Source organism: Coregonus clupeaformis, chromosome 13, assembly GCF_020615455.1.
Source record: "Coregonus clupeaformis isolate EN_2021a chromosome 13, ASM2061545v1, whole genome shotgun sequence".
NCBI classification, from domain to species: Eukaryota; Metazoa; Chordata; class Actinopteri; order Salmoniformes; family Salmonidae; genus Coregonus; species Coregonus clupeaformis.
Window position 1 is genome coordinate 6,738,507 of NC_059204.1, and position 144,179 is coordinate 6,882,685.

Sequence of the window (144,179 nt, forward strand, 5' to 3'; positions counted from 1 at the left end):
GAAGGATTACTTTATACTATCCCAGGTATTCCTTAAAGAGGTGGGGTTTCAAGTGTCTCCGGAAGGTGGTGAGTGACTCCGCTGTCCTGGCGTCGTGAGGGAGGTTGTTCCACCATTGGGGTGCCAGAGAAGCACGGGCTGCGGCATTCTGGATGAGTTGTAGGGGTTTAATGGCACAGGCAGGGAGCCCAGTCAACAGCGAGTTGCAGTAATCCAGACGGGAGATGACAAGTGCCTGGATTAGGACCTGTGCCGCTTCCTGTGTATGTCAGGGTCGTACTCTCCGAATGTTGTAGAGCATGAACCTACAGGATCGGGTCACCGCCTTGATGTTAGCAGAGAACGACAGGGTGTTGTCCAGGGTCACGCCAAGGCTCTTTGCACTCTGGGAGGAGGACAACGGAGTTGTCAACCGTGATGGCGAGATCATGGAACGTGCTAGTCCTTCCCCGGGAGGAAGAGCAGCTCCGTCTTGCCGAGGTTCAGCTTGAGGTGGTGATCTGACATCTACACTGATATGTAAACAACTAAAACCATTATAACTATAACAACTAAAACAACTAAAACAACTACAATTATAACAACTATAATTATAACAACTATAACATCTAAAACAACTATAACAACTATAATTATAACAACTATAATTAAAACAACTAAAACAACTATATTAACTATAATTTAAAAAAAACTATAACAACTATAACCACTATAACAACTATAATTAAAACAACTATAACAACTATAACAACTATAACAACTAAAACAACTATAATTAAAACAACTAAAACAACTATAATTAAAACGACTAAAACAACTATATTAACTATAATTTAAAAAAAACTATAACAACTAACCACTATAACAACTATAATTAAAACAACTATAACTACTATAAATAAAACAACTATAACAACTAAAACTATAACAACTATAGCAACTAAAACAACTATAATTAAAACAACTATAACAACAATAACTAAAACAACTATAACAACTATAATTAAAACAACTAGAACTATAACAACTATAGCAACTAAAACAACTATAATTAAAACAACTATAACAACAATAACTAAAACAACTATAACAACTATAATTAAAACAACTATAACAACTATAGCAACTAAAACAACTATAACTATAACAACTAAGACTTAGAAATGAAAACAATTCAGAATCTTTGGATTTATTGTACTCTGCATACCCTTATACACTCACTCTCTTAATTCACCCTCTACTCTCTCTCTCTCTCTCTCTCTCTCTCTCTCTCCATCACTCTCCTCCATTTCTCTCGCTCTCTCTCTGATAGCAGCTAATGAGAATGATGAGGTTGCTAATTGCTTAAGCTAAATCCCTCCTCTTCTCCCTTTCATTTCACTCCTCCGCTCTCCCCTCATCTTTTTGTACATCTCTCCTTTCTATCAATTCACCAAATCTCACTCTGTGTCAGAGCCTGCTTTCACCACCCCTCTCTCTCTCTCTTCCTCCCCACCCCTCACTCTCTCTTCCTCCCCACCCCTCTCGCTCTCTCTTCCTCCCCACCCCTCTCGCTCTCTCTTCCTCCCCACCCCTCACTCTCTCTTCCTCCCCACCCCTCTCGCTCTCTCTTCCTCCTCCCCACATCTCTCTTTATATATCTATCCTTCATTTCTCCTCAGAACTCAGAGCTAGAAAGGGTTCTGAGGGCAATTGACTGACAGCTGTGTTCTCTGCTCCATCATCTGAAGGCACACACACACACACAGGCGCGCACACGCACACACACGCACACACACACACACACACAGGCGCGCACACGCACACACACGCACACACACACACACACACAGGCGCGCACACGCACACACACATGGCTGACGCTTGTGTCATATGTGTTTTCTTGGCCATTATCTGCCTCTCCTTCCAGGGATGGAGCAGGAGGCATCGAGGCCATTATCTGCCTCTCCTTCCAGGGATGGAGCAGGAGGCATCGAGGCCATTATCTGCCTCTCCTTCCAGGGATGGAGCAGGAGGCATCTTGGCCATTATCTGCCTCTCCTTCCAGGGATGGAGCAGGAGGCATCGAGGCCATTATCTGCCTCTCCTTCCAGGGATGGAGCAGGAGGCATCTTGGCCATTATCTGCCTCTCCTTCCAGGGATGGAGCAGGAGGCATCTTGGCCATTATCTGCCTCTCCTTCCAGGGATGGAGCAGGAGGCATCGAGGCCATTATCTGCCTCTCCTTCCAGGGATGGAGCAGGAGGCATCGAGGCCATTATCTGCCTCTCCTTCCAGGGATGGAGCAGGAGGCATCGAGGCCATTATCTGCCTCTCCTTCCAGGGATGGAGCAGGAGGCATCGAGGCTGAGCTGTGAGTGGCGATGTCACCCACCCTATTTGGATTTATCTGGGTCAGTGGATTGTAGGCTCCATAGATAGAAGTGTGTGTGTGTGTGTGTGTGTATGTGTGAACTGGTGTGACAGCCGTATACTTCTACAAATTGCTTATACCGCAACACAAATGCCATCAATAAAATTCCTGCTCCTTATTGTAATGCATCATTATAATGGTTACTAATAAACCAATGTAATAAATATTGTAATAAACATTTCAGTGCGTGTCTCTCTCTCTCTGTGTGTGTGTGTGTGTGTGTGTGATAAGGATGGGAGAGGAGGGCAAATTCTTGTTCAACAATGGTTCAAAGAGGAAAGGAGAGTTGCTTCACGTTCTCTCTCAAGGATATCTGCTTCCTTCTTTCCCCCCTCTTTTACTCCCTCTCTTCCCCCCTATTTCCCCCTCTCCTCCCATTTATGTGGCTCTAGTGATAAAGTTAATTAAGGGCCCATAATCAGCAATGTATACATGAGTTCTAGCACACACACACACAGAGGCACGACCTGGCCAGTTTGCTGCAATAGGTGAAACAAAACATATAGGATAGTCCCAGTAAGCAATATTATGTTGAAAAGACATCTAGGTTCATTTTAGGTTCTAAATGAAAAGTGAAAAGACGTTTGGAGTAGAGTACATTAGAGTAAAGTAGGGTAACAATACAGTACATTATACTGCACTCTACTCTGCTGTACTGTGCTCTACTGTATTGTATAGTACTTTTCTGTATTGTACTGTATTGTACTGCACTCTGCTGCGCTTTACTGTGCTGTCCAAACTTCTAAAACATAGATGTCTATGATTGGTTCAGATTTGGTCCTGTCAAAAGGTTTTGGGCCAAGTCAAGGCCGGTCAGAACCAAATCTGAACCACTTATAGACGTCTGTGTTTGGGCCAAATATAGGCCTGTCCAGACCGGATGCGTCTGGACGTTCAAACCAAGGCCGGTCCATACCGGACCAAATCTGGAACCGAACATAGACGTCTATGTTTTGGCCAAATCAAGGCCGGTCCAGACATAGATGTCTATGATTGGTTCAGATTTGGTCCAGTCTGTGGATGTTGAAATCAAGGCCAACACCCAAAAAATAGACGTGGACCTGTGCTTACTGGGGTTTAAGCCTACAGTGTCGGCTGCAGTTGCATTTTATGAATGTCCATCCATGTGGTAGGCCTACCATTTCTAAAACAGGCAGTTGTCTTTATTAGACCTGATTCCTGTGACTAATCATTTTGGCTTTTTAAGCTCTGAATATCAGCTACCCAACTTTAAATCAGGCGTTATCCTGAGCCTACTTCCAATGAGAATCAATGTATTTACACAGCGAGAAATGCAGAAGTGTAACATTTCTCACTATGATCATCTCGTAACAAATGTATGGATTCAAACTTGGAAACCACTGATTATCATGACATTCCACGGGGTGAAACTCCTGGACAACAGTTGTGAGTAGCCTGATTTTCCATTCCATATTGGCCATTTCACTTTGACCTGTCCTGGTTTTTTTTTTTAGGGTGTGATGTTTGTTAACATGCTATATTCACATCAAAGAAGGCTGTTTTATTTGATTGTCGGCATTTAGGTCAGGCTATTTGATCGGACAAACGTGCATGATGAAAAACGTGTTTGTCATGACATTGTCATAATTTTGATCTCAACCCCAACCTGTAGGCTACAGAAAAGGCCATATACTATTTCTACCATAGGCTATATAATTTATGTTTTTGACTAAACATTGGTGGAGCGTCGCTGCGGAGCGACTCTCTAACAGCCCCCTGGAGAGGTGTAAGTCCTGTGTAGCTCAGTCGGTAGAGCATTGGCGTTTGCAATGCCAGGGTTGTGGGTTCGATTCCCACGGGGGGCCAGTATGAAAAATGTATGCACTCACCTAACTGTAAGTCGCTCTGGATAAGGGCATCTGCTAAATGACTAAAATTTAAAATGTGCGCTTGGCATGGACAAGCAAAATATTGACTGCCCCTGCTTTTGAGAAAGTGGGCACTGATTATCACGGTGTGGCATCAGCGCTCACCTACCCGCCATTATTTTGGGGACAACTTATGTGACGTTTTATGTGTTGTTGGTGTATTTTGGTGAGTTTAGCTTGGAAAATGCCGCCCTTGTCAATCTGTCGCCTAATGGGCGGGCCGGCCCTGCACACACACAGAGAGGATGAGCTCTCTCTCTCTCTCTCTCTCTCTCTCTCTCTCTCTCTCTCTCTCTCTCTCTCTCTCTCTCTCTCTCTCTCTCTCTCTCTCTCTCTCTCTCTCTCTCTCTCTCTCTCTCTCTCTCTCTGTGCATGCTGGGAGTTTTTTGGAGTTTGAGTGTTTGGTGTGGAGGGCTTGTCCTAACTAATTTGTTTGTTTTCCTTCCTTGTTTTCTCTCTTCTATGGTGGAGGGTTAATGCACTGTTTGTTTTAGTGGTACCCATTGTTTTTTATTTTTCAAAGTTAGAGAGGAAGAGGCCAGAGGTTTAGTTTCCTGGGGTTTTGAACGGTGAGGTGTGAGCGATGGCTTCGCAGCCTAGCGCGGAGGAAACGCTGTCGTTACGGCATGGATTCAGGTGTGTTCCTGAGAATGGAATTAAGGTGGAGGAGGTTCTGCTCGCGGTCGGCGAACAGGTAGGAGCCGAATTTATACATTCCGCGTCCAGAATGAACAAAGCGGTGGTTGTGTTCATGAAAAGGGCACATTTGGTGAGTAGGCTCATTTCAAGCGGAATATTTGTAAGGGATGTGTTGGTGCCAATTTCTCCTCTTTCTACCCCTTCGACCAGGGTGGTAGTTGCAAATTTGCCTCCGTTTATTACGGATGATCAAATCAGGAAGGAGTTGAGTCGTTTTGGTAAGTTTGCTAGCGGTTTTCGTGTACTGTCGGCAGGTTTTCAGGCAGATGCCGTCAAGCACGTTGTTTCATTCCGGAGGCAAGTGTTCATGTTTCTGAACAACAATGAGCAACAGTTAAATGTGAACTTTAAAGTGAGGCATGGGGAGGGGCTCTACGCAGGTTTTGCCAGCACAGATAGCCTACGGTGTTTTGAGTGTGGGGATTTGGGGCATAAGAGCTTTGCGTGCCCACATAAAGGCCGTAGACAAGGTGAGGGTTCAAGCGCCAGTGGGGGAAATAGAGGTCAACGTGCAGGAGGCAATGAGACACAGGCAGCAGAGGCTGGGTCTAGTCATGCGACAGATGGTGGTGTAGTTAAGGCTGGGTCTAGTCATGCTATAGGTGGTGGTGTAGATGGGGCTGGGTCTAGTCAGGCTATAGATGGTGGTGTAGATGGGGCTGGGCCTAGTCATGCTATAGATGGTGGTGTAGATGGGGCTGGGTCTAGTCGTGTGATGGATGGTGGTGTAGCTGAGGCTGGGTCTAGTCATGTTATGGAGTGTGGTGTAGATGAGGCTGCGCCTAGTCATGCTATAGATGGTGTAGATGAGGCTGGGTCTAGTCATGCTATAGATGGTGGTGTAGATGAGGCTGGGTCTAGTCAGGTTATGTTAGTGGATGAGGAGAGTGTAGTGGGGAAGGGGAAGCGACTAGGAGGGGTGGAGGAGGGTGTCAAGCGGAAGAGGAAAAAGGGGGAGAAGAAAGGAGGTGGGAAGGCAGAGGCTAGTGTGATGAAAGACACCAAGGAACCTTTGCCTGGTGGGGGGAGGCCCCGACTAGAGAGGAAGGGCAGGTGGTCAGGTTGCCTGGTGCGGGGGAGGCCCCGACTAGAGAGGAAGGGCAGGTGGTCAGGTTGCCTGGTGCGGGGGGAGGCCCGACTAGAGAGGAAGGACAGGTGGTCAGGATGGGAGATGGAGATGAGGAGGAGGAAGGTGAGTCTGAGGAAGTAGACGATGAGGAGGATTTCTTTTCAGACTCCTCCGCAATGGGTCCAGAGCTGACAGCCAGTCAGTCAGAGGAGTCAAAGTACACAGTGAGGGAACTGTCAAGGTTCCTGAAGGAGACTAAGGGGAAAAAGGTTAATCTTGAGGCTTTCTTTTGCGATCCGGGAAAGTTTGTAAGATCAGTGCAACATGCAATGAAAAATGAGGGGCATGGTGTCCTCTCACCCAGGAAACGGTTTAGGTTAAGGAAGTGGGTCACAACTGTGCGTAAAGGTCTACCTTCAGACACTGTCTAGATGAAAGTTTTCTTTCTGGCACTGGAGCTTTTTGAGCTTTGCTATTGGTCTCTTTCTTTGCTGGCTTTTCTCCCACTTCTTATGGAGACTCTTTGGGTAGGCTCGCTTAATATTAATGGCGCCAGAGATGCGGGAAAGAGGAGTGTGTTGGGTGAATATGTAAAACAAAAAAAGTACAAGTGTTGTTTCTGCAGGAGACGCATAGCGATGTGGTGAATGAGGTTGATTGGGGGCTCTGGTGGAAAGGGGCAAGTGTGCTGAGCCATGGAACAAATGTTAGTGCAGGGGTGGCAGTCCTTTTTGTACCGGGTCTGTCTGTAAAAATTTGCTCCTCAAAAGAGGTGTGTACAGGTAGACTGCTTGTAGTAAAGGCAGAAATTAACAACAGGGGTTTTGTCTTTATAAATGTGTATGCGCCCAACACAGGGAGAGAGAGGGGCTTCTATTTGGGTGTCTTAGAAAGGAACTCTCACAGGTAGCGCCTGAGGAGACGCTGGTGGTCGGCGGGGACTGGAACTGTACGATGGATTTTACGAAAGACAGAAATGGGGAGGAGCCTCATTCAGGCTCAGTGGGGGTGTTAAGGGACATTATTAATCAATTTGACCTAGTGGATGTTTGGAGAACTAGACATCCCAACACAAGACAGTATACATGGGTGAAGGTCTTTGGGGCTAGGGTGAGTGCAGCCCGACTTGATCGATTGTACATGTCCAGGAATCAGAGCAATAGGTTGTTGGGCGCTACCATTCTCCCGGTGGGTTTTTCGGATCATCACATAACCATGGCTCGGCTGTCTATTTCACCAGGGCCTCGGCAGGCATCCTATTGGAAGTTTAATGTAAAGCTCTTACAAGATGCCACTTTTTGCTCAGGTTTCCAGACTTTTTGGGAAAGGTGGGGGCAGCGAAGAGAGGAGTATGAGTCTCTGAGTCAATGGTGGGATGTGGGAAAAGTCCAAATTCGGCTTTTCTGCCAACAGTATACAGCTCTGTCATCCTCAGAGGCTAGGAGAGTATTGGGGGAACTCGAACGTAGTATTAGTGAGATGGAGGTAGAGCTGGTGGGGCAAGGCAATGTAGGCCTCCAGGTTAATCTAGCTGAACTACGTAGGGACCTGGGCAGTTTTTTCCAGGTTAAAGCAAAGGGAGCACTTGTAAGAGCTAGGTTCTCCATGCTCAAGGAGATGGATGCTCCCAGCTCCTTCTTCTTTGGTTTGGAAAGACAGAGCGGTGAAGCCAAGGGTATGCATTGTCTACGGCTTTCGGATGGGCGGGTGACCTCTGTGGTGGGGGAGATGCGGGAGCGGACTGTGGAGTTTTATACTGAATTGTATAAGGCAGAACTGTGTGATCCTATGTGTGCTCAGGTTTTGTTTTGCAGAACTCCCTAAGCTCTTTCTGGCACAGAGGGATGAAATGGACATTCCCCTGTTGTCCCATGAACTGGCAGAGGCCGTAACCCAGATGTCCCCTGGTCGTGCACCAGGGGGTAGATGGACTCCCAGTGGAGTTTTATAAAACATTCTGGAGAATAATTGGACTGGACTTCTTTTGCGTGTTGCGTGAGTGCGTCGGGGTAGGAGAGTTGCCGATGAGCTGCCGTCGGGCGGCTCTGACTCTCCTGGCCAAAAAAAGGGGACTTGTGTGAACTTAAGAACTGGAGGCCTGTGGCATTGCTCTGTGCGGACTACAAGATATTTGCCAAGGTCCTCGCTAACAGACTAAAGTCCCATCTGGACTCTATAGTACATAAGGACCAGACATATTGCATACCAGGACGCTTAATCACGGACAACTTGTTCTTAATCAGGGACATGTTGGACTTGTCGAGAAGTTCTAATGTGAACTTTGGTCTGGTCTCTTTAGATCAAGAGAAGGCCTTTGATAGAGTGGACCATGAGTATCTGTTTAATGTGATGTCTGTGTTTGGGTTTGGGGAAAGGTTTTTGGCCTATGTGAAGATGTTGTATGCTGGGGCATCATGTATGGTTAAGGTGGGAGGGGGGCTCAGTAGGCCAGTCTGGGTTAGGCGGGGCATTAGACAAGGATGCCCTCTATCAGGGCAGTTATATACACTAGCCATTGAACCTTTTTTGGGCCTGCTACGCAGGAGACTGAAGGAGTGTGCTGGACAGGCATAGCAGTGTCAGCGTATGCAGATGACGTTTCTGTGATGGTCAGGGATGGTCAGGATATGCAGGCACTGGAGAATAGTCTGAAGGTGTACGAGGGAGCTTCGTCAGCCAAGGTAAACTGGGGAAAGAGCAAAGCTCTGTTATGTGGGGCATGGGGGATAGGGTCCCTCCTCTGCTTCCAGGGGGTTGCAGTGGGGTTGTGAAGGGCTTAAAATATTGGGGGGTGTACCTGGGCTCGGAGACGTGGGTCAGGAAGAACTGGGAGGGGCTGTCACAGGCAGTGGTGTCAAGACTGGCCAGGTGGAGGTGGCTCCTGTCCCAAGTGTCATATAGAGGGAGGGTGCTGATAATCAACAACCTGGTGGCATCTTCCCTGTGGCATAAACTGGCTGTCCTCAACCCCCTGCTGGGCTGCTCGCAGACCTGCAACGCAAGCTGGTGGACTTCTTCTGGTCGGGCCATCACTGGCTGAGGGCGGCAGTGTTGTATATGTCCGTAAATGAAGGAGGACAGGGCCTGGTGGAACTGGAGAGCAGGGTGGCTGCATTCCGACTAAAGGCGGCACAGAGACTGCTGTACCATACTGATGTCGGATGGAGGGAGCCAGCATGCGCGCTGCTGAGGAGAGCTGGCGGATTAGGGTTGGACCGGCAGCTATTCCTCATGAGGCTGGAGGGGCTGAGTACAGCAGGACTCTCTGATTTTTACTCTGCGGTGCTGAGGGCCTGGCAGCTACTAAGGCCCACACGAAAAGGGGGTGTGGAGCCTGGGCTGTGGGTGTGGGAGGAGCCTATCTTCCACAACCCAGTCATCCTTTTGAGATCGGTTCAGTCAGCCACCCTGAAGAGGCGACTGATGGCAGCGGGATTACTAAGGCTGGGTGACCTCGACTGCTGGGAGAGGATGGATGGAAAACCCCAGAAGTCCTAGCAAAACAAACAGGACTAACGTCTCTTAGGCTGCTGGAGAGATTCCTGGGGAAGTCCAGGAGGCACTGTCCGAGCCGGTAAGGGGGGTGTTTGAGAAGCCAAAGGGGGAGGGGCCACAATGTTTCCGCCACTGTACGTGACGGCAGAGACTGGGGACTGGCAAGGGGGTCTGGAGGACTTGTTAGATTTTAACACTCCGAGCCTGGGCGAGTTTGAGGGGTGGGAGGTAAAGCCCTCTACAACCTCTGCATTAAGGTAAGGAACATTAGGAGCCTAACAGGAGTGAAGGCACATCAGTGGCAGGGGGCATGTGGAGCGGAGAGTATGATTGGTTTTAGATGGAGGGGGCTCTACAAACTCCCAGTACCAAAGAGGTCAGGGGACCTCCAGTGGAGGGTTTTACATGGAGCCCTGGCCACTAACAGCTGGTTAGCACGGGTTGAACCGGGAGTCAGACAGGGGTGTCCTTTCTGTGTCATGAGTGAAACTGTGATTCATGTGTTTTCTGTGTGCGCCAGGTTAATGCCTTTAATGTCTCAGTTGGAATGTCTGTGTGAGAGGTTGGGGGTGGTTTTTACTGTCGGGATGTTTATAATGGGGTACAGGTATTCAAATAAGGAAAAGGAAAAATGTGTGTTGTTGAATTTTCTGTTTGCTCAGTCAAAGTTAGCTATTTGGCTAACAAGGAGGAACAGGGTCAAAGGTGGGGGATAACAGACCCTTTACTATTATTTAATGGGATGGTCTCTGCGCGCCTTAGGGTGGAATTTGAGTTTTATAAAATGATAAAAAGTGTGGAGATGTTTCAAGAAATATGGTGTGTTGGGGGGGCTGTCTGTATAGCTGAGGAAGATTGTCTGGATATACGGTTGTAGAGTTGGTGAGGTTTGGGTTATTGTGATGTGGGGTGTTGTTTTTGTAACATGGGGTAGAGGAAAAGGTGAGTATGCAGTACAGGGGATATTGGTAATCTGTGTACTTTATTTTAAGGGGGGTGGGGTGGGGTTTTAATTAGATGAGGATGTACCATTAAAGAAAGACAAAAAGTCAAAAAGTCTCTCTCTCTCTCTCTCTCTCTCTCTCTCTCTCTCTCTCTCTCTCTCTCTCTCTCTCTCTCTCTCTCTCTCTCTCTCTCTCTCTCTCTCTCTCTCTCTCTCTCTCTCTCTCTCTCTCTCTCTCTCTCTCTCTCTCTCTCTCTCTCTCTCTCTCTCTCTCTCGAAACATATGTTTACGTTGCCAAAGCAAATGGAATAGACGATAAACAAAAGGGAAATAAACAAGGGAAACATTAGTAAACATTACACTCACAGTAGTTGTAAAATAATATAGACATTTCAAATGTTATATTATTTGGTATATACAGTGTTGTAACAATGCGCAAGTAGTTGAAGTATGAAAGGGAAAATAAATAAACAGAAAATATAGGTTGTATTTACAATGTTTGTGCTCCACGGGTTGCCCTTTTCTCATGGCAACGGGCCACAAATTTACATTAAAAAAAAACATTTTAGTCATTTAGCAGACGCTCTTATCCAGAGTGCATATATAGTATCTGAAGATTATGCCTTTGTTAAATGGTTTTCATGAAGAAATGGAATGTGTTTATGTTAGTATCCAGAGGTAAGGTTTTAGGTGTAACGCCACATCCAGCAGACCGGAAGTGTCTTGGAGACTGGGGATTGGCCAGAAGAGGTCAGCTTCGTTGTTTATAAATAGGGGGGTTAGGCGAGGAAGACGTCAGAACGGCCATGGCAATTGGGGAGCCGTTTTCCGGGTGTCATGTCACCTGTCATTTATGCTGTAAACCTCGTGATTTTATTAAAAGCCTCTAACACGATGCAGCATAAAACGGACTCTTTGTTGACGGCAATAATGACCACCATTCATCATATACGACATAATGGCGCCCAACGTGGGGCTGGGTTTGCGTCTCTTCCTTGTTTCAGTCAACCGCCAGGCTAACCTGCTCTGAGGCATGGCCAAAAAAGGGTGAGTGTGTTCTTACCGCTTCGGAGTTTGTTAGATTGGATATGACTTGTGTACACTGGAGAGATGTTCCATTATGACCTGGCCTCGGTGGCGTTATTGTGGTCGACTAGAGTCTGCTAAAATTTATTCCATTGAAACGGCAGATAATTGGAATGTAGAGCATTAAACGGTAGGATTTAAGTATTGAAGTGACGATTAAGGCAGATATGCGCATTCTTTAGGGCACTGTACCGCTTTAAGACCTCCAGGGGGGGCCATTTTAGATGTCGGGCCGACAAATCCGTTTACACGATAGAATGGGTGGACGGTGGGTTTCTTTTTTCTTAAAGAGAGCTCGGATTCATGGGGTTTATCTGATTGTAATTATGATTTGACTCTCGTCCGACGGGGTGTTTGATTGGGTCTGATTTCTCGGTGTAATGGTCATTAGTCCCGGTAGCAAAAACGGTAGGATAAATATGTTTAAAATTGATAGGGCAGTGCAGGCTACTTAGGGCTGGGTAGGCCGCAGTTAGCTAGAGGCTAAGGCTAATGTCGGCTAAATGGGAGTGTGTTTCATGCTACATGGTACATCGTGGCTAGAGGCTAATGCTAATTGTGTTGTGTGCTACATGCTAACGTATCCTTAGAGATTCCATTGCGATGGATTAAAGTCTCTTAAATTTGTCTCTGTGTTTAAATCAGGTTATATGTTTTGTGAGCGCTGTTAAATGTTGTTTGACTATAAGGGGGAAACGGGAGTTACAGCTGGAGTGTTATTCTGTCTGTTTGGGGAGAGAGAGTAGAGAATCTTCCTTCCACGGTGAAGAGGGATTTTTGAATGGCTGTGCGCATGCGTTTAATTTTGCGATACTACACTACAGAAAGGGGGAAGTTTATGACACGAGATTAGGACACGTGTTGATTTTACGGGGCTAAAAACTACGACATGAGGTCGTGCTGAGCCTACAAAACAAAATGGTTGGTTAGGGTCATAGGTCCCATCTGGGGGCTGCAGGGAGACGGAGAAAATAGACAGACAGAGGAGAAATTTTGACACGATGATTCTAGTTTAAACTGCGATTGGTTAAAGATGGAACTTGTTTTGTAATCTATTGAATTTATAAATTAGATATATGGTAGCGGATTATAATAAATTGAATTAAATAATTAAATAACGGATTAAAATAAAATAATGTTTTTGAGCGATCTATTTAGTTCTGAGTTTAGTCTTAGAGTGAATAATGTAGAACGAATGAATATTGAATGGTTGGAAATACTCAGTGATGGCATTAACTACTAAAATGTGATTCTGTGTCTCTGTTTTTTTCCTGTCATATGAGTGGAGCGATACGATACGACAGGAGAGAGAAGGGGTTAACGTGTGACTGACGTGCGTCACGTGACAAGGTGTGACGAGGCAGAGTCAGACGAGAGGATCAGATCAGGCTAGTGCACAAAATCATCCTAACAAGATATGTGATGTTATGACAATTTTACATAGGCTTGGCAAATACTATTTCATTAAAAATTGCATTTTGGAAGCTCTGTGTATCACTGGGGTTTGATTACAGATGTGTTGGGAATCGAAGACGGACATTCTTCTGTAAATTTATGATAATTATGGGTTATAGAGCAAGGGGTTACAGGCTTTGTTTATGGGTATTTTAGTCTGAAGATGACTAACTTGCATTTACTGGCAGTTGATGGGTTGTGGTAAGATAGCCAACACCAATTGATAAATTGGTGATATAGGAATAAAAATTGGGTTTAATTATTCAGGATTTATTTGGAGTTGTTTAGGGTTATATTAATAATTTAAGGGGGAAGCCTTAGGCTATACAGTCTAAAAGAAGCTAATTCATAATAAAGGAATATAAAAGGATTGATATAGGGGAAAAATAGTAATCCTTTAACTAAAGTAGTGTTAGAAAGTAGTGTTAGAAAGACTAATGGCAGAAGTTAGTACACCTTTCTCACATACGGATTCAGCAAAAAGACACCCACCTTACGAGAAGAAAAGTACAGCTTAGGGATGTTTATTCTCAGCTTTCATTGATCATCCAGCAGGGTGATTATGGCATCAGAGATGAAGACGAATAATAGATAGAGGACAAGCAGAAACGACGATGAAGATGAATCCAAAACTCCAGAAGGAAGAAAAACCGAGATGTCTGGGAACTTAAAGAAGATGAGGTTGAAGATGAAGAGGTTATGGGTGGATATGACTCTGTGATCAGAAGGAAGTTGGCAAGAGAGAAACGAAGAAGGATACACGAGATTTGATCTCTGATGAAAGTTGAACGAAGAAGGAGACAAGAGATTCGAGTTCTGATGAAGAAAGCGATGAAGATTTGGAGATTAAAGGTGCTTTATGTTCAAGAGGATTTTATCCTACAATGACTGGCAAAGAAGAAATAGGAGATATAGACCGAGGCGTATCAGGCCTGGAGGAAGAGACGACTTTGGGAGAGGTAAGGGAGCTAGAGGAACAGCTCGAGACGCTGAAGATACAGAAGAGACAAGGAGAAAACCTGCGGAGAACATTTTTAATCCCAAGAATTGGAGGAGAAGAAGAATACATTGAGGCAAAGATGCTGAAGAAAAGTAAGAAGATGATGGAAGACGATATTTCGAGGACAGAACTTAAAATATAAGCTTTTGAAGAATCCTGATATGTCAACAACAAAGAACAGGACGAAGAAACTCTGAGAAGTCAATCATACAACTGGTGGAGAAGAGAAGCTTGTGTGATGAAGAATCAGGGTGAACCAAATCAACAATCACTGTTACAGCTTCAACTGAACAATATCAAAGGCAATTGTACCAGCCAAGGGGGACCAGATGTTCCATATCGACCGCCAGTTTCTGGACAGACACAGAATTGGAGAGGGAGAAGAACAAAGAAGAAGGAGGAATATTTCAGCTACACTTTCAGCAACTTTCAGAAGACTGGTATAATTATGGACAGATTGGGTACTTTACCTGTTAATGCAACAAGTCAGGAGGAAGAACAGAGAAAATTTTTAAGGAAGATACAGGGGCAATTCAAGATCACCTGTTAGTGCCTAGAAGAGACGAAGGGGGGTGTCCGCTGAGAGAATCGATTAGAGAAGAAGAGAAAATAGCTAACAATTGAAGTAAAAACAACCGACCATTAGAAGTGATAGTGAATAGGGGAAAACTTATCTGTGTTCAGCCTAAAGAGGTTAAACATCTCACTAATTGATAACTAATTAGGATAGGGATTTGAGGTAGTAAAACAGTTACTTACTCTTAAGGTACTAATATTAGAAGATGCTGTTATGGCAGTGTTGGGAAGAGATGCATGGTTTGAATTGAATTGTACAATAAAATGTACACTAGACGACTGTCTATTAGACGATCTGTCTGGGAAAATAAAGTTAAAAGGGGGTGACTGTTATTCTGGGTTACATTCTTACACTAAGGGATTTCAGGCTAGGCTAAAAGGTGTTTAGACGTTTGCCAAGTCTGTGTGTAATGAGTCAGAAGCAGGTGGGGAACTTTCCCAATCACATATTCTAAACATTTGGTGGTAAGGGATTGTGTGAAAAATCAGGGGGAAAAGTTGTAAATGTTATGAGAGAAAAGATTAGATTAAAATAAGTTAGGAGTAGATTAGGGTTGAAGGAACTCTGAGACAGTAAGCTAAGTTTCAAAGTCAGTAGTAAGACAGAGAGAGAACAGTGAGGAAGGACATTTTAAAGTTTAGTGGGAAGATATGGTAGGAGTTTAAATCGGTTAGGAGCAGATGCATTGAGAAAGTATGTGTTGCTGAATGATAAGAAAAGATTAAGGGTGATTGAGTATCTATAGTTATAGTTCCCAGCAGGAAGATCAAGGTAATTATAGGTGTATTTTGTGTAATCAAAAGTTTGAAAGTCAGGGATTTAGAGAAAGGACTGAGATTTGGGGAAAAAGTGACACTAGTGGTGATAGATGGAAGGACAAGCAAAGACAACTTTTATATTGGGGGAAAAACTAGGAGTAACTAAGGACATTCACACTTCAGTCTATTATAACAACAGTGAGAAGCAAGTTAACTCTTTCAACATTGATAGGTATTAAAGTCATAAATATATCTCATTTGATTATAAGGGAACCAATACAGCACCAATTTTAGGGGGAAAAATACTTATTAGGGTTTAGGATGGGGACGTTCCTCCCATATGGAGAGATAATTATGGAGAATAAGTATTGTTATCAGGACCAGGAGTAGAAGCTGTTGCACCTAGTCAAAGGAGGGATAGTTTGTACAACGATAGGAAGTGGAAGAGGTTAGGAGTGACTGTTCACTTATTTGGCGTAATGTTACAGAGAAAGGTCAGGGAGAATATATGTATACTTATCTAGTGCAGGCATTAGAAGTTGTTCCGGTTAAGAATTATGGGTTAAAGGGCTATGTAATTCGTAAAGTGATGCCTATAATGGAAGATTTGAAATCTGTTGAAGCTTCTGCAGTCACCGAAGGAGTTAAGGAGGAGTAGATTATAGTAGTCACTCCAACAGTAGATAATACACAGAGGATAATGGGAACTGTTGCACTAGAAGTAATTAGGGTTGATACAGCAATTAAGTCAACTACTTTAATGGTAACTTTGGAAGGGATTAGTGATACGATGGCAATAGCAAAAGAGGGAGTATGACATCGACAACAACTTTTCTGAAATTAAATGGGGGATTTTAGACTCATGGGTTATGTTACGGATGGAGAGTGCTGTCAATGATAGTACGAATGGGGTTAAAATAGGAGAACAGATAGTAGTAGAGAGAATATAGATTCATCATGGAGGACAGGATGAGATCTTTGATTTTGATGACAGACAGGGAGAGGTATCTGATCAGTGCCGCTCGTTCTTCTGTTGTGGAAATTAGAGATAGATTAACTCATTCTGTAAGATCAGTGAGGAATCTTGAGGGTCCATGTCTGTTGAGAATTCCAGCCCCAAACATGGTAGACGGTTGCGCAGCCTCTATCAGGTATGGGTCAGTCTTATGCTTTGTCATGACTGTGGTATTAGCAACAGTCATTGACAGATAAAATAATGTCGTTGTCAGAACAGTGGTTTAAGCCTAGGTTTAAGTGTTCTTGGTTAAATTAATTACCCTATGGGAATTGTTAAATGGGAAAGGAAAATCAGGTAACAACGGAATCCTGAAGTATTCAGGTGAAACATTGAGGGCTAAAGGTTGTTTTTGTTCTAATGAAACATGTGAGGTAGGGGGTGTGTTTATGGGAAGATCAGATTGGGATGTTATATGATAACTTTGGATAAGCATGAACATAAGGTTAGAGATGACAAATATAATGTAATTTTTAATATACCAGGTAGTAAGAAGAGCAGGACTTTGATGGTTAAACGATTAGCTTTTGACTGACAATGTGACTATGGAGAATTTTAGAGATATTTGGTGGGTTTGTGATGATAAAATATATATTCTTACATTATGGATGAACAGGATTTGGTTACATGTCAACGTTGAAGCTTTCATATGAGGCTTTTGCTATTATAAGAGGGATAGCACCGGACATAGCTAAATCTAGGGTTAAAAGGGTGACATGGCGACATGTCATAGTCTTCAAGCCTATCATTGAAGGATAAGTCTAAGGGAGAAGGGGGGACTTTATTCATGAGATGGTGTAACATTTGGGAAGATCATATTGATAATAGTAGACACTTTGAGTCCAGATAGTTCAGATAATATCACTGGGGTTAAATAAGGGATGCATTTGGAAGACTGGGTTGCAAGATCAGTTAGGCCAGTAGGGGCAGTGATGGGTCAGATTTTAGTTTCAGCTTTGATAACACTGTGTGATGTTTGTAATTTGTTACTGACCTTTGAGAAAGCTATGATATTGAGATAGGTTGGAGAGTGATTCCTGGAGACAACACTCAGATGCCGGTGTTGACTGTTCCGGATCTGGAGGAAGATGGATAAATATCATTTTGATGATTTTTCAAAAAAAATTCAATATTGGGGTGATGTTGGTATGATTTATGAATCAAAGGGGGGAATAGGTTTATGTGATTCATTCATCATTTATATATCATTGTTATATTCTTAGTGGATATTGATGTTTAATTTGAAAGGGTTGTTTTGCAAAAGATACTGTTTGGTCGTTTCTTTTCTTTTCATTCCAGAAGCATTTGGGGGAACATGTGGAGATTGGAATACTCAAACAAAGACAATATGAAGGGACAATATGACTGGAGGAGATGAAACAAGGAGGGTGTGGCTGATTTCATCATCAACAAGTCCATTCATCCAAGTCGAGACTACAGGGAGATGAAGTGTAGTGGACTACATTCCAGTGTCTGCAATGAAATATAGACATGTGTAATACATAATTGTGTAATAGTCTCAGGTATTAATTTTTGTAGAATGATGTTTGATGTTATTGAATACATGTGAGGATCTTAGATGTTTTTGTTTATTTCGGTGAATGTTTAGGGACAGAAGGTCTAGGAAGGGAGAGATTCATTGTACGGTCCAATGGGTTGACCAGCCGTACAATGGATGTTTATGGATAGGATTTTGTTTGCAGGGGCTTACATGTGTATTTAATTGCATCATAGTTTCAAAATGCATTTACATGGTTTATGAGGTTATCTGGAGTACCGACGGTGGTTGCCTGGGGCAGAGGGACCGTGAGAGAATTTTACTGTCTTGATTGATGGAGGGATATCTGAAAAGATGGCTGCCGGACAGTTTTTCGCTCTTACACTCCATAGAGATTTCTTCATATTTCATAGTAATGTATTCATACTTCATAAACAGTTATTGCATAGAAAGGTATTTACACTCTAGAGGAGAATGTTTTTGGTTTAATGTTAAAGATACTCAATAAGATAAATTGTTACTAGTCATAATCCTATTCTGTTTGTTTTCGAGACGTTTAGTTCGTCTCGAAAGGGGGGAATATAGTATCTGAAGATTATGCCTTTGTTAAATGGTTTTCATGAAGAAATGGAATGTGTTTATGTTAGTATCCAGAGGGAAGGTTTTAGGTGTAACGCCACATCCAGCAGACCGGAAGTGTCTTGGAGACTGGGGATTGGCCAGAAGAGGTCAGCTTCGTTGTTTATAAATAGGGGGGTTAGGCGAGGAAGACGTCAGAACGGCCATGGCAATTGGGGAGCCGTTTTCCGGGTGTCATGTCACCTGTCATTTATGCTGTAAACCTCGTGATTTTATTAAAAGCCTCTAACACGATGCAGCATAAAACGGACTCTTTGTTGACGGCAATAATGACCACCATTCATCATATACGACACATACATGTTCTTTTTTTTTTTTCCTTCTTTTTTTCATACTGGCCCCCCGTGGGAATCGAACCCATAACCCTGGCGTTGCAAGCGCCATGCTCTACCAACTGAGCTACACGGGACCAAATCTTGCTGCTGTGACTGCACACTGCGGTATTTCGCCTAAACATATGGGAATTTATCAATGTTTGATCTGTTTCAAATTCTTTGTGGGTCTGTGTGATTTGTGGGAAATATGTGTCTCTAATGAGGTCATACATTTGGCAGTGTAAGGTTCTGTATTTATTTTCTTAGTCAACCTTGTGTTCTTGAACGTAGCCCTGTTTCTTTGTGTTCTTGAACGTAGCCCTGTTTCTTTGTGTTCTTGAACCTAGCCCTGTTTCTTTGTGTTCTTGAATGTAGCCCTGTCTTTCATTTTTGTTCATTAATTTCACCTGTGTTTGTTAGTCACCTTTTTCTCCCTGAGTATTCATTACAGAATACCTCACCAAAAAACAGAATGGATTCAGAGGAGCTACAGTGGTGCCTAACCCAGCAAGAGGAGTGTATGGAGGTAATCTGCCATCTTCTCCGCAAGCCTATCCCTACTCCTTCGATGCCAGGTATCGTAACCCATAGCCCTCCTTCATTCATATCCATGCCTGGAAAATACGACGGTTCACCTGGGAAATGTCAGGGATTTCTGATGCAATGCAGCAAATACATTGAGCACAACCCCACTAACTTCGCCACCGAGAAGAGCAGGGTGGATTTAGTTGTGTCTCTACTCACAGGCAAAGCCCTGGATTGGGCCACCGCCATATGGACTGCCAACCGCACAGAACTCAGATCCGAGACCCATTTCCACACCCTCTTCAAAGAGGTATTCGATCACTCTCCTTCCGGTCGTCCTATAGGAGACCTCCTCATAGAACTTCAACAAGGACGCAATTCAGCTGCCGAGTATGCCCTCGAGTTCCACACCATGGCTGCAGGGAGTGGATGGAGTGAGGCTGCATTACTTACCGTCTACTGAAGAGGGCTCAATAAGGAACTTCAGGCGGAGCTGGCCTGTAGAGGTGACCTTCAGGATTTAAATCAATACATTCGTATGTCCATCGGCCACCTCATCGCCGACCGCTGAAGAACTCTGCCACCCAGGAACCTGAAACCTTCTCTTTCCATGATACCGTCATCCCGTCCGAGTCTTCCAGAGCCCATGCAGTTGGGTCCTGCTCCTCTCCCGTGTATCAAATGTCAAAGGTGGATCCAAGAAGGGCTCTGCCTATACTGTGGAGGGAAAGATCATCTACTCAGCCATTGCCCTGTTCGCCCCCCCACGGAGAGATGAGAAGGGTCCCTCCGCTGCCATGCAGGTAGGCGTGTCCTTATTTCTAAATATCTCCCAGAAGCAATTCTCCATCCCAGTATTGATAACCGTGAAGGGGGTTACTAAGTACGTAGAGGGCTTGATTGATTCTGGAGCAGCAGGTCATTTTAAATCGATCACCAGCTAGTACAAGAGCTTGACGTTGATCTTACACCTGTCACCCCTCCCTTAAGGATTAACGCCCTGGACGGGCAGCCATTGTGCACAGGCTTTATTACGCCCCCTCCAGATTGGAGTCTTCCACACCAAAACCATTCAACTCATGGAACTCTCATTCACCAAACAGCCACTCATCCTCGGACACCCCTGGCTTTGTCATCATGACCCTGCCATCTCGTGGCGACAAGGTGAACTACTGTCCTGGTCTTCTACCTGCTTCACCAGTTGTCTCAGCCTACCCTGCAGAGCCACCACCATTGAGGACTCTGCCTCTGCAGTGACACCCACTATAACATCTGAATACGCCCAGTACAGCAATGTCTTCAGCAAAATCAAGGCCTCCACTCTGCCACCACGTCGCCCAGTGGACTGTGCTATTGACTTACTCCCTGGAGTGTCCCCACCGACGGGCCGTGTTTACCCCCTATCTATCCCGGAAAATGAGGCAATGGAGAACTACATTGATGAAACACTACATTGATGAAGGACTCAAACCGTTTCATTCGTCCTTCTTCCCCGGCTGCGTCCAGCTTCTTCTTCGTTTGAAAAAAGGGCGGTGGTCTTCGTCCATGAATTGATTACCGTTCCCTGAATGACGTCAAGAACCGTTTCCCTCTTCCTCTGATCCCAGCGACCCTTGAACAAGTGGGCCGCGCCAACATCTATACAAAACTCGACCCGAGGAGTGCTTATAACCTTGTCCGTATACGTGAAGGCGACAAATGGAAGACGGCCTTTATCACCGCACGAGGGCACCACGAAAACCTGGTCATGCCCTACGGCCTTACTAACGCCCCCGCCGTCTTCCAATCCTTTATGAACGAGGTTTTCCAGAATATTCTCAACCGCTTTCTCATCGTCTACACTGATGACATCCTAATTTACTCCCTGAAGGATCACATACAGCATGTACAAAGGGTTCTTCAACGGCTCCTTGACCATAACCTTTATGTGAAGACTGAAAAGAGTTAAAGAATTTAAAGGCAATGCTACCAAATGCTAATTGAGTGTATGTAAACTTCTGACCCACTGGGAATGTGATGAAATAAATTAAAGCTGAAATAAATCATTTCTCTCTAGTATTATTCGGACATTTCGCATTCTTAAAATAAAGTGGTGATCCTAACTGACCTAAGACAGGGAACCTTTACTAGGATTAAATGTCAGGAATTGTGAAAAACTGAGCTTAAATGTATTTGGCTAAGGTGTATGTAAACTTCCGACTTCAACTGTAGGTAGCACACAGGAGGAAATATTTCTCTGTTGAGATAATTTCCTTTTGAATTTCTAGACAAATGTAAAATGTTCCTGTTTGGATTAATTTAAGAGTGAGTTAGGTCTGCTCTATACCAAATTATCATACACCCTGAGTCCCTTCCCTGTTTCCCACCTGGTAGTTTGGTGGATGGGACTACCAGCTCTCTGTAACCTAGAGGGCAACTAGTGGGTCCATCTCCTCTATACCATGTTTCTTGTGAGACAATGTCAGTATTTCTAATGTCTTTGAAGTCCAGGTTCCTGCTCTTTACGCCTAAGGCAGATGACCTCAGGCCTTGGATATTCCAGGATGAGACAGTGAAGGCTTTGTGTTCCATAAAGTGTCCGATGTTGGTTGTGTGGTTTGGCCTCAGACCAGTAAGTGTGAGCAGAGTCTGCTGAGTATCTTGTACATGCCATTGGCTTGGGCTAGCGTAAGTGTGGGGGTTGGGCCCGTTTGCCTGCTCACGGCCTGGGCGTACGTGACTTTCATGTTGAGGCCCTCTTTGTGGGAGTGTGGGGCATGGGTTGTGTAGGAATGGGGCATAGGTCTGAGGGGGCCTATATGGGGTTGGGTTGGGGGTGTGGTTGGGGGGGGTCTTGCTGGTCTGGGCGGGATGTCCGTTGATCTGTTGCTCCTGTGTGAGGTGTTGGGTCTGCGGTTGAGAGCGATATCCTTTAGGGTCCGGGCGAAGGTGGGCACTGCTGCCTTGTATAGGTGGACCTGGTCATAAAGGCTGTTCAAGTCCAGGGTGGAGTGGTGGGCCAGGTAAACATTTGGTTTTGAGGGACAGTCACAGGAAATACTTGAATTTACCCACTGTATGGTAGCAGGGTGGAAGTGTTTTCATGGTAGCAGGGTGGAGATAGCCACTTGTGCGTTGGGGAAACTAGAATAAGCTTTTTCACTCACTCCCTTGAGTGCTGTGGCCTTTCCTGCTATGCTCTCAGGTCGTTTGTACCTGTGTGTATTATTATGTGGCTGGGTGACCCTAATTGGTCCTCAGACAGAAGGTCTAGGTGTTTGGACACCAGAGTTTAGACACTATGTGTTTAGGGAAAAAAGTGTATTTTCTTGTATATACACTGCTCAAAAAAATAAAGGGAACACTTAAACAACACCATGTAACTCCAAGTCAATTACACTTCTGTGAAATCAAACTGCCCACTTAGGAAGCAACACTGATTGACAATACATTTCACATGCTGTTGTGCAAATGGAATAGACAACAGGTGGAAATTATAGGCAATTAGCAAGACACCCCCAATAAAGGACTGCTTTGCAGGTGGTGACCACAGACCACTTCTCAGTTCCTATGCTTCCTGGCTGATGTTTTGGTCACTTTTGAATGCTGGCGGTGCTTTCACTCTAGTGGTAGCATGAGACGGAGTCTACAACCCACACAAGTGGCTCAGGTAGTGCAGCTCATCCAGGATGGCACATCAATGCGAGCTGTGGCAAGAAGGTTTGCTGTGTCTGTCAGCGTAGTGTCCAGAGCATGGAGGCGCTACCAGGAGACAGGCCAGTACATCAGGAGACGTGGAGGAGGCCGTAGGAGGGCAACAACCCAGCAGCAGGACTTCTACCTCCGCCTTTGTGCAAGGAGGAGCAGGAGGAGCACTGCCAGAGCCCTGCAAAATGACCTCCAGCAGGCCACAAATGTGCATGTGTCTGCTCAAACGGTCAGAAACAGACTCCATGAGGGTGGTATGAGGGCCAGACGTCCACAGGTGGGGGTTGTGCTTACAGCCCAACACTGTGCAGGACATTTGGCATTTGCCAGAGAACACCAAGATTGGCAAATTCGCCACTGGCGCCCTGTGCTCTTCACAGATGAAAGCAGGTTCACACTGAGCACATGACAGACGTGACAGAGTCTGGAGACGCCGTGGAGAACGTTCTGCTGCCTGCAACATCCTCCAGCATGACCGGTTTGGCGGTGGGTCAGTCATAGTGTGGGGTGGCATTTCTTTGGGGGGCCGCACAGTCCTCCATGTGCTCGCCAGAGGTAGCCTGACTGCCATTAGGTACCGAGATTAGATCCTCAGACCCCTTGTGAGACCATATGCTGGTGCGGTTGGCCCTGGGTTCCTCCTAATGCAAGACAATGCTAGACCTCATGTGGCTGGAGTGTGTCAGCAGTTCCTGCAAGAGGAAGGCATTGATGCTATGGACTGGCCCGCCCGTTCCCCAGACCTGAATCCAATTGAGCACATCTGGGACATCATGTCTCGCTCCATCCACCAACGCCACGTTGCACCACAGACTGTCCAGGAGTTGGCGGATGCTTTAGTCCAGGTCTGGGAGGAGATCCCTCAGGAGACCATCCGCCACCTCATCAGGAGCATGCCCAGGCGTTGTAGGGAAGTCATACAGGCACGTGGAGGCCACACACACTACTGAGACTCATTTTGACTTGTTTTAAGGACATTACATCAAAGTTGGATCAGCCTGTAGTGTGGTTTTCCACTTTAATTTTGAGGGTGACTCCAAATCCAGACCTCCATGGGTTGATAAATTTGATTTCCATTGATAATTTTTGTGTGATTTTGTTGTCAGCACATTCAACTACGTAAAGAAAAAAGTATTTAATAAGATTATTTCATTCATTCAGATCTAGGATGTGTTATTTTAGTGTTCCCTTTATTTTTTTGAGCAGTGTATTTCCTATTTGCTCTGTTCTTCTCCTGCTGCTGGGCCTTCTCCTATTGATGTTGTCTCACCACAGTCCAGAGTGCAGACATGTCTCTCTCCCCCTCCAGCTCTCTGGGTCTGGTTAAGGGGGTGTTGTTGTGCTGGACTTGTTGTCTGGGTCTGTGCTAACTGGAATGTGTTCACCTGCTGTTCCAGCTTCACCTGTCTTACCTCCAGCTGGGTGAATTTATCCTTCATTTCAATGAGGGAGTAGTACTCTGTGCTGGAGGTTTGACTTTCCCCCTTCGGGTTGCTCGTCTGGGGGGTTCGGGGTTGTTTAAGGAAGAGGTCTGGTCTGACTCGCTCGGGGTGGGCGAGTCTTCATCGAGAGTGCTTCTCCTGCTGCGCTCCCTCTTTGATTCTGTGGAAGTCCATCTGAAACGGTTTGGTGTTGCCCTGTACCAATACTGTTCCAGACATGTACAGGATGACACTGGCTGACTCAGAGTCCTTGTTGTCTAGTATCCTGAGTTTCCACCCATCGCTAACTCCCCCTGCCATTGTTGGGTTCAAGGGCTTTGACACCTCTCACTTCACACCTCAGTGTTAATTGAAGTTGCAGCCGGATCTGTTCTGTCCTAGCAAGCTTGGTAGCCTTAACTTAGCATTCAGTCCTTATAAAGTAAAATAGATTATGGTCATCTATTTTTCTTCTGGGCTTTTAAAAAGTAGGTTCAGACTAAACATTACTCACACAGTTCCAGGTTGGATGGTATTTTAAGTGTTGTGTTGTGCTTCTTTTGCTGGACATTGGTTTGCCAGAGCATTTGCTGTATAGTCCTTGGGAATAAGAATCATTGGTAGTCAAATCAAATCAAATTTTATTTGTCACATACACGTGTTTAGCAGATGTTATAGCGGGTGTAGCGAAATGCTTGTGCGTCTAGCGCCGACAGTGCAGTAATATCTAACAATTACACAACATATACCCAATACACACACAAAAGTAAGGAATGGGATTTAAGAATATATACCTAAATGGACAAGCAATGACAGAGCAGCATGGACTAAGATACAGAATAATATTATAGAATAGAATGCAGTAAATACATATGAGATGAGTAGTGCAAGATATGTAAACATTATTAAAGTGACTAGTGTTCCATTTCTTAAAGTGGCCAGTGATTTCAATAGGCAGCAGCAGCCTCTAATGTGCTAGTGATGGCTATTTAACAGTCTGATGGCCTTGAGATAGAAGCTGTTTTTCATTCTCTCGGTCCCAGCTTTGATGCACCTGTACTGACCTCGCCTTCTGGATGATAGCGGGATGAACAGGCAGTGGCTCGGGTGGTTGATGTCCTTGATTATCTTTTTGGCCTTCCTGTGACATCGGGTGCTGTATGTGTCTTGGAGGGCGGGTAGTTTGCCCCCTGTAATACTTTCGGCAGACCGCACCACCCTCTGGAGAGCCCTGCGGTTGTGGGCGGTGCAGTTGCCGTACCAGGCGGTGATACAGCCCGACAGGATGCTCTCAATTGTGCATCTGTAAAATTTTGTGAGGGTTTTAGGTGATAAGCCACATTTCTTCAGCCTCCTGAGGTTGAAGAGGCTCTGTTGCGCCTTCTTCACCACACTGTCTGCGTGGGTGGACCATTTCAGTTTGTCGGTGATGTGTACACCAAGGAACGTGAAGCTTTCCACCTTCTCCACTGCGGTCCCATCGATGTGGATAGGGGGGTGCACCCTCTGCTGTTTCCTGAAGTCCACGATCAGCTCCTTTGTTTTGTTGATGTTGAGTGAGAGGTTATTTTCCTGGCACCACACTCCCAGAGCCCTCACCTCCTCCCTGTAGGCGGTCTCGTCATTGTTGGTAATCAGGCCTACTACTATTGTGTCGTCTGCAAAACTTGATGATTGAGTTGGAGGCGTGCTTAGCCACGCAGTCATGGGTGAACAGGGAGTACAGGAGGGGGCGGAACACGTACCCTTGTGGGGCCCCAGTGTTGAGAATTAGCGAAGTGGGGATGTTGTTTCCTACCTTCACCACCTGGGGGCAGCCCGTCAGGAAGTCCAGGACCCAGCTGCTCAGGGCGGGGTTCAGACCCAGGGCCTCGAGCTTAGTGACGAGCTTGGAGGGTACTATGGTGTTGAATGCTGAGCTATAGTCAATGAACATCATTCTTACATAGGTATTCCTCTTGTCCAGATGGGATAGGGCAGTGTGCAGTGTGATGGCAATTGCATCGTCTGTGGATCTATTGGGGCGGTAAGCAAATTGAAGTGGGTCTAGGGTGACAGGTAAGGTAGAGGTGATATGATCCTTGAATAGTCTCTCAAAGCACTTCATGATGACAGAGGTGAGTGCTACGGGGTGATAGTCATTTAGTTCAGTTACCTTTGCTTTCTTGGGTACAGGAACAATGGTGGCCATCTTGAAGCATGTGGGAACAGCAGACTGGGAAAGGGAGAGATTGAATATGTCCATGAACACACCAGCTAGCTGGTCTGCGCGTGCTCTGAGGGCGCTGCTAGGGATGCCGTCTGGGCCGGCAGCCTTGAGAGGTTATCTTAATCACGTCGGCCATGGAGAAGGAGAGGCCACAGTCCTTGGTAGTGGGCCTCGTCAGTGGCACTGTGTTATCCTCAAAGCGGGCGAAGAAGGTGTTTAGCTTTGTCTGGAAGCGAGATGTCGGTGTCGGCGACGTGGCTGGTTTTCCTTTTGTAGTCCGTGATTGTCTGTAGACCCTGCCACATACGTCTCGTGTCTGAGACGTTGAATTGCGACTCCACTTTGTCTCTATACTGATGTTTTGCCAGTTTAATTGCCTTGCGGAGTGAGTAGCTACACTGTTTGTATTCTGCCATATTCCCAGTCACCTTGCCATGGTTGAATGCGGTGTTTAGCTTGTCCGGATTCGACCATGAAGGCCTGATTCACGCAGTCTCCTCTGAACAGTTGATGTTGAGATGTGTCTGTTATTTGAACTCTGTGAAGCATTTATTTGGGCTGCAATTTCTGAGGCTGGTAACTCTAATGAACTTATCCTCTGCAGCAGAGGTAACTCTGGGTCTTCCATTCCTGTGGCGGTCCTCATGAGAGCCAGTTTCATCATAGCGGTTAATGGTTTTTGCGACTGCACTTGAATAAACTTTCAAAGTTCTTGAAACTTTCCGGATTGGCTGACCTTCATGTCTTAAAGTAATGATGGGACTGTCGTTTCTCTTTGCTTATTTCAAATCTTTATCCTCAAAGCGGGCGAAGAAGGTGTTTAGCTTGTCTGGAAGCGAGACGTCGGTGTCGGCGACGTGGCTGGTTTTCTTTTTGTAGTCGAATACTTCCAAGTAATTTTGTCCAAAATCAGGTTGTAGGTTTGGAGTTTTGAATTTGGAGTGAAGGATATGTTGTGGGGGGTAGTAACCTTTTTTTTCAAATAGGTTTGCTAAGCACTTGTAACAGGATGGTTGGTCGGCTGTTTGAACCATTAAAGGGTGCTCTGCTATTCTTGTGTAGCGGAATTACCTTTGCCTCCCTCCATGTCTGAGGGCACACACCATCTTTAAGGCTGAAATTGAAGATGTGGCAAACAGGAGTCACAATGTAGTCCTCTACCAACCTCAGCAATTTACCATCCAGGTTGTTGGGGCCAGGTGGTTTGTCCTTATTTATAGATAGCAACAATATTATAGATAGAGTTCTGTGATGATACAAAGGCCAATTAGAGAGAGTTTACCAACCCTGGTCTGGTTATACTCGACACTACAGCGCTGAGGCCTCTGCTCTGTCTATCCCCCACAGAGAGAGGGATGGAGGGGAGGGAGGGATAGATAGAGGTAGGGGGAGAGCAAGGTAGAGAAAAACCTGGATGAGCGGATCAGAGAGAGATGGAGAGAGAGAAACATGGGTGAGAGGGTCAGAGAGAGAGATGGAGAGATAACCTGGGTGAGAGGGTCAGAGAGAGAGAGATGGAGAGAGAAACCTGGGTGAGGGTCAGAAAGAGAGAGAGAGAGAGAACATGGGTGAGAGGGTCAGAGCGAGAGAGAGAGAACAAGGGTGAGAGAGAATATGGGAGAGAGAGAGAACATGGGTGAGAGAGAGGAAAAAACATGGGTGAGGGTCAGAAAGAGAGAGATGGAGAGAGAAACCTGGGTGAGAGGGTCAGAGAGAGAGAGAGAGACACATGGGTGAGAGGGTCAGAGAGAGAAAAAAACATGGGTGAGAGGGTCAGAGAGAGAGATGGAGAGAGAAACATGGGTGAGAGGGTCAGAGAGAGAGATGGAGAGAGAAACATGGGTGAGAGGGTCAGAGAGAGAGATGGAGAGAGAAACATGGGTGAGAGGGTCAGAGAGAGAGATGGAGAGAGAAACATGGGTGAGAGGGTCAGAGAGAGAGATGGAGAGAACATGGGTGAGAGGGTCAGAGAGAGAGATGGAGAGAGAGGGACGTAATAGGAGGGGATGGAGATAAAGGGAAAAGAAAGAGTTGGTAGTTAGAGAGGAGCGATGGAGAGAGAGAGAGAGGTGGGTGGAAAGAGAAAGAGGTGAAGAGAAAAATATACACTGCTCAAAAAAATTAAGTGAACACTTAAACAACACATCCTAGATCTGAATGAATTAAATAATCTTATTAAATACTTTTTTCTTTACATAGTTGAATGTGCTGACAACATAATCACACAAAAATTATCAATGGAAATCAAATGTATCAACCCATGGAGGTCTGGATTTGGAGTCACCCTCAAAATTAAAGTGGAAAACCACACTACAGGCTGATCCAACTTTGATGTAATGTCCTTAAAACAAGTCAAAATGAGGCTCAGTAGTGTGTGTGGCCTCCACGTGCCTGCATGACCTCCCTACAACGCCTGGGCATGCTCCTGATGAGGTGGCGGATGGTCTCCTGAGGGATCTCCTCCCAGACCTGGACTAAAGCATCCGCCAACTCCTGGACAGTCTGTGGTGCAAGGTGGCGTTGGTGGATGGAGCGAGACATGATGTCCCAGATGTGCTCAATTGGATTCAGGTCTGGGGAACGGGCGGGCCAGTCCATAGCATCAATGCCTTCCTCTTGCAGGAACTGCTGACACACTCCAGCCACATGAGGTCTAGCATTGTCTTGCATTAGGAGGAACCCAGGGCCAACCGCACCAGCATATGGTCTCACAAGGGGTCGGAGGATCTCATCTCGGTACCTAATGGCAGTCAGGCTACCTCTGGCGAGCACAAGGAGGGCTGTGCGGCCCCCCAAAGAAATGCCACCCCACACCATGACTGACCCACCGCCAAACCGGTCATGCTGGAGGATGTTGCAGGCAGCAGAACGTTCTCCACAGCGTCTCCAGACTCTGTCACGTCTGTCACGTGCTCAGTGTGAACCTGCTTTCATCTGTGAAGAGCACAGGGCGCCAGTGGCGAATTTGCCAATCTTGGTGTTCTCTGGCAAATGCCAAACGTCCTGCACGGTGTTGGGCTGTAAGCACAACCCCCACCTGTGGACGTCGGGCCCTCATACCACCCTCATGGAGTCTGTTTCTGACCGTTTGAGCAGACACATGCACATGTGTGGCCTGCTGGAGGTCATTTTGCAGGTCTCTGGCAGTGTTCCTCCTGCTCCTCCTTGCACAAAGGCGGAGGTAGCGGTCCTGCTGCTGGGTTGTTGCCCTCCTACGGCCTCCTCCACGTCTCCTGATGTACTGGCCTGTCTCCTGGTAGCGCCTCCATGCTCTGGACACTACGCTGACAGACACAGCAAACCTTCTTGCCACAGCTCGCATTGATGTGCCATCCTGGATGAGCTGCACTACCTGAGCCACTTGTGTGGGTTGTAGACTCCGTCTCATGCTACCACTAGAGTGAAAGCACCGCCAGCATTCAAAAGTGACCAAAACATCAGGCAGGAAGCATAGGAACTGAGAAGTGGTCTGTGATCACCACCTGCAAAACCAGTCCTTTATTGGGGGTGTCTTGCTAATTGCCTATAATTTCCACCTGTTGTCTATTCCATTTGCACAACAGCATGTGAAATTTATTGTCAATCAGTGTTGCTTCCTAAGTGGACAGTTTGATTTCACAGAAGTGGGATTGACTTGGAGTTACATTGTGTTGTTTAAGTGTTCCCTTTATTTTTTTGAGCAGTGTATATAAGGTCCCACAGTTGACAGTGCATGTCAGAGCAAAAAACAATCCATGAGGTCGAAGGAATCATTCGTATAGCTCCGAGACAGGATTGTGTCGAGGCACAGATCTGGGTAAGGGTACCAAAGAATTCTGCAGCATTGAAAGTCCCCAAGAACACAGTGGCCTCCATCATTCTTAAATGGAAGAAGTTTGTAACCCCCTAGACTCTTCCTAGAGTTGGCCGCCCGGCCAAACTGAGCAATCGGGGGAGAAGGGCCTTGGTCAGGGAGGTGACCAAGAAACCAACGGTCACTCTGCCAGAGCTCCAGAGTTCCTCTGTGGAGATGGGAGAACCTTCCAGAAGGACAACCATCTCTGCGTCACTCCACCAATCAGGCCTTTATGGTAGAGTGGCCAGACGGAAGCCACTCCTCAGTACAAGACACGACAGCCCGCTTGGAGTTTGCCAATAGGCACCTAAAGGACTCTCAGATCATGAGAAACAAGATTCTCTGGTCTGATGAAACCAAGATTGAACTCTGGCCTGAATGCCAAAGCTTCATGTCTGGAGGAAACCAGGCACCGCTCATCACTGTACTATATATTAGATCTAGATATTGTGTGTTTGTACTGATATGTAGGCTATATGTGACATTTTAAATTAATATAGTGCAGTCTTTGACTAATAATGTTCTGTACAATGTATTATGTCATGTTTCATGTGGACCCCAAGAAGAGTACCTGATGCATTGCAGTGGCTAATGGGGATCCTAATAAATGCCAAAAACCAATATACTGTACCTTAAACACACCAGAACAATTCTGCTGTACCTCTCTAGTTATTCACAACCAGTACTGAACCCAACCCTCCACGGCGCGAGGCACACATCAATTTGCAGGACAGAAAAAGGGCAATTATTTCAAAATATATAGCTCCATTATAAAAAAGTATTTAGTCAGCCACCAATTGTGCAAGTTCTCCCACTTAAAAAGATGAGAGAGGCCTGTAATTTTCATCATAGGTACACGTCAACTATGACAGACAAAATGAGAAATAAAAAAGCTAAATAAATAAGCTTCTTCTTGTACTTCCATAAGTTTATCCTTAATCGTTTTATTAGTGCGTTCCACCTGAGCCGAACTTTGCGGACAATAAGGAATATGAAACGTCCACTTAATCCCTAACGCTGCTGATAACTGTCTAGTTATTCTGGACGTAAAGGGCGTGCCATTATCGGAATCAATACCAATCGGTATTCCAAACCTAGGAATAACATGTTCCATCAAACACTTCACTACTGTTTGAGCATTCTCTTTTCTTGTCGCAAAAGCTTTTGTCCATTTAGAAAATCTATCTACAATTACCAAAAGATATGAATACCCCCTATATTTCGGCATATGCGTAAAATCAATTTGAAATTGCTGAAATGGACCCTCAGGTTTTGGTAAATGTTCCCTTTTAGGTGGATTGATGCATGGATTACATCTAGCACAAATTAAACATCTTTGTATAAATTGTCTAACTTGTTTCTCCAAACCTATCGTAAAAAAAACACCTTATTTATAGAAGCTGTCACGCCCTCGTACCCTACATGTGTTACTCCATGAACATAGGAAATAACAGAATCATAAGCCAACTTTGGTAAAGCAAATTCTATCATCGATACATTTCCACAAACCTTTTTCATCCTTCTTACAACCCTTCATGTCCCATAATCTTAATTCATAAAATCAGTTGCTTAGTTCTGAAAATACCTTAAATTATCACACGTGAAAGAAGGATCCTCCTGACTAATTATTTGAACAGCTAGTAGTTCCCTTTCCATCCATGGTCAGCTAGTAGTTCCCTTTCCATCCATGGTCAGCTAGTAGTTCCCTTTCCATCCATGGTCAGCTAGTAGTTCCCTTTTCCATCCATGGTCAGCTAGTAGTTCCCTTTTCCATCCATGGTCAGCTAGTAGTTCCCTTTTCCATCCATGGTCAGCTAGTAGTTCCCTTTTCCATCCATGGTCAGCTAGTAGTTCCCTTTTCCATCCATGGTCAGCTAGTAGTTCCCTTTCCATCCATGGTCAGCTAGTAGTTCCCTTTTCCATCCATGGTCAGCTAGTAGTTCCCTTTTCCATCCATGGTCAGCTAGTAGTTCCCTTTTCCATCCATGGTCAGCTAGTAGTTCCCTTTTCCATCCATGGTCAGCTAGTAGTTCCCTTTTCCATCCATGGTCAGCTAGTAGTTCCCTTTTCCATCCATGGTCAGCTAGTAGTTCCCTTTCCATCCATGGTCAGCTAGTAGTTCCCTTTTCCATCCATGGTCAGCTAGTAGTTCCCTTTTCCATCCATGGTCAGCTAGTAGTTCCCTTTTCCATCCATGGTCAGCTAGTAGTTCCCTTTTCCATCCATGGTCAGCTAGTAGTTCCCTTTTCCATCCATGGTCAGCTAGTAGTTCCCTTTTCCATCCATGGTCAGCTAGTAGTTCCCTTTTCCATCCATGGTCAGCTAGTAGTTCCCTTTCCCATCCATGGTCAGCTAGTAGTTCCCTTTTCCATCCATGGTCAGCTAGTAGTTCCCTTTTCCATCCATGGTCAGCTAGTAGTTCCCTTTTCCATCCATGGTCAGCTAGTAGTTCCCTTTTCCATCCATGGTCAGCTAGTAGTTCCCTTTTCCATCCATGGTCAGCTAGTAGTTCCCTTTTCCATCCATGGTCAGCTAGTAGTTCCCTTTTCCATCCATGGTCAGCTAGTAGTTCCCTTTTCCATCCATGGTCAGCTAGTAGTTCCCTTTCCATCCATGGTCAGCTAGTAGTTCCCTTTTCCATCCATGGTCAGCTAGTAGTTCCCTTTTCCATCCATGGTCAGCTAGTAGTTCCCTTTTCCATCCATGGTCAGCTAGTAGTTCCCTTTTTCCATCCATGGTCAGCTAGTAGTTCCCTTTTCCATCCATGGTCAGCTAGTAGTTCCCTTTTCCATCCATGGTCAGCTAGTAGTTCCCTTTTTCCATCCATGGTCAGCTAGTAGTTCCCTTTTCCATCCATGGTCAGCTAGTAGTTCCCTTTTCCATCCATGGTCAGCTAGTAGTTCCCTTTCCATCCATGGTCAGCTAGTAGTTCCCTTTCCATCCATGGTCAGCTAGTAGTTCCCTTTCCATCCATGGTCAGCTAGTAGTTCCCTTTCCATCCATGGTGGAAAAAATCTAAACAAAGCTGCATCATGAGCACATTTTATCTGCTAAACTATTCCCTATTGCTATCTCCGAATCTTCCTCTGAATGACCTTTACATTTGACAATAGCAATGTTAGCAGGTAACATCATAGCCTTAAAAACTTTTAACTAAATCGGCATGCTGAATATTCTTCCCCTTGCATTAGTCACAAAACCCCTATTTTCCCATATTTTACTAAAATCATGTGCCACTGAAAAAGCATATTTTGAATCAGTGTATATGGTGACAAGTTTTATCCGCAGCATAAGTACACGTTCTTGTTGACGCAATTAAATCAGCAGCCTGAGCTGAGGAAACTGGTACTTTATATGCTTCAATGCACTTTCCTTCATCATCCACATCAGAAAATCCTGACAATACCGTTTTATCATCAGGTCTCATTGCTGAACCATCACAAATACAGAAGCATATCGTTATTATCCAATGCAGTCTGTTGTAAATCAGCCCTTAACACTAGATGTGGAATTAATGAGTTCCATACAATCATGTATGAGATCGTCATCATCTACTCCATGTAATAATGTATTTAGGTTCAAAACTGGGTTCGTGTTGCAGTAGAAATAGTCCAATTTTGAGTTCCCGTCAAAATATGTTCGCCTCCAGTCTTATTCCTTGGCCTTTCAATGTCTTTGAGAGCTTGCACCCTCTCTGGTGACAAAAAAATCTACATCCATTGCGTAGTATATATCCCAGATAATTGACAGCCTCCTTACAAAACTGTAGCTTGGCGAGTGACGCCCTGTGACCCCCATTAGCCAGATGCGTTAGTAGTGCAATTGAATCCTTTGCACACTCTTCCTCGCATGAAGAAGCAATCAATATGTCATCAACGTACTGTAAAAACTTTGAATGGCATGGGAGAGACAATTGAGCCAAGTGCCTATTCACAGCTGAACTATAGACTGCTGCTGAATCAATAAATCCCATTGGTAGACGACGCCAAATATATTGTTCCCCTTTTGAATGTAAAAGCAAACAAAGGCTGTGTGTTTTCGTGTACAGGAATGAAGAAGTACGCCAAGCATAAATCAACAACACTATACCATTTAGAATTAGCAGGCAATGCCGTTAATATTGAATTAACATCAGGCACAATAGGAGATATCGGTATTATGGCCTCGTTAATAGTCCTGAAATCCTGTGTAAATCGATATTTCTTACTTCCTGGTTTTAAAAATCAGGTTTATAGGTGTATTATTCGGTGACATGCCTTTATAAAACACCCCATGTTTTAACAAACTGTCAATTATAGGACTAATACCCTCTTATTTTTCCTTAGATAAAGGTTATTGTTTAATAAAGACTGGATACTTATTTGGATAAATCTGTGCCTCATAAGGTGGAACATCAATTAACTCCACTTGATTATTATGTAAGGCCCATAACGAAGATGGTACCCCCACTTAACATGCATTAACCAAAGCACCAAGATCACTAAAATAATGTCTTACTGCACATACAAATGTGACAACACTATTAGAAATATCTTTCCCTAATAATATCAGCCTGTGTGGTGATATGAAAAGATTGTGGAAATTCCTGCATTGTATCCACTTCAATTACCTTATCCGAAAAAGGCATATTTACAATCTTCATTGAAATTATCATTGCAACCGCTGCTGCATGGCAAGAAGATAATATTTGTATCCCTTCCATAGTAAATAATATTGACACTAACTCTGCCTTAATCAATGTAGTTTTCGCCAAGTATGTACGTTGAGTGCTATTAGAGAATAATTGATATGCACAACTCGGCGGAATGTTTACTTCAATGCCCTCTGGTGAGCAAAAAAATGGTTGCATTAAGTTTAGTAAGAAGGTCTCTTCCCAATAACGCCATCGGAGTAGTAGTAGTGCTGACTATAAATGAATGTTGAAAATTACTAATCATCAAAATCAATTTGCAATGGTAAAGATATAGGATCAATTTAAGTAGTAGTTGTGGTCCTCTGTAGCTCAGCTGGTAGAGCACGGCGCTTGTAACGCCAAGGTAGTGGGTTCGATCCCCGGGACCACCCATACACAAAAATGTATGCACGCATGACTGTAAGTCGCTTTGGATAAAAGCGTCTGCTAAATGGCATATTATTATTATATTATAAGTAGTTCCACTTGTTCCGATAGACTGGACCTTCTGAGTACTTAAAGGACACTTTAAATCTGGTTGCCGTAAACGTGACGTAGTGGCCCCTGTATCAATTAGAAATGGGAATCTTTTACCAGATACACATAAACTTAACTGTGGTATTTCTAATGGGTTATCTGAAATATGCAATTGTGGTGCATTTATCATGTATTTCACTTCCTTCCTGTCTATCAGAGTTGTATGTCATTGCCCCCCACAATAAATTCCCCGGCATCTCATCTCTAGGCTTATTCTGGGCATTAGGTTGCGGTTTGTCCGGAGTCCAATTCCCCCTCTCTATCACCATCTCTCTTTTTCTCTCCTCATCCTGTAATCTCACATGACAATCTCGAGCCCAATGTCCCCATTGTTGACAATAATTGCAAGTATCCGTCTTCCTCCTCTGGAATTACCATTAGAACTGCCTCTACCTCGATTAGTATTATAGGGCACGAATTGTCCATTCGACTGCTGCTGATATGGCACCTGTTTATCCTGCGGTTTGTATTGGGGAAATTGCATTGCCTGAATTGTAGGTTTATGCTCATTGAATAATCCTACTGCCTCTAATTCCCTAATCTTTTTTAATAACTGTAATGTATTGTATATACACTGCTCAAAAAAATAAAAGGGAACACTTAAACAACACAATGTAACTCCAAGTCAATCACACTTCTGTGAAATCATACTGTCCACTTAGGAAGCAACACTGATTGACAATAAATTTCACATGCTGTTGTGCAAATGGAATAGACAACAGGTGGAAATTATAGGCAATTAGCAAGACACCCCCAATAAAGGAGTGGTTCTGCAGGTGGTGACCACAGACCACTTCTCAGTTCCTATGCTTCCTGGCTGATGTTTTGGTCACTTTTGAATGCTGGCGATGCTTTCACTCTAGTGGTAGCCAGAGACGGAGTCTACAACCCACACAAGTGGCTCAGGAAGTGCAGCTCATCCAGGATGGCACATCAATGCGAGCTGTGGCAAGAAGGTTTGCTGTGTCTGTCAGCGTAGTGTCCCGAGCATGGAGGCGCTACCAGGAGACAGGCCAGTACATCAGGAGACATGGAGGAGGCCGTAGGAGGGCAACAACCCAGCAGCAGGACCGCTACCTCCGCCTTTGTGTAAGGAGGAGCACTGCCAGAGCCCTGCAAAATGACCTCCAGCAGGCCACAAATGTGCATGTGTCTGCTCAAACGGTCAGAAACAGACTCCATGAGGGTGGTATGAGGGCCCGACGTCCACAGGTGAGGGTTGTGCTTACAGCCCAACACCGTGCAGGACGTTTGGCATTTGCCAGAGAACACCAAGATTGGCAAATTCGCCACTGGCGCCCTGTGCTCTTCACAGATGAAAGCAGGTTCACACTGAGCACATGTGACAGACGTGACAGAGTCTGGAGACGCCCCGTGGAGAACGTTCTGCTGCCTGCAACATCCTCCAGCATGACCGGTTTGGCAGTGGGTCAGTCATGGTGTGGGGTGGCATTTCTTTGGGGGGGCCGCACAGCCCTCCATGTGCTCGTCAGAGGTAGCCTGATTGCCATTAGGTAACGAGATGAGATCCTCAGACCCCTTGTGAGACCATATGCTGGTGCGGTTGGCCCTGGGTTCCTCCTAATGCAAGACAATGCTAGACCTCATGTGACTGGAGTGTGTCAGAAGTTCCTGCAAGAGGAAGCCATTGATGCTATGGACTGGCCCGCCCGTTCCCCAGACCTGAATCCAATTGAGCACATCTGGGACATCATGTCTCGCTCCATCCACCAACGCCACCTTGCACCACAGACTGTCCACGAGTTGGCGGATGCTTTAGTCCAGGTCTGGGAGGAGATCCCTCAGGAGACCATCCGCCACCTCATCAGGAGCATGCCCAGGCGTTGTAGGGAGGTCATACAGGCACGTGGAGGCCACACACACTACTGAGCCTCATTTTGACTTGTTTTAAGGACATTGCATCAAAGTTGGATCAGCCTGTAGTGTGGTTTTCCACTTTAATTTTGTGGGTGACTCCAAATCCAGACCTCCATGAGTTGATAAATTTGATTTCCATTGATAATTTTTGTGTGATTTTGTTGTCAGCACATTCAACTATGTAAAGAAAAAAGTATTTAATAAGATTATTTCATTCATTCAGATCTAGGATGTGTTATTTTAGTGTTCCCTTTATTTTTTTGAGCAGTGTATTTCAGGTGTGGCCAATTTAAGAGTATATGAAGACACTTGGTCCAAGCCATTCAAAAACATGCTCACGAAAAAAGTGTCCTCCGCATCATTTATTTCCAATTTACGTCCTTAGTCATTTAGCAGATGCTCTTGTCCAGAGCAATTTACCGGAGCAATTAGGATTAAGTGCCTTGCTCAAGGGCACATCAGATTTTTCACCTAGTCGGCTCGGGGATTAGAACCAGCGACCTTTCGGTTACAGGCACAACGCTCTTAACCACTAAGCTACCTGCCGCCCCATTTCCTCAACGTGTGTTTCCTTATGATCTCTACTTAACCAAGGAAACCTATTTTCTGGGGTCCTGCCATCTACCGGTCCATCATTATCATATGATAAAGTCTGACATGAGGTTATCAATGTTTCCATTTTGGCATTAGAGTATTTAAAATGTATCTTACGTCTTTACCACTCATCGACCCATTAAATTAATTAATTACAGCATTAAAGCTGTGCGCCACCAATTCATAAATCGTAATGGGTTGATTAATGGCTGCTGCGCATCTTTTATAATTTGAGAAATTTCAGCTAACGTAAGTGGTTTATCCAAAGCCCTGTCTTCCATTAGTAAAAGTGGTGCCATCATTTGGTCCTGAATATTATCCTCTTCATCCTGTCTATATCTATCTCTACTTGTCAAATCATCCACCATCAATTCAACTCTTTGACAAATATTTTCCATCTCTCTTTCTAAAATACAAGAAAAAAAATATTTTGTTTGGACGGCTGAGTTTGGGTCAAGTCTAATCTTTTTCTCTATTTGGTACCGTTCTATTGCTTCAACGAAGAATTCCATAATTGTATTTGCTAAACTATCGCTGAAATCAACCTTACGGTTTTGTTTGAGTAGTGTAAATATCCTTTTATATTCACTTTTTACACACTCTCTAGTATATCTATTTTTTTTCAATGTTTATTCGTCCTGTTTGACCTTTAAACCTTCTTTCTGCTGTTTCGCAAGCTTTACCAAATCGTTTTAACCACAAACCCCTGCATTCCTCTCTCCACCGTTTAATTTCAAAATTATCTATTTTGACTATTGGAAACATGTAGATTGAGCTGATTTTAGGAATAAATTTTTTCGTAGCCTGACTTCCAATAAGATTCTATAAATAACCACTCATATTTATCGTTATCCTCTTATACGTCAATACTATAAGCTGGAGGCTGAATAGAGGTCGCTAATTGTGGATAAATGCCTTTATAATAATAATAATAAAGCCATTTAGCAGACGCTTTTATCCAAAGCGACTTACAGTCGTGCGTGCATACATTTTTTTGTGTATGGGTGGTCCCGGGGATCGAACCCACTACCTTGGCGTTACAAGCGCTGTGCTCTACCAGCTGAGCTACAGAGGACCACATATACTTTCAGACCCTTTTAATAGCCCCTATGTACTGAGCCTTTTTCATAAGTTAAATTATGTTGCTCCATTGCCAAATTACGTAACTTCCTAACAGATTTTTCCTCCTTCCTCATTATATTTACCGGCCATTGTGCACTCATTAAATTCCATGCTGTGTATACCTCTTTCATGTAATCTAAATCCCATTTCGGGTTGCTTATCCCTGTATTATCAATTATATACTTCCGCGCTACTTGTAATTTATCCCTTTTAAAACCACCATCAAGAGGATAGTCATTATCTGTCCATGCTGATAAATCACTAAGATATGGTTCCACATAAAAAAAAAAAACGAATTTAATTAACATCCAGTCACGTGGTGTTTGATTCTCAATATTTTTAAAAGAGATATGTTTGAGATGTGGATTTGTCTGTAACAATTTTGTCATCGCCGTCCTTTCCCATCTGGGCAAATCTAGCTCTGATTTATTCTTTATTGTCACTGTCTTGCCCGTATTCGGTATACTGAATTGACTCCCCATCCTCGTGTATATTAGTTTATACAATATTAGTAATTAAATGTTTTGCATCAAATTTCTACCTTTATCTTATCAAAAGTATGTTTCCTTATTTCGTATTTGGTGTCATGATTCAAATGTTACATGTCATTGGCTCCCTCTCCTGGTCGTTTTGAGTAATTCACATGTCTAATTCTCTCCTCATTTTATAATGTTCTACCACAGTATTCTTAAACATACATGGCCTCAAACCATATCCTTAAACATTAATGTTCTTAAACCTTCATGGCCTCAAACCATGTCCTTAAACATTAATGTTCTTAAACATACATGGCCTCAAACCATATCCTTAAACATTAATGTTCTTAAACCTTCATGGCCTCAAACCATATCCTTAAACATTCATGGCCTCAAACTGAATCCTATATCCTTATTCTACTCATTTATCTGAACATGCCCTATTTCTGAATCATATCACCATGTCATAGTCCTATTTGATATTCTCCTTACATCACTTACATAACTCAACACCATTCATCGTCCCCCATTAAAAATATAGAACTTTAAATGTTTGTTAGAGCTTAGCTTTACCACAGACAAGCAGATTTTAACATAATAATAGAATGAAAGTCTGCTTACCTGTTAGTTCGGCTGTAGACTGTATCCAGTTTATGAAGACGCCAATCTGTTATGATGAGTTTCTGGGGTTTCAAGTAATCAAGAATGTAAGGGTATATTTAGACACTTTGTAGAAAGTTAATGCAAATGTTTTATTAGTCGGTACTGGGTTCGATACAACAAGGACAGAGCTTTGCCTCTTGCTACTTCGAACTGACTCGAACAAATATCCACTCTCCCTTATACAGTGGGGGAAAAAAGTATTTAGTCAGCCACCAATTGTGCAAGTTCTCCCACTTAAAAAGATGAGAGAGGCCTGTAATTTTCATCATAGGTACACGTCAACTATGACAGACAAATTGAGAAAAAAAAATCCAGAAAATCACATTGTAGGATTTTTAATGAATTTATTTGCAAATTATGGTGGAAAATAAGTATTTGGTCACCTAGAAACAAGCAAGATTTCTGGCTCTCACAGACCTGTAACTTATTCTTTAAGAGGCTCCTCTGTCCTCCACTCGTTACCTGTATTAATGGCACCTGTTTGAACTTGTTATCAGTATAAAAGACACCTGTCCACAACCTCAAACAGTCACACTCCAAACTCCACTATGGCCAAGACCAAAGAGCTGTCAAAGGACACCAGAAACAAAATTGTAGACCTGCACCAGGCTGGGAAGACTGAATCTGCAATAGGTAAGCAGCTTGGTTTGAAGAAATCAACTGTGGGAGCAATTATTAGGAAATGGAAGACATACAAGACCACTGATAATCTCCCCTCGATCTGGGGCTCCACGCAAGATCTCACCCCGTGGGGTCAAAATGATCACAAGAACGGTGAGCAAAAATCCCAGAACCACACGGGGGGACCTAGTGAATGACCTGCAGAGAGCTGGGACCAAAGTAACAAAGCCTACCATCAGTAACACACTACGCCGCCAGGGACTCAAATCCTGCAGTGCAAGACGTGTCCCCCTGCTTAAGCCAGTACATGTCCAGGCCCGTCTGAAGTTTGCTAGAGTGCATTTGGATGATCCAGAAGAGGATTGGGAGAATGTCATATGGTCAGATGAAACCAAAATAGAAATTTTTGGTAAAAACTCAACTCGTCGTGTTTGGAGGACAAAGAATGCTGAGTTGCATCCAAAGAACACCATAACTACTGTGAGGCATGGGGGTGGAAACATCATGCTTTGGGGCTGTTTTTCTGCAAAGGGACCAGGACGACTGATCCGTGTAAAGGAAAGAATGAATGGGGCCATGTATCGTGAGATTTTGAGTGAAAACCTCCTTCCATCAGCAAGGGCATTGAAGATGAAACGTGGCTGGGTCTTTCAGCATGACAATGGTCCCAAACACACCGCCCGGGCAACGAAGGAGTGGCTTCGTAAGAAGCATTTCAAGGTCCTGGAGTGGCCTAGCCAGTCTCCAGATCTCAACCCCATAGAAAATCTTTGGAGGGAGTTGAAAGTCCGTGTTGACCAGCGACAGCCCCAAAACATCATTGCTCTAGAGGAGATCTGCATGGAGGAATGGGCCAAAATACCAGCAACAGTGTGTGAAAACCTTGTGAAGACTTACAGAAAACGTTTGACCTGTGTCATTGCCAACAAATGGTATATATCAAAGTATTGAGAAACTTTTATTATTGACCAAATACTTATTTTCCACCATAATTTGCAAATAAATTCATTAAAAATCCTACAATGTGATTTTCTGGATTTTTTTCCCTAATTTTGTCTGTCATAGTTGACGTGTACCTATGATGAAAATTACAGGCCTCTCTCATCCTTTTAAGTGGGAGAACTTGCACAATTGGTGACTGACTAAATACTTTTTTTCCCCACTGTATACCCTCGGTTACCATTTCCTTCACATACATCTGGTAAACCTCCATGGGCACTCCCTTTCTTTGATGTTATTACCCTTTACCCCTAGTCAGTATATCCTGTCCATTAATCATGCTATCATAAACATCAGTAATCTCCTTTGACATAACGGAATGCAGACCTCTGTGGCACCAAGCCACTTATCTACTAACTCTAACCTGGTCCACACGATACTATGACATCATTACACAGTGTGTATTGATGGGGACAAAGTAGTGAAATGTTGGCTAATCACTGACTACTGTGTGTTCTACAGACTAATCCTGCTGATGACCTTTGACACCAGCCTTAGTAGGACAGATCCTGTAGTCCCATTGGATGAAAGCTTTCAGCTGGGAACAAGCTCAAGATCATCTGACTCGGAAGTGGAAAAGACTGCACGGGGCTGGCAAGAGCCAACACGTATAGTCTATGTTCAAGGTTATGGAGCTCTTGAAGTTCAGTATAATATTTTTTTTTTAATGTATGTATGCACTCACTAACTGTAAGTTGCTCTGGATAAGAGCGTCTGCTAAATGACTAAAATGTAAATGTAAAATGTAAGTTCTGTCAGACCAGCTGCCGTTGCCCAACACGAGGTTCACTAGTTGAGGAACATTCAACCAACACAACATCCATATTCAGTTAGACTGATGTTATAGTATAATATAGAATGCCTAGTATGCTCAACTGCATTGTGGTATAGATATTGCTAGCTCTTGTACATATTTTTATAATGGGGTTTGATATAAAATGTATTTTATAATATTGTTTACAAATGTACTGACAAGCGACTAAATGATTCCTGCTGCATCAGAAAAATAAAGTGTTGACTTAACTTCTGAATCAATTCATTGTGATATTCATTAAATGTATTTGAAAGTAACTAGCTACAATCTTACTGCTAAAACAAATGCAGGGAATTGTATCATTTCAACTGAGTCGTTGGCAAGTAAACATATAGCAGTAAATTAGTCTGTCAATGTAGCAAATAAGTAGATATGGCATGTATTTAAGACAGTTGATTTATTCTGTCAAATAATGCCTCTGATAATTAAGCCAAGCAAGCGAGGTCAAAGGTAATTTATATATATATAGCTTATGAACTTTCCCCACCAGTAAAGTTGGTTTCATATGTCTATGATCAATCAATTATTCATGACACGAGGAAAACAATCGTTGACATCTCATCATGTAACACTGAATTTGACAAAGGCAGTACCAGTGTTAACTCTGTTATATAGACCATCTTCGGCAAAATCTTCAAACCACTACTATGATATGGAAAGACTGAGTAAAGTGTTTAAACTTGTGCAGATGGATCAGAGAAATGACACCATTCCTCTGTCCCAGTTCAGTTCCACTCTGATCTTTGAGGGTTGTCCTCTCAATGTGAGTAGCGCGGATGGCTCTGTTGAAGAGCATGCAATTATTTTCCCTTATTAAGTGTTGAACACACCATTCATCAAGTGTACCTTTCCACTTAACAGACTGTTGCGACACCAAATTACCAGATTGTACAGTCCCCAATTTCAACTTCCCAGAGTTGAAACCCTCAAAAGGACCCATTGATAGAGATCTCTCTGGGTTGTCAGGAAGCAGCTGTGTCTCTACACTGGTTTTCCCATAAAACCTAGCGGTCAAAACGGGGAAATGGTTCCAATCGTTTTCCCACCATTTATTTTTCCCATAGGGACTTTTAGAAACACTTAAAATAAAGGGCTGTGCTTTGTGAAGGCTTACCCTGGCATGACGTTTTGATAACCATGTAAATCTCTCTATGTATGCCTGTATTTACCCCCAACAAATGAAATGCTAATTAGCTGCTAATGTGGCTATCATAAAGAACTACAAATGCCATGTTGATCTGGACGAGAATGCCAAATCGAGGTAAAAGTAAGAACCTCTGGCTAAATGTAGTAATGAATAAATTGGCTACATCTCTTTCAATTGACAAGTCTGTGAAGTGTCTTGGGCAAGTTTTAAATGTACCTGTTAGCAAAGGTGTCAGCTAGAGATGACGTGCAGGAGCTTGCAGGGATTTGTAGTCTTGCATGATGTCTACTTTGATGCTAATTAGCGTTTTCTAATCTGAGAGTAAAGAGCGCCGAATATGTTGATAAGTCACCTTGTCATAAAGAGATTTACCTGTTTATCAAAACGTCACGCCAGGGTAAGCCTACACGAAACACAGCCCTTATTTTAAGTGTTTCTAAAATCCCCTATGGGAGAAGGTGGTGGGAAAACGATTGGAACCATTTCCCAGTTTGACCGCTAGGTTTTGTGGGTATTATGACACCTCCAATGTACGGCAAAAAATTTTTTACACTCTTTTAACTAGGTACGCTACTCAAGAGAGAGAGTTGTGTGGAGCCTTCCTCTCTTTCCTTCCTCGAACAACTCCGAAGAACAGTCTTTGTTTCAGTGACGGTCTTAGTTTTGTGACAAAACTGACACAACCACCGCTTACAGCTGCCATTGAGAAACCAGGGGAGACTGAAGAACTAACAATAATTACTAATTGGCTAGCAGAGGTGGAGAGCACGCCTCCCTGTACTAATTGCTGATTGCCTAGGAGAGGTGAACCCCCCCTCCAATACAGCCACTGATTACCAAAACAAGTCACAAATTGCCCTGCCCCTTGATGATGTGTCAATAACTATCTGCAAATTATGAGCAGTCAGCAGTTCACACACCAAGTAGGCCACTGGGAAAACAGGCAGCACTTAAAGTAGATGGCCCTAGCTAGCAACAAGACAGTACTAGACCACAACAGATAAAGACAAAAAATATATACTTATTACTCCTGGAGATATCAAGAGTCCTCTAGCTATAGAATATATATAACAGGAGGTTGGTGGTACCTTAATTGGTGAGGACAGGCTCGTGGTAATGACTGGAGCGGAATAGGTGGAATGTATCAAATATATGGTTTCCTTGTTTTTGCTGCCATTCCATTTTCTCCATTCCAGCCATTATTATGAGCCATCCTCCCCTCAGCAGCCTCCACTGAGAAATATACTGTATACACACACACAATATAGAAAATAGTAAAAATAAAGAAAAACCCTGGAATGAGTAGGTGTGTCCAAACTTTTGACTGGTACAGTGTATATATATATTATTATTTTTTTTTTCGCCTTGCCAGGAACATGTTATATGAATCATTATTGGTGTAATGGAATTATTCTAGAAGAAAGTTTATCAGATGTTTTCAGACCTCAAAATTAGCTTTTTCACATTTTTTTTTTTTATGAATGTAGCGAGAGGGCTACCACCTGGAAGTGTTTTATTTATGTCTGATATGTAGTAAATAGTATAGAATATACTTATGATGAATCCAATGTTTTTTTATAAAGCCCTTTTTACATCAGCAGATGTCACAAAGTGCTTATACAGAAACCCACCGTAAAACCCCAAACAACAAGCAATGCAGATGTAGAAGGCACGGTGGTTAGGAAAAACTCCCTAGAAAGGCAGGAACCTAGGAAGAAACCTAAAGAGGAACTAGGCTCTGAAGGGTGGCCAGTCCTCTTCTGGATGTGCCGGGTGGATATTATAAGAGTACACATGGCCATTAAGGCCAGATCGTTCTTCAAGATGTTCAAACGTTCATAGATAAGGTTAGAGGGTGCAACAGGTCAGCACCTCAGGAGTAAATGTCAGTTGGCTTTTTATAGCCGAGCATTCATAGGTCGAGAAAGCAGGTGTTTCCCATGCCAATAAAGACCCATTGAATTGAATTGAGAGAGAGAGTCGAAACAGCAGGTCCGGGACAAGGTAGCACGTCCGGTGAACAGGACAGGATTCCATAGCTGCAGGCAGAACAGCAGAAACTGGATCAGCAGCACGACCAGGTGGACTGGGGACAGGGACAGCCAGGCCAGGCCAGCTAGTCCCAAAGCAAGGAACAGCTTTTCTGGATCATTTTTGGACAAAAAGTTTCAGATTTTTGCAATGTTACGAAGATGAAAAAAAGTTGCTCTTGAAATATTTGTGATAAGTTTGTCAAAAGAGAGAGATCAGGGACCAGAGTAACGCTCAGGTTCTTCACAGTTTTATTTGAGACGACTGTACAACCATCAACATTGTCAGATCAAACAGCAGATGTCTTTGTTTCTTGGAACCTAGAACTAGCATCTCTGTTTTGTCCGAGTTTAAAAGTAGAACATTTGCCACCATCCACTTCCTTATGTCTGAAACACAGGCTTCCAGGGTGGGCAATTTTGGGGCTTCACCATGTTTCGTCGAAATGTACAGCTGTGTGTCGTCCGCATAGCAGTGAAAGTTGACATTGTGTTTCTGAATGACATCACCAAGAGGTAGAATATATAGTGAAAACAATAGTGGTCCTAAAACGGAACCTTGAGGAACACCGAAGATTACCATTGATATGTCAGAGGACAAACCATCCACAGAGACTAACTGAAGAACTTGTCCACGTAGACAAATTAGGGTTTCCAATCTCTCCAAAATAATCTAGTGATCGATGATGTCAAAAGCAGCACTAAGGACTAGGAGCACGAGGACAGACGCAGAGCCTTGGTCTGACGCCATTAAAAGGTAATTTACCAACGTCACGAGTGCAGTCTCAGTACTATGATGGGGTATAAAACCAGACTGGAACGTTTCGTATACATTATTTGTCTTCAGGATGGCAGTGAGTTACTGAGCAACATCTTTTTCAAAAATGTCTGAGAGGAATGGCAGATTCGATATATAGGCCGTTATTTTTTACATTCCGGGTCGAGGTTTGTGGAATCCTGCTTTATAGTTAGCTTTGCAACAGTATCAAAAATACAGCAGTCAGGGCTTTTCGATATTGCACGGTACTCACTTTCCAAGCTAGTTGGAAGACTTCCAATTTGGTGGAGCGCCATTTCCGTTCCAATTTTTCTGGAAGCTTGTTTCAGGGCTCGGGTATTTTCTGTATACCAGGGAGCTAGTTTCTTGTGACCTTTTCTTTTGTTGTTTTTAGCGGTGTAACTGCATCTAGGGTATTACGCAAGGTTAGGTTTCTTCAGTTAGGTGGTTAACTGATTTGTGTACACCAACGTCCTTGGGTAGGTGGAGGGAGTCTGGAATGGCATCTAGTAATCTTTACGTTATCCTAGAGTTTATATCGTAGCTTTTGATAATCCTTGGTTGGGGTCTGAGCAAATAGTTTGTTGAGATTGCATACGTAATAAGATGGTTGTCCGATAGTCCAGGATTATGAGGAAAAACATTTAGATCCACGATATCTTTTTCACGGGACATAACTAGATACAGGGTATGATTGTGTCAATGCGTAGGTCCCAAGACATGTTGGACAACCCATTGAGTCGATGATGGCTCCAAAAGCCTTTTGGAGTGAGTCTGTGGACTTCTCCATGTGAATGTTGAAGTCACCAAAAAAACGATAGGAATTCAGGGAACTCTGTGAGGAACGCTGTACACGGCCCAGGAGGTACACAGTAAACAGGAGTAAACAGTAAACAGGAGTAAACAGTAAACATGAGTAAACAGTAGCTATAAAAAGTGACTGAGTAGGCTGTGTAGGTTTCATGACTAGAATCTCAAAAGACGAACAACCAATCCATCAAATATGAATTAATAAACTGGGAAATATTTTTATCCTTTCTAGCTATAGTCACAGAAAGTGTTCAAGAGTGGTTTGAGGAATACTACAAGTAGTAACGTAATGATTATGTGGAACATCAGCAGTTTTGCTGATACAAGCTATCAATAATATCTTCCTAAATTGGAGAGTTCCTACCTGCAGGAATTCTTTGTCTTCAGCTCTCTGCTTCTCATCTATGGCTTCAATACATTCTACAAAAGGATGATCTCTCTCTGGTCATCTCCCCATTCCTCCTCTTCATCATCTGACTCTGTTGCTTCTCTTCCTCCCTCAGGGCAGCTATCCTGGCCGCCTCTTCCTCTCATAGAAACTGGTGAAGCTTCTCAAACTTCTCCTTAATCTTCCTTTCTGTGTGTAACTCTGGCAGCTCTGGTCCTCCATGGATCACTTAGCTTACCTTCACTAAAGGCATTCAGCTTCTCCTGTGAGACCTGCTGTGCAGACTTGAATTTCTCCTGGAATTAAACAAAACGTATTATAGGATTCTGTGTTTGAAAACATTGGGCTCTATTTTAACAAACCGACGGTAAATCTAAGCTCAGGCGGTAGCGTTATAGGTTCAGGGGTGTGTCAGATTTTTTTTGTTGCTGTTTTCACAATTATCGGCACAATTTGAATACCGGCACAAGTTCACCGGTATTCACCAAGGTTTTGATGAATAAACAAGTTGTGGGTGTGTCGAGGCTTGGCCCCTCACTGGCCAATCAGAACGTGCTCCAATGGCGAAATATGTGGTTGCTTGAAGTTGTGTATTTACGGTCTTTTATGCCTTGGAATCAACTCCAATTCCAATGTTACATTTTTTCCCTACATTTTAGTCATTTAGCAGACGCTCTTATCCAGAGCGACTTACAGTTAGTGAGTGCATACATTTTCTTATTATTATGTTAGTCCGTTATAGGTTTGTTAAATGGCTTACAGAAATCAAATAAAAATGTAGACCTATCTTTGCAAATACGTTAACTTGAACTCGTTTGCATTCCACTTTGTTCTAAGTAATTGCACGGCTTCAAAAGCATTCCCACTGATATAGGGGCTAGGCCTACTGTAAATTGCATTATGGTTGAGCATGGACATGCCAAACATTGTCAATAAGCAAGATTACATTCTAAATCAAATTCTAAACAAAACAACAACTTGTTTTAAATAGGCTAATGTCACTATTACAGGCACCATCATTTTTCCCTGTGGCCATATAATGTTAAAACAACGCAGACTATAGAGGGATTTACACACATCCAAACTTTTCACAGTAGCTGGACAAAGATCCAGTATAAAGAGAAAGGGAGAATGTCCACTCACCGTTCTACTGCTCCCAAATAGGCCTGTGTTTCATGAACATAATCAGAACCATCTTACAGATCAGATCGCATTCACACCTCTCCAGAAGTTGCGTTGCATGCGCGCCATTGGACGTTGTAGCCATAAAACCAGGAAGGTGAATTATTCTATACTGAACAAAAATATAAAACGCAACATGTAAAGGGTTGGTCCCATGTTTCAATAATGACCAAGTACCGCAGACACAGTCGTGGGGTCAATACCAAGTGCATTTGACTTTTTGGCATACTGCTTGCCATATTGTAACTTATGTGAACTGATGTACACTGAACAAAAAATATAAACGCAACATGTAAAGTGTTGGTCCGATGTTTCATGAGCTGAAATAAAAGATCCCAGATATGTTCCATATGCACAAAAAGCTTATTTCTTTCCAATTCTGTGCAGAAATTAGTTTGCATCCCTGTTAGTGAGCATTTCTCCTTTGCCAAGATAATCCACCCACCTGACAGGTGTGGCATATCAAGAAGCTGATTAAACAGCATGATCATTACACAGGTACACCTTGTGCTGGGGACAATAAAAGGCCACTCTAAAATGTGCAGTTTTATCACACAACACAATGCCACAGATGTCTCACATTTTGAGGGAGCGTGCAATTGGCATGCTGACTGCAGGAATGTCCACCAGAGCTGTTGCCAGAGAATTTAATGTTCATTTCTCTACCATAAGCCGCCTCCAGCGTCATTTTAGAGAATCTGGCAGTATGTCCAACCAGCCTCACAACGGCAGACCACGTGTAACCACGCCAGCCCAGGACCTCCACATCTGGCTTCACATCACTTGCGGGATTGTCTGAGACCAGCCACCCGGACAGCTGATGAAACTGAGGAGTATTTATTTCTGTAATAAATACCTTTTGTGGGGAAAAAACGAATTCTGATTGGCTGGGCCTGGCTCCCCAATGGGTGGGCCTGTGCCCTCCCAGGCCCACCCATGGCTGCGCCCCTACCCAGTCATGTGAAATCCATAGATTAGGACCTAATTTATTTATTTCAATTGACTGATTTCCTTATATGAACTGTTGCGTCTATATTTTTGTTCAGTATAATAAGATTGGTTGTAATAAAACGAAAACGAAAAACAAGCAATACTTTTATTTTATTTTACAACAACAATAAATACATGTAAAATGGGTTTTGAACATATGAAATGAAAAAACAAGCAGTTGTTACAGGTTACAGATAACTTCTAAATACAAGGTTCACCGGTATTCACCAAGGTTCTCATCTCTCCTATCATGATGGACACGTAGCCTACATCATGGAGGGGGATTTACGCACGTACAAAACAAGACCTGATTGGCTAGCATAGTGTGGGCCTGTCTACAATACATAGATAAAAAGGGAACGTCAGCTCACTGTTTTACATATTTTAATAAAGCTTTGGTGATTACATTTTACATTACATTTTAGTCATTTAGCAGACGCTCTTATCCAGAGCGACTTACAGGAGCAATTAGGGTTAAGTGCCTTGCTCAAGGGAACAGACAGATTTTTCACCTAGTCGGCTCGGGGATTAGAACCAGCGATCTTTCCGTTACTGGCACAACGCGCTTAACCACTAAGCTACCTGCCGCCCAGATAAAACGTATTTCCAAGCGGTTTTCGGGAGCCAAACCCTTTATCGACAGTCTTGACTACTTCGCGATTGCATTGGGCAGGACAAAAAGAAAAGGCTTAAATAGAGAAGGACGGGAGGCTACGCTTGGTTTTTTAAACCAAATAAAATGAAATGGGGGAAAAACATTCGTTTTTTTATGTTTCTAAATACAAAAGTATACAGGCACCAGAAGCAAGTGCTCGGTGTGCTAGTTGGAGTTTGACACACCAAACAGATGGGTTGCAAATCCTCTAGACAAAAGAGCTTGAGTTTCTCTCCATGCAGACTGAAGATCACCTCAGGCACTGCTGGGGCAAGGGGAGTCTGAAGATGACTGTTCTCTATCCTGTAGGAAGGCTTCACACAGATTCCTCAAAGCCAAGTAAAGTGGAGGCTCCATTAAAGATATTTGCTTACAAAGTGGATACCCAGGAGATTCCTTCTCTTCCCAGCTTCTCTCTAGACAGGTTTTACAGAAGCTGTGGCCACACAACAGGAGGACTGGATCTCTGAAGCATCTCTCCGCACTCGGGAAAAGGACAGGTCGTCTGGGAGTGACCTGGATCTGGCTGACATTCATTTTATCCGTCAGCCACACTCCAGGATCTGTATTGGTCTTTAGGGAAAATATATCTCCCTGCTTTTCTTTGCTGTTGTTGCTTTACCACTCTGTAATAATGAAAATCTGTAAGTTAATAATCTAGTAGCTAGTGAGTCTCTGTTGCAGGACATGTTGTTTCTGTAGTGCGGTGGTTAGCTTGTTAGCCTCATACGCTTTAGATCCAGGGTTTCATAGGCATTGAGCGTTAGAAATAAACTTTAAATAAACATACAGTAATGTACTATTATTATAAAAAAAAAGGAATACAAGTGAGCCAGATGTGGCTGAACATTCCACTGAGTTCATTGTGTCATACTTCTTTTCACAGGATGGGCGAGTTCCTCTCACATGATGTGTGTGTGTGTGTGTGTGTGTGTGTGTGTGTGAGTTTTACTTGGAGAAAACCATAAGGCAGGGGTATTCAAGAGCCTGGAGGTCCGGCGCACTGTTGATTTTCTGTTCTACCTAATAATTAATTGCACCCACCTGGGTGTCCCAGGTCTAAATCAGTCCTTGATTCGAGGGGGGGAAATGAAAGATCACTAATACTGCCCTAAGATCACTAATACTTTTCCAGGACTTACACTGTGAAAGGACAGGTGTACAGGCCTATAACACATTTAGAATAGAATTGTGATCTTCATGTATTTAACTTGATTAGGCCTATATATAAACGGAGGTGAGTCCAACTCACGCTCATGTGATGAGGTAGCCCTGCCTGCGACCCTCCGACTAAGGGAATTCCTTCTTGGCATAATGGTTAAAACGTTGGTTTCACGTGGGTGACCTCACCCATAACACCCATTAGATATGCAACCCATAAACAACATAAATGTTCACGTATACAAACGACTGTGTTCAGCCACTAGTGAGCAATCCTCTCCCTTTCCCTGTGAACCATAGAGATAAATATAGAGGACTCTAGTGCCCGGAAGCCCGTTTTAGGCATGGGCAGCGCCGTTGAGAACTTTCACCATTTTTAAGTAGTCAACTGGGTGGGACTTCCTGTGGGTTTAAGGAAGTATCACATGATTCCATCCGGGTCATCAGGAGGGATCAGCCAATTAATTATACTTGTGAGCAAACATTCCATAACTGCAGGCGGCAGTAAATAGTCAACCATGGCTTCATACAAGTTCAGACAACACCCTCCAGGTGGCAGTGTGCACCCTCTGTTTGTTTACCAACTCATAGAACTGGTAGAAGAAGAAAATGTACTACTTCAAAATGGAGATTGTCTCAAATATGATAAAATATGGGGGAAGTAGGCCAGAATGTCCTTTCTTTAAATCGGCATCAGACCTGCCTAATTCTCACTTGAAACATAGCTTGTGTGTTTAATAGGTTAAATTACACATTCTGTTAACATCGGACTGCAATTTGTACTCTGACATTTCAGTTTTTGATATGATAATTTATCATGAAGTAGTTTGGATGTAGTTAAGTACTTTTTCAAAGTAATTTTAGTAAAACTGTATTTTTCTTAAAGGTAGCTTTAGTGTAGCTTTACTTCTTCCAGTGTGAAGTAATTGGTAGCTTGGTAAACTTTATTTCTTAAAGTAGCTTCCCCAACTCAATCCTGGGGACCTCAAGGGGTGCACGTTTTAGTTTTTTGCCCTAGCACTACACAGCTGATTAAAATAATAAATCTCATCATCAAGCTTTGATCATTTGAATCAGTTGTATAGTGCTAGGGCAAAAACTAAAATGTCCTAACACACCTAACACACCCGATTCCACTAAAGCAAAGACTTGATGAGTAGATTAGCTGAATCAAGTGTGTCAGTGCTGGGGCAATAACTAAAATGTTCACCCCTTAGTTCTCCCCAGGATTGGGAAACTGCCCAAGGCCAGGACATTATCATCACACACGTTTACCTTCTGAAATACTTCCTATGAAAATGGCTCCAAAAATGTATTATTTACATAAAATGCAGCCTAAGGCAGATATGCTGCGGCTATATTTATCATGTCATCTGACCATAGTACCGGTTCTAATCCAAGTGCCAAAGGTGAAGGTCATGCCATGGTTAGCATCTACTGTACATAACAAACACGTAATTCGCAGAGTCACATGATGCTATATACACAATGAGAAATTGCTTTTTTTTTTATAGTTTATTGAGTACACTTCCTAATGTTTAACTGGATCCTATCAAAAGTTCTGATGGTTTAAACATGGTGTTACTTTATACAACATCAACCATGACTGTTGCAAGTTTTCCCCTTTTTTTCTACAGTAAGTACATTAGACGCATTGATCCTTTTTGGTTTAATGATCGGACATTACTTTAAAATATATAAATGTGTCAAACTGATTTGTTCATTCGATTTAATTAATGTAAATCAGGTGTGTGGTACAGCCGTTACCTGTACCTCCATTACCGAAAATCAACAAAAGTATTGATATAGTGTTGATATAGTCAACTATGTAATTTATCAGATATGTTACATGAATGGATTATCACTAAAAAACAGCATGTTATGCAAGATGTTAACTGGCTGTGACTCTGTTACCAAGCACTAATTAGAGATTTTTTGCAAGGAAGATATATTTGAACAATTAATTCTTAGTATTGCATTCTAGCACTAACAGCTACCTACAAAATCATACATAGCATTAAGACTTGGCCCTGATCGGGAAAAAGATATGGCCGTCGTTTTTTTTAAAAGTGGGAGTGTGACTTTGTTACCGTGTGACCTTGCCCTAACGCCGTTTATCAAAGGCTCAGTGCCGTTTTCCCTCCCAAGGGTGCTGGTGTACTGAAAACAGGAGGTTCCAATCATTTTAACCCATATCTTTCTTTAAAAATCATTATTAATTGTTAAACAAAAATCTCTTTCTCTGAGCAATTGTATTATTATAAAATAATATAAATCACCCAATTTATTTTAGCATAGGCTTGCATTATTTATTTTATACACAGTCTTTTTTTCTCATCAATTATCAAAATGGTGTAAAAAAATGATGGACCCCATTGTACATACAGTAAAAATAGCTACGTCTGAAATGCCACCCTGTATAGTGCATTACTTTTAACCAGGAGTTCTGGGGTGAATAGGGAGTCATTTCGAGCGTAGTCTGTGTCACAAAGACACTAAACAAAAACAAAGTCATATTTCTCTGAACAAAAAGAGCAGTGTGCAAAGATGTATACCACAACCAAGAAAAGGAACACAGTCCGTGTTAAAGATAAGTGCTCTCTCTCTCTCTCTCTCCTCTTCTTCTTCTCCTCTCTCTCTCTCCTCTTCTTCTTCTCCTCTCTCTCTCTCCTCTTCTTCTTCTCCTCTCTCTCTCTCCTCTTCTCCTCTTCTTCTCCTCTCCTCCTTCCCACCTTTCTCCTCTCCTGCCTGCAGCTTGTGTTAAAAAGAAAAAATATCCTTTCTCTCCTCTTCCTCTTCTTCTTCTCTCACAGGTTCTCCCTGACCTCTGCCTTGTTCTTAATGACAGAGGAGAAGCGGACCAGTTTTATCTCCTTGGCGTCCCGTCCTTTAGCGTCGTCCCACACATACTCAGGTGACAGCAGCTTGGTGGGCTTGTTCCTCACCAGGTACCAGTTCAGATGACTCTCCTCCTGCCACACAGCCTCCACACCCACTGACCTATCAACCTACAGGGAGGGGGGGGGGAGAAGGAAGAGGGGAGAAGGAGGAGGAGGGAGGAGGGAGGGAAGAGGGGAGAAGGAAAGGGGGAGGGAGGGAGGGGAGGGAGGGGAGAAGGAGGAGAGGAGGGAGGGAGGGGGAGAAGGAAGAGGGAGGGAGGAGGAGGAGGGAGGGAGGGAGGAGGGAGGGAGGAGGGAGGGAGGGAGGGAGGAGGGAGGGAGGAGGGAGGGAGGGAGGGAGGAGGGAGAGAGAGGAAGGAAGGGAGGGAGGGGGAGAAGGAAGAGGGAGAAGGAAGAGGGAGGGAGGGAGGGGGAGAAGGAAGAGGGAGGGAGGTAGGGGGAGAAGGAAGAGGGAGGGAGGGAGGGAGGGAGGGGGAGAAGGAAGAGGGAGGGAGAGAGAGAGGGGTGAGTGAGTACTGTATGTGAGTGACTAACTGTATGCCTGTGTGCGTGAGTGCTTACCTCCAGGTGCTCACTGCAAGTCTTGGTCAGCCGGTGAACATCCTCCAGCGCTCCTCCGAAAATGTTGGCCTGGTAGTAGAAGTCTCCCTGGTCCTGGGGTATGTAGGCTTTGGAGACGGTCCGCCGCTCGTAGGGGTACTGGCTCCGGGGGTACATGTAGAACCTGCAAGACAAGACAGTTTGTATTATTACTTAACCTTTTTAACAAAGACCCTTGAGGTTAGAAATCATCTTTTTGCGAGGTAGATCTGGAAAGAGGTCAACAGGAAGTAGTCAGCATGTAGGTGCATGCAATACCACAGTGGTCAACAACATTTTCCTCCATCAGAGCTTTAAATAAGTAAGCATAACCAGGGGTGGATACTGGCCCTTTAAATAAGAATTCCCAGCGGTGGATACTGGCCCTTTAAATAAGTAAGCATAACCAGGGGTGGATACTGGCCCTTTAAGTAAGTAAGCATAACCAGGGGTGGATACTGGCCCTTTAAGTAAGTAAGAATTACCAGGGGTGGATGCTGGTCCTTTAAATAAGTAAGCATAACCAGGGGTGGATACTGGCCCTTTAAGTAAGTAAGAATTACCAGGGGTGGATGCTGGTCCTTTAAATAAGTAAGCATAACCAGGGGTGGATACTGGCCCTTTAAGTAAGTAAGAATTACCAGGGGTGGAAGCTGGTCCTTTAAATAACTAAGCATAACCAGGGGTGGATACTGGCCCTTTAAGTAAGTAAGACTTACCAGGGGTGGAGGCTGGCCCTTTAAGTAAGTAAGTATTACCAGGGATGGATGCTGGTCCTTTAAATAAGTAAGCATAACCAGGGGTGGATACTGGCCCTTTAAGTAAGTAAGACTTACCAGGGGTGGAGGCTGGCCCTTTAAGTAAGTAAGTATTACCAGGGATGGATGCTGGTCCTTTAAATAAGTAAGCATAACCAGGGGTGGATACTGGCCCTTTAAGTAAGTAAGACTTACCAGGGGTGGATGCTGGTGCTTTAAATAAGAATTACCAGGTGTGGAGGCTGGCCCTTTAAGTAAGTAAGAATTAGCAGGAGTGGATGCTTGCCCTTTAAGTAAGTAAGAATGACCAGGGGTGGATGCTGGCCCTTTAAATAAGAATTAGCAGGAGTGGATGCTGGCCCTTTAAGTAAGTAAGCATTACCAGGGGTGGATGGCGGCCACCAGTCTCCCCAGAGCCTCTGGCCCCACACGGCCGTGGAACCTCATGTCTACGTCCAGGCAGAAGATGTAGTTTGCCCCCTGGTGGATGTAATCCTTAATGGCAGTCTGCTCCCAAATACAAGATTGGTGGATGTTCAGTAGATATTCAATCAACCAACCAAATCAATCAAACTTTGTCCTCAGATGGAAATTTGGTTTAATAATAATACACAAAGTCCATAAAGTCTACTGTCAACAACATTTCAACTATCTAATATGCAATAACCCAATAGGCATATCATCGTAACCCTAACTTAACCCTAAACCTAACCTTAAACCTTAAACCTAACCCTAACCCTAAACCTAACCCTAAACCTAACCTTAAACCTAACCCTAACCCTAAACCTAACCTTAAACCTAACCCTAACCCTAAACCTAACCCTAAACCTAACCTTAAACCTAACCCTAACCCTAACCCTAAACCTAACCTTAAACCTAACCCTAACCCTAAACCTAACCCTAACCCTAAACCTATCCCTAACCATTTCCTATTATCAACAGAGTTGCAACTGATAGTTTTGAGCATCTGTAGATCATCCATAGTATTTCTAAAGCTACTGTACTGAGAGGAGAGCTTGTAAGTAAGTATTTCAATATTCTATGTACAGTATGCTGTATCCCGTGTGCATGAAAATAAACTTTAATTCAATGTGATTTGATTCAATGTGATAACGATGTAATATATTATTTATAATAACCTGGATGATCTCCATGCGGCGGAGGGATATCTCCTGCCAGCGGTCGAACTTTGGCACCCTCACGATGCTGAGCAGTCTGCCGACACCCAGAGTCACGTTGTCGGGCACGTCGTCGGGCATGTCGGTGAACACGTAGTAGTGTACGTCCAGTCCCAACTGGAATCACATGGAATTGAATTGAATGGGACGGACTTTCTAACGATTTGAATTGAATTCAATTGAATTAAAAAAGGATGAAAAAAATGAATAGATTTAAAACAAATTGAATTACATTAAATATTTGGACCAATGAATGAGATCACACGGGCAGGGGTGGACCTAATCCTGCATAATCACTCCTACAGTAGTCTTTATATTTCTTTTAAAAGAGTAATCCCTGGACCTTCTTTATATTATAAAACAGTCAATCCATTTGCTAGACAGTTCTGGATTCTCACCATGAAGTGCTTCTCAGCGGACTCTAAGAAGTCCCGAAGAAAACGAGTGTATCTGTAAGGATGGATAGAGACGGAAAAACAAGTAAGTCTGTGAAACGAACAGAACTGGAGTTACTACATCTTCAACGATGGATGGAAACATGAGAGGTGAATCTACGTAGGAAAACAGTCGATTTATTACATGCGTGGATCTGGAGAAAATAAGAAAACATTCAGGTACAGGACAAGACGGTTTGAGAAGACAGACTGAGTTAACATGAGATTGCATTATTTATTTTTTTAAATCGGGAAACACGACGCAAAAAGGATTTATATAAAGCTATAGTATGCTCCCTATTATAGACAACTACTTTTAACCAGAGCCCCTATGGGTGCCCTGTGGGTTAGAGTTAAGTAGTTCACTATACACAGGAACAAGATGCCAGCGTAGCATTACGGGTCGTCTGTGAAACTCACTCCTCAGCCTGAAGTCTCCCCACTTGCGCTGCCAGATAGCTTTCAGTGGCACGACCGAGTAAGACGCTTCAGTAGGGGCGGGGTCACGTGTGTTTGTGAGGCAGAGGTTCTGAGTTCGAGCCTCGCCATTGAGGGAGATTTTTTTATATTTTTTTTTGTGAACTATGTGCTAAACAAAGTTAAATCACGGACGTCTCTGTTGCTAGGCAAGAACTTAGTGAATTCCTCTCACTAGGTTTGTGTGTGTGTGTGTGTAAAATGGGCATCTGCCCTGTCATTGGGTCAAATACTACAGTTGTCTTGTGTCATCTGTGATTGCAACCAGACTATGACCCCGTGGCTCTCCTTGGGCAGATCCCTGGAGCGAACCAGGGTTGAACAGAGTTCAGGTCTAAACCCGTTGTCTCTCTTTGGCTATCTTGTTGATTGATTACAGCATGATGGGGTGGGTTTTGGGTATGTTTAAAAGATTAAGTGTGGACCTGTCATGTCCCACAATCAATCTTTAGGTCAAGCCCGGGGGGAGCCGGGTTTAAACTAAACATGAGTGTTTTTGCAAGATAAAGGGCGTGATTGATTGTATTGCTATTGATTCTGAACTGAATAAAAAGTTTAATTTAGCCGCCATCATAGACAAAGGAAGTGGGCGGAGCGATAGAGGGCGGGAAACTGAAGAGGGAGGGGTTTTGAGCTAGAAGGGATGAGAATGGGACTATATAACTGGGGGGCAGAAAGAGAGAAGGGAGGATGCTTTGCAAATCACCCCGGCTTTGTCCATTGTAATAAAGTCTCTCGAGTCTACAAAAACTCTGTAAGAACTTTGATTTTTAATAATAAATTATTTTCCACATCATAATGAGCCAAATCAGGGGGAAGCGATACTCGTTAAGCAAGCAGCATGACATCCTTAACACCAGTTGAGACACAAAAATAGTCCCCCCATGATAAGGGTTTGAATAATGCAGATATTTCTTTTGGGCCTGAGAGGCCTTAAAATGTGCATAAAAGAAGACACATGCACACAGAAGTGGTGTTTCTACACATGGAGTCTGTGACTTACTTCCCTACAGCGAACACAGTGGTAGCGATGGTGAGGTTTTGGGACATAAAGGCCTCGTCTATGACCTGGGGGTCAAAAGTCCCTTCCCAGACTACAGGAGCCAGCCACGGGGTTACAGTCAGCACGTCAGTCCTCCTGAAGGAAGAAGGAGGAAGGAGGAGGAGTAAGAAGAACGATGAAAGAAGGAAGAAGGAGGATGAGGAAGGAGGAAGAAGAGGAAGAAGGAGGAGGAGGAAGGAGGAGGAAGGAGGAAGAAGAACGATGAAAGAAGGAAGAAGGAGAAGGAGGAGGAAGAAGAAGGAGGAGGAAGAGGAAGAAGGAGGAAGAAGGAGGAGGAAGAGGAAGAAGGAGGAAGAGAAACTATTTTAGCCACGGGGTAACAGTCAGCACTTCAGTCCTCCTGAATAATAATAATGCAACTTTTTATTTTCAGCGCTTTTCAAAACACCCAAAGTCACTTAACCTAATCAGCAAGATAATTAGCAAAAACAGCCATTAGTGGTAACGCTATGAAAAGGCACTATAAAGCATTATAGGTCTATACGTCATAGAAAGTGTTTACCATAATGGTATAATAGAGTATAGAGTAGAATCATAGCATAAAGCTCTATTATAATTCTGCCATCTGCATTTGCTGCCACTTACACTGGTTTCATAAGATTGGCTTGCTTGCTCTTTAATCTGAAACATAGTGGGAAGGAGGAAGAGGAAGGAGAAGGGGGAGGAAGAAGGAGGAGGAGGAGGAAGAGGAAGAAAGAGGAGGAAGAGGAAGAAGGATGAAGAAGAACGATGAAAGAAGGATAAGGAAGAAGGAGGAAGAAGAAGGAAGAGGAAGAAGGAGGAGGAGGAAGAAGAGGAAGAAGGAGGAAGAAGAAGGAGGAAGAGGAAGAAGGCGGGGGAAGGAGAAGAAGGAGGAAGAACGATGAAAGAAGGAAGAAGAAGGAGGAAGAAGAAGGAGGAGGAAGAAGGAGGAAGCGCCCAACACCCAAAGTCACTTAACCTAATTAGCAAAAACAGCCATTAGTGGTAACGCTATGAAAAGTCACTATAAAGCATTATAGGTCTATACGTCATAGAAAGTGTTTACCATAATGGTATAATAGAGTATAGAGTAGAATCGTAGCATAAAGCTCTATTATAATTCTGTCATCTGCATTTGCTGCCACTTACACTGGTTCCATAAGATTGGCTTGCTTGCTCTGTAATCTGAAACCCAGTGGGAAGGAGGAAGAGGAAGGAGAAGGGGGAGGAAGAAGGAGGAGGAAGAAGAAGGAGGAAGAGGAAGAAGGAGGAAGAGGAAGAAGGAGGAAGGAGGAAGAGGAAGAAGGAGGAAGAGGAAGAAAAAGGAAGAGGAAGAAGGAGGAAGAGGAAGAAGGAGGAAGGAGGAGGAAGAGGAAGAAGGAGGAAGAGGAAGAAGGAGGAAGAGGAAGAAGGAGGAAGGAGGAAGAAGGAGGAAGGAGGAGGAAGAGGAAGAAGGAGGAAGAGGAAGAAGGAGGAAGAGGAAGAAGGAGGAAGAGGAAGAAGGAGGAAGGAGGAGGAAGAGGAAGAAGGAGGAAGAGGAAGGAGGAAGAAGAACGATGAAAGAAGAAAGAAGAGGAAGGAGGAGGAAGAAGGAGGAAGAGGAAGAAGGAGGAGGAAGAAGAAGAAGGAGGAGGAAGAAGGAGGAAGAGGAAGAAGGATGAAGAGGAAGAAGGTGGGGGAAGGATAAGGAAGAACGATGAAAGAAGAAGGAGGAGGAAGAATGAGGAAGAAAAAGGAGGAAGAGGGAGGAGGAAGAGGAAGAAGGAGGAGGAAGAAGGAGGAAGAAGGAGGAAGAGGAAGGAGGAAGAAGAAGGAGGAGGAAGAAGGAGGAAGAGGAAGAGGAAGAAGGAGGAAGGAGGAAGAGGGAGGAAGAATAACTATTTTAGCCACGGGGTAACAGTCAGCACTTCAGTCCTCCTGAATAATAATAATGCAACTTTTTATTTTCAGCGCTTTTCAAAACACCCAAAGTCACTTAACCTAATCAGCAAGATAATTAGCAAAAACAGCCATTAGTGGTAACGCTATGAAAAGTCACTATAAAGCATTATAGATCTATACGTCATAGAAAGTGTTTACCATAATGGTATAATAGAGTATAGAGTAGAATCGTAGCATAAAGCTCTATTATAATTCTGCCATCTGCATTTGCTGCCACTTACACTGGTTCCATAAGATTGGCTTGCTTGCTCTTTAATCTGAAACCCAGTGGGAAGGAGGAAGAGGAAGGAGAAGGGGGAGGAAGAAGGAGGAGGAGGAGGAAGAAGGAGGAGGAAGAAGAAGAAGGAAGAGGAGGAAGAGGAAGAAGGAGGAAGAGGAAGAAGGAGGAAGAGGAAGAAGGAGGAAGAAGGAGGAGGAAGAGGAAGGAGGAAGAAGAACGATGAAAGAAGGATAAGGAAGAAGGAGGAAGAAGAAGGAGGGGGAAGAAGGAGGAGGAAGAAGAACAATGAAAGAAGGAGGAAGAGGAAGGAGGAGGAGGAAGAAGGAGGAAGAGGAAGAAGGAGGAGGAAGAAGGAGGAAGAGGAAGAAGGTGGGGGAAGGATAAGGAAGAACGATGAAAGAAGGAAGAAGAAGGAGGAAGAAGAAGGAGGAGGAAGAAGGAGGAAGAGGAAGAGGAAGGAGGAAGAACGATGAAAGAAGAAGGAGGAGGAAGAATGAGGAGGAAGAGGAAGAAGGAGGAGGAAGAGGAAGAAGGAGGAAGAGGGAGAATGAGGAAGAGGGAGAATGAGGAAGAGGAAGGAGGAAGAAGGAGGAAGAGGAAGGAGGAAGAAGAAAGAGGAGGAAGAGGAAGGAGGAAGAGGAAGAAGGAGGAAGAATAACTATTTTAGCCACGGGGTAACAGTCAGCACTTCAGTCCTCCTGAATAATAATAATGCAACTTTTTATTTTCAGCGCTTTTCAAAACACCCAAAGTCACTTAACCTAATCAGCAAGATAATTAGCAAAAACAGCCATTAGTGGTAACGCTATGAAAAGTCACTATAAAGCATTATAGATCTATACGTCATAGAAAGTGTTTACCATAATGGTATAATAGAGTATAGAGTAGAATCGTAGCATAAAGCTCTATTATAATTCTGCCATCTGCATTTGCTGCCACTTACACTGGTTCCATAAGATTGGCTTGCTTGCTCTTTAATCTGAAACCCAGTGGGAAGGAGGAAGAGGAAGGAGAAGGAGGAGGAAGAATGAGGAGGAGGAGGAAGAAGGAGGAGGAGGAGGAAGAGGAAGAAAGAGGAGGAAGAGGAAGAAGGAGGAAGGAGGAGGAAGAGGAAGGAGGAAGAAGAACGATGAAAGAAGGATAAGGAAGAAGGAGGAAGAAGAAGGAGGGGGAAGAAGGAGGAGGAAGAAGAACTGAAAGAAGGAGGAAGAAAGGAGGAGGAGGAAGAAGGAGGAAGAGGAAGAAGGAGGAGGAAGGATAAGGAAGAACGATGAAAGAAGGAAGAAGAAGGAGGAAGAAGAAGGAGGAGGAGAAGAAGGAGGAAGAGGAAGGAGGAAGAACGATGAAAGAAGAAGGAGGAGGAAGAATGAGGAGGAAGAGGAAGAAGGAGGAGGAAGAGGAAGAAGGAGGAAGAGGGAGAATGAGGAAGAGGGAGAGTGAGGAAGAAGGAGGAGGAAGAGGAAGGAGGAAGAAGAACGATGAAAGAACGATAAGGAAGAAGGAGGAAGAAGAAGGAGGGGGAAGAAGAACAATGAAAGAAGAAAGAAGAGGAAGGAGGAGGAAAAAGGAGGAAGAGGAAGAAGGAGGAGGAAGAAGGAGGAAGAGGAAGAAGGATGAAGAGGAAGAAGGTGGGGGAAGGATAAGGAAGAACGATGAAAGAAGAAGGAGGAGGAAGAATGAGGAAGAAAAAGGAGGAAGAGGGAGGAGGAAGAGGAAGAAGGAGGAGGAAGAAGGAGGAAGAAGGAGGAAGAGGAAGGAAGAGGAAGGAGGAAGAAGAAGGAGGAGGAAGAAGGAGGAAGAGGAAGAGGAAGAAGGAGGAAGGAGGAAGAGGGAGGAAGAGGAAGGAAGAGGAAGGAGGAAGAAGAAGGAGGAGGAAGAAGGAGGAAGAGGAAGAAGGAGGAAGGAGGAAGAGGGAGGAAGAATAACTATTTTAGCCACGGGGTAACAGTCAGCACTTCAGTCCTCCTGAATAATAATAATGCAACTTTTTATTTTCAGCGCTTTTCAAAACACCCAAAGTCACTTAACCTAATCAGCAAGATAATTAGCAAAAACAGCCATTAGTGGTAACGCTATGAAAAGTCACTATAAAGCATTATAGATCTATACGTCATAGAAAGTGTTTACCATAATGGTATAATAGAGTATAGAGTAGAATCGTAGCATAAAGCTCTATTATAATTCTGCCATCTGCATTTGCTGCCACTTACACTGGTTCCATAAGATTGGCTTGCTTGCTCTTTAATCTGAAACCCAGTGGGAAGGAGGAAGAGGAAGGAGAAGGAGGAGGAAGAATGAGGAGGAGGATGAAGAAGGAGGAGGAGGAGGAAGAGGAAGAAAGAGGAGGAAGAGGAAGAAGGAGGAAGAGGAAGAAGGAGGAAGAAGGAGGAGGAAGAGGAAGGAGGAAGAAGAACGATGAAAGAAGGATAAGGAAGAAGGAGGAAGAAGAAGGAGGGGGAAGAAGGAGGAGGAAGAAGAACAATGAAAGAAGGAGGAAGAGGAAGGAGGAGGAGGAAGAAGGAGGAAGAGGAAGAAGGAGGAGGAAGAAGGAGGAAGAGGAAGAAGGTGGGGGAAGGATAAGGAAGAACGATGAAAGAAGGAAGAAGAAGGAGGAAGAAGAAGGAGGAGGAAGAAGGAGGAAGAGGAAGAGGAAGGAGGAAGAACGATGAAAGAAGAAGGAGGAGGAAGAATGAGGAGGAAGAGGAAGAAGGAGGAGGAAGAGGAAGAAGGAGGAAGAGGGAGAATGAGGAAGAGGGAGAATGAGAAAGAGGAAGGAGGAAGAAGGAGGAAGAGGAAGGAAGAGGAAGGAGGAAGAAGAAAGAGGAGGAAGAGGAAGAAGGAGGAAGAGGAAGAAGGAGGAAGAATAACTATTTTAGCCACGGGGTAACAGTCAGCACTTCAGTCCTCCTGAATAATAATAATGCAACTTTTTATTTTCAGCACTTTTCAAAACACCCAAAGTCACTTAACCTAATCAGCAAGATAATTAGCAAAAACAGCCATTAGTGGTAACGCTATGAAAAGCACTATAAAGCATTATAGGTCTATACGTCATAGAAAGTGTTTACCATAATGGTATAATAGAGTATAGAGTAGAATCGTAGCATAAAGCTCTATTATAATTCTGCCATCTGCATTTGCTGCCACTTACACTGGTTCCATAAGATTGGCTTGCTTGCTCTGTAATCTGAAACACAATGGGAGAAAGTTTACTTTTTGCAGAAACAGACTGACACTGAGATAATGTTATATTTTTTATTCAAGGCTAGGACCATCATGCCACTCCTTCATGTTTGGAATGAAAAGGAGTGGCATGAATGCACAAACAGATCTGGGACCAGGCTACACTTGTTTGATTAAATAATGAAAACATAGATGTCAATAGTAAAATAAGAGATCACTTTATTGGTCAATTGCACACAAGGTCCACCAAAATTTGACTTCCAATTTTAACCCAACCCCTCTGAAAAAAGCACAATCATACACTAGTATGTATGTGGACACCTGCTCGTTGAACATCTCATTCCAAAATCATGGGCATTAATATGGAGTTGGTCCCCCCCTTTGCTGCTATAACAGCCTCCACTCTTCTGGGAAGGCTTTCCACTAGATGTTGGAACATTGCTTGCGGGGACTTGCTTCCATTCAGCAACAAGAGCATTAGTGAGGTCGGGCAATGATGTTGGGTGATTAGGCCTGGCTCGCAGTCGGCGTTCCAATCCCAAAGGTGTTCGATGGGGTTGAGGTCAGGGCTCTGTGCAGGCCAGTCAAGTTCTTCCACACCGATCTTGGCAAACCATTTCTGCACGGACCTCGCTTTGTGCACGCAGGCATTGTCATGCTGAAACAGGAAAGGGCCTTCCCCAAACTGTTGCCACAAAGTTGGAAGCACATAATTGTCTAGAATGTCATTGTATGCTGTAGCGTTAAGATTTCCCTTCACTGGAACTAAGAGGCCTAGCCCCAACTATGAAAAACAGCCCCAGACCATTATTCCTCCTCCACCAAACTTTACAGTTGGCACCATGCATTCGGGCAGGTAGCGTTCTCCTGGCATCCACCAAACCCAGATTTGTCCGTCAGACTACCAGATTGTGAAGCGTGATTCATCACTCCAGAGAATGCGTTTCCACTGCTCCAGAGTCCAATGGCGTCGAGCTTTACACCACTCCAGCCGACGCTTGGCATTGTGCATGGTGATCTTAGGCTTGTGTGGAGCTTCTCGGCCATGGAAACCCAATTCATGAAGCTCCCGACGAACATTTATTGTGCTGACTTTGCTTCCAGAGGCAGTTTGGAACTCGGTAATGAGTGTTGCAACCGAGGACAGATTTTTACGCGCTTCAGCACTCTGCGGTCCCGTTCTGTGAGCTTGTGTGGCCTACTACTTTGCGGCTGAGCCGTTGTTGCTCCTAGACGTTTCCACTTCACAATAACAGCACTTACAGTTGACCGGGGCAGCTCTAGCAGGGCAGAAATTTGACGATCTGACTTGTTGGAAAGGTGGCATCCTATGACAGTGCCACGTTGAAAGTCACTGAGCTCTTCAGTAAGGCCATTCTACTGCCAATGTTTGTCTATGGAGATTGCATGGCTGTGTGCTCGATTTTATACACCTGTCAGCAACGGGTGTGGCCCGAAATAGCTGAATCCACTCATTTGAACGAGGTGTCCACATACTTTTGTATATATAGTGTACATATAGAGGTTTTGGAGAGGTGCGGGGGGGCTGCCACACTGGACGCCAGTACTGTACAGGTACCCACAGGAACTCGCTCACCTGTGATTCTGCACAACCTGGTGATGCACCTGGCTGACAGATGAGAAAGAAACGAGGTAAGAGATCACTCTGTTACATTTGATACCTGTCTAAGCACCTGTCCAAGTAGAAACACCTGAGGCAGAGTGGAGCGAGTATCCAGTTCATAGTTAAATGAGAGGCAGAGTGGAGTGAGTATCCAGTTCATAGTTAAGTAATTTTTGTATTATCTACTGGTCTTATATATGTAATTATTATTATTAATATATGCCATTTAGCAAACACGTTTTTATCCAAACGCAATTTAGTCATGCATGCATACATTTTTCATATGTGTGGCCGAGAATCAATCCCACAATCCTTGGTTTTGCAAGCGCCGTGCTCTACCGACTGAGCCACACAGGAGCACCACTAAACGTGTGTCCCAAATGCCATCCTACCTCTATTTAGTAACGTGGTGCAGTACATATGGAATAGGGTGCCAATTGGGAAGAGGAAGACGTCATTCATCACACCACAGGAGCACCCTTACACTTTTTACCCAATAATAAAAGACCCTGCCAGACAATGGCATTGTGAAGACCGCAGACAGAATTCTGTGAAGAGGTCGAAAACCAGTTCGGCCTGTTCACTACAACAAATAGAAATCGAGCGCAGCAGCAACCCCCCCCCCTATTCACTTTAACCCAGCCTTAGCCACACCTGTACGGTACAGTTTTCAACCAGCATGATGCGGTACATGTTTTCTTACTTGAGAGACACGGATGCACAGTTTGAGAAGACGAGCCTTTGTTGAGAGGAGAAGAAAAAACAAAATATCAATAACAACAACGATGACAATAATTTAAAACTGAAAAAGGTTCTCAGACGTCCTTACCAGCAGAGAACCATTACCCCGGCCATTACTAAAGAAAGCAGGAAATGTTCACGTCCTGAAAAAAAAAAAAAAGGAAAAGTCGAATGAAAATAGTATTTTCTGCAAAACGAACATGTACTAAAACTTAGATTAGTGTATGAAAATGTGATAATGGGTGGTGTATTTGAATGCTTTCGAAGAGTGCAGACACAGAATAGATCTAAAATCTCAAGAGCTTTCTTTTGATCTAAAATAAATAATTACTTTTTAGGCCCAAAATGAGACTTTCACTTTTTACACATTTACCATAAAACACATATATTTCAAAATGTACATTTTCATGACTCAAGTATCTCAATTGAAAGCCATAACCTGAATATCGACTCTTACAACATTCAACACACAGCCTATGCAGCAGGTGCCTATTGTTACAAAACCGATTAACTAGACTGCAAATATTGACAATATGGGTGTGAACGTTTAAAAAAGGTCTGCACCCCTAGTATCAATATTAACAGGCTAGTTCATCTGCTTCGTAACGATATGCACCTGCTGCATGCTAAGAAATTGGGATCCTTAAATGTTAAGAAAAATCCCACAAAATCCCACAAAACTAAAATCATAGTGCAGTTATCATAACATATCGTTTTCCATGTTAACTAGACAATAGGCTATAAAAGGGCTGGGGAACACTGTTGCCAACTCCTCAGTAAGGAAAGCAGCTATTGGCTGTCCTAAATGTCGCTAGAAGAAGTCGCTAAATGACGTCATCACCTAATTTGCATAATTGGCCATGTGCATGTAAGTGTGATGGACGCTGTAGGAGAGAGGAATAACGCTGTAGGAGAGAGGAATAACGCTGTAGGAGAGAGGAATAATGCTGTAGGAGAGAGGAATAATGCTGTAGGAGAGAGGACTGACTGTCCAACCCCCCCCCCTCTCTCCCTCGCTAGCTCGCTATGAAAGATCCGAGTGTTTGTGTTCTCTGAAGTACGGCAACTAAATCAGTCTCCTACCGAATCTTAGGAGTCGATTCCTAAAAGGAATCGAATCTTGGCACTCAGAAATGGGAGTCTACAACTACGTCATCTTTTGGAAAATTGCAATAAAATAACAGGGGTACCGGTACAGAGTCAATGTGGGGTACAGATTAGTCGAGGTAATTGAGGTCATATGTACAGTTGAAGTCGGAAGTTTACATACACTTAGGTTGGAGTCATTAAAACTAGTTTTTTAACCACGCCACAAATTTCTTGTTAACAAACTATAGTTTTGGCAAGTCGGTTAGGACATCTACTTTGTGCATGACACAAGTAATTTTTCAAACAATTGTTTACAGACAGATTATTTCACTTATAATTCACTGTATCACAATTCCAATGGGTCAGAAGTTTACATACACTAAGTTGACAGTGCCTTTAAACAGCTTGGAAAATTCCAGAAAATGATGTCATGGCTTTAGAAGCTTCTGATAGGCTAATTGACATCATTTGAGTCAATTGGAGGTGTACCTGTGGATGTATTTCAAGGCCTACCTTCAAACTCAGTGCCTCTTTGCTTGACATCATGGGAAAACCAAAAGAAATCAAGAAATCAGCCAAGACCTCAGAAATGTTTTGTTGTTGACCTCCATAAGTCTGGTTCATCCTTGGGAGCAATTTCCAAACGCCTGAAGGTACCACGTTCATCTGTACAAACAATAGTACGCAAGTATAAACACCACTGGACCACGCAGCCCTCATACCGCTCAGGAAGGAGACGTGTTCTGTCTCCTAGAGATGAACGTACTTTGGTGCGAAAAGTGCAAATCAATCCCAGAACAACAGCAAAGGACCTTGTGAAGATGCTGGAGGAAACAGGTACAAAAGTATCTATATCCACAATAAAACGAGTCCTATATCGGCATAACCTGAAAGGCCGCTCAACAAGGAAGAAGCACTGCTTCAAAACCGCCATAAAAAAGCCAGGACACGGTTTGCAACTGCACATGGGGACAAAGATCGTACTTTTTGGAGAAATGTCCTCTGGTCTGATGAAACAAAAATAGAACTGTTTAGCCATAATGACCATAGTTATGTTTGGAGGAAAAGGGGGGTAGCTTGCAAGCCAAAGAACACCATCCCAACCGTGAAGCACGGGGGTGGCAGCATCATGCTGTGGGGGTGCGTTGCTGCAGGAGGGACTGGTGCACTTCACAAAATAGATGGCATCATGAGGAAGGAAAATTATGTGGATATATTGAAGCAACATCTCAAGACATCAGTCAGGAAGTTAAAGCTTGGTCGCAAATGGGTCTTCCAAATGGACAATGACCCCAAGCATACTTCCAAAGTTGTGGCAAAATGGCTTAAGGACAACAAAGTCAAGGTATTGGAGTGGCCATCACAAAGCCCTGACCTCAAGCCTATAGAAAATGTGTAGGCAGAACTGAAAGAGCGTGTGCGAGCAAGGAGGCCTACAAACCCGACTCAGTTACACCAGTTCTGTCAGGAGGAATGGGCCAAAATTCACCCAACTTATTGTGGGAAGCTTGTGGAAGGCTACCCGAAACGTTTGACCCAAGTTAAACAATTTAAAGGCAATGCTCCCAAATACTAATTTGGGAGCATCTTATCTACCAACATAGATAGGGCTCTAACTCCTCTAGCCCCACAGTGAAATAGGGTGCAGGCCAGGCAGCAGGCTGTTAGCCAACCTGCCAGCTTAGTGGAGTCTGCCAATAGCACAGTCAGTGTAGTCAGCTCAGCCATACCCATTGAGACTGTGTCTGTGCCTCGACCTAGGTTGGGCAAAACTAAACATGGCGGTGTTCACCTTAGCAATCTTATTAGGATAAAGACCTCCTCCATTCCTGCCATTATTGAAAGAGATCGTGATACCTCACATCTCAAAATAGGGTTACCTAATGTTAGATCCCTCACTTCAAAGGCAGTCATAGTCAATGAACTAATCACTGATCATAATCTTGATGTGATTGGCCTGACTGAAACATGGCTTAAGCCTGATGAATTTGCTGTGTTAAATGAGGCCTCACCTCCTGGTTACACTAGTGACCATATTCCCCGTGCATCCCGCAAAGGCGGAGGTGTTGCTAACATTTACGATAGCAAATTTCAATTTACAAAAAAAAATGGCGTTTTCGTCTTTTGAGCTTCTAGTCATGAAATCTATGCAGCCTACTCAATCACTTTTTATAGCTACTGTTTACAGGCCTCCTGGGCCATATACAGCGTTCCTCTCTGAGTTTCCTGAATTCCTATCAGACCTTGTAGTCATAGCAGATCATATTCTAATTTTTGGTGATTTTAATATTCACATGGAGAAGTCCACAGACCCACTCCAAAAGTCTTTCGGAGCCATCATCGACTCAGTGGGTTTTGTCCAACATGTCTCTGGACCTACTCACTGCCACAGTCATACTCTGGACCTAGTTTTGTCCCATGGAATAAATGTTGTAGATCTTAATGTTTTTCCACAAAATCCTGGACTATCGGACCACCATTTTATTACGTTTGCAATCGCAACAAATAATCTGCTCAGACCCCCAACCAAGGAGCATCAAAAGTCGTGCTATAAATTCTCAGACAACACAAAAATTCCTTGATGCCCTTCCAGACTCCTTCTGCCTACCCAAGGACGTCAGAGGACAAAAATCAGTTAACCACTTAACTGAGGAACTCAATTTAACCTTGCGCAATACCCTAGATGCAGTTGCACCCCTAAAAACGAAAAACATTTGTCATAAGAAACTAGCTCCCTGGTATACAGAAAATACCCGAGCTTTGAAGCAAGCTTCCAGGAAATTGGAACGGAAATGGCGCCACACCAAACTGGAAGTCTTCCGACTAGCTTGGAAAGACAGTACCGTGCAGTACCGAAGAGCCCTCACTGCTGCTCGATCATCTTACTTTTCCAACTTAATCGAGGAAAATAAGAACAATCCAAAATTTCTTTTTGATACTGTTGCAAAGCTAACTAAAAAGCAGCATTCCCCAAGAGAGGATGGCTTTCACTTCAGCAGTAATAAATTCATGAACTTCTTTGAGGAAAAGATCATGACCATTAGAAAGCAAATTACGGACTCCTCTTTGAATCTGCGTATTCCTCCAGGGCTTAGCTGTCCTGGATCTGCCAGCTCTGCGAGGGCCTGGGATCGGGAGAGACACTTAAGTGTTTTAGTACTATATCTCTTGACACAATGATGAAAATAATCATGGCCTCTAAACCTTCAAGCTGCATACTGGATCCTATTCCTACTAAACTGCTGAAGGAGCTGCTTCCTGTGCTTGGCCCTCCTATGTTGAACATAATAAACAGCTCTCTATCCACCGGATGTGTACCAAACTCACTAAAAGTGGCAGTGATAAAGCCTCTCTTGAAAAAGCCAAACCTTGACCCGGAAAATATAAAAAACTATCGGCCTATATCGAATCTTCCATTCCTCTCAAAAATTTTAGAAAAAGCTGTTGCGCAGCAACTCACTGCCTTTCTGAAGACAAACAATGTATACGAAATGCTTCAGTCTGGTTTTAGACCCCATCATAGCACTGAGACTGCACTTGTGAAGGTGGTAAATGACCTTTTAATGGCGTCAGACCGAGGCTCTGCATCTGTCCTCGTGCTACTAGACCTTAGTGCTGCCTTTGACACTATCGATCACCACATTCTTTTGGAGAGACTGGAAACCCAAATTGGTCTACACGGACAAGTTCTGGCCTGGTTTAGATCTTACCTGTCGGAAAGATATCAGTTTGTCTCTGTGAATGGTCTGTCCTCCGACAAATCAACTGTACATTTCGGTGTTCCTCAAGGTTCCGTTTTAGGACCACTATTGTTTTCACTATATATTTTACCTCTTGGGGATGTTATTCGAAAACATAATGTTAACTTTCACTGCTATGCGGATGACACACAGCTGTACATTTCAATGAAACATGGTGAAGCCCCAAAATTGCCCTCGCTAGAAGCCTGTGTTTCAGACATAAGGAAGTGGATGGCTGAAAACTTTCTACTTTTAAACTCGGACAAAACAGAGATGCTTGTTCTAGGTCCCAAGAAACAAAGAGATCTTCTGTTAAATCTGACAATTCATCTTGATGGTTGTAAAGTCGTCTCAAATAAAACTGTGAAGGACCTCGGCGTTACTCTTGACCCTGATCTCTCTTTTGACGAACATATCAAGACTGTTTCAAGGACAGCTTTTTTCCATCTACGTAACATTGCAAAAATCAGAAATGTTCTGTCCAAAAATGATGCAGAAAAATTAATCCATGCATTTGTTACTTCTAGGTTAGACTACTGCAATGCTCTACTTTCCGGCTACCCGGATAAAGCACTAAATAAACTTCAGTTAGTGCTAAATACGGCTGCTAGAATCCTGACTAGAACCAAGAAATTTGATCATATTACTCCAGTGCTAGCTTCCCTACACTGGCTTCCTGTTAAGGCAAGGGCTGATTTCAAGGTTTTACTGTTAACCTATAAAAGCGTTACATGGGCTTGCTCCTACCTATCTTTCCGAGTTGGTCCTGCCGTACATACCAATACGTACGCTACGGTCACAAGACGCAGGCCTCCTAATTGTCCCTAGAATTTCTAAGCAAACAGCGGGAGGCAGGGCTTTCTCCTATAGATCTCCATTTTTATGGAACAGTTTGCCTACCCATGTGAGAGACGCAGACTCGGTCTCAACCTTTAAGTCTTTACTGAAGACTTATCTCTTCAGTAGGTCATATGATTGAGTGTAGTCTGGCCCAGGAGTGTGAAGGTGAACGGAAAGGCTCTGGAGCAACGAACAGCCCTTGCTGTCTCTGCCAGGCCGGTTCCCCTCTCTCCACTGGGGTTCTCTGCCTCTAACCCTGTTACAGGGGCTGAGTCACTGGCTTGCTGGTGCTCTTTCATGCCGTCCCTAGGAGGGGTGCGTCACTTGAGTGGGTTGAGTTACTGACGTGATCTTCCTGTCTGGGTTGGCGCCCCCCTTGGTTTGTGCTGTGGTGGAGACCTCTGTGGGCTATACTCGGCCTTGTCTCAGGATTGTAAGTTGGTGGTTGAGGATATCCCTCTGGTGGTGCGGGGGCTGTGCTTTGGCAGAGTGGGTGGGGTTATATCCTTCCTGTTTGGCCCTGTCCGGGGTTTCTTCGGATGGGGCCACAGTGTCTCCGGACCGCTCCTGTCTCAGCCTCCAGTATTTATGCTGCAGTAGTGTATGTGTCGGGGGGCTGGGGTTAGTTGGTTATACCTGGAGTACTTCTCCTGTCTTATCCAGTGTCCTGTGTGAATTTAAGTATGCTCTCTCTAATTCTCTCGTTCTCTCTTTCTCTCTGAGAACCTGAGCCCTAGGACCATACGTCAGGACTACCGGGCATGCTGACACCTTGCTGTCCCCAGTCCGCCTGGCCTTGCTGCTATTCCAGTTTCAACTGTTCTGCCTGCGGTTACGAAACCCCTACCTGTCCCAGACCTGCTGTTTTCAACTCTTAATGATCGGCTATGAAAAGCCAACTGAGAGACCTGAGCCCTAGGACCATACGTCGGGACTACCGGCCGTGGTGACTCCTTGCTGTCCCCAGTCCGCCTGGCCTTGCTGCTATTCCAGTTTCAACTGTTCTGCCTGCGGTTATGGAACCCCTACCTGTCCCAGACCTGCTGTTTTCAACTCTTAATGATCGGCTATGAAAAGCCAACTGAGATTTATTCCTGATTATTATTTGACCATGCTTGTCACTTATGAACATTTTTTAACATCTTGGCATGGTTCTGTTATAATCTCCACCCGGCACAGCCAGAAGAGGACTGGCCACCCCTCATAGCCTGGTTCCTCTCTAGGTTTCTTCCTAGGTTTTGGCCTTTCTAGGGAGTTTTTCCTAGCCACCGTGCTTCTACACCTGCATTACTAGCTGTTTGGGGTTTTAGGCTGGGTTTCTGTAAAGCACTTCGAGATATTAGCTGATGTAAGAAGGGCTATATAAAATAAAATTGATTGATTGATATATGTATGTAAACGTCTGACCCACTGGGAATGCGATGAAAGAAATAAAAGCTGAAATAAATCATTCTCTACAATTATTCTGATATTTCAAATTCTTAAAATAAAGTGGTGATCCTAACTGACCTAAGACAGGGAATTTTTTATTAGGATTAAATGTCAGGAATTGTGAAAACTGAGTTTAAATGTATTTGGCTAAGGTGTATGTAAACCTCCGACTTCAACTGTATGTGCCCAGGAAACCATGGGATCCAGGGCCAGCTCTGTCCTGACTCCTGTGGGTTGGCTAGCCCAAGCAAATTATTGTTCATTTTTCAAAAGGGTGACCAAAATACATATGTACAAAAATAAACTCAGAAAGACTGGTCCAAAACTAAAGAGATGAAGTAAAACTAAAACAAAGACTGGCTCTATAGCCACCTCTCTCTCAAACGTAGTGATTCACCTGTGGGCTTCATCAAGGCTTGACAGAGTGTTGAAGTGGTAGTGTCTAATCATGCTCCTAAGACCTAACCTATTCCCAGGCCCGACTCCAGGATGACGTGCCTGGGGGGAGGCGGGTTGGGCATTTTAAATCCATGGGGGAGGCTAGTAGTGATTTAGAGCAAGGTCCTACTGCTGTTCAAATGTATCCAAAATGTAGTCATAAACATCAACAACCGTCCTTTCATATAACAACACAATAAAGATATGCACCCCACCACCATACACTAACGTAGCTATAGCTCCATAGGCCTACACGCCAACACAAACAGATCACCTGGACAGAATTAGCAGCTCTTGGCTAACAAAGATTCATAGCTCAAAACTATAGGCTACATTGCTGTCGAATTTGTGACACTACGCAATGAGCGTAACCAAGCCGCCACTTCTCCAGGTGCACAATATTTTCTGTGTGGGAGAGTTTCACACACACACACACACACACACACAAGCTATAGCAAGAGAACAGGGAGGGGTGAACAAGTAGGCTGTGTCGTTTTCATAGTATCACCTTTACCGTAGCCGATCACACAACGACTGTGTAATGCAAATTAATGATAACAGAGTGAACATTAGCCTACTTCTTTTAGACAAGATATTGGTCCTACTACCGCAACATACAAAACGTTTACAAAATGGAGGCCTATCTGAAATGCAGCCATTTACACTCTTATAAAAATTGTCCCCATAGGAGAACCCTTTTTGGTGCCAGGTAGAACCCTCTGTAGAAAGGGTTCTACATGGAACCCAAAAGGGTTCTTCATAAGGTTCTCCTATGGGGACAGCAGAAGAACCCTATAAGGTTCTAGATATACAGCAAATTAATGCAAATTAACTACTTAAAAATCATACAATGTGATTTTCTGGATTTTTGTTTTAGATTCCATCTCTCACAGTTGAAGTGTACCTATGATAAAAATTACAGACCTCTACATGCTTTGTAAGTAGGAAAACCTGCAAAATCGGCAGTGTATCAAATACTTGTTCTCCCCACTGTGTATGTATATGTATATATATATATATATATATATATATATATATATATATATATATATATATATATATATATATATATATTTCAGTGGGGAAAAAAGTATTTAGTCAGCCACCAATTGTGCAAGTTCTCCACTTAAAAAGATGAGAGAGGCCTGTCATTTTCATCATAGGTACACGTCAACTATGACAGACAAATTGAGATTATTTTTTTCCAGAAAATCACATTGTAGGATTTGTAATGAATTATTTGCAAATTGTAGGTGGAAAATAAGTATTTGGTCACCTACAAACAAGTAAGATTTCTGTCTCTCACAGACCTGTAACTTCTTCTTTAAGAGGCTCCTCTGTCCTCCACTCGTTACCTGTATTAATGGCACCTGTTTGAACTTGTTATCAGTATAAAAGACACCTGTCCACAACCTCAAACAGTCACACTCCAAACTCCACTATGGCCAAGACCAAAGAGCTGTCAAAGGACACCAGAAACAAAATTGTAGACCTGCACCAGGCTGGGAAGACTGAATCTGCAATAGGTAAGCAGCTTGGTTTGAAGAAATCAACTGTGGGAGCAATTATTAGGAAATGGAAGACATACAAGACCACTGATAATCTCCCTTGATCTGGGGCTCCACGCAAGATCTCACCCCGTGGGGTCAAAATGATCACAAGAACGGTGAGCAAAAATCCCAGAACCACACGGGGGACCTAGTGAATGACCTGCAGAGAGCTGGGACCAAAGTTACAAAGCCTACCATCAGTAACACACTACGCCGCCAGGGACTCAAATCCTGCAGTGCAAGACGTGTCCCCCTGCTTAAGCCAGTACATGTCCAGGCCCATCTGAAGTTTGCTAGAGTGCATTTGGATGATCCAGAAGAGGATTGGGAAAATGTCATATGGTCAGATGAAACCAAAATAGAACTTTTTGGTAAAAACTCAACTCGTCGTGTTTGGAGGACAAAGAATGCTGAGTTGCATCCAAAGAACACCATACCTACTGTGAAGCATGGGGGTGGAAACATCATGCTTTGGGGCTGTTTTTCTGCAAAGGGACCAGGACAACTGATCCGTGTAAAGGAAAGAATGAATGGGGCCATGTATCGTGAGATTTTGGTGAAAACCTCCTTCCATCAGCAAGGGCATTGAAGATGAAACGTGGCTGGGTCTTTCAGCATGACAATGATCCCAAACACACCGCCCGGGCAACGAAGGAGTGGCTTCGTAGAAACATTTCAAGGTCCTGGGTGGCCTAGCCAGTCTCCAGATCTCAACCCCATAGAAAATCTTTGGAGGGAGTTGAAAGTCTGTGTTGCCCAGCCGACAGCCCTAAAACATCACTGCTCTAGAGGAGATCTGCATGGAGGAATAGGCCAGCAACAGTGTGTGAAAACCTTGTGAAGACTTACAGAAAACGTTTGACCTGTGTCATTGCCAACAAAGGGTATATAACAAAGTATTGAGAAACTTTTATTATTGACCAAATACTTATTTTCCACCATAATTTGCAAATACATTCATTAAAAATCCTACAATGTGATTTTCTGGATTTTTTTTCCTCATTTTGTCTGTCATAGTTGATGTGTACCTATGATGAAAATTACAGGCCTCTCTCATCTTTTTAAGTGGGAGAACTTGCACAATTGGTGACTGACTAAATACTTTTTTTCCCCACTATATATATATATATATATATATATATATATATATATATATATATATATATATACACTGCTCAAAAAAATAAAGGGAACACTTAAACAACACAATGTAACTCCAAGTCAATCACACTTCTGTGAAATCAAACTGTCCACTTAGGAAGCAACACTGATTGACAATACATTTCACATGCTGTTGTGCAAATGGAATAGACAACAGGTGGAAATTATAGGCAATTAGCAAGACACCCCCAATAAAGGACTGGTTTTGCAGGTGGTGACTACAGACCACTTCTCAGTTCCTATGCTTCCTGGCTGATGTTTTGGTCACTTTTGAATGCTGGTGATGCTTTCACTCTAGTGGTAGCATGAGACGGAGTCTACAACCCACACAAGTGGCTCAGGTAGTGCAGCTCATCCAGGATGGTTTGCTGTGTCTGTCAGCGTAGTGTCCAGACCATGGAGGCGCTACCAGGAGACAGGCCAGTACATCAGGAGATGTGGAGGAGGCCGTAGGAGGGCAACAACCCAGCAGCAGGACTGCTACCTCCGCCTTTGTGCAAGTAGGAGCAGGAGGAGCACTGCCAGAGCCCTGCAAAATGACCTCCAGCAGGCCACAAATGTGCATGTGTCTGCTCAAACGGTCAGAAACAGACTCCATGAGGGTGGTATGAGGGCCCGACGTCCACAGGTGGGGGTTGTGCTTACAGCCCAACACCGTGCAGGACGTTTGGCATTTGCCAGAGAACACCAAGATTGGCAAATTCGCCACTGGCGCCCTGTGCTCTTCACAGATGAAAGCAGGTTCACACTGAGCACGTGACAGACGTGACAGAGTCTGGAGACGCTGTGGAGAACGTTCTGCTGCCTGCAACATCCTCCAGCATGACCGGTTTGGTGGTGGGTCAGTCATGGTGTGGGGTGGCATTTATTTGGGGGGCCGCACAGCCCTCCATGTGCTCGCCAGAGGTAGCCTGACTGCCATTACGTACCGAGATGAGATCCTCAGACCCCTTGTGAGACCATATGCTGGTGCGGTTGGCCCTGGGTTCCTCCTAATGCAAGACAATGCTAGACCTCATGTGGCTGGAGTGTGTCAACAGTTCCTGCAAGAGGAAGGCATTGCTGCTATGGACTGGCCCGCCCGTTCCCCAGACCTGAATCCAATTGAGCACATCTGGGACATCATGTCTCGCTCCATCCACCAACGCCACGTTGCACCACAGACTGTCCAGGAGTTGGCGGATGCTTTAGTCCAGGTCTGGGAGGAGATCCCTCAGGAGGCCATCCGCCACCTCATCAGGAGCATGCCCAGGCGTTGTAGGGAGGTCATACAGGCACGTGGAGGCCACACACACTACTGAGCCTCATTTTGACTTGTTTTAAGGACATTACATCAAAGTTGGATCAGCCTGTAGTGTGGTTTTCCACTTTAATTTTGAGGGTGACTCCAAATCCAGACCTCCATGGGTTGATACATTTGATTTCCATTGATACTTTTTGTGTGATTTTGTTGTCAGCACATTCAACTATGTAAAGAAAAAAGTATTTAGTAAGATTATTTCATTCATTCAGATCTAGGACGTGTTATTTTAGTGTTCCCTTTATTTTTTTGAGCAGAGAATAGATATATATATATATATATATATATATATATATATATATATATATATATATATATATATATATATATATATATATATATATATATATATACACACACACATATCCTTTAAAAATATATATTTCCCTTTATTACTTTCCAACCCCACCACCCCTTCCCTAATTGGAGTAAACTAGTGAACAACAACGCTTAGGCCTCTACTTCCAGCTTATACATACTTTATACATTTTATGGACACAGTCAATTTTACAACATCCTATTTTGTTTGTTTTTACTGAACTTCCTCTACCCTCAACCTCTCTTGATCATTTTCATGATGTCCATCCGGTTTGCTTCTATATGCCATATCTTTCTAACTGTGCTCTTTCACAAAAGCTATCAACCTATAACCTATATACTTATTATGGACACAGTATGCTTTACATTAGTTATCTTGTTATTATTTGTTGTTAGTTGTTATAAGTCCCATCCTTCAACACCTCCCATCTATCTCTTAACACCATCCATATAGTATTTATTTTTGCCATATATTTTTCAACTGTACTGTGATGTTTTACAAAAGTTCTGAACTCTTCTATTCTCATTGTTTCTACAGATTTTAAATTGAAAATAAACATTTTTGCTAAAAGTATTACTATATTATTGATCGATTGGCTATGACTTTTCAGATCACCCAGTAGTGCTATCTGCAGGGTTAGCTCCAGGTAAATATTGCAATCCTTTAGCCATTCCTGGACCTGTGTCCAAAAACAAGCTACAAATGGACAGTACCAAAACAAATGATCTAATGATTCTGTCTCTTTGCAGCAAAATCTGCAGAGCTGGGAAGATTGTATCCCCCATATAAATAACATTCTATTGGTAGCAAGAATTTTATATAATAATTTAAATGGAAAAATTATAGTTTTGAATCAAATAATGTTCTATGACAAACACGGAAGGTTTAATTTCGAATTAAATAGAAGAAAACGGGGAGTTTCAGTTCCTTAGTGTTTTGGCTCTATATTTTATTTATATACAGTGAGGGAAAAAAGTATTTGATCCCCTGCTGATTTTGTACGTTTGCCCACTGACAAAGAAATGATCAGTACTGTGTATTATATTTACATAATAGAATTTACAAAACATATTTGAGGTTGGGTGTAAATAGTGTTATGAAATGGGTAGGGCTGGCTCTACAGGGTGGAGCCAGCCCCCCCCCCAGTTTTGTTTCCCCATAAACATAACAAATTGTAGACCTATATGAATTACCTGTAGAGCCAGCCCTACCCATTTCATAACACTATTATACAACAACTACCCGTTTTCTTCTATTTAACTCGAAATTAAACCTTCCGTGTTTGTCATAGAACAATGGGATTAGTCTCTCTGGATGGGGTTAGATTTCCAGCATTGTGCTTCATTTGACAGTGCCAGGTACGCGTATCCTTCTGCCAAGATGATCTTCCGATGAGCTAATGAAAATTTAAGCGGAATTTTCCAGCCTCCAATGCCATTGGATCTGTAATGTAATCCAAGTCACTCGTCACTGACTACAGTTCATAAACTAAGACCCGCCTCGCTGGCTTTAGAGACAGATTCAGAAGCAAATAAACATTGATGAAACAATTAAAATATGCAGTCCCCGAATCACCTTTTACAGATTAAAATTAATTATTTAGCAATTATTCTCCATTAATTCAGTGTTTCATTGTAAAACATTGACTTCTAACCTATATTTAAAACCCTTTCCTTCAGTCAAATGGCGAAATCACCCTCTAGTGGCTTCATGGGTGGAATGTTATTAATATTTTTTCATGAATTCATGATTAATCAACATTATATTGTTTTTTTTTTAAACGCAGAAAATCCGGTGTTTCTATGTCAAACGGTTTTGTTATATTTCAGTATTCTGTGATGTATTTAATTAAGCAAAATATTAATTGGCAACAGTAGGCTACATCTGTGTTAGTATGTGTACCAATGTCTTTCACTGTTTTATCCCTACCTCGACTGCACTGTCCTCTGCAGCAGCAGCTGATCTGTCTGTGCTAAGGAGCCTTTCTCACAGACACCGTCACAGCACTCGGACCAGCGGTCCCTGCCACTGAAAAACTTCCCCACAGCATGATGCTGCCACCACCATGCTTCACCGTAGGGATGGTATTGGCCAGGTGATGAGCGGTGCCTGGTTTCCTCCAGACGTGACGCTTGGCATTCAGAACAAAGAGTTCAATCTTGCTTCTCATGGTTTGAGAGTCCTTTAGGTGCCTTTTGGCTAATTCCAAGCGGGCTGTCATGTGCCTTTTACTGAGGAGTGGCTTCCGTCTGGCCACTCTACCATAAAAGGCCTGATTGGTGGAGTTCTGCAGAGATGGTTGTCCTTCTGGAAGGTTCTCCCATCTCCACAGAGGAACTCTGGAGCTCTGTCAGAGTGACCATCGGGTTCTTGGTCACCTCCCCGATTGCTCAGTTTGGCCGGGTGCCCAGCTTTAGAAAGAGTCTTGGTGGTTCCAAACTTCTTCCATTTAAGAATGATGGAACCGATGCACCAAGTCTGGAACCAACAGGACCCCCATCCCTTTTGATTTAAACAACACTTTCCATACATGTTTGCCCATGGAAGAAGTGGCCAGAAAGTGACAAAACATTCACGAGATAAAGGTGCTCAAAGTTGACACAAAAAAGGGTTTATTTTTAAAGGGCCAGTGCAGTCAAAAACGTGATTTTCCTGTGTTTGACATATTTTAACACTATGATGTTGGAATAATAGGGTGAAATTGTGAAAATGATGATAATGCCCTTTTAGCGTAAGAGCTGTTTGAAAAGACCGGCTGACATTTCAGCCTGTTTTTGGTGGGATGGAGTTTTGGCCTGGCTGGTGACGTCTCTGCCAATAACAGCTAGTTTCAGTTTTCATTTTTACATTTACATTTTAGTCATTTAGCAGACGCTCTTATCCAGAGCGACTAACAGGAGCAATTAGGGTTAAGTGCCTTGCTCAAGGGCACATCGACAGATTTTTCACCTAGTCGGCTCGGGGATTAGAACCAGCGACCTTTCGGTTACTGGCACAACGCTCTTAACCACTAAGCTACCCTCCCCACTCAGACAACTCCCACACAGTCCTAGCAAAATTCTTGCTTGAGAAATTGCTCTTTGCTAAGAAGCTATTTTTTTCCTTATTTTTGGCCATTTTAATTCACAGTATGGTACTTAATTGTCACCCAGAAATGATTTGATAATTAGATTTTTTTTTAATGGCTGAATTTGGACCTTTAACGTAAATAATTTAGAAACGCATCAACTCAGACTTTTTTCATGTTCACATATGTTGTAGCTTAGACCCTACTTTAAATTATCTGAGGTTTGTGTGTTGTGGCCACCATCGGTTGAGACACAATATGCTCTAGAATACAGGGTGGGTGTCATTTCAATCATAGAAATACAATTCATAGAATGGACCTATCCCTTCAGACCACTGCAATTCAGCTGGTACACCACATTTTAATTGAATACAATTTTCAACTTCTACTTACTACCACAAAGATGGCCGCCGGTCCACCCACCGTCAAAATGTCAACTTAAATGGTTATCTATTATCTATATTTCTATGAATTCAATAGGTTTCCTATGGCGCATTGACAGTCTAATTTTAAATAACAGATATTCCCATCCAAGTCAACATTAACTGACCAAATATGGTGGTGAGCGGAAGCCTAGTGGCTGGAAGTGGGAGAAGATGGAGAGAGATGGAGAAGATGGAGCGAGATGGAGAAGATGGAGAAGATGGAGCGAGATGGAGAAGATGGAGCGAGATGGAGAAGATGGAGCGAGATGGAGAAGATGGAGCGAGATGGATTTTGGCCTACATTCTGCTATTTCTCTCATCGACGGAACATTTGATCTCAATTCAGGTTTCTGTTTCCAAAACTAGAATCTGTTACAAACGGAGAGGACTACGTTTTGTAGACTTTACCATTTGCCAAAGTTTCAAAAACGTGCATTGTTTAGGAGTGGAGAACGGAGAATGGTCTGGTCGGGTGAGGTTGCGACTTCTCTAGCGGGAGGTCAGCTTGGCTTCTTATATGGTGTCGAGTAAAGCTTAAACCATGTAACTTAGATTGTAGGTAGGTATTGTAGGTACTTATTATTGTAGGTAAGTATTGTATTCAGCTGAGCCCGGTGAAGCACGAGGCTAGCTAACCCACCTGGACCAATAAAGCTAGCTAGCTAGCGGGTAGCTACTGGTAACTATTAGCAACTGTGGATAGTTGTTTCCAATGTTATTTCACGCTTAAGAGTACCTGTAATTATGGCAGCTAGCTACCTACCATTCAGCTGTTTTTCTAACCTCATTATCTGAAGCGTTAACGTTAGGTAGTTAGTAGCTACTGTACTCTAGCTTGTTGCTACCTGGATAGCTGGAACGACCTAGCTTTAATATTTGGAGACGCTTTCTCTCTGTTGGAACAGACGCGAACTGGCTGAATCGATTCAGTGGCTAGCTTTGCACTTAACTGGCTAACAGTAGCTACTAAGGGTAAGTTATAACCTACATTTATTTTTTGTTTTGTTTTGACATACTGGTAACAAGAGTCGTTCAAGGGAATTCGGGACATGGGTGACTGGTTAACGTTAGCTTGGCTCTCTCTGTGTGTTTCGTGCCGTGGGAGGAGGGGTTGGTTCGTTGGCAGAGAGCAATGGCTAGCTAGTATGCTAACTATTCTAGCTAACTAACTGGCTGAATAAATTGACGACGTACTCACTCAAACTGTCAAAACTAACCCAAAACTTTACACAACGTTAGACACGGACACGAATGATCTGCTTGGCGTGTTAACACACTGGTTTGTTGTAACCGAGTATTGGTGCTAAACTGTGTTATTGGAGGCTGGCATGCTAGTTGGCTATGGCGTCATAGGATTCGGTGCCCTGGACGGTTTTCACTGAAGAATACTGTACCAAGTTAGCTAGCTGAATAAACTAAGTTAGAGTCTATTCCTAGAAAACATTGAACCGCTGTAGTTTACAACAATTATAATTTCTAAAGTGGATGTTGGAAGAGTTATATTTGAGTGTTTCAGTGAAACGTAAGTGAGGGAGGCCCCGCTCTCTCCTTTCCCAGATGTTTAGTTCATTTCATTCCGATCTCCTTTGCATTATTGTTGCCTTTTTCTGTAGCCTGTCAACTATGTGTCTGTCTATCCCTGTTCTCTCCTCTCTGCACAGGCCATACAAACGCTTCACACCGCGTGGCTGCTGCCACTCTACTCTGGTGGTCCCTGCGTGCACGACCCACGTGGAGTTCCAGGTCTCCGGCAGCCTCTGGAACTGCCGTTTTGCGGCCAACAAGGCAGAGTTCATCTCAGCCTATGCTACCCTCCAGTCCCTCGACTTCTTGGCGCTGACGGAAACATGGATTACCACAGAAAACACTTCTACTCCTACTGCTCTTTCCTCACGCTGACCAGATGCTCTCGGGGTATGCGAGAACACATGGTCAGCACGGCGATGGCACAGGAATCCTCAACTCTCCCAAGTGGACATTCTCTCTTTTTCCCCTGACCCATCTGTCTATCTCCTCATTTGAATTCCATGCTGTCACAGTCACTAGCCCATTCAAGCTGAACATCCTTGTTATTTATCGCCCTCCAGGTTCCCTTGGAGAGTTCAATGACCTTGACGCCTTGATAAGTTCCTTTCCTGAGGATGGCTCACCCCTCACAGTTCTGGGTGACTATAACCTCCCTACGTCTGCCTTTGACTCATTTCTCTCTGCCTCCTTCTTTCCACTCCTTTCCTCTTTTGACCTCACCCTCTCACCGTCCCCCACTACTCAAAAGGCAGGCAATACGCTTGACCTCATCTTTACTAGATGCTGTTCTTCTAATAATCTCACTGCAACTCCCCTCTACTTTGTATCCTTTTCTCTCTCGCTCTCCTCCAACACTACACACTCTGCCCCTACTCAGATGGTAATGTGCCGTCCGCAACCTTCGCTCTCTCTCTCCCGATACTCTCTCCTCTTCCATCCTATCATCTCTTCCCTCTGCTAAATCCTTCTCCCTCCGATCTCCTGATTCTGCCTCCTCAACCCTCCTCTCCTCCCTTCCTGCATCTTTTGACTCTCTATGTCCCCTATCCTCCCGGCCGGCTCGGTCCTCCCCTCCTGCTCCATGGCTTGACGACTCATTGCGAGCTCACAGAAGAGGGCTCCCTTACCTCACCACCTCATCCTTGACCGCTGGCCATGTCCCTTCCATCTTCAAGAGAGCGAGAGTTGCACCCCTCCTCAAAAAACCTACACTCGATCCCTCCGATGTCAACAACTACAGACCAGTATCCCTTCTTTCTTTTCTCTCCACAACTCTTGAGTGTGCCGTCTTTAGCCAACTCTCTTGCCATCTCTCTCAGAATGACCTTCTTGATCCAAACCAGTCAGGTTTCAAGACTGGTCATTCAACTGAGACTGCTCTTCTCTGTGTCACGGAGGCTCTCCACACTGCTAAAGCTAACTCTCTCTCCTCTGCTCTTATCCTTCTAGACCTATCCGCTGCCTTTGATACTGTGAACCATCAGATCCTCCTCTCCACCCTCTCCGAGTTGGGCATCTCTGGCGCTGCTCACTCTTGCATTGCGTCCTACCTGACAGGTCGCTCCTACCAAGTGGCGTGGCGAGAATCTGTCTCTGCACCACGTGCTCTCACCACTGGTGTCCCCCAGGGCTCAGTTCTAGGCCCTCTCCTATTCTCTCTATACACCAAGTCACTTGGCTCTGTCATATCCTCACATGGTCTCTACTATCATTGCTACGCAGACGACACATAATTAATTTTCTCCTTTCCCCCTTCTGATAACCAGGTGGTGAATCACATCTCTGCATGTCTGGCAGACATATCAGTGTGGATGTCGGATCACCACCTCAAGCTGAATCTCGGCAAGACGGAGCTGCTCTTCCTCCCGGGGAAGGACTGCCCGCTCCATGATCTCGCCATCACGGTTGACAACTCCATTGTGTCCTCCTCCCAGAGTGCAAAGAACCTTGGCGTGACCCTGGACAACACCCTGTCGTTCTCCGCTAACATCAACGCGGTGACCCGATCCTGCAGGTTCATGCTCTACAACATTGGCAGAGTACGACCCTATTTTACACAGAAAGCGGCACAGGTCCTAATCCAGGCACTTGTCATCTCCCGTCTGGATTACTGCAACTCGCTGTTGGCCGGGCTCCCTGCCTGTGCCATTGAACCCCTTCAATTTATCCAGAACGCTGCAGCCCGTCTGGTGTTCAACCTTCTCAAGTTCTCTCATGTCACCCCGCTCCTCCGCACACTCCACTGGCCACTTGGATTACATTACAGATCCATTGGAGGCTGTAATGTAGGGCCCGTCACTTCTTGGCAGATGGATACGCGTACCTGGCACTGTCAAATGAAGCACAACGCTGGAAATCTAACCCCATCCACAGAGACTAGTCCCATTGTTCTATGACAAACACAGAAGGTTTAATTTAGAATTAAATAGAAGAAAACGGGGAGAGAGCGAGTCTGCCAGTTCCTTAGTGTTTTGGCTCTATATTTTATTTATATACAGTGAGGGAAAAAAGTATTTGATCACCCTGCTGATTTTGTACGTTTGCCCACTGACAAAGAAATGATCAGTCTATAATTTTAATGCTAGGTTTATTTGAACAGTGAGAGACAGAATAACAACTAAAAAAATCCAGAAAAGCGCATGTAAAAAATGTTATAAATTGATTTGCATTTTTAATGAGGGAAATAAGTATTTGACCCCCTCTCAATCAGAAAGATTTCTGGCTCCCATGTGTCTTTTATACAGGTAACGAGCTGAGATTAGGAGCACACTCTTAAAGGGAGTGCTCCTAATCTCAGTTTGTTACCTGTATAAAAAGACACCTGTCCACAGAAGCAATCAATCAATCAGATTCCAAACTCTCCACCATGGCCAAGACCAAAGAGCTCTCCAAGGATGTCAGGGACAAGATTGTAGACCTACACAAGGCTGGAATGGGCTACAAGACCATCGCCAAGCAGCTTGGTGAGAAGGTGACAACAGTTGGTGCGATTATTCGCAAATGGAAGAAACACAAAATAACTGTCAATCTCCCTCGGCCTGGGCTCCATGCAAGATCTCACCACGTGGAGTTGCAATGATCATGAGAACGGTGAGGAATCAGCCCAGAACTACACGGGAGGACCTTGTCAATGATCTCAAGGCAGCTGGGACCATAGTCACCAAGAAAAGAATTGGTAACACACTACGCCGTGAAGGCTCGCATCTACTACAAGACCATGGTGCTTGCCTACTGAGCTGTGAGGGGAACGGCACCTCCTTACCTCCAGGCTCTGATCAGACCCTACACCCAAACAAGGGCACTACGTTCATCCACCTCTGGCCTGCTGGCCCCCCTACCTCTACGGAAGCACAGTTCCCGCTCAGCCCAGTCAAAGCTATTTGCTGCTCTGGCACCCCAATTGGTGGAACAAGCTCCTCCACGACACCAGGACAGCGGAGTCACTGAGCACCTTCCGGAGACACTTTAAATCCTACCTCTTTAAGGAATACCTGGAATAGTATAAAGTAATCCTTCTACCCCCCCATACAAAAAAGGGGGGGAAAAGGTGGTTGTCCCATTGGCTATCATAAGTTGAATGCACCAATTTGTAAGTCGCTCTGGATAAGAGCATCTGCTAAATGAGGTAAATGTACATACAGTACATTTGGAAAGTATTCAGACCCCTTGACCTTTTCCACATTTTGTTATGTTACAGCCTTACTCTAAAATTGTTGAAATTGTTTTTTTTTTTCCACCCCCCTTACAATACCCCATAATGACAAAAGCAAAAACAGGTTTTAGACATTTTTGCAAAAGTATTAAAAATAAAAAAAACTGAAATATCACATTTAAATAAGTATTCAGACCCTTTACTCAGTACTTTGTTGAAGCACCTTTGGCAGCGATTACAGCCTCAATTCTTCTTGAGTATGACGCTACAAGCTTGGCACACCTGTATTTGGGGAATTTCTCCCATTCTTCTCTGCAGATCCTCTCAAGCTCTGTCAGGTTGGATGGGGAGCGTCGCTCCACAGCTATTTTCATGTCTCTCCAGAGATGTTCGATCGGGTTCAAGTCCGGGTTCTGGCTGCGCCACTCAAGGACATTCAGAGACTTGTCCCAAAGCCACTCCTGCGTTGTCTTGGCTGTGTCCTTAGGGTCATTGTCCTGTTGGAAGGTGAACCTTGGCCCCAGTCTGAGGTCCTGAGCGCTTTGGAGCAGCTTTTCATCAAGGATCGCCCTGTACTTTGCTCCGTTCATCTTTCCCTCGATCCTGACTAGTCTCCCAGTCCCTCCAGCTTAAAAACATCCCCACAACATGCTGCCAACACCACCATGCTTCACCGTAGGGATGGTGCCAGGTTTCCTCCAGACGTGATCCTTGGCATTCAGAACAACGAGTTCAATCTTGTTTGACGCCCTCAACGAGTTCAATCTGCCTCTTGTTTGACGCCCTCTTTTTGACGCCCTCTTGTTTCTCGCTTCCGCATTGTCTCCGTGCTGCTGTGCTGTTTGCTGCTACTTGGCTACCTGCCAAACTATTCACGTTTTACTTTTAATAAACATTTAATCAATCTCTGTGTTCAACAAATTTACCAACTTTTTAGTTTTGTCCTCACTCATCTTTTTTCGTTAAACTTTTTCACCCCGGACGTTTTATCCCGAGACAGAAGAGTCATTTTCCTGTGCGTTTTTGCTGCCAACTTTACTTTATTTTCCTTTTTTCCATCGCAACTTTTTTCCCTCATTCAACTTTTTCACTCCGGACGCTTTATCTGGACATGGTTCGTCAACATCTTCAACAGCCGAAGTTAAGTAGTAACATTAACATGATGTCTTCTAAATGCAGTCGCTGTACTCATAATATACAGGAGAACGATCGCCTTACGGCGAGAATAGCTGTGCTACAAGCCCAGCTTCAGCCGCAATCGTTAGGCAAGGGTAATTTCAGTGTAGGAAAGGAAGAAACAGCGTCTGTGCCACCAGTAAGTACAGATAGTAACGTTAGTATAAATCCCCCCCCACAGTCCCCGCAGCCGGACAACTTTCTCATGGCTTCTGGAGGGAAATACTGTTGGAATGATCAACCGGTGTCGCTCATTCAGCCGACAGAAACTTTCAACCGGTTTTCCCCATTATGTAGCGAGTCGGAGTCTGAGTCTGAGTCTTCTCTTGTCTCTACTCCTCCCGTTACGGGTCTGAGACGCCGAAGGCTCCCACCATTAGCTCTGACAAATTGAAAACCCTAGTCATTGGCGACTCCATTACCCGCAGTATTAGACTTAAAACGAATCACCCAGCGATCATACACTGTTTACCAGGGGGCAGGGCTACCGACGTTAAGGCTAATCTAAAGATGGTGCTGGCTAAAGCTAAAACTGGCGAGTGTAGAGAGTATAGAGATATTGTTATCCACGTCGGCACCAACGATGTTAGGATGAAACAGTCAGAGGTCACCAAGTGCAACATAGCTTCAGCGTGTAAATTAGCTAGAAAGATGTGTCGGCATCGAGTAATTGTCTCTGGCCCCCTCCCAGTTAGGGGGAGTGACGAGCTCTACAGCAGAGTCTCAGCACTCAATCGCTGGTTGAAAACTGTTTTCTGCCCCTCCCAAAAGATAGAATTTGTAGATAATTGGCCCTCTTTCTGGGACTCACCCACAAACAGGACCAAGCCTGACCTGCTGATGAGGGACGGACTCCATCCTAGCTGGAGGGGTGCTCTCATCTTATCTACCAACATAGATAGGGCTCTAACTCCTCTAGCCCCACAGTGAAATAGGGTGCAGGCCAGGCAGCAGGCTGTTAGCCAACCTGCCAGCTTAGTGGAGTCTGCCAATAGCACAGTCAGTGTAGTCAGCTCAGCCATACCCATTGAGACTGTGTCTGTGCCTCGACCTAGGTTGGGCAAAACTAAACATGGCGGTGTTCACCTTAGCAATCTTATTAGGATAAAGACCTCCTCCATTCCTGCCATTATTGAAAGAGATCGTGATACCTCACATCTCAAAATAGGGTTACTTAATGTTAGATCCCTCACTTCAAAGGCAGTCATAGTCAATGAACTAATCACTGATCATAATCTTGATGTGATTGGCCTGACTGAAACATGGCTTAAGCCTGATGAATTTGCTGTGTTAAATGAGGCCTCACCTCCTGGTTACACTAGTGACCATATTCCCCGTGCATCCCGCAAAGGCGGAGGTGTTGCTAACATTTACGATAGCAAATTTCAATTTACAAAAAAAAAAATGGCGTTTTCGTCTTTTGAGCTTCTAGTCATGAAATCTATGCAGCCTACTCAATCACTTTTTATAGCTACTGTTTACAGGCCTCCTGGGCCATATACAGCGTTCCTCTCTGAGTTTCCTGAATTCCTATCAGACCTTGTAGTCATAGCAGATCATATTCTAATTTTTGGTGATTTTAATATTCACATGGAGAAGTCCACAGACCCACTCCAAAAGTCTTTCGGAGCCATTATCGACTCAGTGGGTTTTGTCCAACATGTCTCTGGACCTACTCACTGCCACAGTCATACTCTGGACCTAGTTTTGTCCCATGGAATAAATGTTGTAGATCTTAATGTTTTTCCACAAAATCCTGGACTATCGGACCACCATTTTATTACGTTTGCAATCGCAACAAATAATCTGCTCAGACCCCAACCAAGGAGCATCAAAAGTCGTGCTATAAATTCTCAGACAACACAAAAATTCCTTGATGCCCTTCCAGACTCCTTCTGCCTACCCAAGGACGTCAGAGGACAAAAATCAGTTAACCACTTAACTGAGGAACTCAATTTAACCTTGCGCAATACCCTAGATGCAGTTGCACCCCTAAAAACGAAAAACATTTGTCATAAGAAACTAGCTCCCTGGTATACAGAAAATACCCGAGCTTTGAAGCAAGCTTCCAGGAAATTGGAACGGAAATGGCGCCACACCAAACTGGAAGTCTTCCGACTAGCTTGGAAAGACAGTACCGTGCAGTACCGAAGAGCCCTCACTGCTGCTCGATCATCCTACTTTTCCAACTTAATCGAGGAAAATAAGAACAATCCAAAATTTCTTTTTGATACTGTTGCAAAGCTAACTAAAAAGCAGCATTCCCCAAGAGAGGATGGCTTTCACTTCAGCAGTAATAAATTCATGAACTTCTTTGAGGAAAAGATCATGACCATTAGAAAGCAAATTACGGACTCCTCTTTGAATCTGCGTATTCCTCCAGGGCTTAGCTGTCCTGGATCTGCACAGCTCTGCGAGGGCCTGGGATCGGGAGAGACACTTAAGTGTTTTAGTACTATATCTCTTGACACAATGATGAAAATAATCATGGCCTCTTGTTACGAACCCCGTGGCTCTAAACATCTAGGGTGGATGGACATGAGACCCGTAACATAAATTCATGTAAATTATAAGTGTGGCATGAATAGTAGAACAAATAAGACACAACTACCATAACTAGTCAAACACAAAGTGTTTATTTATGAACCGGTAGGGTTTTGGGAAAAAGGGCTGAGCAGGACCCAAGAAATGAAACAATATTAAAACCCCCTAAACTGATCTAGCCTGCCTAAAAACCCTAGCTACTGCTACCATACAAAAATACAGTGGGTGGTCCGCTCAGGTCTAACTGGTGTTTATAACGATTTCGTCCTACGGGTAATGTGCGCCCAAGGGCATCTACTTAAACCCCCTTTCCCAAAAAAACACACAAAGCTACTAAACAGGGTAATCATCAACTAGCGAGTACACAACACACGGACACCACCGTGTCCATACTCACATATGCAAAAAGTCTCTCTGTCTCAACAAACACAAGTCTGGTTTTTATAAAATGGGATGTGTGATTGAACAAGCGAATAACAGGTGGTGCAATTAACAGGAATGTTCACTGATTGGTCCAATCAGCAACACCTCAACACCTCCAATCAGGAACTCACACTGTGATTAGGGCAGAAAGAGTAGAAACACACAAAAACACAGGATACCTGTATCCGTAACACCTCTAAACCTTCAAGCTGCATACTGGATCCTATTCCTACTAAACTGCTGAAGGAGCTGCTTCCTGTGCTTGGCCCTCCTATGTTGAACATAATAAACAGCTCTCTATCCACCGGATGTGTACCAAACTCACTAAAAGTGGCAGTGATAAAGCCTCTCTTGAAAAAGCCAAACCTTGACCCGGAAAATATAAAAAACTATCGGCCTATATCGAATCTTCCATTCCTCTCAAAAATTTTAGAAAAAGCTGTTGCGCAGCAACTCACTGCCTTTCTGAAGACAAACAATGTATATGAAATGCTTCAGTCTGGTTTTAGACCCCATCATAGCACTGAGACTGCACTTGTGAAGGTGGTAAATGACCTTTTAATGGCGTCAGACCGAGGCTCTGCATCTGTCCTCGTGCTACTAGACCTTAGTGCTGCCTTTGACACTATCGATCACCACATTCTTTTGGAGAGACTGGAAACCCAAATTGGTCTACACGGACAAGTTCTGGCCTGGTTTAGATCTTACCTGTCGGAAAGATATCAGTTTGTCTCTGTGAATGGTCTGTCCTCCGACAAATCAACTGTACATTTCGGTGTTCCTCAAGGTTCCGTTTTAGGACCACTATTGTTTTCACTATATATTTTACCTCTTGGGGATGTTATTCGAAAACATAATGTTAACTTTCACTGCTATGCGGATGACACACAGCTGTACATTTCAATGAAACATGGTGAAGCCCCCAAAATTGCCCTCGCTAGAAGCCTGTGTTTCAGACATAAGGAAGTGGATGGCTGAAAACTTTCTACTTTTAAACTCGGACAAAACAGAGATGCTTGTTCTAGGTCCCAAGAAACAAAGAGATCTTCTGTTAAATCTGACAATTCATCTTGATGGTTGTAAAGTCGTCTCAAATAAAACTGTGAAGGACCTCGGCGTTACTCTTGACCCTGATCTCTCTTTTGGCGAACATATCAAGACTGTTTCAAGGACAGCTTTTTTCCATCTACGTAACATTGCAAAAATCAGAAATGTTCTGTCCAAAAATGATGCAGAAAAATTAATCCATGCATTTGTTACTTCTAGGTTAGACTACTGCAATGCTCTACTTTCCGGCTACCCGGATAAAGCACTAAATAAACTTCAGTTAGTGCTAAATACGGCTGCTAGAATCCTGACTAGAACCAAGAAATTTGATCATATTACTCCAGTGCTAGCTTCCCTACACTGGCTTCCTGTTAAGGCAAGGGCTGATTTCAAGGTTTTACTGTTAACCTATAAAAGCGTTACATGGGCTTGCTCCTACCTATCTTTCCGAGTTGGTCCTGCCGTACATACCAATACGTACGCTACGGTCACAAGACGCAGGCCTCCTAATTGTCCCTAGAATTTCTAAGCAAACAGCGGGAGGCAGGGCTTTCTCCTATAGATCTCCATTTTTATGGAACAGTTTGCCTACCCATGTGAGAGACGCAGACTCGGTCTCAACCTTTAAGTCTTTACTGAAGACTTATCTCTTCAGTAGGTCATATGATTGAGTGTAGTCTGGCCCAGGAGTGTGAAGGTGAACGGAAAGGCTCTGGAGCAACGAACAGCCCTTGCTGTCTCTGCCAGGCCGGTTCCCCTCTCTCCACTGGGGTTCTCTGCCTCTAACCCTGTTACAGGGGCTGAGTCACTGGCTTGCTGGTGCTCTTTCATGCCGTCCCTAGGAGGGGTGCGTCACTTGAGTGGGTTGAGTTACTGACGTGATCTTCCTGTCTGGGTTGGTGCCCCCCTTGGTTTGTGCTGTGGTGGAGACCTCTGTGGGCTATACTCGGCCTTGTCTCAGGATTGTAAGTTGGTGGTTGAGGATATCCCTCTGGTGGTGCGGGGGCTGTGCTTTGGCAGAGTGGGTGGGGTTATATCCTTCCTGTTTGGCCCTGTCCGGGGTTTCTTCGGATGGGGCCACAGTGTCTCCCGGACCGCTCCTGTCTCAGCCTCCAGTATTTATGCTGCAGTAGTGTATGTGTCGGGGGCTGGGGTTAGTTGGTTATACCTGGAGTACTTCTCCTGTCTTATCCAGTGTCCTGTGTGAATTTAAGTATGCTCTCTCTAATTCTCTCGTTCTCTCTTTCTCTCTGAGAACCTGAGCCCTAGGACCATACGTCAGGACTACCGGGCATGCTGACACCTTGCTGTCCCCAGTCCGCCTGGCCTTGCTGCTATTCCAGTTTCAACTGTTCTGCCTGCGGTTACGAAACCCCTACCTGTCCCAGACCTGCTGTTTTCAACTCTTAATGATCGGCTATGAAAAGCCAACTGAGAGACCTGAGCCCTAGGACCATACGTCGGGACTACCGGCCGTGGTGACTCCTTGCTGTCCCCAGTCCGCCTGGCCTTGCTGCTATTCCAGTTTCAACTGTTCTGCCTGCGGTTATGGAACCCCTACCTGTCCCAGACCTGCTGTTTTCAACTCTTAATGATCGGCTATGAAAAGCCAACTGAGATTTATTCCTGATTATTATTTGACCATGCTTGTCACTTATGAACATTTTTGAACATCTTGGCATGGTTCTGTTATAATCTCCACCCGGCACAGCCAGAAGAGGACTGGCCACCCCTCATAGCCTGGTTCCTCTCTAGGTTTCTTCCTAGGTTTTGGCCTTTCTAGGGAGTTTTTCCTAGCCACCGTGCTTCTACACCTGCATTACTAGCTGTTTGGGGTTTTAGGCTGGGTTTCTGTACAGCACTTCGATATATTAGCTGATGTAAGAAGGGCTATATAAAATAAAATTGATTGATTGATTGATTGAATCTTGGTTTCATTAGACCAGACCAGAGAATATTGTTTCTCATGGTCTTAGTCCTTTAGGTGCCTTATGGCAAACTCCAAGCGGGCTGTCATGTGCCTTTTACTGTGGAGTGGCTTCCATCTGGCCACTCTACCGTAAAGGCCTGATTGGTGGAGTGCTGCAGAGATGGTTGTTCTTCTGGAAGGTTCTCCCATATCCACAAAGGAACTCTGGAGCTCTGTCAGAGTGACCATCGAGTTATTGGTCACCTCCCTGACCAAGGCCCTTCTCCCCTGATTGCTCAGTTTGGCCAGGCGGACAGCTCTAGATAGAGTCTTGGTGGTTCCAAACTTCTTCCATTTAAGAATGATGGAGGCCACAGAGTTCTTGGAGACCTTCAATGTTACAGAAATGTTTTGGTACTCTTCCCCAGATTTGTGCCTCTACGAAATCCTGTCTCGGAGCTCTACGGACAATTCCTTCAACTTCATGGCTTGGTTTTTGCTCTGAGATGCACTGTCAACTGTGGGACCTTATCATGTCCAATCAATTAAATTTACCACAGGCGGACTCCAAGTTGTAGAAACATCTTAGGGATGATCAATGGAAACAGGATGCACCTGAGCTCAATTTTGAGTCTCATAGCAAAGGGTCTGAATACTTATGTAATTTATTTTTAATACATTTGCAAAAGTTGTGTGTAGATTGCTTAGGATTTTTATTTACAGTGGGGGAAAGAAGTATTTAGTCAGCCACCAATTGTGCAAGTTCTCCCACTTAAAAAGATGAGAGAGGCCTGTAATTTTCATCATAGGTACACGTCAACTATGACAGACAAAATGAGAAGAAAAAAAATCCAGAAAACCACATTGTAGGATTTTTAATGAATTTATTTGCAAATGATGGTGGAAAATAAGTATTTGGTCAATAACAAAAGTTTCTCAATACTTTGTTATATACCCTTTGTTGGCAATGACACAGGTCAAACATTTTCTGTAAGTCTTCACAAGGTTTTCACACACTGTTGCTGGTATTTTGGCCCATTCCTCCATGCAGATCTCCTCTAGAGCAGTGATGTTTTGGGGCTGTTGCTGGGCAACACGGACTTTCAACTCCCTCCAAAGATTTTCTATGGGGTTGAGATCTGGAGACTGGCTAGGCCACTCCAGGACCTTGAAATGCTTCTTACGAAGTCACTCCTTTGTTGCCCGGGCGGTGTGTTTGGGATCATTGTCATGCTGAAAGACCCAGCCACGTTTCATCTTAAATGCCCTTGCTGATGGAAGGAGGTTTTCACTCAAAATCTCACGATACATGGCCCCATTCATTCTTTCCTTTACACGGATCAGTCGTCCTGGTCCCTTTGCAGAAAAACAGCCCCAAAGCATGATGTTTCCACCCCCATGCTTCACAGTAGGTATGGTGTTCTTTGGATGCAACTCAGCATTCTTTGTCCTCCAAACACGACGAGTTGAGTTTTTACCAAAAAGTTCTATTTTGGTTTCATCTGACCAGACATTCTCCCAATCCTCTTCTGGATCATCCAAATGCACTCTAGCAAACTTCAGACGGGCCTGGACATGTACTGGCTTAAGCAGGGGGACACGTCTGGCACTGCAGGATTTGAGTCCCTGGCGGCGTAGTGTGTTACTGATGGTAGGCTTTGTTACTTTGGTCCCAGCTCTATGCAGGTCATTCACTAGGTCCCCCCGTGTGGTTCTGGGATTTTTGCTCACCGTTCTTGGGATCATTTTGACCCCACGGGGTGAGATCTTGCGTGGAGCCCCAGATCGAGGGAGATTATCAGTGGTCTTGTATGTCTTCTATTTCCTAATAATTGCTCCCACAGTTGATTTCTTCAAACCAAGCTGCTTACCTATTGCAGATTCAGTCTTCCCAGCCTGGTGCAGGTCTACAATTTTGTTTCTGGTGTCCTTTGACAGCTCTTTGGTCTTGGCCATAGTGGAGTTTGGAGTGTGACTGTTTGAGGTTGTGGACAGGTGTCTTTTATACTGATAACAAGTTCAAACAGGTGCCATTAATACAGGTAACGAGTGGAGGACAGAGTAGCCTCTTAAAGAAGAAGTTACAGGTCTGTGAGAGCCAGAAATCTTGCTTGTGGTACCATTTGAAAGTTGAAATTTCAATTTTATTCCCATTTTAGTACATTCATCAGCCAAAACATGACACCCACCCTGTATTCAAGAGCATGTTGTGTCTCAACTGATGGCAGGCATAACACAAAAACCTCAGATGATGTAAAATAGGGTCTAAGCGACAACATAGAAGGGGAATTTCCAACCTTTTCAACTTCATATTCATCATCTGCAGCACCACCCCAACATATGAAAATTGCGCGTTTCTATGTTTTGTACTATAAAAGATAAAGATGTTTCCAATGACATCATCTGTGTGCCTTTCCTCTCTTTTTTTTTCTTCTACAAAACAGGTGATGAATTTGAAGTTGAAAAATGGCGTCGTTACTAAATAACATTTTTTTAAAAGAAATTATAAAATAGTTTAACAACCCTGTTCATAAGCTTTTAAATGATATCAATCCAAACCGTTTATCTTTTCCTGTGATGAAGACATGGGATGTCTCATGGTATAGTGGGGAATGCAAAATGTAGCACCCTTATCTCTTGAATGTTTTGGCATTCAGGTCTAAAAAGCTACTTTCTGAGCACTTCTACAATTGGCAAATATGTACGGTTGGTTTCATTCAAAGCAAAAGGGTTGTTGTCAAAAAATGATTGAATTCAAATTGATTTACCTCTGTATAAAGTAAATAATATATACTGGGCTATATTGTATGCTAAAACTAAATGGGAAATCATATTTTATTCTAATACAATTGCTCAGAGGAAGAGATTTTGGGTACCAAGTAATTATTTTTTTCTCAAATAGGTAAGGGTCAAAATTATTGACATCCCTGTTTTCAATACCTTTCAATAACCCCTTTTTCTAAAATGTTTTATGAGATTGGAGAACAGAGGGATCTTAGACCATTCCTCCAGAATCCTTCAAGATCCTTGATATCCTTCGATCTGCGCTTATGGGCTGCCCTCTTCAATTCAAATCAAACCACAGGTTTTCAATGGGGTTCAAGTCCGGAGACTGAGAAGGCCATTGCAAAATGTTGAATCTGTGGTCAATTAACCATTTCTTTGTGGATTGTGATGTGTGCTTGGGGTTATTGTCTTGCTGGAAGAGCAACTTGCGGCAAGTTTCAGCCTCCTAGCAGAGGAAACCAGGTTTTTGGCCAAAATGTCCTGGTACTGGGTAAAGTTCATGCCGTTGACCTTCACAAGGGCCCCAGGACCAGTGGAAGTAAAATAGCCCCATCCGCCCATATCTGCGGTGGAAGGTGGCAGAGATACAGCAGTATTTGTCAGATCAGGAGTCATCCCGAAAAACGAATATGACCCCACCGTCGAAAGCAGACTTGTTTTGCTCACAAGCCTCACAAGACATCCGGTACAACTCAACAGACTGCAAAGTTGGGATGTGAATGGGACATCACACACTCAATTCCCATCCATATCCCAGGCGTCGCAGCATCCCCTTGCATCCGAGGCTACGTTGCAAAATGGATGAAGCATACTTAGAATTCAGTCTGGCCAGAGTCCGTCAATAGAACAGGAAGTTACCAAACCGCAGAATGAGGAACTATAAATGAGTCATATTTTTTTATAATAAAATGTTGAATAATACAACATTGGAGGTCAATTATATTATATGACTGTTGCCTCCCGGTGTGTGTACCTTTGTGTGATGGAGGGATATTGATATATATCAAATCATTTAACGACACCTTTCTTAATTCTGCCCAGTGGATCCTAGGAGAACATTCCCAACCCCTACGCTGCGTATCCTCCGCTGGCTGCCCCACCATCACCACAGAAAGCACTGAGCTGGGCTGAAACACCTGCATGTTGGATCTGTAAAGAGACCATGTTAGTATGACGCTTCATTTAACTCAATTATTCTTTATTTTTATTTTATTTTACTTTACATTGTTTGCAAACTGATATATATGACACCTATTAATGCCAAAATAACATGCAAAACAGCTAAAAATGTGGGGCTCTGCACCTGAATGATGGGTCGTCACTGACCCCTTGGTTAAATAGAACATGTCAGTAAAATAAATGCCCATCAAGTGTCTAGCCTGGTGACATGTGCTGAAATTCATCATCATTAAAGTTACAAGTCAACTGTGATTCCACTGTCTATCATCTGGGTAAACCATTACCCCAGAGTGCACCAGCTAAGAAATGACAGTCCCCTTAGCTCTCCACAACAGACTGGGTAAAGGCATAGGCCCATCTATGATATCATGATATCTCAACTGTTAGTCACACTTCTAGTTTACATAAGCCTTTATATTACACAATTGCCAAATCAGACTGTACAAAACATACAATGAATTCACAATGGCTGTCTTTAATGTAATTTGCATTGCAAATGGTTAAGGGTTAAGGTTTGGGATAGGCTATTTTTTATTTATTTAATCGCTGCTTTCAAACATGCAACCTTTGAAACCAGAGGCACATGCTTAAGCCCATCCCCCATCCACAACACCCTAGCAAAACCAAAGCCTACTGTTGCCCCTAGTGACCGGTTTCCACGTCATCTCCCAACATCATCAGACATGGATGGACGTCGTATCACGGGTTACCTGGTCTTAAGCGGCCGCCGCACACGGTTGACCAATGAGCACACTTCATCTTGTCAACCAACCAAACAGTGTTTTAATGACAACATTCGAGCTGACAACAACTGAGACTGCTGAGGTCGCTAGCTACATTGGTATTTTCAACCTAGCCTAGCTTTTAGTTAGCTGCTCTGTAGTGCAAGCTATCTTGACTTGCTATAAAGTTAGAGAAACAAGTTGAGTAAAAAGTAACTAAACAAAAAAAAATTCTATTATCACCTGAAACAATATATTTATCATGGTCTTGAATGAAAAGGTCATATTTTGCAATTTCCCAAAATAAATGCCATCTCTGACGAGAGACAGGCTCTCCTCCATCTTGCGTTACAAAACACTACACTTGTTTGCTCAGTATCAGGGCATTACTCCGTGAAAATGACGTACGACGTAATGAAATACATCACAATGTAAAACGAGGCATAAACACCTGCCTCACACCACTCGTAGTACAGCTAAGTGCGTCGTTAGATGCTTTTTTCGCCCTCCCACTTCACTTTAAAAACAGAAGATCTCTGCTAAACATAGAATCTCTCTGTGACTACTGATAACTAAAGAACAAAGTTGACAACAAGCACAAAGTTGACAATGTCTTTGCAATCGATACAAACAAGCTACGTATAAAAAAAAAAAAGATGCTTCAAATGAAAACCGAGATAAAATGCATTTTCAAATATAAATACAGTAGGCTATAAGCCTATTTCAAATCATATTGAAATACATTTAATGTTCAATAAATTCAGTTCTATTTTGCTACTTGTAGGCGACGGTCTGTATTGTCTCTCTATATTTTATGATGTGTGTGCAATGATGTGCCAAATATATGATTTTAGTGAATTTTTATTGGGTAAGCATTAGAATAATCCGCCTGAATATTTTCAGCCGTAGGTGGTGATATCTCTCTAGGGGCTGATCTGTCACCAATAGGGGAGACAGGGGGCATGTTGTCACACGTTTCACTTACATGTAGATTTCTCAGCACTGGTATAAATATTAAGAGCCATTTAAATATTGATGAATAGATTAAAGGTCTTGCCTAAATATTTGCACTTTTGCTTTTCTCATAACTTATTGCAAAACAATTATTACTGATAGAATAGACTCCGAGCAGTTGTGACAACTTGCCCCGTAGCTGACAGTATAGGGCAAGTTGTCAAAATGTTATCTGTGCCGTTAGTGCCAACAGTAAAAGCCTTTTACATCAACTGATACTATTTGAAGTAAGAAAATATATATATTTTTTTTTAAGCTAACTACATGATTGCAAGTATATCTAATTTCGATTCTTATTGGAGATAATTGCACTTTATTGTGGTACATCCTTATAAATGAACTGAGCACGAATAATACATGGCAATGTCAACGTTTCTTTATTAGAACATATTATAATACAAACATTAATTTAAAAAAGCTGTGTCTGTGAGTGTGTAACCTACATGTGTAGTAAAACAACAAACTGATTTTAAAAAATGATCTACTGGCCTTTAAGAACATGTTAGGCCTTAATTCACAAAGCTGTGTGTGAGTGAGTGTTTTCATATTAGTTAAACGTGAGCCTTCAGTCCCATGTGATGGATATGCAGGGGCAGAGGCTTCAATACGTTTCAGATATGACAATATGCCCCAACCAGACTTTCATGAAAAATGCCCCCGCCCAGAGCACATAGTTTGACAAAGCCATTCAAACACACCATTACATCATAGTTGACCGTTGCTTTATTCTGTCACCCCGTGTATGTTTGTTTGTGGTTCCTTGTTGACCAAACATTAATGACAAAAATCTAAAGATTTTTTAAAAAAGTTAGTCCTAATCTCAGACTGTTGAAACCAACGTATGTAGTAACCTCTAATCAAGAAGGCACACATTTGTCTAATTGGAATTTGACACAATATATATTTTACTTTCAGAGTAAAAGGCAATATGAAAACCTGCCCCAATGACAACACGCCCCAGTCTCGACAAGGTATTTGGATCTTCTCGCGGTTCATGACAGACAAGGAAACATGGAGCTCGGAGATGCGCGAACTTCAAACAAAGGAAATATTAATATATGGAAATAAACAAACTTATTTCTTGCCAGTGTAGCTAGTGTTCATGTGCACCTGAACGTCGCATCCACTTAGAGGATTGCCAAAATGGTAAATTACTGCATTTAAATATGAAAATGAAAAGCACCATAATGCGACTGGACCAAACATTTCCTCGACACATGATTAGCCTTGCGCATATTAAATGCTGATGACTTTGGCGAACGAGTTAAACAACAACAATATATATATATATTGTAGAAATGAAATACTAAATATATGGGGAAACATGAACGCGCCAAACCATTTATAACGGGAATTAAATAATGCGATGAGAGTGGATGAGTCCGTGTCATCAAAATACAATTAAATGAATAGATTTCAAAAAAAGATATACAAACACGCCAACTCATTAAACAATCCTTCACTATCTTATCTACTTAATCATGTCACTTACCATATCTACGTGTAGGCCTAATGACATTAAGTATGTATTGTTCAATTGTACTCACTTATAGGCATTTTGACTGATGTTCCTGAAAATCACCTGGTCCCAGTTGAATGCACCGTATAATCTTAATCTACAGTAGCGGTCTAAACCTGTCACTGTACAAATTAACGTTTCCATTGAGCTCCCCCTCTCCAGAAGTATGCACTTGTTTACTCCCCCTAATACAGGCATAAAGCATTGGATTGGTGCAAGCATGGCTGGAGGGCGGTTCCCCCCATATTCCCCTACTAACTTCTAACAGACCCTCCCCCATCCACCATATTCCCCTACTAACTTCTAACAGACCCTCCCCCATCCCAGACCCTCCCCCATCCACCATATTCCTCACACCAGTCTGAGGGTACACTTCTGAAGAAGGGTAGAATATCGGTACGTAGCCGATGTCTTCTATTAAGTAGGTTTTTGTTCCAGCCTTTTCCCCCAGATTCTACTAATCAATGTCTGTCTGATAATTTAGTTAGTTTTGTTAGCATCAAGTTTGTTAGGGCTGGACTGGAACAAAAGCCTGCAGTGTTCAGTCCAGTAGAGTAGGACAATGTCTCCCTCTGCTGTCTGTTTGTGTGAACTGCATTCCTGAACTCTGACCCTCCCCCCTGCTGTCTGTGTGTGTGAACTGCATTCCTGAACTCTGTCCTCTACACTCTTAGAAAAAAGGGTTCCTAAAGGGTTCTGCGACTGTCCCATAGGAGAACCCTTTTTGGTTCCAGGTAGAACTCTTTTGGGTTCCATTTAGAACTCTCTGTAGAAATGGTTCTACCTGGAACCAAAAGGGGTTCTTCAAAGTGTTCTCCTATGGGGACAGCTGAAGAACCCTTTTTGGTTGTGGATAGCACTTTTTTTCTAAGCGTGTACTGATACCGTTATACCACTCCAGGGTCGTTTTCCCAGACACAGATTAAGTCTAGTCCAGGACTAAAAGTCATTCTCTACTGAAATAGCTTTTTAGTTCAGGACCAGGGCCCGTATCTCTAAAGAATTTTTGTGCAAAAAGTGGCTCCTAGCGGCCAAATTCTAAGAAAATTCTCAGAGGCATGACGTTTTCTTAGAATTTCCCCTAAAAGTGACACGAAAATCCCAGTTAATATAAAAGCTATTCCTCAAGAGTCCTAGCGCTTAAAAGGGCTCCTAAGGCGAGATCTGCTAAGAGCAGGGAAGAGGACTTTTAGTGGCTTAGGAGTTACCCTAAGCAGCTGCACAAAATGGCCAACAGAGGAGGCAGGAGAGATGTCCTGCAAACACTGGATGACAGGGAATTATTGAGACGCTACAGATTGGATCGTGCAGGAATCATGTTTGTGGTGGATCTCCTTAGAGATGCAATTACTTCACCAACTCGACGCCACAACGCTATTACACCGGAGAAGAAAGTAATCACAACCCTGAGGTATTTGGCAACAGGGAAAATGCAACAATGCAGCAGTGATGACTTGGGTCTGTCCCAATCCTCCGTCAGCAGAGTCATCACCCAAACACTGACAGCTTTGTCACAACCTAATATTGTGACACAATTTGTTTCCATTCCCGCTGGATGCCCGCACTTTACACACACATAAAAGGGCATTTATGGACATTGCAGGATTCCCTGGCGTTGTGGGTGTAATTGATGGAACACATGTGAGAATAATTGCGCCATCAGAGGACGAGGCTGTCTTTGTTAACAGGAAGAATTTCCACAGCATCAATGTGCAAATAGTGTTCAATGCGGCCTGGAAGATTTTGGACATTGTGGCTAAATGGCCAGGCTCCACACATGATGCGAGAATGCTCTCCGAGAGTGGCATCAGACAGCTTTTTGAGAGACGCTATGTGCCAGCTAATTGCCACTTGTTAGGGGACAGTGGCTACCCATGCAAACCATGGCTCCTTACACCTTACCTCCAGCCACGCCAAGGGCCCCAACTAAACTATAACAGGTAAGCCAAACAATACAAAAATCATGGAAATGAAATGCAAGCAATATGTTAGAGCATCCAAGTAGTGCAATATTTCCATCAAATAATTAAAGGTCTGTATTCTATTGTAGGGCCCACAAGACAACAAGAGCGGTGGTGGAGCGTGGCATAGGCCAGCTTAAGAGGCGCTTTCATGTTCTCCACGGAGAGGTGCGGCTGAGGCCTGAAAAAGTCAGCAAACTCATCATAGCCTGTGCAATATTACACAATATTTGCAAGGTTAGACAGATTGCAGAACCTCTGGAGGATGGCGATGAGGATGAAGAAGATATTCACATTCCACAGGGGAACCTAGCCCAGAGTGGACTGCCTTACAGGGCAAACTTCACAAATTTACATTTCAGGCAAGCTGTAGCCCCATGTCATTTGAGAACTTGTGATGGTATTAAGAACTACCACAGTTTTACTGCACATCACCTGCAACTGTTAAATGCAAGACACAGAACACAATCTCTAAATGGTTTATTTTTTAGGTGTTCAATTTTAAGGCGGTAGTACTCCTCCTGAAGGGAAAGGACTTTTTTTTGTTGTTCAAACACATCAATTGTGAGTTGCAATCTTCTCTCCTGCAGGGATGCTGACGGAGCAGGTGCTGCGGATGGGAATGGTGTTTGATCCGCCGGGCTATCCTGAGTAGCAGCTGCAGATGGTTCAGGCGGCAAACTTGATGGGCCCGGTTCTTGTGATGGCTCCATGCTACAGAAATACATAGGCCTAGTTTAATTATTGTTTTGATTAAATTAATTTAATACAATGAGCATGGATAACACATGAAATGGCTTCTGCAATGAATAAACACTGTTGATATGAATAACCCTGTGTCCTACCTTTGCTGCATTTCAAGGGCCTGCATCATTGACGTGTCAATGCCTGTTGGCAGCCCGGTGACACTGACCTCAGAGTGTCCCAGGACTTGAAAGACAGTGTCGGCCACCTGGGACAGCCGCTTTGCAGGTGGTCCACCCCCTAGAAAGAAACAGTCAATGAACACAGTACTTAGGCATGTAAATTAACTTTGCCAGCAGGAGCAAATTGCCAGATTATGTGGTAGGCCATAGTATTTTGCTCACCTGTGAGTGAGGATTCCCGCTTGTGTGCTGCAATCTCATCTTTTGCCTTGGACTGCAGCACATACCACCTTTTCTCACAATCGTCGCCTGTCCGCACCACCAGTGGAAAAGAGGCATTGATTGTTTGGGATATTGTGTCCCAGGCGCGCCTCTTGCCTTGGCTAGTGACAGTTGGGCCAAATTTTCCTCGTAACATACCTTTATGTTCGTTCACCAACTGGGCCAGCAACAAACCTTGCTCCTCAGTCCAGTTCGAGCTTGCGATTCCTTTTTTTCTCCATTTTCTGTGTTTGTAGGATATTTGTTAACAAGCCTTCATAAATAGACCAGCCAGCAATCACAGACATTGTTAAAAGCTGAGCTGTGTTACCCTCGTTAAGTTCACACTGAGTTGTAACGTTGCAATTTCTACTTCATTAAGGACAGCCACTTGAGATAGGCCATCTTGTTTTCAATGGGGTCCATATGGAAGTGAAAGTACAAAATATGCCAGCTAGGATATTAATATGAGCAAATGAGACACAAATCATTATTTGAACAGGGTGTAATGAGCTTAAGTTTTCACATATTTTAGATTCTAATGTTAGGCTATAACCCCTACAGCTTACTATTCATTTTCCAGATATTTTCTTGAATGTGAAATATTATTTACAATTATAGTCTGCATAAGATTAGAGTGTATAATTATGTTTATTGATTTGAGGGTACATCCTTTGCTCATTATCACCAAAAGTTCATTTTCATCAAACTTGTAGGATCAACCAATCACGGCTTTTGAAATGATGACTCATACCTAGCAACGGGGTCAACCACACCTCCTCACTAAGATAGGATTTTTCATCCATTCCTGGCTCAGAGTTCACTGAAAATGTTCTGGAATCACTTCTAAGCTAAAACTCCTGGCAAGGAATTTTTAGGTTAAGTTAGGAGCTCTCTGAGAGGATTCTCAGAATCTTTAAGGATACGGGCCCAGGTTTATCTGTGTCTGGGGAAACCGGCCCGTTGAGAACAACATCATGATACATTTTTATGTCAGACACGACGACCACAGATGTCAGAGATAAATGTTAATTAATGTATAAAATGTCAGCTGAATTAATTAATAATAATAATAATAATACATTTATTTGTATAGTGCTTTTCAATACAAGTGACAAAGTGCTTCACATCATAAAATAAAATAAATAAATAAAAACTAACCAAGAAACAAAGACAGGAGGAAGGAGAATGAAACACATAGCTCATTGAAATCAGACATTAAAATCAGACATTAATATCAGACATTGAAATCAGACATTGAAATCAGACATAAAAATCTGATATTAAAATCAGACATTGAAATCAGATATTGAAATCTGACATTAAAATCAGACATTGAAATCAGACATTGAAATCAGATATTGAAAGCATTTTTATAAAAGTGTGCCTTCAGAAGAGTTTTTAAAAAGAGGCACTGAATCTGCAAGTCTAATCTCCTCTGGCAGACTATTCCAAAGTCTCGGGGCCCTAATGGAAAATGCCCGGTCTCTTGAAATGGTCAACAGTGCCCTGCCAGAGGATCTCAAGCTGCATCCTAGCTCATAGGGAGATCCTGTAAAATAAATGAGATATAGGATGGGGCTAAACCGATCCTAGCCTTAAACGGGATTAATAAAATGTTTAAATCTATTCTAAAAGTGACTGGTAGCCAGAAGCTAAAATAGGTGTGATAGGGTTACATTTTCTGGTGCCTGTTAAAAGCCGAGCTGCAGCATTTCGAACTAACTGTAGACGATGGAGTGATTTCTGACTGACACACAAATAGTTAATCTAGGCGTGAGTAAATAAAGGCATGTATAATCAGCGACTGAAATAAAATACTTGACTTGAGCTATATTTCTTAGATGATAAAAGCAGGATTGGACAACCTTCTTTACATGCAGCTCGAAATTTAGGTCAGTGTGAAAGAAGATGTTTCTGGCCATAGACTTTACATTGGTGGACAAAGGACCAAGGTTATTTTCAATCTGGGTTCTAGCATGGTGGGGGCCAAATAACACCACCTCTGATTTCTTATCAATGAAGCAGTCAGACATTTAACCCTTTATTTTACCAGGTAAATTGAATGGGAACACATTCTCATTTACAGCTACGACCTGGGGAATAGTTACCTGGGGAGAGGAAGGGGGATGAATGAGCCAATTACATTTACATTTACATTTTAGTCATTTAGCAGACGCTCTTATCCAGAGCGACTTACAGGAGCAATTAGGGTTAAGTGCCTTGCTTAAGGGCACATCGACAGATTTTTCACCTAGTCGGCTCGGGGATTAGAACCAGCAACCTTTCGGTTACTGGCACAACGCTCTTACCCACTAAGCTACCTGCCGCCCCAATTGTAAGCTGGGGATGATTAGGTGGGGCCCATGATTTTTTTTTCTTCCAGGACACTGGGGTTAACACCCCTACTCTTACGATAAGTGCCATGGGATCTTTAGTGACCACAGAGAGTCAGGACACCCGTTTAACGTCCCATCCGAAAGACGGCACCCTACACAGGGCAAAGTCCCCAATCACTGCCCTGGGGCATTGGGATATTTTTTAGACCAGAGGAAAGAGTGCCTCCTACTGGCCCTCCAACACCACTTCCAGCAGCATCTGGTCTCCCATCTAGGACCAACCCTGCTTAGCTTCAGAGGCAAGCCAGCAGTGGGATGCACCAACAACATGCTCAATTGTCTTAAACAGAATGTTCGAGTTGTGGCAGTTCTCAGAGATCAAGGTAGAGAAGTAGTCCACAACAGATCAAGGTGTGGAAAGCTCTTAGAGACTTACACAGAAAGACTCACAGCTCTACTCGCTGTCAAAGGTGCTTCTACAAAGTATTGACCCAGGGGTGTGAATACCTATGTAAATTAGATATTTCAATATTTCATTTTCATTAAATTTGCAAACATTTCTAAAAACATGTTTTCACTGTCATTATGGGGTATTGTGAGTAAATGGGTGAGATATATATATATATATATATATATATATATATATATATATATATATATATATATATACAGTGGGGAGAACAAGTATTTGATACTTTTATTTTTATTTTTATTTCACCTTTATTTAACCAGGTAAACCAGTTGAGAACAAGTTCTCATTTACAACTGCGACCTGGCCAAGATAAAGCATAGCAGTGCAATAAAAACAAACACAGAGTTACATATGGGGTAAAACAAAACAAAGTCAAAAATACAACAGAAATACATATAATATACAGTGTGCAAATTTAGCAAGTTATGGAGGTAGGCAATAAAATAGGCTATAGTGCAAAATAATTACAATTAGTATTAACACTGGAATGATAGATGTGCAAGAGATGATGTGCAAATAGAGATACTGGGGTACAAATGAGCAAAATAGATAACAATATAGGGATGAGGTAGTTGGGCGGGCTAATTTCAGATGGGCTGTGTACAGGTGCAGTGATCGGTAAGGTGCTCTGACAACTGATGCTTAAAGTTAGTGAGGGAGATAAGTGTCTCCAGCTTCAGAGATTTTTGCAATTTGTTCCAGTCATTGGCAGCAGAGAACTGGAAGGAATTGCGGCCAAAGGAGGTGTTGGCTTTGGGGATGACCAGTGAGATATACCCGCTGGAGCGCAGACTACGGGTGGGTGTTGCTATGGTGACCAATGAGCTAAGATAAGGCGGGGATTTGCCTAGCAGTGATTTATAGATGGCCTGGAGCCAGTGGGTTTGGCGACGAATATGTAGTGAGGACCAGCCAACAAGAGCGTACAGGTCACAGTGGTGGGTATTATATGGGGCTTTGGAGACAAAACGGATGGCACTGTGATAGACTACATCCAATTTGCTGAGTAGAGTGTTGGAGGCTATTTTGTAAATGACATCGCCGAAGTCAAGGATCGGTAGGATAGTCAGTTTTACGAGGGCATGTTTGGCAGCATGAGTGAAGGAGGCTTTGTTGCGAAATAGGAAACCGATTCTAGATTTAACTTTGGATTGGAGATTCTTAATGTGAGTCTGGAAGGAGAGTTTACAGTCTAACCAGACACCTAGATATTTGTAGTTGTCCACATACTCTAGGTCAGACCCGTCCGAGAGTAGTGATTCTAGTCGGGTGGGCGGGTGCAAGCAGCGTTCGGTTGAAGAGCATGCATTTAGTTTTACTAGTGTTTAAGAGCAGTTGGAGGCTACTGAAGGAGTGTTGTATGGAATTGAAGCTCGTTTGGAGGTTTGTTAACACAGTGTCCAATGAAGGGCCAGATGTATACAAAATGGTGTCGTCTGCGTAGAAGTGGATCTGAGAGTCACCAGCAGCAAGAGCGACGTCATTGATATACACAGAGAAAAGAGTCGGCCCAAGAATTGAACCCTGTGGCACCCCCATAGAGACTGCCATAGGTCCAGACAACAGGCCCTCCGATTTGACACATTGAACTCTATCTGAGAAGTAGTTGGTGAACCAGGCGAGGCAGTCATTTGAGAAACCAAGGCTATTTAGTCTGCCAATAAGAATGCGGTGGTTGACAGAGTCGAAAGCCTTGGCCAGGTCAATGAAAACGGCTGCACAGTACTGTCTATTATCGATCGCGGTTATAATATCGTTTAGGACCTTGAGCGTGGCTGAAGTGCACCCATGACCAGCTCGGAAACCGGATTGCATAGCGGAGAAGGTACGGTGGGATTCGAAATGGTCGGTGATCTGTTTGTTGACTTGGCTTTCGAAAACTTTTGAAAGGCAGGGCAGGATGGATATGGGTCTGTAACAGTTTGGATCTAGAGTGTCACCCCCTTTGAAGAGGGGGATGACCGCGGCAGCTTTCCAATCTCTGGGGATCTCAGACGTTACGAAAGAGAGGTTGAACAGGCTAGTAATAGGGGGTTGCGACAATTTCGCGGCTAGTTTTAGAAAGAAAGGGTCCAGATTGTCTAGCCCAGATGATTTGTAGGGGTCCAGATTTTGCAGCTCTTTTAGAACATCAGCTGTCTGGATTTGTGTGAGGGAGAAGCGGTGGGGGCATGGGCAAGTTGCAGCGGAGGGTGCAGAGCTGGTGGCCGGGGTAGTGGTAGCCAGGTGGAAAGCATGGCCAGCCGTAGCAAAATGCTTGTTGAAATTCTCGATTATTGTAGATTTATCGGTGGTGATAGTGTTTCCTAGCCTCAGTGCAGTGGGCAGCTGGGAGGAAGTGCTCTTATTTTCCATGGACTTTACAGTGTCCCAAAACTTTTTGGAGTTAGTGCTACAGGATGCAAATTTCTGTTTGAAAAAGTTAGCCTATGCTTTCCTAACTGCTTGTGTATATTGGTTCCTAACTTCCCTGAAAAGTTGCATATCGCGGGGGCTATTTGATGCTAATGCAGTACGCCACAGGATGTTTTTGTGCTGGTCAAGGGCAGTCAAGTCTGAGGAGAACCAGGGGCTATATCTGTTCTTAGTTCTGTATTTTTTGAATGGGGCATGTCTATTTAAGATTGAGAGGAAATTACTTTTAAAGAACAACCAGGCATCCTCTACTGACGGAATGAGATCTATATCCATCCAGGATACCTGGGCCAGGTCAATTAGGAAGGCCTGCTCGCTGAAGTGTTTTTGGGAGCGTTTGACAGTGATGAGGGGTGGTCGTTTGACCGCGGACCCGTTACGGACGCAGGCAATAAGGCAGTGATCGCTGAGATCCTGGTTGAAGACAGCGGAGGTGTATTTAGAGGGTAAGTTAGTCAGGATGATATCTATGAGGGTACCCATGTTTACGGATTTAGGGTTGTACCTGGTAGGTTCGTTGATAATTTGTGTGAGATTGAGGGCATCTAGTTTAGATTGTAGGATGGCCGGGGTGTTAAGCATATCCCAATTTAGGTCACCAAGCAGTACGAACTCTGAGGATAGATGGGGGCAATCAATTCACATATGGTGTCCAGGGCACAGCTGGGGGCTGAGGGGGTCTGTAGCAAGCGGCAACAGTGAGAGATTTATTTCTGGAAAGGTGGATTTTTAGAAGTAGAAGCTCAAACTGTTTGGGCACAGACCTGGATAGTATGATGGAGCTCTGCAGGCTATCTCTACAGTAGATTGCAACTCCACCCCCTTTGGCAGTTCTATCTAAACGGAAAATGTTATAGTTGGGGATGGAAATTTCAGAATTTTTGGTGGCCTTCCTAAGCCAGGATTCAGACACTGCTAGAACATCAGGGTTGGCGGAGTGTGCTAACGCAGTGAATAACTCAAACTTAGGAAGGAGGCTTCTGATATTTATGTGCAGAAAACCAAGACTTTTACGGTTACAGAAGTCAACAAATGATAGCTCCTGGGGAGTAGGAGTGATACTGGGGGCTGCAGGGCCTGGGTTAGCCTCTACATCACCAGAGGAACAGAGGAGGACTAGAATAAGGATACGACTAAAGGCTTTAAGAACTGGTCTTCTAGTGCGTTGGGTACATAGAATAAAGGGGGCAGTTCTCCGGGCGTTGTAGAAAAGATTCAGGGCATTATGTACAGAAAAGGATATGGAAGGATATGAGTACAGTTCAGGTAACCCTAAGCGTTGGGTAACAATGAAAGAGATAGCGTCATTGGAGGCATCGATTGAGCCGGTCTCGAGCGTGTATGGGGGGGTGGAACAAAGGAACTATATGAGGCAGTTTGAGAGGGACTAGGGGTTCTACAGTTAAATTGTATAATAAGAACTAACCCAAACAGCAATAGGCAAGGCATAATTGACATGGGAGAGAGGCATAAAGCAGTCACAGGTGTTATTAGAGAGAGCTAAGACACAACTGGAAATAGCGATAACGTTTGGGCTAAGACTAAACAGAATAAACAGGACAGGGTACCGTGTAAAGGAACAGTCCAGCAGGCATCAGCTGTGCAGCTGAGTGATCATAAGGTCCAGTGAACAGCAATATGTGAGTCCGAGAGCAGTTCAAATTGGTGCTTCAGCACAGCTAGCAGGGAGCACAGTTGTAGTTTGCGTGTGCTAGCGGGCCGGGGCTGGCAGATGGATCTTCGTGGTCGTCGCAACGGGAAGCCTGTTGAAACCACATCAGACTATTTCGTCGGCAAACCAGTCGTGTTGGATCGGCGGGGCTCCGTGTCAACACTAGGTGGTCCCGTCCGGTTGACAGAGAGGTAGATAGCCGGGAGATGGGAGATGGGCCTAGCTCAGGATGATTAGCCAGACCTCAACGTCCATTTTGTAGCAGCTAGCTGGTAGCGATGAATCCGGAGTTAAAGGTCCAGTGATTCAGTGATTCCAGCAGAAAAACTGATATGTTCTGGGTCGATAACGCGCTGTGCAGACTGGCCGAATAATAGTCCAGACTAGAGCTGGCTGGTAGGTGGTGCAGGCCACGGACAATGGTGAAACACCGCTAACGGTAGCTGATAGCAAGTAGCTAGTTAGCTGGCTACTCCCGTCCGGTAGACCTAGAGGTAGATAGCCGGGATATGAGCCTGACTCTAGGCTAGCTCGAGGCTAACTGGTGCTTGCATCGGGGGCAGTGGTGATTAGCCAAACAGCAACATCCATTCGGTTGCGGCTAGCTAGTTGCGATCCGGTGATTAATGTCCAGTGATTAAATTATTCCGGCAGAAAATCCAATGTTCTGGGTGAAATAGCAACTGTGGCTAATAGCAAGTAGCTAGTTAGCTGGCTAGCTAGTTTCAACTGGAGATTCTAGATAAAAGGTAAGTCAATAATAGAATCCGTTCCACATTGAGTGAGGCGGGTTGCAGGAAAGTATATTTTGTAGAAGGATGAAAAGTCTGATAGGAAAATATGTACGAAAAATACAAAAAAAACAGGGTATTTACAGGCTATTTACAGACACACGACAAAAACAGGACTGCACTACTACGCCATCTTGGAATCACTGCCGATTTTGCAGGTTTTCCTACTTACAAAGCATGTAGAGGTCTGTAATTTTTATCATAGGTACACTTCAACTGTGAGAGACGGAATCTAAAACAAAAATCCAGAAAATCACATTGTATGATTTTTTAATAATTAATTTGCATTTTATTGCATGACATAAGTATTTGATCACCTACCAACCAGTAAGAATTCTGGCTCTCACAGACCTGTTAGTTTTTCTTTAAGAAGCCCTCCTGTTCTCCACTCTTTACCTGTATTAACTGCACCTGTTTGAACTCGTTACCTGTATAAAATACAACTGTCCACACACTCAATCAAACAGACTCCAACCTCTCCACAATGGCCAAGACCAGAGAGCTGTGTAAGGACATCAGGGATAAAATTGTAGACCTGCACAAGGCTGGGATGGGCTACAGGACAATAGGCAAGCAGCTTGGTGAGAAGGCAACAACTGTTGGCGCAATTATTAGAAAATGGAAGAAGTTCAAGATGACGGTCAATCACCCTCGGTCTGGGGCTCCATGCAAGATCTCACCTCGTGGGGCATCAATGATCATGAGGAAGGTGAGGGATCAGCCCAGAACTACATGGCAGGACCTGGTCAATGACCTGAAGAGAGCTGGGACCACAGTCTCAAAGAAAACCATTAGTAACACACTACGCCGTCATGGATTAAAATCCTGCAGCGCATGCAAGGTCCCCCTGCTCAAGCCAGCGCAGGTCCCGTCTGAAGTTTGCCAATGACCATCTGGATGATCCAGAGGAGGAATGGGAGAAGGTCATGTGGTCTGATGAGACAAAAATAGAGCTTTTTGGTCTAAACTCCACTCGCCGTGTTTGGAGGAAGAAGAAGGATGAGTACAACCCCAAGAACACCATCCCAACCGTGAAGCATGGAGGTGGAAACATCATTCTTTGGGGATGCTTTTCTGCAAAGGGGACAGGACGACTGCACCGTATTGAGGGGAGGATGGATGGGGCCATGTATCGCGAGATCATGGCCAACAACCTCCTTCCCTCAGTAAGAGCATTGAAGATGGGTCGTGGCTGGGTCTTCCAGCATGACAACCCGAAACACACAGCCAGGTTAACTAAGGAATGGCTCCGTAAGAAGCATCTCCAGGTCCTGGAGTGGCCTAGCCAGTCTCCAGACCTGAACCCAATAGAACATCTTTGGAGGGAGCTGAAAGTCCGTATTGCCCAGCGACAGCCCCGAAACCTGAAAGATCTGGAGAAGGTCTGTATGGAGGAGTGGGCCAAAATCCCTGCTGCAGTGTGTGCAAACCTGGTCAAAACCTACAGGAAACGTATGATCTCTGTAATTACAAACAAAGGTTTCTGTACCAAATATTAAGTTCTGCTTTTCTGATGTATCAAATACTTATGTCATGCAATAAAATGCAAATGAATTACTTAAAAATCATACAATGTGATTTTCTGGATTTTTGTTATAGATTCCGTCTCTCACAGTTGAAGTGTACCTATGATAAAAATTACAGACCTCTACATGCTTTGTAAGTAGGAAAACCTGCTAAATCGGCAGTGTATCAAATACTTGTTCTCCCCACTGTATATATATATATTTTTTAATCCATTTTGAATTCAGGCTGTAACACAACAAAATGTTGAATAAGTCAAGGGGTATGAATACTTTCTGAAGGCACTAGCTAGATTAACAGACAAAAAATACCTAAAACTAATGTTATGCAAGGTACAGTGGGGGAAAAAAGTATTTAGTCAGCCACCAATTGTGCAAGTTCTCCCACTTAAAAAGATGAGAGAGGCCTGTAATTTTCATCATAGGTACACGTCAACTATGACAGACAAATTGAGAAAATAAAATCCAGAAAATCACATTGTAGGATTTTTAATGAATTTATTTGCAAATTATGGTGGAAAATAAGTATTTGGTCACCTACAAACAAGCAAGATTTCTGGCTCTCACAGACCTGTAACTTCTTCTTTAAGAGGCTCCTCTGTCCTCCACTCGTTACCTGTATTAATGGCACCTGTTTGAACTTGTTATCAGTATAAAAGACACCTGTCCACAACCTCAAACAGTCACACTCCAAACTCCACTATGGCCAAGACCAAAGAGCTGTCAAAGGACACCAGAAACAAAATTGTAGACCTGCACCAGGCTGGGAAGACTGAATCTGCAATAGGTAAGCAGCTTGGTTTGAAGAAATCAACTGTGGGAGCAATTATTAGGAAATGGAAGACATACAAGACCACTGATAATCTCCCCTCGATCTGGGGCTCCACGCAAGATCTCACCCCGTGGGGTCAAAATGATCACAAGAACGGTGAGCAAAAATCCCAGAACCACACGGGGGGACCTAGTGAATGACCTGCAGAGAGCTGGGACCAAAGTAACAAAGCCTACCATCAGTAACACACTACGCCACCAGGGACTCAAATCCTGCAGTGCTAGACGTGTCCCCCCTGCTTAAGCCAGTACATGTCCAGGCCCGTCTGAAGTTTGCTAGAGTGCATCCAGAAGAGGATTGGGAGAATGTCATATGGTCAGATGAAACCAAAATATAACTTTTTGGTAAAAACTCAACTCGTCGTGTTTGGAGGACAAAGAATGCTGAGTTGCATCCAAAGAACACCATACCTACTGTGAAGCATGGGAGTGAAAACATCATACTTTGGGGCTGTTTTTCTGCAAAGGGACCAGGACGACTGATCCGTGTAAAGGAAAGAATGAATGGGGCCATGTATCGTGAGATTTTGAGTGAAAACCTCCTTCCATCAGCAAGGGCATTGAAGATGAAACGTGGCTGGGTCTTTCAGCATGACAATGATCCCAAACACACCGCCCGGGCAACGAAGGAGTGGCTTCGTAAGAAGCATTTCAAGGTCCTGGAGTCTCCAGATCTCAACCCCATAGAAAATCTTTGGAGAGAGTTGAAAGTCCGTGTTGCCCAGCGACAGCCCCAAAACATCACTAGAGGAGATCTGCATGGAGGAATGGGCCAAAATACCAGCAACAGTGTGTGAAAACCTTGTGAAGACTTACAGAAAACGTTTGACCTGTGTCATTGCCAACAAAGGGTATATAACAAAGTATTGAGAAACTTTTGTTATTGACCAAATACTTATTTTCCACCATAATTTGCAAATAAATTCATTAAAAATCCTACAATGTGATTTTCTGGATTTTTTTTTCTCATTTTGTCTGTCATAGTTGACGTGTACCTATGATGAAAATTACAGGCCTCTCTCATCTTTTTAAGTGGGAGAACTTGCACAATTGGTGGCTGACTAAATACTTTTTTTCCCCACTGTAGATGTCAATTCTTCATTGGTAGTTAGCTAGCTAACAGTAGTAGCTAGCCAGTTAGCCCTATTGGCTTACTATGTATAGGCTTGCGATCTACGCACACTATTGTAGGCAGGTAAAAATGCCAAAATTAACACAGCATATATTTATTAACATATCAAGATAAAATATAGTTGTCTGGCAACATATGAGATGTGAATCGGCAACATTTCATTCCGAAGTCAAAGTTCATTTTCTCCCACTTCAGCTCAAATAATGGCTGCCATTGATTTCAAGAAATGTTGAGTAATTTTTTACGTGGTTGCGTCATATTTCTGTGCATACTTTCCATTGAAGCTTGCATCGATACATGCTTCAAAATATGCACAGAGTACGCATTGCAGAAGTGCCCTCTATGCTCTTCGCATACTTGGACTCATACTCCGACTCTCACGTGCTGCAATTTGCGTGCTCGGATCACGGTGGTATGCATACTGTGTTGCTACCATGTTGTTGTAATGTTGTGTTGCCACCATGCTGTGTTGCTACCATGTTGTTGTCATGCTGTGTTGCTACCATGTTGTTGTCATGTTGTGTTGCCACCATGCTGTGTTGCTACCATGTTGTTGTCATGTTGTGTTGCCACCATGCTGTGTTGCTACCATGTTGTTGTCATGCTGTGTTGCTACCATGTTGTTGTCATGTTGTGTTGCCACCATGCTGTGTTGCTACCATGTTGTTGTCATGTTGTGTTGCCACCATGCTGTGTTGTCATGTTGTGTTGCTACCATGTTGTTGTCATGTTGTGTTGCCACCATGCTGTGTTGCTACCATGCTGTGTTGCTACCATGTTGTTGTCATGTTGTGTTGCCACCATGCTGTTGTCATGTTGTGTTGCTACCATGTTGTTGTCATGTTGTGTTGCCACCATGCTGTGTTGTCATGTTGTGTTGCTACCATGTTGTTGTCATGTTGTGTTGCTACCATGTTGTTGTCATGTTGTGTTGCTACCATGTTGTTGTCATGTTGTGTTGCCACCATGCTGTGTTGTCATGTTGTGTTGCTACCATGTTGTTGTCATGCTGTGTTGCTACCATGTTGTTGTCATGTTGTGTTGCTACCATGTTGTTGTCATGTTGTGTTGCCACCATGCTGTGTTGCTACCATGTTGTTGTCATGTTGTGTTGCCACCATGCTGTGTTGCTACCATGCTGTGTTGCTACCATGTTGTTGTCATGTTGTGTTGCCACCATGTTGTGTTGCCACCATGTTGTGTTGCTACCATGCTGTGTTGCTACCATGTTGTTGTCATGTTGTGTTGCCACCATGCTGTGTTGCTACCATGCTGTGTTGCTACCATGTTGTTGTCATGTTGTGTTCCCACCATGCTGTGTTGCTACCATGCTGTGTTGCTACCATGTTGTTGTCATGTTGTGTTGCCACCATGTTGTGTTGCCACCATGTTGTTGTCATGTTGTGTTGCCACCATGTTGTGTTGCTACCATGCTGTTGTCATGTTGTGTTGCCACCATGCTGTGTTGTCATGTGTTGCTGCCATGCTATGTGGTTGTCTTAGGTCTCTCTTTATGTAGTGTTGTGGTGTTTCTCTCTTGTCTTGATGTGTGTTTTGTCCTATATTTTATTTATTTATTTTTAATCCCAGCCCCCGCAGGAGGCCTTTTGCATTTTTGGTAGGCCGTCATTGTAAATAAGAATTTGTTCTTAACTGACTTGCCTAGTTAAATAATGGTTAAATAAAAATAAAAAATAAAAACATTTTGAGAAACATCCAATGTGTCCATATGGGAGAGGCTGGTGCTCTTCAGTGGTGGAAAAGTACCCAATTGTCATATTTGAGTAAAAGATACCATCATAGAAAATGACTAAAGTAAAAGTAATCCAGTAAAACACTACTTGAGTAAACGTCTAAAAGTATTTGGTTTTAAATATACTTAAGTATCTAAAGTAAATGTAATTGCTAAAATATCCTTCAGTATCAAAAGTAAAATATAAATAATTTTAAATTTATGGATAGCCAGGGGCACACTCCAACACTGAGACATAATTGACAAACAGAGCATGTGTTTAGTGAGTCCGCCAGATCAGAAGCAGTAATAATAATAATAATAATAATAATAATAATATGCCATTTAGCAGACGCTTTTATCCAAAGCGACTTACAGTCATGCGTGCATACATTTTTGTGTATGGGTGGTCCCGGGGATCGAACCCACTACCTTGGCGTTACAAGCGCCGTGCTCTACCAGCTGAGCTACAGAGGACCAGGTAGTGATGACCAGGGATGTTCTCTTGATACGTGCGTGATTGGACCATTTTCCATGTCCTGCTAAGCGTTCAAAATGTAACTAGTACTTTTGGGTGTCAAGTTAAATGTATGGTGTAAAAAGTACGTTATTTTCTTTAGGAATGTAGTGAAGTAAAAGTAGTTGTCAAAAATATAAATAGTATAGTAAAGTACAGATACCCCAAAAATGCTACTTAAGTAGTACTTTAAAGTATATCTTACTTAAGTACTTTACACCATATTAGTGGCATTTTAACTTTTCGATTTTCATCATTTTAATTCTGATTTGTATTATTAACCACGTGACAATGATTTTGAGAAACGAAAACTTTATTATTGAAATGAAACTATTCCATGAAAATCATAACTGGCACGCAGATCAGTAGAAATGGTAGGATAAATAGCTTCCCCAAACTTGAAACTCAAGTGCCTAGGAATAGACCATTGTGAACAGAGCGCACATTTCTTTGTGCTGCACAATTTTTTAAATGTATTTATTTATTTGACCTTTATTTAACTAGGCAAGTCAGTTAAGAACAAATTATTATTTACAATGGACAGCCTACACCGGCCAAACCCGGATGACGCTGGGCCAATTGTGCGCCGCCCTATGGGACTCCCAATCACGGCCGGTTGTGATACCTCTCTGTCCCTCTCTCTGTCCCTTTTTTGCCAAGTTTAGAATTATAATCACTGATATCCAAGAAAAAAGGAGGGGGACAGAGAGAGGGACAGAGAGAGACAGAGAGAGAGAGAGAGACACAGAGAGAGAGAGAGAGAGAGAGAGAGAGAGAGAGAGAGAGAGAGAGAGAAGTCAACTCAAACTGTCTATCATACAGCAGAGCATGTGTCCAACTCCAAATCCCCAGGGACATGTACTAGTCTGTGGCGACCTAAATGCCAGAAACTGGACAAGAACCTGACACCCTCAGCACACAGGGGGACAAACACCTACCTGGAGGTGACAGCATTCCCTCCCCCATATGCCCCCCCTAGGCACAACTACGACAACATAACCAACAAAAATGGGTCACGACTCCTGCAGCTCTGTCGCACACTGGGTATGTACATAGTCAATGGTAGGCTTCGAGGGGACTCCTATGGTAGGTACACCTATAGCTCATCTCTTGGCAGTAGTACTGTAGACTACTTTATCACTGACCTCAACCCAGAGTCTCTCAGAGCGTTCACAGTCAGCCCACTGACACCCCTATCAGACCACAGCAAAATCACAGTCTACTTGAACAGAGCAATACTCAATCATGAGGCATCAAAGCCAAAAGAACTGAATAATATTAAGAAATGCTATAGATGGAAGGAAAGTAGTGTTGAAACCTACCAAAAAACAATTAGGAAACAACAAATTCAATCCATTCTAGACAACTTCCTGGACAAAACGTTCCACTGTAATAGTGAAGGTGTAAACTTGGCAGTAGAAAACCTAAACAGTATATTTGACCTCTCAGCTTCCCTATCAAATCTAAAAATCTCTAACAGAAAACCAAAGAAAAGTAATAACAGTGATAAATGGTTTGATGAAGAATGCAAAAAACCTAAGAAAGAAATTGAGAAACCTATCCAACCAAAAACATAGAGACCCAGAAAACCTGAGCCTACACCTTCACTATGGTGAATCACTAAAACAATACAGAAATACACTACGGAAAAAGAAGGAACAGCATGTCAGAAATCAGCTCAATGTAATTGAAGAATCCATAGACTCTAACCACTTCTGGGAAAATTGGAAAACACTAAACAAACAACAACACGAAGAGCTATCTATCCAAAACGGAGATGTATGGGTAAACCACTTCTCCAATCTTTTTGGCCCTATAACAGAGAACAAACAGCAAAAAAATAGACATGATCAAATGCAAATCTTAGAATCAACTATTAAAGACTACCAGAACCCACTGGATTCTCCAATTACATTGAATGAACTACAGGATAAAATACAAACCCTCCAACCCAAAAAGTCCTGTGGTGTTGATGGTATCCTCAATGAAATGATAAAATATACAGACCACAAATTTCAATTAGCTATACTTAAACTCTTTAACATCATCCTTAGCTCTTGCATCTTCCCCAACATCTGGAACCAAGGACTGATCACCCCAATCCACAAAAGTGGAGACAAATTTGACCCCAATAACTACCGTGGGATATGCGTCAACAGCAACCTTAGGAAAATCCTCTGCATTATCATTAACAGCAGACTAGTTCATTTCCTCAGTGAAAACAATGTACTGAGCAAATGTCAAATTGGCTTTTTACCAAATTACCGTACGACAGACCACGTATTCACCCTGCACACCCTAATTGACAAACAAACAAACCAAAACAAAGGCAAAGTCTTCTCATGCTTTGTTGATTTCAAAAAGCTTTTGACTCAATTTGGCATGAGGGTCTGCTATACAAATTGATGGAAAGTGGGGTTGGGGGAAAAACATACGACATTATAAAATCCATGTACACAAACAACAAGTGTGCGGTTAAAATTGGCAAAAAACACACACATTTCTTTCCACAGGGCCGTGGGGTGAGACAGGGATGCAGTTTAAGCCCCACCCTCTTCAACATATATATCAACGAATTGGCGAGGGCACTAGAACAGTCGGCCTCACCCTACTAGAATCTGAAGTCAAATGTCTTCTGTTTGCTGACGATCTGGTGCTTCTGTCACCAACCAAGGAGGGCCTACAGCAGCACCTAGATCTTCTGCACAGATTCTGTCAGACCTGGGCCCTGACAGTAAATCTCAGTAAGACAAAAATAATGGTGTTCCAAAAAAGGTCCAGTTGCCAGGACCACAAATACAAATTCCATCTAGACACCGTTGCCCTAGAGCACACAAAAAACTATACATACCTCGGCCTAAACATCAGCGCCACAGGTAACTTCCACAAAGCTGTGAACGATCTGAGAGACAAGGCAAGAAGGGCCTTTTATGCCATCAAAAGGAACATAAAATTTGACATACCAATTAGGATCTGGCTAAAAATACTTGAATCAGTTATAGAACCCATTGCCCTTTATGGTTCTGAGGTCTGGGGTCCGCTCACCAACCAAGAATTCACAAAATGGGACAAACACCAAATTGAGACTCTGCATGCAGAATTCTGCAAAAACATCCTCCGTGTACAACGTAAAACACCAAATAATGCATGCAGAGCAGAATTAGGCCAATACCCGCTAATTATCAAAATCCAGAAAAGAGCCGTTAAATTCTATAACCACTTAAAAGGAAGCGATTCCCAAACCTTCCATAACAAAGCCATCACCTACAGAGAGATGAACTTGGAGAAGAGTCCCCTAAGTAAGCTTGTCCTGGGGCTCTGTTCACAAACACAAACAGACCCCACACAGCCCAAGGACAACAACAACAACAACACAACTAGACCCAACCAAATCATGAGAAAACAAAAAGAGAATTACTTGACACATTGGAAAGAACAAACAAAAAACAGAGCAAACTAGAATGCTATTTGGCCCTAAACAGAGAGTACACAGTGGCAGAATACTTGACCACTGTGACTGACCCAAACTTAAGGAAAGCTTTGACTATGTACAGACTCAGTGAGCATAGCCTTGCTATTGAGAAAGGCCGCCGTAGGCAGACCTGGCTCTCAAGAGAAGACAGGCTATGTGCACACTGCCCACAAAATGAGGTGGAAACTGAGCTGCACTTCCTAACCTCCTGCCAAATGTATGACCATATTAGAGACACATATTTCCCTCAGATTACAGCGATCCACAAAGAATTCGAAAACAAACCCAATTTTGATAAACTCCCTTATCTACTGGGTGAAAAACCACAGTGTGCCATCACAGCTGCAATATTTGTGACCTGTTGCCACAAGAAAAGGGCAACCAGTGAAGAACAAACACCATTGTAAATACAACCCATATTTATGTTTATTTATTTTCCCATTTGTACTTTAACTATTTGCACATTGTTACAACACTGTATATATACATAATATGACATTTGAAATGTCTTTATTCTTTTGAAACTTCTGAGTGTAAAGTTTACTGTTAATATTTATTGTTTATTTCACTTTTGTTTACTATCTACTTCACTTGCTTTGGCAATGTTAACACACGTTTCCCATGCCAATAAAGCCCTTAAATTGAATTGAAATTGAATTGAAGAGAGAGAGAGAGAGAGAGAGAGAGAGAGAGAGAGAGAGAGAGAGAGAGAGAGAGAGAGAGAGAGAGAGAGAGAGAGAGAGAGAGAGAGAGAGAGAGAGAGAGAGAGAGAGAGAGAGAGAGAGAGAGAGAGACTAGTCAACTCAAACTGTCTATCATACAGCAGAGCATGTGTCCAACTCCAAATCCCCACAACTGAATCAATAAGAGCATATCATGAGCGCACTGTTTACAGAACAGAGCTGAGAGGTTTCCATGCAGAATGTGCCACATATGTAAATATCACATGTTTTCTTCTCTCCCCTACACCAATCCCATTATCATGTATATCATTAATGCAACTGAAGGATTGCAATATTTACCTGGAGCTAACCCTGCAGATAGCACTACTGGGTGATCTGAAAAGTCATAGTCAATCGATCAATAATATAATAATACTTTTAGCAAAAATATTTATTTTCAATTTACAATCTGTAGAAACAATGAGAATAGAAGGGTTCAGAACTTTTGTAAAACATCACAGTACAGTTGAAAAATATATGGCAAATAGAAATCCAATATGGATGGTGTTAAGTGATAGATGGGAGGTGTTGAATGGAGCTGAAGGATGGGACTAATAACAACTAACAACAACTAATAACAACAAGATAACTAATGTAAGGCCTACTGTGTCCATAATAAGTATATAGGTTATAGGTTGAGAGCTTTTGTGAAAGAGCACAGTTAGAAAGATATGGCATATAGAAGCAAACCGGATGGATATCATGAAAATGATCAAGAGAGGTTGAGGGTAGAGGAAGTTCAGGAGTAAAAACAAACAAAATAGAATTATTGTAAAATTGACTGTGTCCATAAAATGTAGATAGTATTTATAAGCTGGAAGTAGAGGCCTAAGCATTGTTGTTCACTAGTTTACTCCAATTAGGGAAGGGGTGGTGGGGTTGGAAAGTAATAAAGGGAAATATATATATTTTTTAAGGACATGTATGTGTGTGTGTGTGTGTGTGTGTATATATATATATATATATTTGCAAGGGAAAAAAACATATGGGTGATTGGAAGTGATGCGGACATTTACATTGAAGGAAATTACAATCTATCTGCAATATTAAAGCTGATCTATTGGTTTGTTCTCTGAGGTGAGTGTTATTTGATTGGTGTAGGGACCGTGACCAATGTGGCCTATTGGTTTGTTCTCTGAGGTGAGCTGTTCACTCCGGTGGTGCTGAAATTGGCAGAGCCTCTAACAACTCCTTTCATCACGCTGACTGGCGGTAGCCTTCTGTCCACGGTCCTGAATCGATGGTTACGGTGAGTGCTGTTTTAATGAGCACATCTTGGGCTACCAGTCTTCGTGGGGCTTCTCTTCAACATTGCACGCTTTCTTGTGTGCAAAATGTGGATTGTTGTACACTCTTTATTTATATCTAGAACCTTTACAGGGTTCTTCTGCTGTCCCCATAAGAGAACCTTATGAAGAACCCTTTTTGGTTCCAGGTAGAACCCTTTTGGGTTCCATGTAGAACCCTTTCTACAGAGGGTTCTACCTGGAACCAAAAAGGGTTCTCCTATGGCGACAATTTTTATAAGAGTGTATATGGCTGCATTTCAGATAGGCCTCCATTTTGTAACGTTTTGTATGTTGCGGTAGTAGGATCAATATCTTGTCTAAAAGTAGTAGGCATATGTTCACTCTGTTATCATTAATTTGCATTACACAGTCGTTGTGTGATCGGCTACGGTAAAGGTGATACTATGAAAACGACACAACCTACTTGTTCACCCCTCCCTGTTCTCTTGCTATAGCTTGTGTGTGTGTGTGTGTGTGTGTGTGTGTGTGTGTGTGTGTGTGTGTGTGTGTGTGTGTGTGTGTGTGTGAAACTCTCCCACACAGAAAATATTGTGCACCTGGAGAAGTGGCGGCTTGGTTACGCTCATTGCGTAGTGTCACACATACACTTAGGTTGGAGTCATTAAAACTAGTTTTTCAACCACTACACAATTTTTTTTTTTACAAACTAGAGTTTTGGCAAGTCGGTTAGCACATCTACTTTGTACAGATTATTTCACTTATATTTCACTGTATCACAATTCCAGTGGGTTAGAAGTTTACATACACTAAGTTGACTGTGCCTTTAAACAGCTTGGAAAATTCCAGAAAATGATGTCATGGCTTTAGAAGCTTCTGATAGGCTAATTGACATAATTTGAGTCCATTGGAGGTGTACCTGTGGATGTATTTCAAGGCCTACCTTCAAACTCAGTGCCTCTTTGCTTGACATCATGGGAAAACCAAAAGAAATCAGCCAAGACCTCAGAAAAAAAATTGTAGACCTCCACAAGTCTGGTTCATCCTTGGGAGCAATTTCCAAATGCCTGAAGGTACCACGTTCATCTGTACAAACAATAGTATGCAAGTATAAACACCATGGGACCACGCAGCCATCATACCGCTCAGGAAGGAGACGCGTTCTGTCTCCTAGAGATGAACGTACTTTGGTGCGAAAAGTGCAAATCAATCCCAGAACAACAGCAAAGGACCTTGTGAAGATGCTGGAGGAAACAGGTACAAAAGTATCTATATCCACAGTAAAACAAGTCCTATATCGACATAACCTGAAAGGCTGCTCAGCAAGGAAAAAGCCACTGCTCCAAAACCGCCATAAAAAAGCCAGACTACGGTTTGCAACTGCACATCCAAAGATTATACTTTTTGGAGAAATGTCCTCTGGTCTGATTAAACAAAAATATAACTGTTTGGCCATAATGACCATCATTATGTTTGGAGGAAAAATGGGATGGCTTGCAAGCCGAAGAACACCATCCCAACCGTGAAGCACCGGGGTGGCAGCATCATGCTGTGGGGGTGCTTTGCTGCTGGAGGGACTGGTGCACTTCACAAAATAGATGGGATCATGAGGAAGGAAAATTATGTGGATATATTGAAGCAACATCTCAAGACATCAGTCAGGAAGTTAAAGCTTGGTCGCAAATGGGTCTTCCAAATGGACAATGACCCCAAGCATACTTCCAAAGTTGTGACAAAATGGCTTAAGGACAACAAAGTCAAGGTATTGGAGTGGCCATCACAAAGCCCTGACCTCAATCCAATAGAACATTTTTGGGCAGAACTGAAAAAGTGTGTGCGAGCAAAGAGGGCTACAAACCTGACTCAGTTACACCAGCTCTGTCAGGAGGAATGGGCCAAAATTCACCCAACTTATTGTGGGAAGCTTGTGAAAGGCTACCCGAAATGTTTGACCCAAGTTAACCAATTTAAAGACAATGCTACCAAATACTAATTGAGTGTATGTTAACTTCTGACCCACTGGGAATGTGATGAAAGAAATAAAAGCTGAAAGAAATAATTCTCTCTACTATTTTTCTGACATTTCACATTCTTAAAATATAGTGGTGATCCTAACTGACCTAAGACAGGGAAATTTTACTAGGATTAAATGTCAGGAATTGTGAAAAACTGAGTTTAAATGTATTTGGCTAAGGTGTATGTAAACTTCCGACTTCAACTGTATAAGCTGGAAGTAGAGGCCTAAGCATTGTTGTTCACTAGTTTACTCCAATTAGGGAAGGGTTGGTGGGGTTGGAAAGTAATTTGGGAAATATATATTTTTTAAAGGACATGTGCATATATATGGATGTATATGGATGTATATATACAGTGGGGAGAACAAGTATTTGATACTGACGATTTTGCAGGTTTTCCTACTTACAAAGCATGTTGAGGTCTGTAATTTATATCATAGGAACACTTCAACTGTGAGAGACTGAATCTAAAAAAACAAAAATCCAGAAAATCACATTGTATGATTTTTAAGTAATTCATTTGCATTTTATTGTATATATATATATATATATATATATATATATATATATATATATATTCTAACTCAACAGTGTTGTGAGGATAGGGATTGTTGTGTTACAAACCAATCTCTTGATAATGCATGGCTTTCTGATTGTTACCCATCAGCGTGATCACACACAACAGATTTCAGCTTAACTCACAACTACGCAAGTCTTAAGTTTTAATCAACTCTCTCTATTTCTGTCCCTCCTTCTACCTCTCTCTCTGACTCCAGCAGCCCAAGTGAAGGAGAATGAAGTGTGCCCCGGAGGTGGCTCTCTGGGGCTTGAGGAGATCGTGGAGGCCGTTAAGGGCAGCAGTGAAGGACGGTGTGCTAGGGACTCTACTCGCCATACTCTCTACAAGAGCAGAGTCTAGAACTACAATTCCAGTTCCACTTCGCTATCGTCGTGGGCCCGGGTTCCGGAATGCTTGTTAAGAACACCAGCGGTTCCATGACACACCTGCTCCCCTCGTCATCTCCTACCTGCACGTCTTCGGACAGGAAGATCAGGTCATTCCTGATAGGATGAGCCGGAAGCTCCTCCCCCATGTTCCAGGAGCCTATGGTGCTGACTCATCCTGGTGGCTCTTTGTGCCCACGGCCTTGGCACACAGACAGACCTACCAGGAGTTTCTCAAGAGGAAACTGTTCTTTCCTAGAGGTTTCAGAGAAGGCTGAAAATGAAGTGCTAAAGTTCGTTTTGATGTAGCTCATCCAAAGACAACAAGGCACTTTTACCAGAATGTTGATTTAAATTAAACACAGTTGTCTTGTAAAGAAAAGATTGTAAAGCATTGTAGTGTCGAGTTAACGTTGCTAATTATGCTGTGATGACAAGGAGGACCCGCTGAGGCTGTATTTTCATCATAAGGTTTATTCATAACAAAGGGTTACAGCGTCGATTTACAGATACCTGCAGATACCCGGAGAATAATCGCCCCATCTCTAATATGATTATTCTGACCTCTTTTGTCTTTACTGTGGTATATATTCTATGTAATCTGATATGGGTGTTCCCCTACAGACCAATCACCTGTCTTCACACAACAGACTTCCTCTGTTCTATTGTGTGTCACCACAAAACTGCTCCCTCTAAAACTGAATAAACCTCCTCTCAGGTTCCACTTGAAAACATTAGCAAAGTCAAATTTCTTCATACACTACATATTCCCCCCTTCGAGACTAACTAAAAGTCTCGAAACAAAAAGAATAGGATTATGACAAGTAACAATCTCTCTTATTGAGTACCTTTAACAATAAACCAAAAACAAAATGTTCTATGGAGTGTGAATACATTTCTATGAATATGAACAAATCTCTATGGAGTGTGAATACATTTCTATGAAACATGAACAAATCTTTATGGAGTGTGAGAGCGAAAAACCTGTCTGGCAGCCTTCTTTCCAAATATCCATCCATCAATCAATCAAGACAATAAAATTCTCTCACGGCCCCTCTGCCCCAGGCGACCACCTAGGTACTCCAGATCAATTCATAAATCTTTATCAATGCATTTGAAACTATGATGCAATTAAATACACATGAAAGCCCCAGCAAACAAAATACTATCCAAAATGTCCACACTCAGGCTGGTCGACCCATCGGACCCTACTGTGGATTCTCTCTATCCCTGCCTAGACTCCATATCCCTAAGCATTCACGAAATAAACAAAAACATCTGAGATCCCCAAATGTATCCAATAACAGCAAATATCATTCTACAAAAATTAATACCTAATACAGAAATAATATGACACAAATTATGTATTACACATGCAAATATGTCTATATATCATTGAAGACACTGGAATGTAGTCCACTACACTTCATCTCCTCAGCAGTGTCGACTTCCAATGCATCGTTGATGATGGAATCGGAACATTTCCACACCTTCCTTGTTCCATTTCCTCCCTTCATATTGTCCTTTCATATTGTCCCTTCATATTGTCCTTGTTTGAGTATTTCAATCTCTACATATTCCCCCAAATGCTTCTGGAAGAAAAGAAAAGACCAAACAGTATCTTTTGCAAAACAACACATTCAAATTAAAACATCAATATCAACTAAGAATATAAAAATGATATATAAATGAATGACATTCTATTCCCCCCTTTGATTCATAACAAAATACTAAAATCACACTAATATTGAAACCTCTGAAATCTACCTATCAATACTCCTTTGAGTCTTGACAGAAGGTTAAACCCTCTTATCGTTTCATTTGCAAAACCCCTCAAATTATAGTTAATATTATCTATGTTATCTTCCCCAATTTTTCACCATACCATGGAAAAATCCCCACTTCTCTCTTAGACTTATCCTCCAATGGTAGGCTTCCCAGACTATGAAACTTCTCTCTTTCAGAATCAGATTTATCTCTTTCCCTGTGCTTCCCCTCTTTTAATTTTAAAACCCTCATATGGAAGCTTCAACTTCTAACAATATCCTTTCCATCCATAGGTAAGAATATATTCTCTCACCACAAACCCCTAAATATCTCTAAAATTCCCAATAGTCACATTACCATTCAAAACTTCTCTCCACATGAGAGGAATCTCACCTCTACACATTCCTTCTCTCACATCTACAAGAAAATTGAGCTTTATCACTCATCCTAACCCTAATAACAGTATTTTCCTCTAAAATTGGTGCTGAAGCGATTGGCTCCCTTGTAATCAAATGTGATATATTTATAGCTTTAATAACTAATGTTGAAAGAGTTAAATTGCTTCTCACTGTTGTTATAATATACTAAAGTGTTGATGTCATTGTCGTTGTTTCATCTAGTTTCCCCAAAGCTTTGAACTCTTTACTTGTACTTCCATCTATCACCACTAGTGTCACTACATTCACTCTCAGTCCCAACTCTAATCCCTCACTTTCAAACTTTTCATTATAAAAAATACACTCATAATCACCTTGATCTTCCTGCTGGGAATTGTAAATATAGATACTGTTATCACCCTCAATCTTCATTCTTCTCTCATCATTCAGCAACGCATACTTTGTCAATGCATCTGCTCCTAACAGATCTAAACTCCTATCATATCTATCTTCCCACTAAACTCTAAATTTCCCTTCACCACTGTTCTCTCTCTCTTACTACTAACTAACATTGAAGCTTAGCTTACTGTCCTAGAGTTCCTTCAACCCTAGTTTTCTTAACTTTTTAATCCTAATCTTTTCTCCTAACTTTTAAAAACCCTTTCACTGATTTATCCACAATCCTTTACCACTAATTTTTCAAAAACCATTTCACAGATTTATCCACAAAATCCTTTACCACTAATTTTAGAATATGTGATCGGGAAGTCCCCACCTGCTTATGATTTCTTTACACACAGACTTGGCAAACGATTGAGCATCTTTTAGCCTAGTTTGAAATCTCTTGGTGTAGGAATGTAACCAAGAATAACAGTCACCCTTTTAACATTATTTTTCAAACAGATTGTGCTCCTTCCTATGATATAATATTTTCAAGCAAATATGATTCCCAAAAACCCTACTCTTTTAAAATCTTCTACCAGACAGCCGTCTGGTGTACATCTTATTGTACAGTTCAACTTACACAATGCTTCTCTTCCCAACAATGCAATAGGTATATATTCTGATACCAGTATGAGTATTTTAATTTTCTCTCATTCTTATAGCAGATCTCAATTGGTTCCTTAAGAGTAATCAACTGTTTTACTCCCTCAAATCCCTATCCTAATTAGTTAATTTTACATAGTGAGATGTGTAACCTCTTCAGGCTAAACACAGATAAAAGCTTTTCCACTATCCATCATCACTTCTCATAGTCCTTTGTTTTCACTTCAATTGTTGGATCTTTTTTCCCTAATTGGTGCTACCAGCTGACACCCCCCTTCGGATCTTCTAGGCACTCCTAGAATCCTTGCTCCTTTAAGGGTTCACCTGTCCTCCAGATGATCTTCACTTGCTCCTGTATCTTCCTCTGAAATTCCCTCTTTCCAGAAACTATCTATGGATATGAAACAACTTGTACCACTAGTTGTGGCTGGTACAATTGCATTTGACCTTGTTCAGTTGAAGCTGTAGCAGTAATTGTTGATTTGGTGCACACTGATTCTTCATAACCAAAGCTTTTCTTCTCCTTCTTCTTCTCCCCCCAGTTGTATTTCATCTAGTTTTCTGAGAGTTTCTTGGTCCTGTTCTTTCTTGTTGTTGACATATCAGTATTCTTCAAAAGCTTATATTCTAAGTTTTGTCCTCGAAATATCATCTTCCATCATCTTTTTACTTTTCTCTGTTTCCTTGGCCAATGTATTCTTCTCCTCCAATTCTTGGGATCCTTTTCTCAGCAGTTTTTCCTTATGGCTTCCTCCCTATTTTTTTTCTCTCTTTTTTTTTTCTTTTCTTCTCTTCCCCAAATTAATTAATTAATCAATTAATTTATTCATCAATTTATTTATTCATTTTATTTTATAGACCTATAATCCTCCAACACTACAGTACTCATAAACTCATTGCTTAATAAGCATCCAATTACCTTAATTTTACAGAATAATGTCAGTACTCGATTCCCCTCAACTCTAATCAAACCCACTCATGCACAAAAACTCCAAAATGCAATTCTTATTTTCATCAATTGATCAGTCTTTTGCCAAGTCCTTGTCAAATTGTCATAACATCAATTAAGCTAGGCACACAACATATCCTTTATGGGAAGGCAAGGTTTTTGTAAATAAAACAGTACTAGCCTTGATTTTGACTTGATCCTGTCGCAGCAGACTCTGTCGCGTCACACCCTGTCACATGATGTACACGTCAGCACTTCCGCTCTCTCTCTCTCCTCTCGTTCCTCTTATCGTCTCTCATATCACAGAATAACAAAGAAACAGACAAGAATTTAGTAGTTTATGCAGTCACTGAGTTATTTCAACCATTCAATATTCCTCCAGTCACATTCGTGCTAAGAATTAACTCAGGAATAATATAAATAGCTCAATAACATTTTTTATTTTATTTATTTATTTAATTATTTTTATTTTTAATCCGTCAACATCTCTCTCTCATTTATCAATTCGATAGGTCTCAAATAGTTTCATCTTTAAACAACCGCCGATTTAACAACCAGAATACACCATTAGCCTAACTCTTCTCCTCTCTCTTCGTTCCTTCGTTCGTCTGCGTCTCCCCGCAGAGGAGTGTAGCAGAGGAGTGGCATATTTACCCCTACGTCACTCTAGTCATAAAATCACGCGCATGGCAGTTCAAATATCACTGCGATTTCACAGTGGAAGGAGCTCTCTCCCAGCTCTCTCCACGCTAGGCAAAAGAAAGTTAACAGTCCCGCTGTATTTCCTCTCTTTTACCCCTCATAGACAAACAATAACACTTAACAGAGCTCACAAATCATAGGACACAAATCCTACACTATCCTAAACACAGTTCTGGAGGCTCGATCCATTCCAATGGACCTCCAAGGTAAAAATACCGCACGTAGCACGCATCAAATTAGCATGTAGCATGTATCATTTAGCATGAAGCATTTAGCATGAAGCATTTGGCATTTTAACCTCCGCTGCGTCGTAAAATTCCTTTGTTCCTAAATTTCTGCTACCACGAGTTCCCGCGGAAATTCAATGAGCGGTTACGTCAATCAAAATGATTCGTCAACCACAAGCTGAGAGGTAACATACAACCGAATTATATACCACAGCCTCAAGCCCCATGGACTTACCTACTTCACCTAACGTGTTATCAGGATTTTTGGCCCATCATAATGATCACCTCCTTAAGAGGGTTTCCGTAGATTCGCAGCGGTTCTAAGTTATACACATATTCCTAGGCCTTATTCCTCTCAATCTATTCTTCTTGAACTTCATTCAAGCAAAATATCTCTACAGACACTCCCCCCTTTTTGCGTTGTTTACCAGCGCAAACAAAGTTAGAACGGACTCCTATCCCACAGCACATCAGCAACGCACACACGCAAGTTCTTTTAACGGTGCATTCTCTCAACGCACACACACAGACACACGAACCGACCAGAGCCCAAAGTTGAGAGCAAACTCACCCTTGTCTGCCTCTGGAGCCAGAGTCAGCTCAGCGCCCATGAATGAAACGCTGAGAAAAAACGCAATTCCGTCCCAAATTCCTCGCCGCCATTTTGTAGTGTCGAGTTAACGTTGCTAATTATGCTGTGGTGACAAGGAGGACCCGCTGACGCTGTATTTTCATCATAAGGTTTATTCATAACAAAGGGTTACAGCGTCGATTTACAGATACCTGCAGATACCCGGAGAATAATCGCCCCATCTCTAATATGATTATTCTGACCTCTTTTGTCTTTACTGTGGTATATATTCTATGTAATCTGATATGGGTGTTCCCCTACAGACCAATCACCTGTCTTCACACAACAGACTTCCTCTGTTCTATGGTGTGTCACCACAAAACTGCTCCCTCTAAAACTGAATAAACCTCCTCTCAGGTTCCACTTGAAAACATTAGCAAAGTCATAATTCTTCTTCATACACTCCAGCATCTTTAACTTTCATATGATGTTAAGAAACCAAAGAGGCAACCACAGTACCTGCATAGAGAGCTGTCATTCTCAGGGCAGGGAGGGGGGGGGAAATGTTTGTTGAAAAATAAATTGCCAAAACTTTGACGGATATTTAGCAATTTTGTGTTTGATTCCATGACAAGATTGTCGTGAACTGTATCCACTTACCAACCCTGCCATCAGTAGCCAAAATGTAAATTTGGTAGAAGCATGAAGTCTCATTGATGCAATTTTGTGACCTTCTGCTGCAGTACCGACAGACACCACAAGGGTCAGAGTATAGTGTATCATATCTGGCACTGATTTACAATTTTTCTCCTGTGTGTGTTTGTGTGTTTGTGTGTGTGTGTGTGTGTGTGTGTGTGTGTTTGTGGGAAGAGGGCAAGGACTCAGTGTTCTTTCGTAGTGGAAGCTTCCACGTGTTAGACTGTTGCTATCATCATGATTGCTTCCAGATGAGAATCTCAATCCTCTCTTTTCCCCTTCCTGCTTTCATATGACAGTGTTCCAGTAGCCTGTACCCTCTCTCTCTCTCTCTCTCTCTCTCTCTCCCCCTACTCTGACCCCCTCTCTCTCTCTCTCCCTACTCTGACCCTCTCTCTCTCTCTCCCTACTCTGACCCCCTCTCTCTCTCTCTCCCTACTCTGACCCCCTCTCTCTCTCTCCCTACTCTGACCCTCTCTCTCTCTCTCCCTACTCTGACCCTCTCTCTCTCTCTCCCTACTCTGACCCTCTCTCTCTCTCTCCCTACTCTGACCCCCCCTCTCTCTCTCTCCCTACTCTGACCCTCTCTCTCTCTCTCCCTACTCTGACCCCCTCTCTCTCTCTCTCCCTACTCTGACCCCCTCTCTCTCTCTCCCTACTCTGACCCCCCTCTCTCTCTCTCTCCCTACTCTGACCCTCTCTCTCTCTCTCCCTACTCTGACCCCCTCTCTCTCTCTCTCTCCCTACTCTGACCCCCTCTCTCTCTCTCCCTACTCTGCCCCCCCCTCTCTCCCTCTCTCCCTACTCTGACCCCCCCCTCTCTCTCTCTCTCCCTACTCTGACCCCCCCTCTCTCTCTCTCTCCCTACTCTGACCCCCCCTCTCTCTCTCTCCCTACTCTGACCCCCCTCCCATCTCTCTCTCCCCCTCCCTCCATCTCTCTCTCCCCTCCCTCCATCTCTCTCTCCCCCCTCCCTCCATCTCTCCCCCCTCCCTCCATCTCTCTCTCCCCCCTCCCTCCATCTCTCTCTCCCCCTCCCTCCATCTCTCTCTCCCCCTCCCTCCATCTCTCCCTCCCTCCCTCCATCTCTCCCCCTCCCTCCATCTCTCTCTCCCCCCTCCCTCCACCTCTCCCCTCCCTCCCTCCATCTCTCCCCCCCCTCCCTCCATCTCTCTCTCCCCCTCCCTCCATCTCTCTCTCCCCCTCCCTCCATCTCTCTCTCCCCCTCCCTCCTCTGACCCTGTAGTTATGTGTGTCATGTCTGCTGTATGTATGATAATGTAATACAGGAATGTAAATGTTTGTGCTTTGGTATTCTGTCTGTTCAGATTCATTGTGTGTGTCTGTGTGTGTTTGTGTGTAATGGATTTGAGAGTTGAGTGTCTGGGTTCTGAGTAGGACTTGGAATTGCCAGGGACCTCACGATAATATATTATCATGATACTTAGTTGCTGATACGATATGTATTGTGTTTCTCACCATTCTATATGTATTGCAGTTCAATACTGTGCTTTTATTGTGATTTCATGGTCCAAACATATAGATCACCATATGTCTGCTGCAGAGGGACAGGAGCCATGAGAAAACGAGTTTTGATCAGTCCATGGAAATAAAAGTGCTGAAAACAAATTGGCTCCCTATTTAAAAATAAGATGCAGAACAAGCTGGAGTTTTTCTGCAGGTAACTGCCAACTAGCACAAACATAATATTGTCAAAACGATACGATATATCGTCAAAACTGTATCACTTTTATTTTTTATCACTAGTTCTGAGTCTTTATGGTGTGTTTGTGTGGTTGTGAATACATCAAATGTTATTGGTCGCATACACATACGTGGGTGTTTATGGATTTATCTTGGTGTGTGTTTGGCTGTGCTTCCAGAGGCAGTCCAGAATCCCAGGAATGTTCCAAACGCCCAAAAAGCGTATTTCTCTCAAATGTTGTGCACAAATGTGTTCACATCCCTGTTATTGAACATTTCTCCTTTGCCAAGATAATCCATCCACCTGACAGGTGTGGCATATAAAGAAGCTGACTAAACAGCGTGATCATTACACAGGTGCACCTTGTGCTGGGGACAATAAAAGGTCACTCTAAAATGTGCAGTTTTGTCACACAACACAATGCCACAAATGTCTCAAGTTTTGAGGGAGCGTGCAATTGGCATGCTGACTGTAGGAATGTCCACCAGAGCTGTTGCCAGAGAATTGAATGTTAATTTCTCTACCATAAACTGCCTCCAACATCGTTTTAGAGAATTTGGCATTATGTCCAACCAGCCTCATAACCGCAGACCACATGTATGGAGTCGTGTGGGTGAGTGGTTTGCTGATGTCAACGTCGTGAACAGAGTGCCCCATGGTGGGGGTGGGGTTATGGTATGGGCAGGCATAAGCTACGGACAACAAACTAAGTTGAATTTTATTGATGGCAATTTGAATGCACAGAGATACCGTGATGAGATCCTGAGACCCATTGTGTTGCCATTCATCCTCCTCCATCACCTCATGTTTCAGCATGATAATGCACCCTCCTGTAGCTCAGTTGGTAGAGCATGGCGCTTGCAACGCCAGGGTTGTGGGTTCGATTCCCATGGGGGGCCAGTATGAAAAATGTATGCACTCACTAACTGTAAGTCGCTCTGGATAAGAGCGTCTGCTAAATGACTAAAAAAATATAAAAAAATACACGGCCCCATGTCACAAGGATCTGTACACAATTCCTGGAAGCTGAAAATGTCCCAGTTCTTCCGTGGCCTGCACACTCACCAGACATGTAACCCATTGAGCATGTTTGGGATGCTCTGGATTTATGTATATGACAGCGTGTTCCAGTTCCCACCAATATACAGCAACTTCGCACAGCCATTGAAGAGGAGTGGGAAAACATTCCACAATCAACAGCCGGATCAACTCTATGCGAAGGAGATGTGTCGCGCTGCATGAGGCAAACGGTCACACCAGATACTGGCTGGTTTTCTGATCCACGCCCCTACCTTTTAAAAAAAAGGTATCTGTGACCAACAGATGCATACCTGTATTCCCAGTCATGTGAAATCCATAGATTAGGGCCTATTGAATTTATTTCAATTGACTGATTTCCTTATATGAACTGTAACTCAGTAAAATCTTTGAAATTGTTGCATGTTGCGTTTATATTTTTGTTTAGTCAGTGTAGGTTTTATTTACTTTGGTGTTTGTGCTCCACTGGTTGCCCTTTTCTTATCGCAACGTGTCACACATTTTGCTGCGATGATTGCACACTGCAGTATTTCACCTAACAGATACAGAAACTTATCAATGTTAGATTTAAAAAATATATATATTCTCTCTCGCTCTCTCTCTTTCTCTCTCTTGTCTTCTCTCTCTCCTTCCGTCTTGTCCTTCCTCTCTCTCCACAACTCCATTCAGCCTTTCAATTCTAATTTCCATGTCTCTTTTATCCCCACGCCCTACCAAGCTCTCCTCCTCACACTCATCTGTCTCTCTCTCTCTCTCTGTCTGCCTGTCTGCCTCTGTCTGACTAGCTGTCTGTCTGTCTATCTCTCTCTCTCTGTCTGCCTGTCTGCCTCTCTGTGACTAGCTGTCTGTCTGTCTATCTCTCTCTCTCTCTGTCTGCCTGTCTGCCTCTGTGTGACTAGCTGTCTGTCTGTCTATCTCTCTCTCTCTCTCTGCCTGTCTGCCTCTGTCTGACTAGCTGTCTGTCTGTCTATCTCTCTCTCTCTGTCTGCCTGTCTGCCTCTCTGTGACTAGCTGTCTGTCTGTCTATCTCTCTCTCTCTCTGTCTGCCTGTCTGCCTCTGTCTGACTAGCTGTCTGTCTGTCTATCTCTCTCTCTCTCTGTCTGCCTGTCTGCCTCTCTGTGACTAGCTGTCTGTCTGTCTATCTCTCTCTCTCTCTCTGTCTGACTAGCTGTCTCTCTCTCTCTCTCTGTCTGCCTGTCTGCCTCTGTCTGACTAGCTGTCTGTCTATCTCTCTCTCTCTGTCGGCCTGTCTGCCTCTGTGACTAGCTGTCTGTCTGTCTGTCTATCTCTCTCTCTCTGTCGGCCTGTCTGCCTCTGTGACTAGCTGTCTGTCTGTCTATCTCTCTCTCTCTCTCTGTCTGACTAGCTGTCTGTCTGTCTGTCTGTCTGTCTATCTCTCTCTCTCTCTCTCTCTGTCTGACTAGCTGTCTGTCTGTCTGTCTGTCTGTCTATCTCTCTCTCTCTCTCTGTCTGACTAGCTGTCTGTCTGTCTGTCTGTCTGTCTGTCTATCTCTCTCTCTGTCTGCCTGTCTGCCTCTCTGTGACTAGCTGTCTGTCTGTCTATCTCTCTCTCTCTCTCTGTCTGACTAGCTGTCTGTCTGTCTGTCTGTCTGTCTATCTCTCTCTCTGTCTGCCTGTCTGCCTCTCTGTGACTAGCTGTCTGTATGTCTATCTCTCTCTCTCTCTCTGTCTGACTAGCTGTCTGTCTGTCTGTCTGTCCATCTCTCTCTCTGTCTACCTTTTCCATGTCTCTTTTATCCCCACGCCCTACCAAGCTCTTTTCCTCTCCTCCTCACACTCATCTTACTCTATCCATTTCTGACCTCTAAACTACCCAATTATCACAAGATATCTGCCTTATTCTGGAAAGCTCTCTCTGTCTGCCTGTCTGTCTGTCTGTCTCTCTGTCTGCCTGTCTGTCTGTGTCTGACCAGCTGTCTGTCTGTCTGTCTGTCTGTCTGTCTGTCTGTCTGTCTGTCTGTCTGTCTGTCTGTCTGTCTGTCTGTCTGCCTATGTCTGACCAGCTGTCTGACCAGCTGTCTGTCTGTCTGTCTGTCTGTCTGTCTGTCTGTCTGTCTGTCTGTCTGTCTGTCTATGTCTGACTAGCTGTCTGTCTGTCTGTCTGTCTGTCTATCTATCTCTGTCTGCCTGTCTGCCTCTATGTCTGTCTGTCTGTCTGTCTGTCTGTCTGTCTGTCTGACTAGCTGTCTGTCTGTCTGTCTGTCTATCTCTCTCTGTCTGCCTGTCTGCCTCTATGTCTGTCTGTCTGTCTCTCTCTCTCTGTCTGCCTGTCTGCTTCTATGTCTGACTAGCTGTAGTTATTTTCTCTATCTTTTACCCCTCCTGTTCTCCCCTGTGTCCCTTCTGTCCCTCCTAGACCTTAGCATGTGCGTACACACACACACACACACATGGTTTTGATAACAAGGAGAGGGATGGAGAGAGAGAGGGATGGAGAGAGTCAGTGTTGCCAGTAAGTTTTACAACAGAACTGTGACTCTCTGCTCTGGAATCTGTTCCTCCTCTGTTGCACAACAACCAAGAAATAACAGAGGGAGGGAGAAGGGGGGGTGGTTCCTCCCTTTCTCTCTCTCTCTCTCTCTCTCAGGTTCTGAAAGCAGTATGTTTAGTATGTTAGGGGAAGATGGAGAAGGCAGTAGGTGTGTCCAGACCGACATGCTGTATTTTGATTCTAGAAGCCTTGTTGTCACGGGAGATGCTATACAGGGAGGGGCCGCAGAGAGTGTGTATATAAAAGAGGTCCTTCAACTCCAAACTGCCTGGTCACTAAAGACTCTTACCAGGATACTAGCCAGGTACTACTATTACTACTGCTACTAATACTGGCTACTACTATTACTACTGCTACTAATACTGACTACTACTATTACTACTGCTACTAATACTGGCTACTACTATTACTACTGCTACTAATACTGACTACTACTATTACTACTGCTACTAATACTGGCTACTACTATTACTACTGCTACTAATACTGACTACTACTATTACTACTGCTACTAATACTGACTACTACTATTACTACTGCTACTAATACTGACTACTACTATTACTACTGCTACTAATACTGACTACTACTATTACTACTGCTACTAATACTGGCTACTACTATTACTACTGCTACTAATACTGACTACTACTATTACTACTGCTACTAATACTGGCTACTACTATTACTACTGCTACTAATACTGACTACTACTATTACTACTGCTACTAATACTGGCTACTACTATTACTACTGCTACTAATACTGACTACTACTATTACTACTGCTACTAATACTGACTACTACTATTACTATTACTACTGCTACTAATACTTACTACTACTATTACTACTGCTACTAATACTGACTACTACTATTACTACTGCTACTAATACTGACTACTACTATTACTACTGCTACTAATACTGGCTACTACTATTACTACTGCTACTAATACTGACTACTACTATTACTACTGCTACTAATACTGGCTACTACTATTACTACTGCTACTAATACTGACTACTACTATTACTACTGCTACTAATACTGGCTACTACTATTACTACTGCTACTAATACTGACTACTACTATTACTACTGCTACTAATACTGGCTACTACTATTACTACTGCTACTAATACTGACTACTACTATTACTACTGCTACTAATACTGACTACTACTATTACTATTACTACTGCTACTAATACTTACTACTACTATTACTACTGCTACTAATACTGACTACTACTATTACTACTGCTACTAATACTGACTACTACTATTACTACTGCTACTAATACTGACTACTACTATTACTACTGCTACTAATACTGGCTACTACTATTACTACTGCTACTAATACTGACTACTACTATTACTACTGCTACTAATACTGACTACTACTATTACTATTACTACTGCTACTAATACTTACTACTACTATTACTACTGCTACTAATACTGACTACTACTATTACTACTGCTACTAATACTGGCTACTACTATTACTACTGCTACTAATACTGACTACTACTATTACTACTGCTACTAATACTGACTACTACTATTACTACTGCTACTAATACTGACTACTACTATTACTACTGCTACTAATACTGACTACTACTATTACTACTGCTACTAATACTGACTACTACTATTACTACTGCTACCAATACTGACTACTACTATTACTACTGCTACTAATACTGACTACTACTATTACTACTGCTACTAATACTGACTACTACTATTACTACTGCTACTAATACTGACTACTACTATTACTACTGCTACTAATACTGACTACTACTATTACTACTGCTACTATAATAATAATAATAATAATATGCCATTTAGCAGACGCTTTTATCCAAAGCGACTTACAGTCATGCGTGCATACATTTTTGTGTATGGGTGGTCCCGGGGATCGAACCCACTACCTTGGCGTTACAAGCGCCGTGCTCTACCAGCTGAGCTACAGAGGACCACTACTAATACTGACTACTACTATTACTACTGCTACTAATACTGACTACTACTATTACTAATACCAGACTGCTTCAGAACCTGTGTGGATTTGATCTCCCGAACCAAAGCAATATTTCATCTTCAACACGTCATCTTCTCCTCAGCTCTCTGCTACCACCTTCATCATCGTCATCATCACCATCATCATCATTTTGTGAACTGGGACAGTTGGAATGGGACTTGTTTTGCTTTTTGGAACCAGGTGGAATCAATGTGAGCATGACTTTCCATTTGTGGTGTGTGTGTTCCTGAATGCCACACGTTCCTGTGTGTGTGTGTGTGTGTTATTGTGTGTGTTATTGTGTGTGTGTGTGTGTGTGTGTGTGTGTGAGTGTGTGTGTGTGTGTGTGCGCAGTTCTAATGAAAGGCCAGCAATGACGCAATCATCTGACACATCGCTCTGTTTACAAACAAAGATAGAGGGGGCGATGAAGATGAATGGAGAGAGGGGGTGATGAATGGAGAGAGGGGGTGATGAATGGAGAGAGGGGGTGATGAAGGGAGAGAGGGGGTGATGAAGGGAGAGAGGGGGTGATGAAGGGAGAGAGGAGGTGATGAAGGGAGAGAGGGGGGTGATGAAGGGAGAGAGGGGGGTGATGAAGGGAGAGAGGGGGTGATGAAGGGAGAGAGGGGGGTGATGAAGGGAGAGAGGGGGTGATGAATGGAGAGAGGGGGTGATGAAGGGAGAGAGGGGGTGATGAAGGGAGAGAGGAGGTGATGAAGGGAGAGAGGGGGTGATGAAGGGAGAGAGAGGGTGATGAAGGGAGAGAGGGGGTGATGAAGGGAGAGAGAGGGTGATGAAGGGAGAGAGAGGGTGATGAAGGGAGAGAGAGGGTGATGAAGGGAGAGAGAGGGTGATGAAGGGAGAGAGGGGGTGATGAAGGGAGAGAGAGGGAGATGAAGGGAGAGAGAGGGAGATGAAGGGAGAGAGAGGGAGATGAAGGGAGAGAGAGGGAGATGAAGGGAGAGAGAGGGAGATGAAGGGAGAGAGAGGGAGATGAAGGGAGAGAGAGGGAGATGAAGGGAGAGAGAGGGGTGATGAAGGGAGAGAGAGGGAGATGAAGGGAGAGAGAGGGAGATGAAGGGAGAGAGAGGGAGATGAAGGGAGAGAGAGGGAGATGAAGGGAGAGAGAGGGAGATGAAGGGAGAGAGAGGGAGATGAAGGGAGAGAGAGGGAGATGAAGGGAGAGAGATGGTGATGAAGGGAGAGAGGGGGAGATGAAGGGAGAGAGGGGGTGATGAAGGGAGAGAGGGAGTGATGAAGGGAGAGAGTGGGTGATGAAGGGAGAGAGAGGGAGATGAAGGGAGAGAGAGGGAGATGAAGGGAGAGAGAGGGTGATGAAGGGAGAGAGAGGGGGTGATGAAGGGAGAGAGAGGGAGATGAAGGGAGAGAGAGGGAGATGAAGGGAGAGAGAGGGAGATGAAGGGAGAGAGAGGGAGATGAAGGGAGAGAGAGGGAGATGAAGGGAGAGAGAGGGTGATGAAGGGAGAGAGGGGGAGATGAAGGGAGAGAGGGGGTGATGAAGGGAGAGAGGGAGTGATGAAGGGAGAGAGGGGGTGATGAAGGGAGAGAGGGGGTGATGAAGGGAGAGAGGGGGTGATGAAGGGAGAGAGAGGGAGAGGGAGGGAGAGAGAGGGAGAGGGAGGGAGAGAGGGGGTGATGAAGGGAGGGAGAGGGAGAGAGAGAGGAGGGAGGGAGGGAGGGAGGGCGGGAGGGAGGGAGGGAGAGAGAGGGTGATGAAGGGAGAGAGGGGGTGATGAAGGGAGAGAGGGAGTGATGAAGGGAGAGAGAGGGAGATGAAGGGAGAGAGAGGGTGATGAAGGGAGAGAGAGGGAGATGAAGGGAGAAAGAGGGTGATGAAGGGAGAGAGAGGGAGATGAAGGGAGAGAGGGGGTGATGAAGGGAGAGAGGGGGGGATGAAGGGAGAGAGGGGGGGATGAAGGGAGAGAGGGGGTGATGAAGGGAGAGAGGGGGTGATGAAGGGAGAGAGGGGGTGATGAAGGGAGAGAGAGGGAGATGAAGGGAGAGAGGGGTGATGAAGGGAGAGAGAGGGAGATGAAGGGAGAGAGAGGGAGATGAAGGGAGAGAGGGGGTGATGAAGGGAGAGAGAGGGAGATGAAGGGAGAGAGAGGGAGATGAAGGGAGAGAGGGGGTGATGAAGGGAGAGAGAGGGAGATGAAGGGAGAGAGAGGGTGATGAAGGGAGAGAGAGGGAGATGAAGGGAGAGAGGGTGATGAAGGGAGAGAGGGGGTGATGAAGGGAGAGAGGGGGTGATGAAGGGAGAGAGGGGGGTGATGAAGGGAGAGAGGGGGTGATGAAGGGAGAGAGGGGGAGATGAAGGGAGAGAGGGGGGTGATGAAGGGAGAGAGAGGGAGAGGGAGGGAGAGAGAGGGCGATGAAGGGAGAGAGAGGGAGATGAAGGGAGAGAGGGAGTGATGAAGGGAGAGAGAGGGAGAGAGGGGGTGATGAAGGGAGAGAGAGGGTGATGAAGGGAGAGAGAGGGAGAGGGATATGAACGTCAGAGCATGCATCAGGTCACTGTGCTCCTTCAATGCTGAACATCACCAGCTGTGTGTGATTGAACGTTCTTTGCGTGTTGTGTTCCTCTGTGTCCATATAGGTGTGATTTGTGTTGAACGTTTTATTCTCTCTCTCTCTCTCTCTCTCTCTCTCTCTCTCTCTCTCTCTCTCTCTCTCTCTCTCTCTCTCTCTCTCTCTCTCTCTCTCTCTCTCTCTCTCTCTCTCTCTCTCTCTCTCTCTCTCTCTCTCTCTCTCTCTCTCTCTCTCTCTCTCTCTCTCTCTCTCTCTCTCTCTCTCCTCTCCTCCTCCATGGTTTTCCTGTTTATGTGGACAGTGTGTACTGCGGTTGAAGCCAAAATCATCATTACTTCTCCCTGTCTGTCATTCTCTGCAAATTCGCTATTTCTCTCCCTCCTCCCGCCCTCTTTCCCTCTCTCTCCCCCTCTCTCTCTCCCTGATTCTCCCTCTCTCTCTCTCTCTCTCTCTCTCTCTGACTCTCCCTCTCCCTCTCCTCTCTCTTTTCTCTCCCTCTCCTCTCTCTCTCTCTCTCTCTCACTCTCTCTATTTTTTTTCTCTCTCTCTCTCTCCCTGACTCTCCCTCTCCCTCTCCTCTCTCTTTTCTCTCCCTCTCCTCTCTCTCTCTCTCTCTCTCTCTCACTCTCTCTATTTTTCTCTCTCTCTCTCTCTCCCTGACTCTCCCTCTCTCTCTCTCTCTCTCTCTCTTTTCTCTCTCTAGGTCAGAGGAAGTGGAATGAAGTGGGGGGCAGGTCACATGACTGCTGTATGATGTCATCGGCGGGTGTCCGTGTTATTGGGCTGAGGGGCCACAGCCGAGGTCCTGGCAGACAGCTCTGTGGTTTGGCCGTCCTCACAGGTGCCTGTCTGACTCAGACACATCTGACTGGGGTAAGTATTAGTCATCATCCGGATAGGATGGGAGAGTGGAAGGGATGGAAAAAAGGCTTGGTAGGAGGTGTGGAGGGACAGGGAGGAAGGGAGGGAGGAGTGGATGGAGGGGTGGATGGATGGAGGGATGGAGGGATGGATGGATGGAGGGATGGAGGGAGGGAGGGATGGAGGGATGAGGGATGGCTGGATGGGTGGAGGGAGGGATGGAGGAGGGAGGGATGGGGGGGTGGAGGGAGGGATGGATGG

The 144,179-nt window shown here is 43.5% G+C and overlaps 2 protein-coding genes and 2 long non-coding RNA genes across 6 annotated transcripts in view; 2 read left to right on the forward strand and 2 right to left on the reverse strand.

Moving 5' to 3' along the window:
- Nucleotides 1–54,718: 54,718 nt before the first annotated feature.
- On the reverse strand, nucleotides 54,719–102,119 carry LOC121579098 (globoside alpha-1,3-N-acetylgalactosaminyltransferase 1). 2 transcript variants are annotated; one of them, XM_041893396.1, is made up of 16 exons: nucleotides 101,992–102,119; nucleotides 67,193–67,247; nucleotides 67,067–67,102; nucleotides 66,337–66,369; nucleotides 64,708–64,743; nucleotides 63,767–63,802; nucleotides 62,500–62,535; nucleotides 61,558–61,593; nucleotides 60,545–60,580; nucleotides 60,020–60,055; nucleotides 59,375–59,509; nucleotides 57,859–57,910; nucleotides 57,422–57,577; nucleotides 56,665–56,789; nucleotides 55,507–55,669; nucleotides 54,719–55,053 (listed from the first exon to the last, which is right to left on the reverse strand). In XM_041893396.1, exons 1-16 carry the CDS (start codon nucleotides 101,999–102,001, stop codon nucleotides 54,853–54,855), a joined length of 1,182 nt encoding a protein of 393 aa, XP_041749330.1. In that variant the 5' UTR covers nucleotides 102,002–102,119; the 3' UTR covers nucleotides 54,719–54,852. The 2 variants fall into 2 exon arrangements, with proteins under 2 accessions (XP_041749330.1, XP_041749331.1); XM_041893397.1 differs by lacking the exon at nucleotides 60,020–60,055.
- Nucleotides 102,120–103,513: 1,394 nt separating this feature from the next.
- LOC123492218 (putative nuclease HARBI1) lies at nucleotides 103,514–104,753 on the forward strand. The gene is made up of 3 exons (XM_045224557.1): nucleotides 103,514–103,903; nucleotides 104,014–104,286; nucleotides 104,515–104,753. Exons 1-3 carry the CDS (start codon nucleotides 103,554–103,556, stop codon nucleotides 104,555–104,557), a joined length of 666 nt encoding a protein of 221 aa, XP_045080492.1. The 5' UTR covers nucleotides 103,514–103,553; the 3' UTR covers nucleotides 104,558–104,753.
- LOC123492219 lies at nucleotides 104,390–105,260 on the reverse strand. The gene is made up of 2 exons (XR_006661686.1): nucleotides 104,770–105,260; nucleotides 104,390–104,638 (listed from the first exon to the last, which is right to left on the reverse strand). It is a non-coding gene; the product is annotated as an uncharacterized LOC123492219 (long non-coding RNA).
- Nucleotides 105,261–138,629: 33,369 nt separating this feature from the next.
- Nucleotides 138,630–144,179, forward strand: part of LOC121579099 — a 94,051-nt gene continuing 88,501 nt past the window's right edge. For both annotated transcript variants that reach the window (XR_006002866.2, XR_006002865.2), the window contains exons 1-3: nucleotides 138,630–138,772; nucleotides 140,608–140,716; nucleotides 143,761–143,930. This is a non-coding gene — a long non-coding RNA (uncharacterized LOC121579099). The remainder of the gene's footprint in view (nucleotides 138,773–140,607; nucleotides 140,717–143,760; nucleotides 143,931–144,179) is intronic.

What these genes read in the sequence shown, in the direction of transcription:
- LOC123492218 (XM_045224557.1), top strand. Translation starts at nt 103,554, where the DNA reads ATGGACATTGCAGGATTCCCTGGCGTTGTGGGTGTAATTGATGGAACA. An exon ending in CCCCAACTAAACTATAACAG is followed by an intron (nt 103,904 to 104,013) that starts GTAAGCCAAACA and finishes ATTCTATTGTAG; the next exon opens with GGCCCACAAGACAACAAGAG. An exon ending in TTCACAAATTTACATTTCAG is followed by an intron (nt 104,287 to 104,514) that starts GCAAGCTGTAGC and finishes TCTCTCCTGCAG; the next exon opens with GGATGCTGACGGAGCAGGTG.
- LOC121579098 (XM_041893396.1), bottom strand. An exon ending in CCGCTGAGAAGCACTTCATG is followed by an intron (nt 57,578 to 57,858) that starts GTGAGAATCCAG and finishes ATGTGATTCCAG; the next exon opens with TTGGGACTGGACGTACACTA. An exon ending in CTTGCAGTGAGCACCTGGAG is followed by an intron (nt 55,054 to 55,506) that starts GTAAGCACTCAC and finishes CCCTCCCTGTAG; the next exon opens with GTTGATAGGTCAGTGGGTGT.